This window comes from Anoplolepis gracilipes, chromosome 4 (assembly GCF_047496725.1).
Source record: "Anoplolepis gracilipes chromosome 4, ASM4749672v1, whole genome shotgun sequence".
Classification (NCBI taxonomy): domain Eukaryota; kingdom Metazoa; phylum Arthropoda; class Insecta; order Hymenoptera; family Formicidae; genus Anoplolepis; species Anoplolepis gracilipes.
Genome location: NC_132973.1, coordinates 5,226,394 through 5,370,572, shown reverse-complemented (window position 1 = coordinate 5,370,572; position 144,179 = coordinate 5,226,394). Strand labels below are relative to the sequence as shown.

At 32.6% G+C, this 144,179-nt stretch overlaps 4 protein-coding genes across 7 annotated transcripts; 3 read left to right on the top strand and 1 right to left on the bottom strand.

The window, feature by feature from the left end:
• The first annotated feature begins 3,617 nt into the window (after positions 1 to 3,617).
• LOC140664689 (uncharacterized) lies at positions 3,618 to 31,035 on the top strand. 2 transcript variants are annotated; one of them, XM_072890045.1, is made up of 5 exons: positions 3,618 to 3,907; positions 24,172 to 24,229; positions 24,314 to 24,387; positions 25,670 to 27,403; positions 27,662 to 31,035. In XM_072890045.1, the coding sequence occupies exons 2-5, from the start codon at positions 24,184 to 24,186 to the stop codon at positions 29,849 to 29,851; spliced, it is 4,044 nt and encodes a 1,347-aa protein (XP_072746146.1). In that variant the 5' UTR covers positions 3,618 to 3,907; positions 24,172 to 24,183; the 3' UTR covers positions 29,852 to 31,035. The 2 variants fall into 2 exon arrangements, with proteins under 2 accessions (XP_072746146.1, XP_072746147.1); XM_072890046.1 differs by lacking the exon at positions 3,618 to 3,907 and adding an exon at positions 20,286 to 20,458.
• An 11,114-nt stretch (positions 31,036 to 42,149) lies between these two features.
• LOC140664691 (uncharacterized) lies at positions 42,150 to 102,697 on the bottom strand. Of its 2 annotated transcripts, XM_072890049.1 has the most exons (7): positions 102,344 to 102,697; positions 101,444 to 102,065; positions 100,845 to 100,986; positions 55,412 to 55,570; positions 54,496 to 54,537; positions 51,209 to 51,592; positions 42,150 to 48,937 (listed from the first exon to the last, which is right to left on the bottom strand). In XM_072890049.1, the coding sequence occupies exons 4-7, from the start codon at positions 55,455 to 55,457 to the stop codon at positions 48,807 to 48,809; spliced, it is 603 nt and encodes a 200-aa protein (XP_072746150.1). In that variant the 5' UTR covers positions 55,458 to 55,570; positions 100,845 to 100,986; positions 101,444 to 102,065; positions 102,344 to 102,697; the 3' UTR covers positions 42,150 to 48,806. The 2 variants fall into 2 exon arrangements, with proteins under 2 accessions (XP_072746150.1, XP_072746151.1); XM_072890050.1 differs by lacking the exon at positions 54,496 to 54,537 and having other exon boundaries at positions 101,444 to 102,697.
• On the top strand, positions 59,933 to 69,386 carry LOC140664687 (uncharacterized). The gene is made up of 8 exons (XM_072890038.1): positions 59,933 to 60,195; positions 60,889 to 61,103; positions 62,086 to 65,071; positions 65,539 to 66,673; positions 67,401 to 67,459; positions 67,855 to 68,494; positions 68,773 to 68,887; positions 69,101 to 69,386. Exons 1-8 carry the CDS (start codon positions 60,110 to 60,112, stop codon positions 69,286 to 69,288), a joined length of 5,424 nt encoding a protein of 1,807 aa, XP_072746139.1. The 5' UTR covers positions 59,933 to 60,109; the 3' UTR covers positions 69,289 to 69,386.
• Positions 102,698 to 119,442: 16,745 nt separating the features above from the next.
• On the top strand, positions 119,443 to 138,112 carry LOC140664438 (uncharacterized). 2 transcript variants are annotated; one of them, XM_072889562.1, is made up of 4 exons: positions 119,443 to 119,853; positions 133,537 to 133,632; positions 135,668 to 135,754; positions 137,737 to 138,112. In XM_072889562.1, exons 3-4 carry the CDS (start codon positions 135,697 to 135,699, stop codon positions 137,880 to 137,882), a joined length of 204 nt encoding a protein of 67 aa, XP_072745663.1. In that variant the 5' UTR covers positions 119,443 to 119,853; positions 133,537 to 133,632; positions 135,668 to 135,696; the 3' UTR covers positions 137,883 to 138,112. The 2 variants fall into 2 exon arrangements, with proteins under 2 accessions (XP_072745663.1, XP_072745662.1); XM_072889561.1 differs by lacking the exons at positions 119,443 to 119,853; positions 133,537 to 133,632 and having other exon boundaries at positions 135,672 to 135,784.
• Positions 138,113 to 144,179: the final 6,067 nt, after the last annotated feature.

Here is a 144,179-nt window from a genome sequence, read left to right as displayed (position 1 = left end):
ACCGGATGAAACTAGATGAAAGTCGTGAGAAAGGCTGTTACATGTCATTAATTCTGCTGTCAATTAACTTGAGCCAAAATAAAAATCTATTATGTATATTAGTTTGACGCGGGCGACTTCTTCGCAAAGAGATAATCCGTACATCTTCTGCGATATCTATCTATATCTACATAAATCTTACGATGCTAATGATAATCAAGAGGAAAGGAAAAGGAAAGTTACGAAAATTATAAAATATCTGAGCAGAGTTTTCGAGCCTTAGTTATAACGCGGTCAATGAAAAGTTGACGTAAAAATGACTGCAAATGCCAGAAATAAAAAAAAACTTAAAGGAGAAAGCCAATTTCTAAATAATATTTATTCATATAAACTCTTTTATATATAAAAGAGAAATATTCTCTTTTCTTTTTATACTGTACACATATTTCTGATACATCGTCGATGATTGTCGTAAATTGAAATCATTAAACTGCTGTTATAAAACTTGTTTTAACGAGGAAAAAAAAAATACTTTCAAGGATATGAGTTTTGTTTTTATTACACGCCGGGTCTTTGATTCATGAATAAAATTTTGCTGCCTCTCTGAAAAACGTAGCGGAAAGGTTAAGAACCGTTCGACTGCGCTCGAGAAGTAGGGGAAGGTCACTGGCAGCGTAAAAATGCAGAGGACGAAATGCTGACGTTCCTGTCCGCGAGGCACGATATAATTATATTCTCTTGCCCCCCCCCCCCCCCGCGTAAAAAGGAGCAAGGAAAGACAGAGATGGCGATATTATAGCATGACGCTCCAAGGTTCGAGAAATGTACGTAACGGCATGGACTACTTCCACCACATGCGTGCGTGAATATGTGCGTGTATGCGTGTGCATTCGCATTCCGAACTTTCTTAAGCAATTATGTCATAACACACGGCGGTGCCCCCCTTTTCGCATCTCCATCTCGCGCTATGCAATCAGTCTCTCCCACCTCTATTTCGCATCTGTCCTCTCTGGACCGCACGGTGAGATCGTAGAGGCTCTTCTTGGCTATCACGTCATTATTCAAGAATCGAATTTCTCGCTAATGATTATAAAGTGGCCGTCATTTGCGGCTGCATCTTGAAGGAGAAGCGATTACATTGTTACTCGTACATGTATTACTCTCCTTCATAAATGAAACGCGTGCAAATTATAAAGCGTTTGAAGCAAGAGTGGACTAATAATTTGTAAGATCCGCTTTTTTTTCTAATATGAAAGTGCATTTAAAAAAGTCGTAGATTTAGAAGATTTTCATAAGGCGTATTTATATATATTATTAAAATTTAATGTACTTATTTATTTATTTTGTATTATATTCTATTAATCTATTATTTTATTAATATTTAAAATTTAATTTCTATTTCTATTATTCTATTAAATATTTATTTTTTTTTATATTCTATTAAATTCATATTATATAAAATATTTTATTAAATATTTCAGCAGAGTGGGTAAAATATGTTGATTTTTGTCTAGAAAGTGTAACGTAAGTTACATATATCTTTTTATAGTTTTTGAGTTGCTGAATATGAAAATATCCGTTATTAGTCTAAGTTCTTAGGAAAATAGTTAAAATTCATCTTAAATGCTTGAAATAAGTCATTTTTAATATTAATTTAATTAGTGTCGATTTTGTCGCAATTATTTAATTATTTATATTATAGTTTAGTTTTATAATTTCTTTTACAGAAAAGAAATATTTTAAAATGAAACATTTTAAAAATGCTAAATCTAACATAGCAAAATCAATATAATATAAAAATTAAAAAATAAATGATCAATTTATTCAAACAATCTTAAGCCTTATCAGATGCAGCTGTATACATTGTACAATTTTAAATATCTTAAAATGGACTTCTATTACCATAGAGGTTCCACCTAGAGAGGCGCGTTAAGTTTTTTATAATAGATTTTTACCTGGAGCCTTATTATATTACGTTTGGTATCATAATGTATAGCGTTTCGTTTCATTCGTCATTAGAATCTTAATCTTGTAAGTTTCTTGATTGATCGGGTCCTCTAATGTTATATAAAGTCAAAATATCTATTTCTATATCTCTTTTTATGTTTTTAAAATTCTCTCCTCAGTATTTAATTATTATTATAAGCTGCATATTTGATGAGACTAGATTAAGATTCTTGAATAAATGGACTATTTATTTTTTAATTTTTATATTAAGTTGATTTTGCTATTTGTTAGATTTAGCATTTCTAAAGTATTTCATTAAGAGTGTTTTTTTAGTTTTCAGTAAAAGAAATTATAAAACTGAACTATAATATAAATAATTAAATAATTTCAAAATCGACACTAATTGAATTACTATTAAAAGTGACTTATTTCCCTTTAAAGCGACATTTTACCCACCCTCTTTTAATTTCTATTAATATTATGTTATAAATTATAAATTCTTCGAATTTCTATTATTCTATTAAATATTTATTTCTTACGATTATATTCTATTAAATTCATATTTTATATTATCGATAGCATATATGTTTCGAATCCCGTAGCGATCATTAGCGTAACGCTAATAATATTAATATTAGATATTAATGTGTTTTTGAAACCAGAAACGCGGATCTGAGACTCGCTCACGATATTCATCTCATTGCTTCAGCGCTTCGCGCACGAATAACGATGAGTCTACTTATTATACGAATTTCGCGAGGGCCATGCTAATTATTCGCTGTTGCTCAAAAGTGGTGGCTGAGGCCAATAACAGCCCGGCTAACAATATGGTGCCGGAAGGGAGGAGTAGTACGTTGGTTATACGGTCGGTCGTTTCTCGAATATCGTTCTACGCCCTCCGGTTATCATTCTTACCATTATCTTTGTAACTCTCGCAATCTTTGCAATTAAGCGGCTTACGAGTGGTGGAACAGCCTTTTCTCCTGTCTTTTCACGGCAGTATCTGCATCTACCAGAACTTTGCACTTTGATTTATTAATTATCTAGTGATCTATTCAAAGAATCGCCATTCTCGAAAGAAAATGGAACTTTTGCACTCTTTCTTTGCTTAAACTTTTAAAAACACGCAATCTTTCATTCCGCAGTTAAATCCAGCGAAGAAAAGAGAAATTGAAAAATGCTAGATTAAGAAGCAATGATGTAGCATTCTTCTTGAAAATTTTGTGCTTTCTCTCAATATTCAATTAAATTCACAGTTTGCCGGTAAAGCAAACCGAACATGAAACATCGAGACATTTCGCAGTCTGTTGTAAAAATGTTGCAGGCGATTCGTTATCGTTAATTGTCTCAATTTGACGGGCGAAATTTTAAGCGTTTAAATTTTACAACTCGTTATCGGGAAAATTCGTAGACACATAACAACGATAGGCAGAGATGCGTATCGCGAACGTTAAAATTTAGGTGGTTCCGCGTCCGTGGATCGCGGGAGATCGCGTTTCCCGGCGCGTATGGTTTAACATTCGCGCATAACTTTCCACGAGGTGGAAAGCACCTCGCGGTCGCGATCGGTCCGGCGAATACTTTTTCGTGTTGCGAAGTAATAGCGAAGTCGATTCACGGAATAAGAAGGGTCAGGCGAAGCCTACTTTCTTCCTCTGAATTGTCGCGCATTCGTGGGGGGAAACGCGAGTTCGGTGGAAACCTCCGAGCGAGCGAGAGAAGGTCTTCCCTCGCAGACCGACGGTCAGCCAGTATGTGCTAGTCCCGTAGTCGGTATAGTTAATGTGAGGCAGTAAAACGTAGCGGGGCCTGCGATCCACTCTCGATCGATTCGCGGATCGCGCGGGATCGCGCACTTTGAAATACGCGCAGCAAAGCCGCAGGCGGTTTATCGATTCGCCAAAGCATCTGGTCCAATTCATTGATCGCGGTGATCCCCGTGGATATTTGCCGCAGGAATACACGCCGGGGCAACGTGCAAGTGAGTACGCAATGTTCATGGGTAATCATGGTAGTTGATGCTGCTTTAGACGCTTGTGAGAGAAATTGTAATTTAATGGAGGTCGTGCGAGAAATTTGGTAAATGTCGATTATCGCCCAAAAGTGATAAATGACAGGGACGAGAGATAAATTTCTATCAATTGCGCGGATGGAACAACCAATCTAAATTTTTATCTGACAGCTGATTGATAATTTTGAATTATATCCGTCGTTCCAACGCACCCATTGTTGATTATCAGTGAGTGTTAACGCCTGTGTTGAATAAACGGTGCACGAGAGTCCATTGAGATTCGAATCGGTTGTGCACTCGTGCATTAACATAATCATAACGTAAATATTGACCTCGACTAATGTGGTTATTGGAATATCCTCGAGCCGCGGAATATATTCACGTTGAACCCCGATGATATATATTTTGACAACATGTATTAACTGTAATTAATGTATCTTTATATTTAATTTAACATTTTATCCCTCTGTTGTATATACGAGACATTAAATTACATTTAATGGGACAACAAACTAACATCTTCTGCAACTTGTGTAACGTTTCCATTTTTAATTGCATTTAATATAAAAATTTAAAGGCTCCGGGTAATTTTTCTCTCTCTCTCTTTCTCTCTTTTTTTTTTTCTTTATTTTTACACACAACATAATTAAAACACACTCAAAAAGAGTATCAACAACCGCTAGATAATAATAGATATGTATTCCATTGATATATCTTTTATTTGTTTCTGGTGTTATATCTCATATTAATGTTTGAAACGAGTAATAAATATATACTCCTCCTCGATATATCTTAATTATCAGATAAAATTATAGGTATCATCTTCTGTCAGGTTAACGTACAGATTGCTCGATTCATGAATCGTACTATTTGTCGTATCTGGAAAGTTATCCTTCAAGTATCGGCATGTAAATTATACTATGCGATATCCGTAACAAGAGGTGTGTAACCATAACCCAGTTTATTGATTCGCGACGATTCCGCGAGTGCATCTTTCAAATCGATTATTACTCTCAAAATCGGGGTAGAACGCGGACCGATAAGTTTCAGTATTAATTGTATGTATGCTACGTGAAATGTTCTTTACAAATATTTTATATATAAAATATATATAAAATATTTTAATGCGTTGATATATCACATGTATTCGGGTAAAAAACCAAGGTACTTAATTGTAATTACATAATTGTAAAACCATTATTTCATGTGCTCGAAAACTCTTTTTCTATAATTACATAATTTTTTACACCGAGTATAATATTTAATATCTGCGACATTATAATATATATGTATATGTCATATCTATAATAATATCCAATGCTAAAGAAACTTGACACATCTAATAAAAATAAATGAGCAAATTTCTCTTTACCTTGTGCAAAGTTGTCATTCGTGTTGGATTGCACCAGAGCACAGATCCGTGAAATGGAAAAGGAAAAAGAAAGAAAGAGCGAGCGCGCGCAGAAGCTCTTATCAAAAATTTATAGTTGGAATAAAAGATACTGCATAAACCTTCGAACTCAGAAAACGAGAACTGCCTTCTAAAAATTTTATCCGTCAGCTAGATCCTCAAAAGAACTTGACATAACATAACGTTAGATACCATAAAATTTTGCGCTCTAGTCGGGAAAAGTGTAATTCTAAAATTGCGTCGAAATCTTAGAGGCACTGCAGCACTGGATCGTAAGAGTATATATATATATATATATATTTTTTTTTTTTATTTTTCCACCGTCATTTATAGCTTATACAGACATGTCAACACGCTTTATATGCATATCACGATCGCCTTTTTCTTTCCATCCTTTTTTTACGATCCCGTATGAAACATTTATGGTCAGACATTTATTATCGAGGATATATCGATCATAATTCTGCATGTATAGGCGCATCCGCATCGTGCGCTATTTACAGAAGCCGATATATCGTGACCATTTATTCGGGGATTGCACGGGAAAGGGGATAGGCGGCTCGGTAACGACGGAAGAAAAATACACTGAAATATATGAGGAAAGCACAGCGAATGAATTCATGGCCCGCAGCGGCCGTTCGATAATGTTGCACTTTATATCGCAAATAATGGATGACGTCCACGCGTGTTTGTTCTCCGCCTCCTAAGTACGATCATCTGGGTTACACGCGTCCGAGTACACATTACATATCTCGTGGCACAGCATTTTACTACGTACGGACCTGTTCACATCTTGTAAATATTTGACGAAACCGATGAGATTAGCCGAACACCCTCTTGGACGATAACCCTAGAATTGTGGATATATTTAATCCTGTGTCTCTCAGATTGGGGATGTTGCATCATTTATGATTTCTTATTTAAAATTATAATCATGATACAAGGGTATAAGATTTCAATATATTTGAGTAAATTTTTTTTTATTTTGCTCCAACTTACGCATAATTCGCGAACCTGTAATAAATATAATATATGTAATATATATAAAATGTAATTGTACAAAAAATTTTCAAGCACATGAAATGGTTTCATAATAACATAACGCGATTATCTTGATTTTATTATATAAGTATACATTTTATCTTATCTCTAGATACAATATAATCTTAGCAAAATATTTCCCCAATTATGTTGAAAAACTAAAGCACGTTTTGAAAGTAAAGGATTTTCAAACCGATTAATTACATACCATCAATTTGTGTATAGAATTTGCAATTCTATAAATTTTCCATCAATGTCATTATACGTCGGTTTGCACAATCGTCGTATTTTACGTTGTATTTTGTCAAAGTGTGATTAATGCATATCGACGTCGAAAACAGGCAACAGTAGAATCGAATTTCATCGATCGGCCGCGACAAGTGGGTCAAACGCACGTTTGAATTTTCACCCGCTCGTTCCGTAAGCGAGTCGTATATTCGCATCCGGATTCGCCCGGGGGGTTATCGGGGGCTGGCTAACGAATAATAAATTTTTTTGCCCTCACCCTGGTCGGGTAAAAGGTACGCAAGCTTTTCACTACGCTATCACATTCGCTCGCCACGCCGGATAACGTATATCCCGGCGACGTCACGTACAGCCAACGTATGAACTGCCAACCCGAGTAAAAAATGCCGAAGGGAAGAGAAAAGAAAGAAAAAGGGAACAGTTTGAACACGAGAGTCGGAAAAAATAGATCGGCCCTACGCAGCACAATGTTATTCCTCTCTCTCGTGTAAAATGACATATGTAATTTCTGAATTTCAAACAGCAATCATTAAATTATGACGTTAAACTTAATTAACTTTGTCACTCAGAATGAGTAAGCGTATGTATCACACACATGTATTAATTATATACACAGTAAACATGAATATTAATTATTATATACGTTAATTATATATTGTTTTTTAAGTATATTTTTAAGTAGACAAAACAGTAAGTAATTGTGTTTCAAATAACTAATTTTAATTACTTTAAACAGCCAATTTATTAGATTTTATATGGAAATTATTATTTTTTATTATCACGTATCTGTTTTCAAGAGTAATGCAAGAAAATATAAGGCAATATGTATTTATACGATAGTCTTACGTAATATATTATATAATAACAAAATAGAGCTCTAATTATTTTAATAATCGATTTGAACGACGAGTTTTTTCCAAGTTTAACCTGCTTTCAACTGATCATATCGGACTAAAAGCGCGTTTGAAGAAGAAAATTTTTGATTAAAATCTGTTTTTGCCCCAAGGAAAATCGGTCTATTATATATTTCATTACTCTAATCGTAGCATAATTGACGAGTTAACCCGTAGGAGTTTCGCGAGCCTTATTCTTCCATTCGTCGCGAATGCGAATAATCCGAAAGCGAGTGAATAAATTTGTGGGAGACGGTTATTACGACTTCGACATCGGTAATAATAGAAGTGTATTGGAACTCTCGTGTGAATGGAATTGTGTAATTACAAAACCGGTATGCGATCGCGTCGATCAATTTCTGATAGGCGGAATATGCCTCGTTCACTTCGTTCCTGTCACTTTCTTGCTCAATGACGAAAAGAGGTCGTTAATCTCTCGTGAACATTTTCATGGAGAGCGTGCCACTTTATATACGTGGATGATGCGGTAAACGGTGTGTCATTAGAGTGCATTTCGTTAATAAATCGAACGCGCCTGTCTAAATGATTTGTAGAACATTTTGAGAGTACGTGAGTGTAATGATGATAATGCTCGAAATCTTCCAATTTCCAATCTAACGATGATATGTAATTGGAAATAAATTGTATCCGTCATTTATCACGATGCGTCGCTACTTCCGTCACTAACGAGCGAAAATTTTCGATGACAATTAACTCGGTCATCTTGGAAAGAGGCAGAGAATGAGCAAGCGAGATTCTTTGCATATTTCACAAATATTATGAATAAAAAAATACTTGGCACAGAACACTTTTACCAAGAAAAATATGGAAATTCTGATTTTTTTCAAATCATATTTTTCGTTTAAAAACATTAAACGTGTAATTCGTCGCGGAAAAATATAGAGGAAAGGAAGGAAATATATTTGTTGCCCTGTACCATTTTGTTATTGAACCGTTCGATTACTGCGAGCGTAACTTTTAATTTTTGCAATGTAAAATCGCAAACACACAGGCGGTCGAACAAACGCGAGAGGACGAAGAAATGAGACACCACGGTCGTTCCATCGAACCGGTCGTTCCGAATGAGCTGTCTCTGTTGAAGCACCAATAACGATCGGACAGGTAGCACATCTGAATCGATACTATTCTATCGGATTCAAAATTCACGCGGGTTCGATCAAATTTAACGACGTACCGATATATATCGCAGGCTAACTGACCCGCTTATCGCTTCTGCGTGCGTGAATTGATTTCCGCGAGCACTACTTTCTATTACACGGGGCCGCGGAATATTATCCCATCTCTTGACGGATGAATGACAGAGAGAGAAACTGGGGGGAAAAAGAAGAGAAACAAAGAGAGAGAGAGAGAGAGAGAGAGAGAGAGAAGAGAAGAAGAGTGAAAAGCAACAATTTCATTTCTTGTATTCAGGCCGCGTGGCAGCCGCGCTTGATCGTCGCTTTCATAAGTCAAATCTACCGCGTTTGAAATCATTATCGCGACTCTCTCTCTCTCTCTCTCTCTCTTTCTTTTTCTCGGGACAAATAGAAAATATAATATCCTTTCCCAATGCGTCGATCATTCCGATCGCATGCTGTATATTAATCACACTTATGCCGTGTGTGCCAAAACAGTCACGTAACAGTGTCAGCCACGGTAGACGCTATTACTCGAATTAGTGATGCGACACGAATATTTGCATAATCAAACTTTCGAAAGATCGAACCGTTATCTCCCCGATGTTACCGAAATTTCCGTAGTTTATCAAATTTCCTTCCAATTACTTCCAAGTGCTGATTACCAATATACACATTAAGATGCCAGGTGAAGAAATGTACTTCTTTACCGAGATTTCTCCATGATTATTTTTAACACGCGAGGAAACAATTATTCTGAATATGATTTTCTAACTTTTACGAATGCCTTCTCTCTTTTCAGTTTTTATTTTTGTTTTAAGAGATATGTAAGAAAGGCTAGAGAGTGTTTTATATTTTAGATTTCGTTTTGCATAACAGCTTTATACTTAAACGTATGACTTTAGTGGTTGTTAAAGCAGCACGTGACGCTTATATTCAATTGTTTTGAATGTGATTTTCCAACTTTTAAATGTATACATCTTACGAATTCTTTCACTCTTTTCAGTTTTTATTTTTGTTTTGGCAGATATACAGGAAATAGCTAGAGTGTTTTATATTTTAGATTTCATTTTGCGTAACCATTTCTATAAGAATTTCACCTAAATGTACGACGAGCTGCTTCAGCAGCTGTTTAAGCAGCACGATGCCGATTTTGCTTCCCGATCGAACGGTAGTCAGCAACAGCGCGCCGATGAAGTGGAAATGTAACTTTTGCAAAGATGCTCCGAAGTTTTCAATATAGTGGGAACTGCATGGTGGGAATAAATTTACTACGTGTTCGTTAACAACCTTACGTACGCGCAAGCACGTGTGAAAGAAGCTCCATTTGTGTCAGACGGGTTTTTCTCCGTCTCTCGCGAAAATTCGCCTTTTGCGTGCACGTGCTCGGTTCGTGCAAGAACGAGACCGCAGGTGGGTCTCCTAGTGAGAAACGGGTGCTCTTAGAACGGAGAAAGTTTTTTCTTTTTTCCAGTTATGGTTCCGATATAATCGACGGGATGTGAAGGTAGGCGAGTGTGCCACGGAAACTTCCGTAAAGTTGACGCTTCCGAGCTCGAAATATATAACGTTCATTTTCCTTTAATGATTAGAAAAAAGTATGTTGAAAAGAAAAAAATCTACTTTAGTTTCTTGGATCAAGATATCGATTAATAATCAACAGAATATGAAATTTCAAAGTTAATAAGATCTATATTTTTTAAAAGAATTATTGAGCCCATTATTTTATTTTTATTTAATTTTTTCATTTTAAATATATTAAATTAATTATTTTTAAATTTATTCAAAAATTTTTTAATAAAATTTCAACAATTTATTTTTAAAATAATTTTAATACGTAAATAATTAGACTAATATATCATATCATAAATAATATGACTTGAGAAAAGGAATATTGCCATATACATAATAGGAGAACGGCACCGCGGGGTACAATAATGCAGAGTCGATATCTTTTTACAGAGATGCTACCATGTCATGAAATATGTTGCAATTATTGCTATTAGGTGTCTCTTTTTGCGTACTGTTATCAGTAGTCGCAATATTTTTAGTTGAAAGTTGTTATAAATTATTTAATGCACTTGTTGTGCTCTCTGCGACTGAGTTGTAATTCTTCGATATATTTACATAAGGTAAACAATGATACCATTCTATTTTTCATTACCGTAAATACACTTATATTTTAAAATGATCTTTTCTTATTAATTTCATACTGTGTCTATTAAATATTGCGTAATTATAATTTTTTATATGATCAAAAGTAAATAAATATGTTTTGAGGCTTAATGAAATATTAGTCCACGAAATGTTGTACTTTTTATTTTTATACTAGAGACAGAAAGAGAATATACATAGATGCTGTCTTTCAAAATTAATATTTAAAATTATTATATTAAAGGATATTTTTCCATGTTTTAAAGAAAAAAATATTTATTATAACAAGAGAATTGTTTTTATTTATTAATTTATAGTTATCATTTAAAAATACATATCTATATTCTTATGTTCTATATATCATATTATAATATACAACTTTTAAGAAGTTTTAGACATCAATGTTAATGAAATAAACAAGTTTTGGAGGTAGTCCATTATACCCCGCATGAAAAGCATATCACGAAAATCTAGGCTTTTATTAAATCAATAATCTCGTCTATTTAAACTATTATTTTATTATTTTATAATAAACTTGTGTTTTTTCTTATAGTGGATATTCCAAAGAATATTTTTACTAAAAAAACGATCGATTTATTTTTTTTTAATATGTTGAAAACTTGTTCAATGCTTACGTTGGCCGTTCTACCCCACGTTCCCCTATAAAAAAATATTAAAATTAATATAAAGTTTATGAAAATGAACGAGTCTGATGATTAATCAGTTAGACCGAATGCACTTGTATTCTTTGAAAACTTGAAGTAATGTAACAGTATTACGTGAGTTCTCACAAAATTACACAAAAACCATGTCGGTGATAAAATGCGTTACATATAATTTGGTGAGAAAGAAACGCAATCTATTGTTCCCGAGTTTGGCGACGTGAGAGAAGACGACAATGGTTCCCACTTTTTTTAACGCATTATAATTATAATATGAGAAAGTACACACACACAAATCTTTCCTGTATTTTTCATCCGTATATTATTTCGATCCCTTCTAGCGAATATATTGCGTAATAAGATTGTGCTGTGCAAAAAATAGATTCAGTAAAACTTTTTAATTATGATCGATTTTTTTTATCTTTACGACCGGTTTCGCTTACCTTCGTCAAATGATTACTTTCGCGCGTAATTACAACATTTTGTTATACAGATATATACATATATACAGAGTGGGTCAAATAATTTGTTGCAAGCTATTTTCTTTGAAACTATTAAAGATATGAAGTTGAATTTTTTTACATCAAATGCACACAGGGGCTGAGTTTTTGATGTAAAGAAATCTTTATGGGGGGCTTTTAGGGAAACAAAAAAAGAAATCTATTTATTTTTTAAATGGAAACGAGGTACAATTTTTTTATACTCGAATAGCTCTCATCAAAATTAATAACATTTGTTTGAAACATTTTTGTTATTTTGCATACAGAATTTTTCCATAACTGTTTAATAATGCAGAATAAAAAAATGTTTCACTTAATGGTTCTCTTTTTTTGCCCCCCTAAGAAGCCCCCAAAAATTTGTTTACACACCAAGTAGTCAGCCCCTGTGTGTGCCATTTAATATTAAAAAAATTCAACTATATATCTTTAATAGTTTCAGAGAAAATGGATTGTAACAGATTATTTGGCTCACCCGGTATACTTTTTTTTCTTTCAATATTTTACGTAATCAATCTTATGGTTTCTTCACGAGAGACCCGCCGTCACGTTCAATGACGTGCAATTTCGTCGTCGTCGGCGGCGGAAAAACCAGTTTCGCTGCCGCGTGTTTCGCGTGTCGCTTTCGGAATAATCGATTCAATTAACCCCGCGCATCCGTGCAATTATCGAGAGTCCCGAAGAGTGACGAGTCGTGATCTTACTTAACCCTCTCGTGCATTATTCATCGACCGTGTGCATTGAACCGGTCGTGTGTGTACGATCATTGTCGCATGCGAGCGCTGCACTTGCTCGTGCATCGAGGTCGCTCGCGGTGACGAGTAGAAGGAGGGGGAGAAAGAGGGGGGGGAGAAAGAGGAGGACGCGCCTGCCGGCTCCCTCGAAATTGTCATAACTTTCCCTTCGCCGAGACACTTTTCTTCATTCTAGAAGCTACGTGACCTACAGGAATCGGCGTGGCAGCGCCCAGCTATGCATATTAACTCACGTATCTAGGCGCGTCAAGAGTCGCGACGACCTAGATAATCCGGATAGTTTCCTTGAGACTATTGAGGAAAGCGCATGATATCCGTCTGTCATCGAGAGCGATCCAATTCTCTCGGTTTGTAATTTTCAAGCTCCGTCGTTCGCCCGGAGAGGAAAAGACGGGCGGCCGCGAATGCACAATTATTTGCGATCATTCCCGGTGACTTGCAACGTTATTTGATCAAGGTAATCCGTAAACTGCTGCAGTTGGAGTTTCTGGAACGCGGCGGCGAACCTCTATTCGCTTTATCCGGCATGCGTTGAGGCGAGACTTCTCTCTCGTTTGCGAGCTTTCGCAAACGAGATCACTTTGTAGTGCGTGTTAACTTTTCCTGCCTTGAGATATCTCGACAGACGATTATGTGTACCGCAGCCTCTGTTCCATAAGATTCTATAAAATTACATTTACAGCCTATTACGAAGGAAAAAAGAATTGTTCGTTTGCATCTGCGACGAGCAGATTAATTTCGCAACTGTCATATCGTACACGTGGATGTGACAGAGCTTCGATCTCGTAGAGAATCGATTATAAAATATTTTGAAATTTTAATACTTTTTATTGCATTTATTCTCTCTCTCTCTTTTTTTTTTTTTTTTAAATAAAATTCTAAATAGATTTTATAAAGCTTGAAATATACGTTTCTCATCCTACTCTCATTCTGTACCTAAATCATTAGGTACGAGTGTAGTCTTGACGTAGATAAACGTGTCCGAGCTGCTCAGTTATCGATTATGGAAACGAGGGATTTGCGATATCTCTCGCATTAGTTAAGGAAAGTACAAACAATCGAGAGAAAAGTTGGTTAATTCATCCTTTTCCTTTTCCGAGCACGGTCCTCGCTTCGTTTCACTTCGTCCCGCGACACGCTATGAGAACCCGTCCGATGCAATTAATCGCGTTCGATCATTAAATTTCTAAGATAGTTGGACGTCTCTCTCTCTTTCTCTCGAATGAAATCTTTCACTCGGTTCTAGTAAGAAAGCTAGACCGGCCTTCCTCCCATTTTATTTTCGTCGACTCTACTCGCTCTTGACGTTGATTTCGTCATTACTCGGCTACTCTCGATGCGTCACGACATCGAAAGTATCCTCAGGTATTTCGCCGACATATCTCATCATTACTTTTACTCGCGTCATAGAACACTTGTCGATCTCGTTGTAGCACTTTACATAGCTTTATTATAAGCACGCGTCGTCCTATTAACGTTAACGTTGGAGAGCCAGCTAAAGACGACGTCATTAAAGTCAATTATTCGAGTGCACTTTGAGAGGGAAATTAAAAATATAAATATCAACTTTTTCTCGAATATTTTTAAGCAAGCCTGCTACCAGAATATTCAAACGAAAAAATAGAATATACAGCGTGTCCTGTAATTGGTGAAAAACCTAACATGCTATAATGGCAGATTGTTGAGATCATTTGGAGACGATTTTTCTTCATCGAAAATGTCGAGGCATCAATCATTTCCAAGTTATAAGCAATTGAAAAAAGGCGCTTTTTGCAAACTAAACTTTTTAAAGTTAAAAAATTACCAAAACTATATTCTTCAGTTAATTTCAGATAGAGTTTACTTTAGTAGAACTTCAATTTAAGATTTAATTACAAAGATATATAATGATACAAATTGGAAACTTGCAAAAAAATAATGACATCTCTCGATATTTTTGCTGAGAAAAAGTGGATTCCAAATGATCTAAAGAATCTGCAATTATAGCAGGGTTTTCACCAATTACAGGACATCCTGTATTCGTTGTTTTCTCTCTTTTATTTTCCGCAATTATTGGCTCAAAATTATACATTGTATATTTATCACGTTGTTTATAAATAACTTGAGATCAAATTATCAATATAATATATCTGGGTATATAATAGCCAGAAATTATAATCAAAATAACCATATTACAAATTACATTTGTATAACTCACAGAGCAGTTTATTTCTTCTCCAAACATATTGAACATGTCTCTGTGGTTTGAAACATTGGTTTTTCAAATAATAATTTGAAACAAATATTGAAATAATAAATACATCCATATTATCATATATTTTCACGTGTAATTATATGCGCGTCTGTTGAATAATAAAGTACACGCACAGACTTTTACAATGCGAATAATTAATTATGCTGTCCCAAATATAATTAGGTCGGCTGTTTGACCATTTTTCAGTTGGAACATTCGTATTATGCACTTTGAATAATTCGCGGTGACGTTACATGGCATAAAATAAGTTTTATTGTACTGTTTAGTACATTGTTAACGTAATTATTATATATATTGTACATCAATTGATTTATGTAATCGATTGATTGAATAAATCAGTGGGGACAAAACTTTTTAATTTAAAAATTAGATTGAGATTATATTTTGATTTGTTATCGTGTTTGATATTGATGGAGCATTTTAATTTTAATTATCGAATATATTGAGTGCTCGATTTTCACGAGGATATTTGTTTATTTTTCGACGCGTGTTATTAAAAACCAGTTGAAATATACTGTACAGAGAACAGTAAACAAAGCTAGAATTTCTAAACTATTGAATCCCGGGAGTATTTGCAATACTACAAACATGAATTGCATCTGCCGAATGATAACTCGATAACGACAAACAAGACTCAGGAAGCGCCCGAGAGTCTGAAAGTTAATTAACATGATGCAAATAATTGCAAGTATCCTGTATTCGTTACTTATTATCAGATTGCGAACGAGACACGAGATCTGACTTCGATAAGGCAGAGATTTCCGCCGCGCATCTTCATCTTTCTCCATCCTGTTATTGCTATTATTATATAAACTGCAGCGTCGAATTTCACTAATAAACCTCAAAAAAAAAAGTTCTTAATTGGTTCTTAACCATCTTTTCTCACATTTAACGCAACACAGTTTTATTTTTTATGGCGCTTTTTTTTTTGTAGAAATAAATGCAATCGGATATGAATTATTTATATATGGCAAACTAATAATGTTTTTTTCATTAATTGATATATGTATAGTTTTATTATAGTTAAACCAGTCAGAGTATTTAATCGATGTCGTATAGAAGGGGATGATGCGTGATTTAATAATCTGATCTGCATAAATTATCATGATGCCGTTATCGATCTAGCATATTGCAGAGCTCTCTCTGAGAGCCAGTCTGTTTGATCAGGAAGTTCTCCTGAATTGCAACATCAACACGTTCTCCACTCGCTTTAACTACAAGTTAAACAGCCGTCGGATTTTACCGATACAAGCATGTTCCGACTTAAACAGCAAATCAAATCAGAAACCTAGCGTACACATCAGAGAGTTAATCACGTTTAGCAAATTATCGAAGTTATCTTCTAGAGAAAGGCGTTATATATAGTATAGGAGATAAAATTAATAGATCTCACGCTGTTAAATCGACAGTGTAATATAATGCTGTTTACTCGATAGAACTGTCAGAGGAAATGCAATTCTGTTGGCGCGCGCGCAATAGAATATATCTTACAGTTACCTAACAAGAGAACTGTCAATGTGTGCGCTGTTCGAATCACGGTTATCGAATTATTCTCACGCCGCTTGACATTTTCGTTACTTATTATACGTACATATGTGTGCACGCACATGAGTTCCCCTTTCACTTTTCTGTAACGAGCGAGTTTCCCGGTAACGTTAACATTAAGGTTGGTTTATGTATCATTTCGCCGCAACCAGACCTGTCGCATTACAGTGAAAGTATCCCATTCGAGAGGGAAATGCGCTGCTCGTCGTACAAACTGTCTGAGAGATCCTCCGGTCATTCATGAGGCCTCATCTGTGGTCTGTTATTCGCTCGTTAACGAGTAATTCGATATTGCGGGCGTGCTCCGAGTTCTCGTGAGATTGAGCATCTCGCGCAATCTTCTTATTATCTTCTCTCCGACGTAGTCTTATGTCACCGTTAATGAATCGCGCTTTACGCAATTTTCAGAATTGGAAGAAAAGTATCATGTCGAGTCAAGTGGACTAAAATTATATACTGCGCAATATCGCGAAACGAAATAATACGTTACGTTATTAATAGTGCGTTATAACAGTACAAGAAAACTATATAATATTTCATTTTGCGATACAAGCGTAAAACTTGGTACGTATATCAAAAAATATATGGTGAACAAAAATCCGTCGAGGCACAAACTGTGTTTGATATATTTTTGCCGATACCTTTAAAAATGGCAACAAAAAAATAGTTTTTTCCCAAATAACTCGAAAACGGTAAAAGATATCAGAAATATTATATTTATATAAAAAATATTCAGCGCCAAAAAATACACATTTTTTGTCCAAAGCATTTTTTTGTACGATCAAAAACAAAGCCGCTATTTTAATTAAATGTCGACACAAATATTATTATAGTTTAAAAAAAAATGTCGAAAATGGCTACGGTTCTGCTAATTATAATTGACATTGTATTTTATAAACTTATTATTATACTTATATTATTTCTTCGGAGAAAACTTTTGGTTCTCGTGCACTCAAAAAATTTTTTTGCTAATGTAGATAGATTTCTAGATGTCTTAATTAAAATTTAATGCTATTTTTTGTATCTGTTAGAATATTGTTTGTCGTGTAGAATTTATAGCAGCAATATTCTAGAAGTACCTCTAGAAAATTTAGATCCCATTGCCAAATATAATTGTCCTTAACAATAGGCCTTAAAGATAGGTATTGCAGAAAAATTGTCTGTCTAAATTACACTAATAGTACAGATATAAATTCTGTCTCTGTCATTTAAACTGATCAAGTACAAAATATATATACCTATCACAGTATTTGTTAATCATTTATCTGTTTCAGTTAATTTTTTACACCTAGAAAATTTTTGTTCAAGTTGCAAGATCAGTTTTTTTGAGTGTGAAATTCTATTTTCGTGAAAAGAAGGATCCCAATTTAAAGTCTCGGAGATTTCAATGCCCTTTCCCGAAACTCTGGACTTTAATTGCGAGCTGTTAAAAATCGCGTCTTCCGCGATGTTAAGACGCTTAATTACGGTACGTCTTACAATTGTAAGTCTAATTTGCGCCGAGAGTACGCAAGATACGTATGTTGGGAGGTTGCCATGCGCGACGAGTAGACCGTAATCTTATCTGGAATAAGACATCGAACGCTGCTCGTCATTGTTATAATGGGGATCCCAGTAATGATTAGGCCATCGAGAGAAGTCTTGGGAAACGCTGTTTCCAGACGTACGGCGTTGCGACACACGCGTGCGCGTCCTGCGTTCGTTGCACGCCACCAGCACACGCGTGACAGGAGGAATCCACGAGAGTTTCGAGAGAGGAGGGACGGATTATTTGAAGAGAGACTGGCGATCACACACAATTGCCTTAGGCGGATTTCATCGTCTTATAAAAACAGCGGAATAAACGCGCCGCTTCACCATTATTACGCGTGTCCAATTTTATCTTCTCCCGTGTCATCATACTTAACCATCGGCTGGTTTATCTTTTCCAACGAGAAGTCCGGAAACGTGGAGGGATTTTGCAAGATCCTTCGTCTCTGGCAACGTCACGAGCTCCCCTGTAGACTAGATAAAACCATTTCATGTATAATAATTGATCGTAATGTCATATTATTCTGAAAGACAGGCAAATAGGAATAAATCTTGATAGAAATGATAAAGTATCGATATACACTTATATAATTTACTTTGCATTAGCATAATTAACTGTCTGGATTTTTAGAATCTTATATCTGCGCTATTTTTTATTTCATAAAAAGCAAAAAAATGTGCATATAAATCAAAAATTTAAATCAAGTACATATAAATCATCGTGTATAAAAATCATCAGAATTAAAAGCAGACTGGAAATATAACTGGCTTGACTCTCGCGGAACTACCGTTACAACATACTAATTTTCTCAACACACGAGCAACTGCGAAGTCTTTTACAATTAAAATTCGCGTTGTTTTTCCGTTCTCATTACGATCTCACGATCGTAATATCTCCATTACACTTTTAAATACAATCCAAATTAAAGCGTGCAAAAACTTCTTTTATTAAAGAAACAAACATGCAAGAAAAGAAAAAAAGCGTACTGTCATCGTCGATAATTGCAGTTGTTCTATTCGAAAAATAGGATAAACCGGGATAACGGAGCGAAACAACCGCAACAGTGCGATCAGAGCATGCAGATTACGCAATATACGTAACTCTTATTGTGCGACTAACTGCACGTGACGTCATATTCGTACTCCCACAGGGTTTTATTTCCCGGCCCATTCTGCGCGGATTAAACAGTAACGCGCGCCCAATTTTACGGCAAGGTAATTGATGATTAATGCGTGGGCTCCGCTTCCATACACTAAGTGGAAAGCGAAAGGCCAGACGAACCAGAGCGTAACCCCTTCGTGAGATCGGGCACGTTTAACAAACACGGAAAGAAAAAACGGTCTTTGGAAATGCTACAACCTTTTCCGACCTGCCGCTTTTTTCCTGTAGGAAATTCGCAGAATTCCGGCATTTATTATTTCCGTAATATGTGTTCGAGATCATTGAATCTCATTTATGTTAAAATATGCGCCTTCTACACGTACGCGCGATGAATATTCTTTATGAAGAACAATAATGATAAGAAGTCGGTCAACATTTTTTTTTTTTTTTTTTACACGCGAAGAATATTTTCGTTGTGGAATATTTAAATCAAAATTTTTAATTTCGATTATATATACCTATATATACACACATTACTTTTTACGTCACGTAAAACTAAATTAAATACCATAGAGTTTAATAAGTTGGAGCCACAGGTTGTGGAAAATGGTTAAATTAAAAGTAAAGTAGAGATTCTTTAAGATTTTTCTCCCCCGTATTTTTGTAATTTTAAAGAGAAATGAGAAAAGGGGAACAAAGTGTCTTACAAGATGTGTGTCTTAACTCTTTACGACTTACAATTAATGTCATTAAGATGTTTCAAGTTAGCGCACTTTGTAATCTCTCTCTTTATTCAGAGGATAATATTAAATGAGATTTAGCTTTACTTTGTGAAATGATACTATAGTAGCCTATTGACGGATAAATATCACAGGCGTCTCTCTCCCTTTGTTAAAGCGATGTGCATAAAGCAAATTTCAATTCATTAATGCTAAAAGGCTGCTCTTGCGCGTCTAGGCTTCTGTCAGTCGGTTTAATGCACTTGCACCGTTTAAGCTACATACCATGGCATTTCCAGTTAGTGCATTCTGTATTCATTGACGCATAAAGGCGAGGCGTATTGTAACGTATTGTAACGTATATCGTGGATGCGAGATTGTGAATAAATTGTGAGAAGAAATTGTTGGCGATATATAAAAAATCGCCAAAGTTTCGCATTCGTACTGACGTCAGGTTGTAAGAGTTCTTCCAAAAACAGTAACTCGAACGCGCTTTGAATTGCGAAAGATCATAGAAAGTGCATTCCTAGCCGTTGGAAATCGATTTTAACGCTACGTCAAGGTCGATGAATCTAGGTAAGAAAAATTACCATATAAATGAGAGACTAACTGTTGTAAGGTATAAATATTTACTTTGAGGACGAAGAAATGGAAACAAATGTAAAGAATATCGATTTTTTTCTTCATTTAATTCAATTTTATTTTATATAAAAAATGTGCGTCAAGTTTATCCTAAATAAGATAATTATAATGATTCTAAAATATCTAATAAAAAAACGTTCTTAACTAATTGTAAGCAAAAAAAAAAAAAAATATTTTTAGCGGTTTAAATCTTACTCGATTGATTCAAATTTAATAAATCGTATTATTGTATTGCACGGCAATCGGGAGAAATATATGCGGTCATAAAGATCAGAAGCAACAGCCACGAGTTTGCTCGTATTTCAATCAACTTTTAATCGGATTATTTAGAACGGCGGAAAAATTCTTGAGTAATTCTGCCTCGCATAAATCATATTTAACGTGCAACTTTGATTACTTTTTACATTAATGTACCTATTATTTCACACGGTTATATTAACTCGTAACAACATTGCGCTTTGTCGTTTATCTTATTATATATTTTATCACATTATTTAAAAACTGAACGAACAATCTGGAAGACAGCTTTTTTCCAGATTGGAAAATTTTTTTTTCCGAGAACATGAGTTTTATATTTGATAATGCAAAATACTGCAGAATATTTTTCTTCAATTCAATAATGGATTGACTTTAAAAAATGATTGACAAAACGGAAAATAAGAGACTATTCAAACTCTGGCACTTCGGGTTTATAACATTCGATTCTATTCATCATGTCAACCATGAAATGTATCAAATCCTTTGGGAATGTTGGACAACGACATTTATAATTAATTCATTCGAAAGTCGGCTTGAAATTTAAATGCAACCGGGCTCTATCGATTTTTCCTACCGCAGCCATCTCTGACTGTAAAGATGGCAGCACCAAACAATATTATTTGTGAGCAAGCGCATTCATCGAAGGGTTTTTTTTTATTTCATACCTGTGGCGTGGCACATCCGTCTTCCGGGCAAACAGGAAAGAAAAATAAAATAAAAACATACTTTGGATCATTTTTAAATACAGATGGTGAAAAATCTGAAATACTGACACTTGAACACTTTTATCCCCAAAGGTCGCAAGAGATTGAAATGGATTATTCAGCACGTAAATAGAATTAAATGTTAATTTTAAAATACAATTTTTGTAGAATAAAGCACGCTACATATATCCACAAAATTAATCATTATCGTATTAATGTTCGAAATAAATATTAATTGATAATTAGTTGAGAAAAATATTACATTTATGAAGGACGATATTTAGTATACGCGAATATTTAGTAGAAATTTGTAATTACTCATATATACGATTACAAGATACGCGGCTGTGAGTAATTAGCCGCGTACGTGCAAAATTGAACATTTATGCGATGATTATACACAGATGCGAAAGAAATATCGCACAATTTTCATACGTAGGGTTCAATACGAGCTTATAATTACGTCGGAATCGATGAGCGGCGATTGAATTGACGTGGCGATGCTGTGCGCAATCAATTTCTAGGGTCCCGCGTTATTAACGCGCGGCTATCGATTAAATGAAATTTCGATCATGCAGAAGAGTTCGGGAGAGTGAGAGCGTTTAGGCGAAATGCTTCACTAAATATCGCGCACTTTTACTTTTTCCCGTCTGAAACTTTCTTCTACGACTTGTAAGAGAAAAAAAAAATAGTACCTACGCAAAGTCGACAATTTGTACACCCCCGATACTTAACGAACAAAGAGAAAGTGCGTTATTTCTTACATTACCTATTCTTGAAGTTTACTATTTTATATAATATAGGGGAACGTGGGGTTGAACGGCACCGCGGGATGCAGAGTCGATATCTTTTTACAGAGATGTTACCATGTTATGAAATATGTTGCAATTATTGCTATTAGGTGTCCCTTTTTGCGTGCTGTTATCAGTGGTCGCAATATTTTTAGTTGAAATTTGTTATAAATTATTTAATGCTTTTGCTGTGCTCTCCGCGACTGAGTTGTAATTCTTCGATATATTTACATAAGGTAAACAATGATAAAATTCTATTTTTTATTACCGTAAATACATTTATGTTTTAAAATGATTTTTTCTTATTAATTTCATACTGTGTCTATGTAAATATTGATTAATTATAATTTTTTATATGATCAAAAGTAAATAAATATGTTTTGAGGCTTAATGAAATATTAGTCCACGAAATGTTGTACTTTTTATTTTTATACTAGAGAAAGAAAGAGAGTACACATAGATGCTGTCTTTCAAAATTAATACCAAAAATTATTACATTAAAGGATATTTTTCCATGTTTTAAAGAGAAAAATATTTATTATTACAAGAGAATTGTTTTTATTTATTAATTTATAGTTATCATTTAAAAATACAAATCTATATTCTTATGTTCTATATATCATATTATAATATACAGCTTTTAAAAAGTTTTAGACATCAATGTTAATGAAATAAACAAGTTTTTGAGGTAGTCCATTATACCCCGCATGAAAAGCATGTCACGAAAATCTAGACTTTTATTAAATCAATAATCTCGTCTATTTAAACGATTATTTTATAATAAACTTGTGTTTTTTCTTATAGTGGATATTCCAAAGAATATTTTTAGTAAAAAAAAGATCGATTTATTTCTTTTTAATATGTTGAAGACTTGCTCAATGCTTACGTTGGCCGTTCTACCCCACGTTCCCCTATATGCGATATTGTTTCTTTAAATATCAATTATAATTGTTGATTGCAACACTATGCTACCATTTCATACAATTTTCAGTTCATTATTACATTACCTTTGTTATATATAGGCACTTGCGAAAGGTTTAATGGCATCATAAGCAGTATCGTAACTGTATCTAAATTTATGTTGCAATTTCATAATCCGGTAGCTTCGGCCGTTACGTCGAACATTTGCGGCAATAATGGGATAGTTAGCGATTCACTGGGTTACCCGCCTCATGAATATTAAGATTTTACTAACGACTTTGTAATATCCCTCGATATCTCCGCGAGCGAAATTTTATATCGCACTTTTTCTCTTTTATACCCGCGTGATAAGCCGGAATGTGTCACTCTGGCAAACAACACTCGGGAAAAGCTAGAGTTCAGCCAAGTGACTCGAAATCACAATATCGGGCCTATTAACTCTCGTATTTCACGTTACTTTGCACAAAAGTAACGTGCACATTGTACAAAAGACTTATTCGTGTATTATATGGTACGAATGCCGTGTATAAAAAGAGAAATTCTCTCCCCCTTTCGTGGATTTCGTTATTACCGCGATTTAAAAATGAGAAAACAGCACGGAAACGATCCGGGAGATTATGATAGATGCACGACGCTTTCTATCCTTCCTTTCTCTACGCGATACGTTACACTTTTCTCGTGCTCATGTTTTAACAGTTAATTCACCTTGATGCGGGATAAAGTATGAGGCGCCGGGTGTTCTACTTATATCTTGGGGATATTGATAAGTATTATTTTCTCGTATGATTTAATCCGCTCTCCGCAGAGAAAGTAGTATTTTATATAAAAAAACATTTTTTTAATTAATTAAAGATCTTTTTTCGATCATCTGTTTATAATTATATAACGTCAAATCTTACAAATGCGGTGCGCATTAATTTTAAATAAAACGTCGCACTGTTAATAATAAACAATTATATTTCTTCTGTTGCAGATTCACGTATAAATGATCTCATGGTCTGCCACGATGTCGTCGACACTGTTACTGAATTGTAAGTATAATATATTATGTGTTAAATACGCAAGATTTTCTGTTCTGTTAACAAGTTTTAATTTATATTACTCAAATGATATAGGTGTTTTGGCGACATGGCTATTCGTCACCATAGGAGCGATCACCGTATCAATAGATCGCGCTGACATTAAAGCCGTAAGTATAATCGATATAAAAAAAATTTCACCTCATCTCTGTATATTATTATCGTTAATTGTTAACATTACATCACTTGTATTGTTTTTTAATTTAATATTTAATTATCAGTGTAATTAATATTAAATACCAGAAAGTTATATGTTTTAAACTTTCTATTTGAATTATTTTTAATAAACTCTGAGACACACACTCTCTCTCTCTCTCTCTCTCTCTCTCTCTCTCTCTCTCTCTCTCTAAATTTACAAAAGAGCAAATCATATACATATAAATAAGTGACGGTTTTCCGAGATAGTTTCTCTCGTGCGTTTGATATTTTATCGACATCTTTTTATTATCGCATAAGTAATTACGAGTAAGTAAAATCTCTCAGTCTTTTAATACTAATAGCGTGTTACGCGACTTGACAGTCGGAAATGCATGACAATTCCTTCCTGACTATCTCAAAAGAAAAATAACTGAGGAAGTTGGATGAAAGATAGAAGTCCGTCATCTAAAAGCTATTGGCTTTATTTCACGTGTAATGCAATATTCGCGTAAACGTCTATCCATATTCGCCAACGAAAAGTGACATTTCGACACTTTAAATTTTTATTTAATTACGCTATTAGGATCCTCGACACGCGCTCAAATAAAATAAGTGGTTTATCATGGAACGGGTGGTTACCCGAAATAAACGAACTTGGGAAGGAGTTATTTGAAAATAAATAATGTTCTCAAGGCCCCGTACACTTATTTTCTGATTACGCCGACCACAGCTCACCGCCAATGGCGGGAAATAATGATCTCACTTACGATTTTCTCGAACGTCCGTGTCGTGGTGAAACTGGAACAGGAACCATTCCATTAACCTTCAGGAAGTTCGAGTATCACATTACTGTAGTTGTCTTCGCTTCAAACACGAACGAAAATTGTGTTTGATGCACCGTACAGGGAAGGTACATGAGAGCTTTATGGCAAGGCTAGAAAACAAGTTTCTTGAGTGCAATGTACTGGTTTAATAGATCGTAGTTTAAAACAATTCTTGTTGTAAAATAGAAAATGAAAAAGTATATAAAGGAGTTAATTTTAACAAAAAATATTTTTGCGTAAGTAGGATGTTGTAAACAATATTGTTCTAAATAGTCAGGGAGACAAGGATGCTTGACGTGCGCGAATTTCATTTTTAATACGCAGAATCTCGTAATCCTAATTTAACAAGACTTGTAGTAAAAGATATATTGAATTTCTGAATTTTTTTCGTGTCTATAAAATATATAAAGCTCGGGTCTCTGGTTCATAGCCACCAACACGATCGTCGATGATCGCGAACGGATGGCGGCCGCTGACCAATTCCTACGAGGAAACAATCGGCACCAACGTGTCGCCATCCAGCCATCTGGAGAAGAACGTGCAGGTGCATCCTGTGCTGAGCAAATTTCAAGAGCACATGGCGACCTCGGAGAAACTGAAGCCACTGCGGAAGGGCAAACCGCCGGTTCATGAATACAGTCCGCCGAGTATACTCGGTAGTTTCACAGTGTTTGGACACGCGGCGACGAAGGCGCGTGGCGAGACCAAGACGCCGAGCAAGCCCGGAGTTTCCGAGACCCGGGAGTACACGTTCCTGATACCGCCGCCCAAGGACACGTATCGTTTTGAGGTGAGTCAACACCGCAAGCCGATCCTGCGCGACAGCAGCAACTACATACGACAGCCGCAATACATCACGTCGCAGAATGTCCATCAGCAACTGCCGGATGCCGTGCGTGCCGCGACCTTTTTCATCAAAAGTTACCCGTCCACCGATCATCCAGCGACGCATGCCGCGAACCATCCCAGCAATCGTCCTTACATACCACCCTACGCAATGCCACAGGCGTTACAAAGCTCCCGTCATCAAGCAAAGCCATTCGAGTCCCTCAAGGTCAGCAGCAACGCGAAACCGTACTTCCAGCCACCCGGCGCGGAGATTCCGAGTGACTTTGGCAAACAAAAGATTGACAATGATCGTAACTATGAAAGGTACCAGGCGCAATCACACAATACACAGATCTTAAACGCAGCGAGCAGCGGGAACTTTTACAGCCAAGTGAATCACTCCCCGAACGGTCATTTCAAGTCCTCTTACGAAAGAGACCCCGCTATCCTGGTGCACGAGAGCCATGGGGTTAGCTACGTGACGTCTCCTGGCACGTACAGCGCGTATAACTTCCGACCCTCGTTACCGTACGAGACTCTGCTGCCACCCGTGGTCTATGCGTCTTCCTCAACGCCGTCGTCCACTACCGCTGTTACCCGGAATCCCGCCAAGTTTAGCCAGACAGCCATCGACGTCGCTCGTGAAAACGACTACAAACGTCCGGATCAAAATGCGCGGAACAAGCAGGAGAAACTTAGTGCGCAGACTGAGTCACCTAATTCTCGAACGACAAACACTTACTATGTATCGGAGCAACAAGATCTGACACCGCCTACGTGGACGAAAAGTAAATATACGTCCGATATAAACGAAGTTCTGCCAAGGGAGAATCCACCCAACAAGTTCAGTCAAGAGATCGTGAACCAGAACCAGATCACGCAGGTGCCAAAGCTCGTCTACCAAAGACCGCAAAACTCCTACAATCCTGTCGAGGCTTACTCACCGACGCCAATACCAGATTACGAGACACCCGAGAGCATCTCTCTAAAGCACTTTAACGAGCAACAGTTTCTGCTGCAGCAACAGTTGTTGCAGCGCGATCGGGAGAGGCTGGCGGAACAGGAGCGCGAACAGAAGCTGGAGATCGAACGGCAGCAGCAGGAGGAGTTGAAGAAACGACAGGAAGAGCTGGATCAGCTTATACAACAGGAGAAGGAGGAGGAACAGGCAGCCAGATTGGCCGCGGAGTCGGCGAAAAATCAATCGCAGGATATTGTAAAGATCTCTCCCGAAACGTACGGGATTCAGTTCGAACCACAGGTTACGACGGACGTCAATATCCTTGTATCGGAGCCCGGTATTTACAATGTCGAACAATTAAGATTACAGCCTCAGGTAATTTTTTTGATAATTTTAGCTTTTGCGTTTCTATATTAAACATTATTAATCACATCTTTAATAATTAATAATTAGAGTATATTATTTTTATTCAAATATTTTCTTTTAATAGAATTTAACAATTTTATTTATTAAATAAATAATTTTATTAAAAATTGTCCTCTATACTTTGATTAAATAATTAATATAAATTTCTGTACGAAATAATAAAAAAATAGAATTGTAAAAATATATCTTATAAAATATATATTACAGGTACCGCAAATTCCGGAGAACCAAGTAAATCAAAATTATCAATACCAGCAGCATAAGCAGAGCGAGTATCAAGAGCAACAGGTCGATTATCGCGAACCTCAAATCGAGACGCGGCCGTACCGTCTGCCAAATCTATTCCGTGATTCGCAGCGTCGCAAAAAACCAACGCCCGAAGTTTCACCAACGGATCCATCGAGCCAATCGGCAGAGACCTCCGTTCCCTTAACTCTTCACGGAGACGAAGTGCCCATTCAGACAACCCTGGCGCCGGAAGTGCAAACTTTGCCGGGAATAACGACGCAAAAACCGTCGAGAACTCGTCGTCCCGGTATCCCGATTCGACGAAGGAAACCTTCGACAACCACGGAGGAACCAGTCACAACGTCTTATACGGAAGAGGAATTTCTCAAGTATAACAGAGAGGAAGCGCAATACAATCAGTACGATCCCGCGCGAAGAAGACGTATAAAGCCCACTCAAGCGACTTACAACGAGGACGCAGTCGCGGAGAAGAGGGGTAACGTCAGGAAACGACCTGGTTACCGAATCAGAGTGAATCAGGACGACGCTTTCGACACGCAGATCGTCACGGAAAGCGCGCAATCGTCGCTGAACGGACAAACGACAGAGTCCGCAGCGAGTTACAACGAGAATAACCAGTTCGAGACGAATCAGCCGAGCGTCTCGTACGTAACAAGTCAGCCGATTAATCAGTATTATGATTACTCCTCGCAGCAGAGCGCGAGACCAGAGGAACAGCACCGTAATGATCATCGCGAGGACACTACCGTGCCAACGCAGGAATATTTCACGGAGATCAGCGTGAAAGTCGACGACTACAATGTGGACGCGCGCGAGAAAAACGTAAACATCGTTACTAGCATACCGTTGGAAGACCTCTACGTGAAAACCGACGGTAATTATTACGACCGTGCGACGACGATTGCATCGACGACTACGACGTCGACGACCACTACTCCGCAACCGACGCAAGCTTCTCAGATTGTCTCCTCCACCCTGAGGTCTCACAAGATGCGTCCCTTGAGATACGGCAACGCTACCAGGCCACGCTTCAGCATCAAGGATTACAAGAGTCGTTTAGACTACAAGAGTCGATTGTCCACGACGGAGGCTGCACCGACACCTTCGTCTGCCGAAACCTTGACGCGAGTCTCTCAAATTAAACAGAGAACGTCGAGCGCGAAGAATCAACAGGCTCAACAGCCGGGCGATACCGTCCGAGAAACCACTGGTAGATACAAGTACGTCTCTAGAGTAAATTATCGAACTACCACGCCGAGCTCGCTGGCCACGAGGGAGTACGAACGATTCTCGGAAGAAACGGCATCCTCAACGACTGAGAAGAGCAACAAGTTTGTGCCAAAGAGACGACCAATTAGTAGCAATGTATATCGAAGCAGAATCGCAACCACCACGACCAGTCCCTCCCGATCGCAAATTAACAGCGAGACAAACGTCAGGCAGAGCTCGACGCGACCCGAGAACGTGTACTCGTCGTCGATACGCAAGCGACCGGTCGTAAAAAGCAGGCTGCATTCGCAAAAGGAACACGCCATGGCTACGGCGTATCCGGATAGTAAACGACAGGAAGAACCTACGGAGATGGCCGCCGAGGAAACTAGTTTTTACTCGGCTATGACGACCGCCGCCTCGTCCACCGCCCGTCTCGTCGGCAACGAGATAGTCAGCGAGAAAGGGGAGGCCGACAGCCGTCCGGTGAAACTCGGCGTGCAAGAGGGCAAAAACGAGGCTCACCGGGTCGAGACTGTTTCCCAGGACGAGGAGGTAAAAGCAACATTAATCGACACGACGTTGACCAACCACGACGATCGCGGACGAGTCTCTGGCGATGGGCAGTTTAATCAGAGTCAAGTCGAGAAGTCGCAAGTCTCTCCGTCCGTCGAAAGCAAGATCGATGCGCCGCGAGAGGTAGAAGAGGAGATTACCGCGGAGACTACCACCAAATTCGACGAAGAGGAACTATTCGCCAAAGCGTCGCAGAGCGTGGCGGATTTGACAAGTTCCGCGTCCGCTCTTTACGACAAGCCGGGCATGTTCAAGGCAGTCTCGCCGGAGAGCAGGCTCGTTTCGCCCCATTTTAAGATCACCACAGACGAGCCAACCTTGCCCATCGAGGCCTTCTTTCAGGAATTATCCAAGAAGAATTGATGATTTGCCAGAAGAATAGTCCGCGACGGCGGACTGTTGCCGAATCATACACGATCGATAATTCCAATTTGAAGAAGAACGGAGAATTGTATTAGAAGAATTGTTTTATAGGAGAATTTGAAATACATTTGCCAGCATTTTTCAGAAGCGAAACGCCAACAGAAATACGATATTTTCTATAATATATAGATTTTGCAAGAAAATTTATATTTCAAAAGAGAAGACGTCAGCGAAGGCTACAATTTTTCTCCAAGTATTATGTTACTTGTGAAGTCTCTAGAAAGGGCGTTTCGAGAGACTCACTTAGAGGAGAAGAACTCACATATATTACGTCTCACACACACACACACACACACACACACACACACACACATATATATATACCGTAGCCTTATGCGTACTTATTTCCGTTTCTAAAGTATTGTCATTTCCGTCGTGAGAAATAATGCTCGTGGCGTATCGAGCGTTTCTACACGCGATCATCACATTTCTAGCATACTTCCCAGTGGATATACGACTTTTTTAACAACTAAACGCTATACCAAAAATGTTAAGTCTGCGAAGAAGCGCTGCTGAACGATGAAATGATGCTCTCGGGAGAGCAGTCGCGCTTTTTCTCGTACTCTTGACAGGACATTGCGTGTGCAACAGCTGTAAAAAGGTAAAGCATTCGACCCGCTCATGTCCTCATGTAATATCCTTCGCATACATCCTTGTTTTGTACCTTTTCCTTCTAGCTTACTCATAAACGAAGCAATACTAAATTAGAATTACAATATAACGATGTGTAATAATTATGTTTTATATTAGCATAATCACGAATCATATCTCATTGTATTTATTTGAAACGCAAGGGATCATTCTCCAAATCATTTCTCGTTGTTAATACCGAGAAAATTAACACGAACAGCAAGAGATATTGTAAATATGAATAAATAGCGTAGAAATTTTCAATATTATTTTCTGGGCAAATTTTTTTAAATTCTTGTATGTAAAGAAAAAACAAATAATTTAATATTATTCCACAAATCTTATATACAACAACATATGTATGTACATTCTGCACTTTAAACTTTGTAGAAGACTTATATTTTTTAAAGCTAACAATAAGAATAATAGAAACTGTTTTATCTTGAATTATTTCAAATAAAGGAGAGATTTTTTCATAAGATAATATTGCCCAGTATGTTCTATATTTATAAGTATCGTACGGTGTAGTTTAATGTTTTTATATATTGTATTATTATAATATTTTAATTAAAAGTTAAGAAACTCATGATATATTGTATCTATTTGAACGATACGACCGATTAGTAAAAATGAGTTTATAAAAATATATCTGGAAACGTATATATATTTTACATAATATGTATAATGCGTACGAAAAATATTCACATTTAATGATACAATCGATATATGCTTGTTGTTCTTGCATTATATATATGTAATCAACATAATCCTTTTTCCTGTAAATAAATACATCGGATTTAATAGAATGCAACAGAAATAAAATAAATATGATAAAAAAAAACACTCTGAAACACTCACTTTGTGGGTTGTTAATTGGAGAGCAAGGGATACTTTAAATTACAAAGGATCACATTAATAAAACATCGAACCGTCAATTGAAACATTGTAATCACCATTTGATTTAATAATTCATTTAATAGTGTTCAACCCTATACTTGAGTTATGGTAAATGGTTACATATACGTATAATTGTGAACGAGTAAAATACTATTTCGGAATATATTTTTTTGACGATGTAAGAGTAAAAGTTCTGTAAAATACAGCCATCTCTTTTAGAAGATATTAAAGAGACAAAATTTAATAACAATATTAAGCGTTTTTTCGTGACAAACTTTTTATTTTTTTTTTGCCCAATCCAAAACTCGAAACTTTTATTGTAAAAAAAACCAAATTAAATATTAAAATATTAAGGAAAAAAATAAACATACAGTATAGTTTTGCACAATCGTTTATGTTCCAAGATGAAAGAAATCCAAAATTCCCAACAGACTCTATCATACAATCTTGTATAATTTATGATTAATTAACAAACGAGACAGTATTTTACCCCTCCCGATACTCTTAACATTAGACGTAACTCTCTTGATATTCTAAACTCGAGTTACATTTCTCCCACAGCCGATTACATACGTATAGGCCTACGGATATTACTTCGAACGTACCTAATTTAGAATTATGCACAGGCCATACATTTCACATTTATATGTACTGGTTATATATACGCGTACTCTTACGTCACACGTACATATATGTATATATGTATGTGTATACCTACTAAATATATATATATATATATATATATATATATTTATATATATATATATTTATTTATTTATTTACGCTGTTTGGTTGAAGTTTCGTGTATATCATAAAACTCCTCATGTATAATTGACAGTTAAAGTGTTTACAATAACTCCGAGGTACAGTTCGCGGTATATACAACAGTATCAAACTATAAGACAAAGTAGGCACACGCACACTAAAATATATATGTATATATATACATATGTATATGTACACTACCTGCTGCAGCTGCGCCGAGTGAGCAAAAAATATGGACGTCACGGCTAATTTTCGCACGCATATCGGCAATATCGCAAGTGTCAAAGCTAAGCGTTCGCATTATTTGACATTACAAAAGGAAACGAAATCGGTCAATGGAACGGTGAAATGTAATATATTCGAGAGATATGTATCGTTTAAATAATAATTTATTTACGTGTCAAAAATTCTTACGTAGATATTTGTCTGTAAAATTAATAATTGTTATAATACTAATGCTTCCGTGAGAAATTATTATCTGGCTCCGAATAGTCACTATGAAAAATTACTTATCATAATTATTTCACGTAGCTTGCATGCGATGACTAATACATATAGTGTTTTCGTAGATGCAGAATGCGAATCGCTATGTCGTACATTCTTCATCTGTGCTCAGTGACAATTTCAACAGAAATACATGTATATAATTGCGAGCAAAAATATAGATGTATGTACGTAAAAGTACATTACTTATTTGAAGATGTAGAATATTAATCGGTTTAAAAGTTCGTCGTATCATTTCCCTACCTGCGTCCCATCGTGGGTCTCCAAGAAAAACCATTAATATTCTAAAAGGTGGAGACAAAAGTGAACCGAGCTAACGTGTGAAACACGGAACTTAAAGACACCTTTATACGCTCGAAAGATTAATTATTATGAGCAGAATAATGGGCCTTTTTATAGAGATGGATAAGTTGGTCATTTTCAAAGGATACGAAAATACAACTCTTATGTTTAATTCTTTTTTTTTTCATCGGGAAACCATTTATTACACTGATCGCTGAATGTTGCTCTAAAAACTTTACTCTATCTCGCTTTGTTCCCGTTGTATAAAATAAAATCAAACGAATTTGTTTGGAGAATGCAAATTTTATTTTATATATTTTATTTTATTAGATTGCTGCGGGTGTACAATTATCGACGGAATATCGTTATTCAAATTGCCTTGTATACGATTTCCGATGTAATTATTACATTCTCGAGGCGAAAGTATTAAGCATATTTTTGTTTTCAAACTAAACTGCTTAATTTACATATTATCGATAGTGCATATCTCGACGATAATATGTACTTTGTCTTGACATATTTTCGTACAAAAACTTTTAAAAAAGTATAACTACAACTTAATCAGCTGATTACCGCATTTATGTAAAGAGCAGCAAGTGTATAAACAACTCCACGATGTAAATCTTCTATCTCGGTATTAGAGGAACAATTTGAGAACAAAATTCGATACCAGAATATAATTAGTTACTTTCTAATAGAGGATTCAATCTATCTAGTATCTGCGACTTCGTCTAATTGTAAGTCAAAATGTTTACGCGATGCGGTTATGCCACTGTGTATTATGCCACACACGCATCGTTCGTACTTTAGTAAAAATATAAAAAAGGTAGCATCTTATAAGTGTGTGTGTGTGTGTGTGTGTGTGTGTGTGTGTGTGTGTGTGTGTGATTGTGTGAGAATAAAAACGTTAGTTTAAAACGTACTAGAAAAGGAAGTTGCAGTGCCTCGTGTGTATATAAATACGCATATATGTATATATATATACATATATATGTATATGTATATGATTTATGGAAATATTTCGTACGATAAATTTTTTAGACAGTGGTACGTGTTATATAGCTCAAGCTGATATCAATATTTCCCTATCTATTCGCCTATTAGCGATTAACCAATCGGCCTGTCCAATCGCAATAAATATTCCATTTAAACAAGTGCATTAATCTTAGTTATCGCAAGAGGATACTTGCAAGTCATGACACTTGTAACTTGCATGCAGTAATAGGGATACATTTCTCCGATTGAAGCGAAAGATGGCAATGTTTTACACACACAAACTTAGAGATGGATATAATCTCGAATATAATATATATTATATATATTATATATAGAGAAAACTTTATATATACAGTAATATAAATAATATATATTCCAATCTAATACATTAAATTTTAAATGATATAGTGCTGAATTCTATTTCTATATCATGTAACAAATTCAAATAAGAGGCTTGTACAACCCTACGTAAAAGAAAAGCGTGGAAATATTATATTCAAATTTATAAAATTTTTATTTTCAACGATTATTTATATAATAGTCCTTCGCAGATTTAGAATATACGGTTAATATATATACATAATTGCTTCAAATTATTAAAAATTAAAAATTTTTAAAGATATAACATTTTTCAAATTATCATTAAAATTTTTTATAATTAATAACTCTTAATTTTTGTCTCATATATATCTACTTTACTAATTTCGATAAATTTTAATAACATATCTTAGATGTCATATATATATATATATATATATATATATATATATATATATATATTTAGAATATTACATTTTCTTGACATACATGTACATATTTCCATTTTACTTGTTCAAGTACTTGAATTTTGTCAATTTTTGCAAATGTATCTGATGTAATACGTCGAAGGAAATCTTTTTCGCTTCGATAACCGTCATTTTTCCGCATGTGGCCGCTTCGATCGTGGAAATGGCTTTGCACGAAAAGGGAACGATCGGTCGGCCGATTGGTCAACGCGATGTACTTATAACACTTTCAAGCGGGTCTTCCCTAAGCTACGACCCCTTTTTAGAATTTCCATATGTGGCTTTGAGACGTTGGTCCACTTAGTTTAGTACGTTATTATCACTTTTTATTATAATGTTAAACGATGCGGACGCACACGAGCGGACTGAAGTCTAGAGTAACATCGATCTCTCGCCGCGATCGCAAATGGGATGATAACCGGGAATCGGAAATCGATATTAATTCTGGATGTAAAATTTTTAATCGCATCAGCACAAAATACGCATAAAACACGCGATATCATAATCCGATACATTAATCGCATTAAGCGCAGATATTTTTCGATTCGGGCGAAAGCATTGTTTAATAACGGATATACTCTCATTGTTCGAGCTAATAAATCATAAACATACGTGCATGCACAAATATTTGAAATTATTTATTTGATTTTGATATATATATATATATATATATATATATATATATATATATATTTACATCAGATGTATATTCAATTATTTGAGAATGGCACAAAATTCCTTATTGAGAAAAATTACTGATGATAGTATATTTCATGTTAAACTGATATTTCTACATGTTCAATTCCGAAATAAAATATATTTTGTTACTCTGATTTATTTGAATCACTTTTGTTAATTACTAATTATAATTTCGAATAAAGATGAATAAAATAAAATCACTAATAAATCACAGACCGAGGGACATCGTTTTTCCGATTCCCGTTGATTGATGATATCGTAACGAGTCGTATTTCTCAGCGAGTATCGCCATCGATAGCGTTCATTGTTCCCGCTTGAAATGAATTCGTCGCTCCTTAACTCATGCCAGAAATGTCGGAAGTTCGTTAATTACGCCAATCTTAAGGAGAACGACCGACGCGACGGTCGACATCATCCTTCTTACGTCGCCGGATCTCAGTCGTCCGAGCGGTGCCTTGTGCCGGAACGTTGCACAGGACGTCATTAACGAACAGCAATTACTTTCCGAGAAATAATGACGCGACGTCGAGCAAAAATGTGACACGCGCCATGCAAATGCGAATCTCGTTGTTGAAACAAATGCCGAAGTGCAAATACATCGCAAATTAATCGATCATTTATCATTTTGCGCGTATTGCATTAATCTGTCGCTCATATGGATATATAAGGAATCATGATGAGCAAAATAAAAATGCGCCCTTTACGCACAATAATTTCATGCATATAAATTTAAAAATATTTCTTTGTCACAGAAAAATTAAAACATAAATAAATTGTATAAAAGATAATATTACAGGTTTTAATTTAATTTTAATTTTGTAAATTTATATTAAAAAATGGCTCATTCTGCTTTAATCAATGTTATATTAATATTATTTTACAAAAGTTTAATTATCTTATCAGATTTCTAAGTTTCAATAAGAAATCTTGAACAGAAACCATAAGAACGATAAGAAGTCGTATATTAAATTTAAAGATTATTCTTTCCAAATTGAAAACTGAAACATTATAAGTTAGAGTCTTACACACTCACACACACACAAACTATATCAAAGAGATTAATTACCAGTTTATTATAGTTGTGTAAATTAAAATCCCAATATCATTTATGCATTAAAAAGGTTAGATAATAAACAGACTGAGCCATTGCGTAAGCAATTAAAAAAACAAGAAAATACACAATGATATTTAATTATAAAGCTTATCAAAATGAAATAAAATATACATGTATAAAAAAATTGAATGTATCTCGAAAGGGGGAAAAAAAAGAATCGATATTTATAATAATAAATAAAAGCAGAACACATCGTCGCCTTAACGTTGTATGATACGTGCAAGGCAAGATGTTATTCTTTTCCATTTTATTTTTTTGGGGACGCGCAACCACCTTAAATCTAATTTTCTTCAGAGATAAAGGAAGGGAGAGAGAGAGAGAGAGAGAGAGAGAGAGAGAGAGAGAGAGAGAGAGAGACCGTGGCTTACCGCGTGGTGTCATAAGATGCGATCGAGAAACGCAGCTTTTGGCACTCCCAAAGGAGCGAAAAGTTTGCTACTATCCTTCAGTGTCTGACGTGCTCGGTATTCCAGAGCCTCTCACTTGGATTTACTTTCCCTCGCGAGAGTCTGACGTTTCTAAATGTGGTCCAGTATTTACTGAACTTGCTACGAGTGGGCTTGTACGGCAAAAGCATAGACTGACTCGTCGTCCGAAGCATGAAAAACGCTCGCCTTTCAACGTGTACGTATGAACAGTGTATGCATGTCTAGATTGTACTTTGTAATGACATTTAACCCTTTACTGCGTACCTCTTTCATGCAAAAAGCCTGCCTCACCCCCCCCCCCCCACCCCGAGTATATCTATTTATTATTCATTGAAACAATCACCAACGTTTCGTTTTGAGAAATAAGTAGAATTGTAATTATATATATATTTTTTAAAGCTAAATATATAATAAATCGACAAAATTATTTTCACATATATTTCGAAAATTACAGAGGGAGACAATTTTTCAAGTGTCCTTTGAAGAGCAATAACAAACAGAATTTATCGTATCAATCTGTCGTATCTCGTACTCAATATGAGCCGTAAGCCATCTATGGAGCTATTTGAGTTAGCTATTCATGGGATATTGTCTTCTAATCTTATCTGTTTCCACACATCGTAAACGTTACGAAGTTTATTACGATGCTGCATGCCATAAAAGCTACATCCATACAAGATAGGATGTAAAATACGATACACAATAGTAGCAGTAAAGGGTTAAGTTCGCATGGTAATTGCGCGCATTTGATCGTAAAATTTATAAATATGCGAAAGTTTGCTTCGAGCGAATATCTTTTATACGTGAAAAATTCTAGCGTGTGCCGCTCTATAAAATTCGCGGAATATTAATTACTTCTTTTTAGCTGCCCTCTCCGATAAAACCTATGCAAAGCGGTTAAGGAACACGCAGACAAATCTCAATTTGCACGGCTACACGTCTCGCTACACGAGAACAGTTATGTAAATCCCAACAGATATAAATCAAATCTGCGCACGTGAACTGTTCTGTTCTACATGAAACACTATAAGTGTTCGCTATATATGTATATTATAAGTATTTCGTTATATTATAATAAATGCAGACCGGTATCGTTTGCATTTTTTACACTTTATTTCCAATTTGTGTTATGCACGCTTCATATATTTCAACCCTTGTTTCCTTCGTATTTTTTTTTTTCGGCTAGAAATTCACGTTATACATTGACAGTTTATGAGTTCAATTTTTTGAATTTTACGAAAATTAAAGCGCCTTTTTTTGATATCCGCGTTCGGCGAAAATATTTGAAAAAAATATTTGGAAAATCTACGGATAAGCGGCTTACAAGCGTAAGCTTCATATTAGTAGGTTGCCAGGAGAGAGAATTTTTAACCGTGCAAACAGAGTTTTATCTATGGTGCGCGAATACGCGCGTGTTTCGCACGCGGCGAGGAAGCCGACAAACGTGCAAACGTATTCCGACCTTCTTCAAGTCGGATATAAGATTCAACGTGTTCCGCATGTTGATTTCGCGAGACACACTTCGCGGATCGGCCTCACCGCGATTTAACCGTCGGCGGTGATTTATTTGCCGACGAAATTTATTTGCCCGTCGGTTTTCCTTTCCGACGACCGCGAAAGCAGGAGGCAAGACTTGCGAAAAAGATCCGTTCATTGAGAACGCGAGAAAAACTTCCGGACCAGGTAGCTAACAACGACAAGCCCCTTCCGGACAAGGAGAATTTCCTTTTCACCCCTCTCAAAGACTCCGCCGCCAAGCATGGCAATTTCTCTCGGGACAGTATTTTTTGTTGTTGCAATTACTAACGTAACGATAACTCGACGCTCGTTCATTCGCCGTTGCTCGACTTAATCGGGAGTTTCCCGGCCGACATCTCGAATTCTCTTGTATTATATTTTTATTCCTATCCGACTCGCATTTATTTCCGTGAAAGAGAGCGTTCCGTCTGTTGTTCTCATTGCCGTGGTAATTTTTAAAAGTGCATGATTATTTCTGTGTCCTTAGTGCTTATTTTGTAAAAACCCGCCATAATTTAACTCCTCGTCAATTCAATTTGGCTTCTGTAAAAAGGATAACTTTACAACAAATGTCAAGCTCCTTCCAAATTTCTGTTTAAAGAAATGATTAATAAGCAATAAATTTCCGACGTGTGGATGTTGAGATGAAAAAGTTTATTGGTGTCTCTTTCATTTGTAAGATATTGCAAAGATTTTCTACACATTCGTAAAGAACATGTCAAAAAAACGCTCGTATAATCGGATCGCAGAAAATTTAATCGCTTCTTGCTATATTGATAATATTACAAAGTCTTCTCTCGTCATTGCTCATTTAATCGAACTGCGATTCGAATCGCAGCACTTCTGCGGTTGTCAGTCTTCGAATAGCTTTTATTTCCTTTTGTGCTCGGGATTTGAAAGCATCGCAACTGTACGAGCGTGCGTCGCAGACAGCCGTTCGCCACCATTGCTCGACAAATCGAAAGATCTCAATCGCGAGCCGAAAGAAGCGACCTGTATCTCTAGCAATTTTATTTTACTCATTAAATTTTGTTTTTCCTCCCGCGTGTTAAATTGACGAGAAATAAAAGAGAAAAAAAATTAATATAATATATAATATAAATGTTATACATAATTTAATTATGCGTATTAATTTCTTGCAAATCAGCATGAATATTGCTCCCTTATCGACGAATATCAATCGAGCAATTTGTATCCTCAAATTCATCGCATCATTTCCTTCCTTATACATTCCGCCGCACATCTCACAAACCTTTGAAATTCAACGTGAGCCACGAGAAAATTTAACAAAGATATATATCCGATCTATATCCGATATGAAATGACATATTTAATACATTTATATTATATACAAAACCCTGCTATTATACATTTCAAGATCGCTCGGTTACTCGACTCAAATCACAATTTTTTTAGCAAAATTTTATTTTATAATTATTTTTTTCAGATTGTATCTTGAACACCTTAGTTTCTATAAAAAGTACTGATCCTAGCAATTTTCGATTATTTTGGGAATGTATTTCAAAGAATGTTTTCTATCTCACAAACAGATAGCGCATTCTATTTTTATAGTCATCTTTGTATAATATATACCTATAACTGAAATAGCACAAGCCACAATTTTCAAGTGTGTGAGATTTAGAATCGTTTTCGATTTATCAATTATAGACAATGTATATAAAAATAGTCGATAGACTAAGCTTTGAAAGTGCAAATAGACAATGAGAATATTTTCTATTTAATTTTAAATAAACCTTCAACATTTAAAGGAGGGTGGATAAAATGTGCTGATTTTTGGCCAGAAAGTTTGACGTAAGTTACATATATTTTCTTATAGTTTTTGAGTTACTGAATACGAAAATACCCATTTTATTGGTCTAAGTCTGTGGGAAAATGGTTAAAATTCGTTTTAAAGGGAAATAGGTCACTTTTAATAGTAATTCCATTAGTGTCGATTTTGCAATTATTTAATTATTTATATTACAGTTTAGTTTTATAATTTCTTTTACTGAAAACTAAAAAAACACTCTTAATGAAATACTTTAGAAATGCTAAATCTAACATAGCAAAATCAATATAATATAAAAATTAAAAAATAAATAGTCCATTTATTCAAGAATCTTAATCTAGTCTCATCAAATGTGCAGCTTATAATAATAATTAAATACTGAGGAGAGAATTTTAAAAACATAAAAAGAGATATAGAAATAGATATTTCGACTTTATATAACATTAGAGGACCCCATCAACCAAGAAACTGACAAGATTAAGATTCTGATGACGAATAAAACGAGACGCTATACAGTGTAATACGAAAAGTAATAGAGTAGGGCTCCAGACAAAGGTCTACTATAAAAACTATTTGACGCGCCTCAATGTAAAACCTCTATAATAGTGAAAGTTTATTTTAAGATATTTAAAACTGTACAATGTATACAGTTGCATCTGATGAGGCTTAAGATTCTTTGAATAAATTAACTATTTATTTTTTAATTTTTATATTATATTGATTTTGCTACGTTAGATTTAGCATTTCTAAAGTGTTTCTTTATTTAGTTTGTAGTAAAAGAAATTATAAAACAAAACTATAAATAATTAAATAATTGCAACAAAATCGACCCTAATCGAATATTAAAATATTAAAAATGCCTTATTTCATTTAAAGCCACTTTAAGCGAAACTTAAATATATGTCTGTCTTTATTCATTTAGATAGAAAGTTTAAGATAGACACATCCAAAATAATATTGATGCGGGTCCTTAGACCAACAAAACAAATATTTTTGTATTCAGCAACTCAAAATTTATAAGAAAATATATATAACTTACGTTACACTTTCTGGCCAAAAATCATGTAAGCATATTTGATCCACTCTTCTTTAAAAAATTTAACATTGCATTTAATGTTGTAAATCTCTTTTTCTAAATATAAATTGAAAATCAAATTTGCGTTAAATATTTTCAATTCCTAAATTACGTCTGCAATTACGGTAATTCAGTTATAGGGGAACGTGGGGTAGAACGGCACCGCGGGTACAATGGTGCAGAGTCGATATCTTTTTACAGAGATGCTACCATGTGGTCGCAATATTTTTAGTTGAAAGTTGTTATAAATTATTTAATGTACTTGTTGTGCTCTGCGCGACTGAGTTGTAATTCTTCGATATATTTACATAAGGTAAACAATGATAAAATTCTATTTTTTATTACCGTAAATACATTTATGTTTTAAAATGATCTTTTCTTATTAATTTCATACTGTGTCTATGTAAATATTGATTAATTATAATTTTTTATATGATCAAAAGTAAATAAATACGTTTTGAGGCTTAATGAAATATTAGCCCACGAAATGTTGTACTTTTTATTTTTATACTAAAGAAAGAAAGAGAGTATACATAGATGCTGTCTTTCAAAATTAATACCAAAAATTATTACATTAAAGGATATTTTTCCATATTTTAAAGAGAAAAATATTTATTATTACAAGAGAATTGTTTTTATTTATTAATTTATAGTTATCATTTAAAAATACAAATCTATATTCTTATGTTCTACATATCATATTATAATATACAACTTTTAAGAAGTTTTAGATATCAATGTTAATGAAATAAACAAGAGGTAGTCCATTATACCTCGCATGAAAAGCATATCACGAAAATCTAGGCTTTTACTAAATCAATAATCTCGTCTATTGAAACTATTATTTTATAATAAATTTGTGTTTTTTTCTTATAGGGGATATTCCAAAGAATATTTTTAGTAAAAAAAAAATCTATTTATTTTTTCTTAATATGTTGAAAACTTGCTCAATGCTTACGTTAGCCGTTCTACCCCACATTTCCCTACATATATAAATATATCGCATTTACAAGAAGCTACTTCATCTTGACGTATCAGGAAATGCTCAGCAAGTTGTTATTCGGAATCTGCGCTTTCCAAAAAGTAGAATGTGTTTATTCCCTAATGGGAACTAATGGGTTGCTCCTCAAACGGACGGTTACGGATGTCAGACAGAATGAGTGATCGCGCATCACGCGATCCGATTTTAGGGAAAGATCCTCGGTCGAGGGACATCGGAGAACGCGCGGTCGGAACGCTCGCATTGTCCGAGCGTATTCGGCGAGCGTACACGCGAGTACACTGGGGACGCGACGCTACTGTCAGCCGTGATTTACGAAGCTCGCGAACTTGCGCCAGCAGCCCCTGTACGTAACGTTCTCGCCCTCGGGTGCGGATACGACGATCGGGCACCCGAGGACGTCCGGTTCGCATCGTCGGCTATAATTCACATGGCCCGCTGCAAGCGCCGTTGGAATCTTCATCAGCGAAATATGTAGTCTCAGTGACGGATTTCGGTTAACTCTTTTTCGTACTATCGCAATATTTCACGTTATCTGTTCGCCAATCTACCGAGCGCGAGTAGAGAATGTTACTCGAGTAAAAATAGATCGAGCATATGTGTATGATGTAATGGAGGATCGTAGTGTGTATAAAAAAAAAAGTAGAGATCTCGTGGATGAAAATAATGATTTTTAAATAAAAAGATCAATTACATGTATCTCGAACAATATATAAAATTGTTTATAGTTCACGATTGTAAAAATATGTAATTATTGCATTTATGACAAAGAGAAAAATTTTAAATGAAATTTGAGTCAACAAATAATATCAATGATATTTATTCTTAAAATAAAGACACCGATTTAAAAATTATTATTCTACATTTTTACAATACATCTGTGTTTTTATAATAATATTATCTTGATGTCAAAAATATCATTTTAAAAATCTGATATCTCGAGAAGACTTTCCCTATAAATTATAATAAAATATCTGCTCGGAATATAATTCTTTGCCCTTTGAGGTCATCAAGCGCTTGTCAGAGTCCATCAAAATTCAATTAATCGATCAACATGGCGTATGTACATACGCGCCCGCGGGATCTCGTGCGACAGATAAAATAAACGCGGCGCGCAGGACCATGTGGAGAGCTTCCGGGTTAATTAGTCTGTCAATGCGGCCCGCTCATCCCATACGCGGGTGCAAAATGCGAGGAAAAGAAAGAAAGAGACAGAGGGAGAAAGAGAGGGAGAAAAAAAATCGAGAAAAAAACCAGGCTGATTCGACAGCAATCGTGCCCATTTTGGACGACGATATATCGGACTGTCTACTACCATCGTGCCCCACGTGTGGAACTCTGCGTCTTGTTTGTTATTTTTGTGTACGTCACGGACATGCGTTGGCGGGTACCCGAGGGCATCAAATCTACCTGAAGCATCACTATCTCACTATGAAATTTTTCAATTTTCCAGCTGGAACCGAAAGCGCGATATTAGCATATTGTGATTTGCTTCGGGTTTTTTTTCCTAGAATTCGCGTAGTATTTATCACTTACTAGTGTCAGGCGTAACAACAATTTTCGTATCCAGCGTTATTTTTGGAATGATTTAATAGACTCGTGTGCAAATTTTTATCACATTGGAATATCGTTATCTTTCTATAAAGGATGAGCCAAATATACTTGTAACGTTTATTAATAAATTTGTAGAAGATTTTAATCATTACTTCTTATTTATGAAAGAAGCTAATTAAAAAATGTTACGTATATATAATTAATTTTAAAGTAGAGTTATTTTATGTTGCAGAAATATTGCAGAATTATTAGAAATGTATTCGTTAAAATAAGAAAACTTTACGAAGCTGTTTTACTTTCTTCCTTAATTAAATACATGTAACGCTTATATACATTCCACTTACTTTTTCTCATATCATGTACATCCTTTCTCACGGTTGTTTTAGATTTATAATAGGATTTGAATTTTTTTATTTAAGCGGTTCAGAGACATTCGTGTAAAAACATGCTCATATTTTAATTTTTTTCTAACCAAATCTCACCGACGTGCTTGGCAATAAAATCATGTCACGAAAAACTATAATCACACAGCTAATCTTGTAAGCAAGATTCATGTTTTTGTTTTTTTTTTTTTTGGATACATTCGTTCATTCATTACCGCAATTGTTGCAACGATTCCATATAAGAGAGTCGATTAAGTATTATACAGGTTATTTATATTCCAGATATGCTATTGATTTTTTTATTAAAGTTATTAACGAATCTCTTCAATAATATAACGATAAAATGTCAGAGAATTATTCAGTAAATTAAAATCTTGTTAAAAGTTAAAATGTATGTGCATAGAAGGAATTATCAATCTGCGCAACGGAATATTTTACGGTGAAATCGGATTAAAAGTTGAATTTGAAAGTTGAGTAAAATAAAGAGACAGTGAAACTTATTATTAAAACGTATTCAATTTCAGAATACAAAACACGCGCAAAACGCGAAAAATATTATCGTGTTATAATATTAAACAGAAAGGTGCGTGAGCAGTGTATCAATCACATCTCGTCTATTGAATTTCATTAATCTAGCATAGATCGTGCAAACGGTTCTATTGTATTTGCTACATCACGTAACGCCCTTTGAAGTAAAACCGATACAACCCCGACATTCTCAGTTAATCGTATCGAGCCATTCCTGACGCCGTTAAGTCAATACTTGATTCTAGGCGACTCTCTAGTGCAATAATTAACTGTTGTGTAGTTTGATAAGTAACCGCGACCATAAGATGCCTAGTTTCCTCTTTAACAAAGTAATTGACATGTGACAGTATAAATAAAGTCTATGGCGAATTACATATATATTATACGTAAGAGGGTTAATTGAATCAAGTCTTGATATTATATGAGAAAGAATTGCAATTAAAAAACAATTGGCTTATCTGGAATAGTCACATTTCTGATTAACATGGAAATATTCTTATTCAAGTTACGTCAGATTAGTAAATGTGTCAACGACTATCAGCTGCCTATCCAATTAAGAGCAATAAAACGAAAAAAAAAACTCTACACGTATTGCATAAGAACGGACTTCACTAATGACAATGCAAAAGGAGAAAATCAGCCTTTCAACGATATGCTAAGTGACACAGTCCGCGAACCAAGTGGAAATTAACGATTGTCGAGAAATACGATGAGAAATCGATCGCGAGATAATAGGAGGGTCACGAAATTCGAGAGGCTACTACGAGAGTTCGTCGAGAATTAACCAGGATCGGAACCATTGCCGGTGGGTTCATAGCCAATATAGTAGTTTATAATCGGGTTCATATACGCGGAATGCGATGATTAAGACATGTGGGAGAAAGCACTATACGTGGCGCGAACTATGGAGAATCGACACGGGTGCGAATGATGCTCCCTTCCTCTTCTATCTCTCAATGCGATACACTTTAATGACATTACGAGCCATCGGCGAGCGAGGTGAGCTAGGTAGAAGAGAGCCACCACGTGGCTGTTGACCCATTTCGGACTTTGTGAGCGGCTGCAATTTCGTTACGGCCTCTCGGCGGATCCGATAACTTCGCAGTATTACTGATGCAATATAAGAACTTCGCAATCCGTCCGTTCGCGCATACAAACCCGCTAAATTCGATCGGATTTCACGTCCGGACAGACGTACGTCCGAGTGTCGACGCAAACTCTCTTTTTGCGGATGAAGGATACTTCGGATGCTCACTTTAAAATTGGAAAGCGCGATTCTCTGCCAATCGTAAAAAGAAGTCGATTCGACTTGGCAAGAACGGTGGAAGTCACGAGCACTCGGATAAGCTGAAGAGACGAATCTTCAGGAGTCATTTGGAAGCTTAAGTAGCCGGCCTGAGATTTTCTAATGGTAAAAAAAGTATATACATTACGCAAAGAAATTAAAGGCCCACCTTCTTCCATATAAAAAAAGGCCAATTTTCAAGTATAGTTGCAGCTTCCTTAAAAATAATCCGAATAAGATCAATAAAAAAGCGTTGCTAATCTTGAAGTTTCTAGATTTAGAATCTTTAAATAAATATCAATTCTTTCTATTCGTTAGAAAATTACATTGCAAAAAAGCAAATTCCATTGCTGCTAAAAAAGTCTTAGCACGATTTTATTAATTGGGTGTTAAAGAGCAGAGTTTTGGCTTTAAGTTCTGTTTTTAACCAATGTTTTATGATTTTTTTTCGCCGAGATATTCATTATTAAAGCAAAATCGAACTATTGACTTTGAACGCTCGTAACTAGTGAAAACAATAATCATTAATTTAAGTTTTCGAAATGTACAGAAAAAACTTAACATTCCGGCCTTTTGTATGAGTAACTGAAATGCTTTTTACTTGTAAATATTGTAGAGTTGAAAATTTAGCGTGTTTTTACTAACTTTTATTGATTTAAATAAAAAAAGATAAAAGTGCAATTTTTACTTGACTTTTAACCTTTAGAGGACGGGAAGCAAATATTTTGGCTTTGAACTATTTTCACTTTAAATATTTTACATAAGGGACTTTTTGGTAATTCAAATTCAAATTTTATTTAAAAACTTAAGTTTTTACAGGTTACATCTGTTGATGATATACTCATATATATTTTAGTGAATATATATTTTTTGGTTACTTTTCTCATTCGAAACTAAGATAAAAGATGAATTCTTTGATGATTATAATTTTATAATGGTTCTGTGGAATTTTTCTATTTTTATTACCGTATCGAACAGGAAGTCAATATATATTGGATCTATAAGGGTCGCTTATTTTTCATAGTACAACACTATAATAAAGATATGAAAATTCTGACTTCAAATTACAAAACTTTACGAAAAAATATGCCCGTCCTCTAAAGGTTAAGTAACAATTACGCTTTAAAAATGAATAATGATTGAAAAAACGATAGGAGCATTTTAAAATGCTAATTTTTCTCTTTAAATTGCTTTTTTAATGATTATTGTACAATCATGTTTTCACTAGCTATAAGCGTTCAAAGTCAATAGCTCGATTTTGCTTTAATAATGAATATCTCGTCGAAAAAAAGTCATAGAACATTCGTTTAGAAAGTAAATTAAAATTAAAACTCTGCTCTTTAACACCCAATTAATAAAATTGTGTTGGAATTTTTTTTGAATTCGGTATTCTTGGACAAACTTTTGAAAAATTTGTTTAATCGACGGACGTCACTTTCTTACAATGTAATTTTGTGACGAATAGGAAGAATAGAAATTCATTTAAAAATTCTAAAACTAGAAACTTGAAGCTTTGAAACGCTTTTTTATTGTTCTTATTCCGATTATTTTTAAGGAAGTTGCAACTACTTGAAAATTGGCCTTCTTTTATATGAAAAAAGGTGGCCCTTTAATTTTTTTGCGTAATGTATATAGACTGACTGAGAACGCGCGTTGGTTTTAATCGATGATTGTATTATTATCAAATGGCGTTTGTGTATTGATAACGCAGATGTATTCAAGATACTTTATTTCAAAGATCTCTCCTTCGGTGTTTTCATCAATCTGGATATAGATCTGTCTTAATTTGCACTTTGCGGAAGGTCAATTATGTCGAAAGTCTTAGATTCTGACATTTAATTGCGTAATAAGTGAGATATAATAATATTGATATCGATCACAAATATTTCGCACACTCCATAACAATGCGCTGGGCGCGCTATCAATACCAGCTTATAATTAGGCATTAATTAAATTAACGGTTAAATGGATGACATGGAACATTCAATATCCTTAATGGAACCATTCGCGTTCTAATCCAGACACGCTCCAGAGCACACATCTAATTATGTTAATCACGTTTAGAAAATCTCTTCCCTTGATTATAACGACGCGAAAGGAGAACTGACTTACAACTGTAGAGAGTCAGTCTTCTAAATTATCTAATCATATCATTTTGATATAACAAATCTTGTATTATTTTAAATATTGCGGCATGATTTTTCATGTTGATTTAATACGTCAGTTTTCGATTATATATCGCTCGGAAACAACATATGTGTCAAATTTTTCGTGAATTTTAAAAACTGATTACAGATGAGAGCAAAAGAATCTCTTTCTTTTAATCTCTTAAACCTTCTAAAAAATGAGAATAGATTTTTTCTTTAATTTATTTTCTTCACATTCAAGAACCGACTCTACTCGAAAGCCCGCCCTTCGCGAACAGGAATTTGCGAGGAGGTATTGAATCGATCGATGCCTCCTCGGCAAGGAAGGTTCCCCTGGTTACGTGACGCTCATACGCGCAACAGCGTGTCATTGTCATTGATGTCGAGCAACGGCCGATGATTGCCGGGTGTATTACCGCTTCGATGATCCGAATAACGGCCGAGGTCCTGAAGAATCCTGTAGGAGGGGCGTCGTGGTAGTTGTTATCGCCTGGAGGCACGGAAGTCGGCACTAGGCTATGCGAGGGTGACCACCCCTTCCGGTTCCGGTGACCAGCAATTGTCGGACAGCCAGCATCCGATCACCACGGTGATAAAGCCGATCAGAAGAGCCACAACGATGTAGATCTCCGCTTGTCCTAGCGAATCTGTTCACACACAGGACACACACGACGGTCTCGTGTAACCCGCTTGTCACGTGAAACGCCTGGTCAAGAAGCTAATTAGCATCCTCGCAGGGATAGCATGCACCGTGGGAAGATCACCGACGTGCACAGGGTGCTTAAGAGCTAATGCATGCTTGTTGCTTCAACCCCTTCAGGTATAATTTGTTATCTTGATTGTACACATATGCGCGCGTATATACGGTACACAATTAAATTAATTGCTTTAGATACTGCACATCGCTGGGGGAAATGTAAGACAAATCAAAGCCAAAATGTATGGAAACAGTGTACAATAATCTAGAATGTGTGATTTTGGAGAAAAAAAATGCGACGTGTAAAAAGAAAAGTAGATGGTTCGAATTGATTTAGGTTTGAAAAGTGAATGCATTTATCGTTCGTTTCGGCAGCTAACGGATTCGGCAAAAACAACGAGCAGCAAGTTAGTTTATAGCTAATAATTTCAGCAAACTGTGTGTCGCAGTAAATTTATCAGCAATATTTCGAAGTTTCAGTTTCAGTTAACTGAAAATTTGATTAATTAATGTTTGACTAGTAGTTTGCAAGTTCACTCGGTTATTCGATAAGATTGTAGAATTTCAACGTTAATTTGTACATATCATAATTTAAAAAATTATTACTGAATATTTCCAGCAATCTTATAATATAAAAAAGAAAATGTTTCAATAGAGAATATTATTTTTTAAAGAATTGATATTTTATATGTGTGTATGATTATTTTTGACAAGCATTTTATATAACAGTTAATTAACTTGAAACTTAAAAATAGATAAAAATTTGCATGCAACTTAAACATCTGGCCTAAGAATTAATTATTTTACTGAAGAATTAATATTATATATTTATTATTAATATACATATATATGTATGTTTTTTTCAAAAGTCAGGCGACTTTACATTTTTATGGCTAACAATAAGTATTATACAACCCTAATCCGCGATGAAAATTCGAAATTTCTAAAACGAAAAAGACTCTCCACAGCCAGAGCCGTATTTGAAAGTTAAAACAGAGACTCGAGCCGGCGAAGAACGTGAGTAAAAAGACGCTATTTCGTTTGTTCGTTTCATGAATTTTTCACAGCCATCGCCATTTATCCCTGATATTCTAACCGGTGAATGACTGTCACTGGCTGCAGTAGAAACAAAATGCATAACTGTCGTGAGACTGCCGCAAAGCAGTATAAAACGTTGCTCAGTAAAATTTAAATATCGTTGGAAATTAACTAGATTCTAATCCGATTATTTTCTTTTCCTATAGACGAGCGTTCTTTGAGATAACTTAATTGAAATCGTGGATTAAGTGAATGATTAAACTTCGATCGGATAATATGCAAAATGTTATTCCCGCATTAAAATTAAAAAAAAGTATTTTATTTCTAAAATTCTATGTATGAGAAAAAAATAGAGAATATGTCGATGTAACTAAAAATTCTCTGCTAAAGTTTACTAATATATTTTTTTATCGATTTTCTTGCCATTTACGGGAACGCAAATCGCGGATGGGCGAACTAACTTTCGTAAAATTGCAGGACGTGCTTTATGGTTCGACTTCGTGATATGAGATTTCGTGTCAGGTTGGTGCTGTTACGCCAAAGTAAAACTAAAAAAGTTCCACAGATTACTATTCCGCACAGAATCGATAAAGTAAACGAGACTGTAATATAAATTGCATCTGTATTATGTCATCATCATTTGCGCGAATGCAAGTTTTTGATGACTTGAGTTTTCATCGCTAAATCATCGGATTTAAGATACTTTCATGCAAAATTTTAATTACAGCAAGCAAAAACAGCATGATGTTAAAACGAACGTTTTTACACAACAACGCAAAACTATTACAAGAGATGTATCAAAAGAATAACAGTGACAACTTTTTATAAACTTGCTAAAGCATAAAGTCTGTATTTTATTCTGGAGAAATGATATAAGATAAAAGAACAAAAAAAGTATCCTACTCGTCACATTTACAACATTTATCATATACAATTAATGCCATTAAGAGTAAAATATTTTAATTAAAGTTATCTAAATTAAATGACAGTCTTAAAGCCTTCTACGGGGAGCCTAAATGTTAATTGTTCACTTTACTGCGACTTTTATTTTCTTGAATAAACTCTTAACAAAAGAAATGTGGCCCAAGTATCCATTAAAATTCCATTAAACAACACACCCATTTCAAACATTTATAACACATCACAAGCAACCATCAAACAAAATTAGCATAAGTCCATTTACCTAGAGGACCCTTTGACTTCCACAGACCCTTGATAAGGGTAGGATCGCCGCGACGCCAGTCGCGCCACCCACGGCCCCGACGAGCGGGCCCCTTAGACCAGCCCGTTCCGGAAGCGGCGGCACCCCCGCCGGCTCCACCACCGGTTGACCCACCGATGGATCCACCGGTAACCCCGAGACCGAAGGTAGCGGCCCCGGCGGCGCCGCCGCCACCGCCACCGCCACCGCCACCGCCACCGCCGCCTCCACCGCCGCTTCCGGTAGCACCACCGGTAGAACCACCGCCGCCAGGGCTCGGGGTGCTCGGCGACGACCCGACCTGCGGCTGACCGTGGGTCCCTGTACCTCCTCCAGCACCACCCTGTGGCATCGGCGCTCCCGCCGCTTTTTCGCGCCAGGGCAATTTCCAGGAAGCAGCATGAAATATACAGATAGAGCGTGCGCTGTTAAACTATGGATTCGCATTCGATCGATCAAGATAATTTACGATTATGGATTATATACATTCTTTTCCTTCGATTCTCGTTTATTTCCACTTATCATTTTTATATATCATAAGCTTACAAGCTTAGTATTATACATATTTGGTATTCTGAAAGAATAGTTGGCGAACAGCGCTTGGCTTTTATTGCCTTCTCTCAATTCGAAAATAGAGAACGTGAAATGCGAAGAAACATAATTGAAAAATATTTTTATAATAAATTGTTAATGGTTTTTCGTTTATTTAGTTTTAACTTTTTTACAAAGCCTCAAATTTTTGTAAAAAAACTTTTTTTTGTAGAATTTGCTTTCAATTTATAAAGCTAATTTAATTATAATATAATTATAAAGTATAGGTCTACAAAAATTGGATATTTTATGAAAAAGCCTTTCTGTAAAAAAAATTAATTTTATAAAAAGCCTACAACATATATATATATATATATATATATGTGTGTGTGTGTGTGTGTGTGTGTGTGTGTGTGTGTGTGTGTGTGTGTGTGTGTGTGTGTGTGTGTACGTATGTATATATGTAAACTGAATAACTTGAAAATCAAAAGTCAATGGTTTATTGTAAAATGATTTAAAATTGTGCACTTTTTGCTCGTACGCTCTCTATTTATTAATAATCCTAAAATCTTTATATAAATTTTACTTCGAATCAGACAGAAAACTTTATTCATAAAGAATACATGTATCGAAGGATTTTTTATATGTAAGTATAAGAATATATGGGGTCAATATAGAAATCGTTCATAAGTTTACAAAAGGAGTCAATTTTTATTAATATTTTACGGATTAGTTTCCATTTAAGGGGTCATGCTCAGTCAGGAATTTTGAGAAAATCGATTTTTTGGTTTTGACATTTTCTGTAAGTATATCATCTGGATATATAGTTTTTTTTTTTAATTAAGATAAGAAACGAGCGATTTTTTTATCGAAAATCGAAAGTTCAACTTTAGACATCCGCCATTTTATCCTAAATTAATATTTCGAAAATTTTTCCTTCAAAGACTAGATAATTTAATATATTAAATAAATCTTTGCAAATTTTTTATTTTGGATGATCCAGATCCGAGCAGCAGTGGTCACCGTAAAAAAAGTTTTTCAAAAGGACCTCGGAAAGAATTGTTATATCTTTTTTATTTATTAATATTTTGTAATAAAAAAATTATGTAAAATTTGTAAAAACATACTCTCTTCAAATATAAAAACTTTTGTTTTAAGTCACAGTATTTGAGAAAAAAAATCATGTTTTTTTGATTTCCTAACTCAGCATGACTCTCTCTAATTTTGGTAATCACGAATAATTATAATCATCAAAAGATAAAAACTAATAGCAAATTAGTAAGGTAAAAATATCAAAATGTGATATTTTCTATTTTATATGCATTCTTAAAATTAATATATATTATGCTTAGAGGTTGGCAGGATTTCAATCCGCTATTGGGTCAAGGAGTGACATTGATGTAAATGCATTGACGGGTAATTTACAGGAGTGAGTGATGAATTGTATTAGGGATCCACTCATTGTCAGTGTAGACAAATGATGACGATTATAATAACAAAGAATTATAAAGAGGTATATAAAGTGAAAATTATACGATTAAAAATTTACTATTTAGTTATATATGTCATAATTATTATAATTAATTCTGCAGCTCTAATGATGCAGTTAGCATAATCTAATTGAATAATTGAATAATTACATTTATATCATTATCTCTGAATATAATTATACATATTTTATAAAGTAAATAAAATTATTATTATAAAATTTAGTATAGTCATTTATTTATTCATGATATATTAGTTTTCATCTTCTTATTTCTTGACTAGCTTTTTATTACTTTGATAAATGCTGCTATTACATTTGCAATAGAAGGAAAATTAGAATTATGTTTATAATAATCTATTTTAATGCAATGTAATAAAAATTTTTTTGTTCTTAAATTTTCATTATGTATACGTTATTAATCGAAAAAAAAAACATATAAATAAATATTGTATTTAAACAAAGATTTAATAAAGATTATATCTAAAATTGAGATAAAGACATCTCTTTTTTTACATTAATATACAGTTTTTGAGAATAGTAGAACATGATAAAGTCGAAAGTAAACTCTGTTAAAATTGAAAAATCTACTAGTGAGACCAATTTTATCCGTTCAATAAGCCTATTCTTTAAAATATAAAAATTTAAGATTCGCTGGTTTCAATACCTGTTGCAAAGCGAATTTAGTGAACCTTTTCAACACGGAATTCATCAAACAATGTGCATAGTGAATACATAAGTATTGTGTATGTATAACAGCACAAAACTTATTTGATCCACTTTTCAGAAAATTTGAATGTACATTATCACATTTATTTTATAATCGAATTTCACGCTTCACTTGCTATGAATTGATATCAAACAATCATCAATCGTGGTAATAAAGAGAAGAAAAATTTCCAATTTGCATCCTCTCGAACAGTTAGTAAATTGAACTTGGTTGAATGGGTGACAATTATATAACTTTTAGTACTATCATTTCACAGCTACTAAAATGCACTCATCATTATTCGGAACTGGCTTGACCTATTTTTTTTTAAGAGATTTAAGAGCATACTTATATATTCAATAATTTAAACACCTTTCTCCTCTAAATTGGATTTAATATTTGTTACAATATAAATTTACTGAAATGTGAATCAACATAAATGTCCAGTGCTATTTTTGTCGCATGCATTGCTCGTGCCAAGAGTGTCGAACAAATCCTTTACAACGTATATGTGTATAATGAAGGTAAAAAGTTAATTTTTACCGTCAGGCTTGCGAAATATGTGATTGACGGGTTCGCAGCATCCTTAATGCAAAGTTATGTTAACGGCATGAAGAATGCAAATATTTTTTTATGAAGAATTATTTTTTTTTTATTTTTCTTTATCCAATAATGTTGACTAATCTGCATATGCAGATTAAAATTTAGATTTTGCGACACGACGAATACTACTCTAAGCTACGAATAGAAAATCGATAATTTCAAACGAAGTATAATTTAAAATCAAACTGCTGCAGCCTGTATTGAGGTTGCACGAATTATTGATTTGGCGCAGTGATCAATTTTGTTTTAACCAATCATGACAAGAATTGCTATTTTTATGAGAGTACCTTTTATCTTTGGTGCCGGTTGAATTTTTGATTACGTAATTTCGCAAAACGGTTACAAATCAATTGAGACTTTAATATTTCGTAATTCCAGAAATTAGTACGTGTTATAAACGGTTCACTGAACCGTTTACTAAGCGCGAAGTTTTACATTAATCGCGTGAAAATCTACGTTATAAAATATATAATAATCAATGAATCATAATATATTCTATATATATTTTTGCACAGATAATATTTTCTGATATTCAACAATTAAAATTATTTTATACAGACTTTTTTTCATGTTGTCTTTTATTTGATTCTTATGTATTTTTAAAAATAATCAATATCAGAATCAATATTATATAATTGATTCTAAACACAAGTGTAAATTAATGTCAGAATTAACGAATATTAAAAAAGAATAAATAATTTTTCTCGCAAATTATGAGAGTGTGTTTTGACTTTATAATAATGTATTTAAAATTTCAAGATGTTTGCAGATTCGTTTGTATAAACAAGCGCTAAGTAATACACTCTAATATTACATGTTTCTATGTAAGAGTCTAAATCATGTTTTTAATACTTACCGCATAAGGAGAGCAGCAAAATACTGGCAAGGAAGAACCACCCCATATTTCATCAACAGGTCATTCCGCGAAGAATCATGCTACATGACGACATCATTCATAACTTCACATATGTAGAAATCGTCAACGGCTAGTGCTGCGCATCAAAACTGAGGTGTACTGTATAAAAAAAATACAGTTTTAATTAAAATTTTATCGTTGAAAAATATTTTTGCTGACTAAATTAAAAATAGGAATTGAATTGAATATCAGGTTGCATCAACCGATACATTTAATATTGATAAATACATTTCTATCAAAAAAATGAAATATAGATTTACAGCTTTGAAAATACGTTTATCAGGATACATTCTGCCTCTATACAGCTGTAATTTGCTCAGAATTTACCTGATTCTTTTGTCTTAAATGTTTGTTTTGATATATGAAAATTATATTTAAGACTGCTTACCGCGATAACATATAAAGCTTTTCCGCGAGGCGGTTGCAGACGTTTACATAATTAATCGGGAAGGTCGAAAATTTCCTGTATCGGCGAATTGCATCACAGAGGGATACGAATAATTGAAACTCCGTACGCCGGGAGTGGCTTCCGCGAGATCCGCTACATCCTATATAATCGCCGGCGAATAATGTATAAATTTGCTTTCGAGCGAGTCGCGTGGTGCTCTCTCGACGTTTCCGTAAACCAGTAAAATGGCTTATGCATGAGCGCGTCAGTATGAATCCTGGCTGGCTGGCAGACAAGGATTATATTCATATTCGCAAAAGATCACGGCGTCGCGTTTGTATTCCGTTTTCAAATTTTTGTACAATGATAAAATTATATCGAATTCCTTTGGTTCGTTACATCGCCATATAACTCATTTTTTCCCCTATTTTTTTTTATTAATCTGACAAAATCTACTAATTATAATTAGTTTTCTATTTGTATTTAGGCAATAATTTATCGCTGTAATATTTAAAACATTTTCGTTGAAAATAAAACGTACGCGTTGCCCGCGAATATTTTATAAAATATATCAATTCTGAAAATGTCATGCTTAACAAGCAACGTAACACAATTTCACTAATAAAATCAAAGAATTGTACATTTTAATTAATTTGTTGATAATAAATTGTATTGAAAATAGATAAAAAAATCTAAAACGTGAATATATATTATGTAAAATTCATTCATCAGTCATATTAATATTATAATGTGGCCTTTTAGCCATTATTTCAAATTAATTTCCTGAATGCATTTTAACAAACTACTATATAAAATTCATTATGTTATTTAATTAATTCATACATTATCTATTAATGATAGTAGTTTGCTAAAATGCATTCAGGAAATTAATTTGAAATAATTATTATATATATATATATATATTTTTTATATATATATATATATATATATATATAAAATCAGTAATCGGTGTTGAGTCACGTGTTATTATTCATAATACTGTATTCATAATATATTATTCTTCAATATAAATTATATAATACAAGAATTATATAATATTTAAATTTGTATAAAAAACACAGAAAAAGAGCAATTAAAAATGTCAATGTATCATATACACATATAAATAAATCTTTTATATTATTTAAAATCTAATTAAAAAAAATAGTAAGGAATTAATAATATAGAATTTATTAAATTTAGTACAAAAAACATATTTTCACACAAAAATAATGATATGGATATATTATATCAATTACAATAATATTAAAATTATTAACAAGAATTAATTAAACTAATCATGACAATTATATCAATTTATATTGACCTTGTTGTACATATATATATATTTATAAATAAAACACACATATATATATATATATGAAATACAATATATATAAATATATGAAAAAACTGGAGTAGTACATTTTGATATCAAACATTTTCAGATATATCCATCTACACAGATATTAAACACATATATAAAATATATAAATTCTGAAAATGTTTGCTTAACAAGCAACACGACGCAGTTTTAATAATAAAATTCGAAGAATTGCACATTTTAATTAATTTGTTGATGATAAATTGTATTGAAAATAGATATTCCATTTATTCCAAGAAATTATTTTCGGTTGTGGTTGCTATCGCAGAATTAAAAAGAAATTTTAACCAAAAATCAATTAAAAAGATTATTTAGAGGATAACACATGTATATATTTTATAAGTAATTGAGATCACATTATTGTCAATATTTTACGAAATATTAGTCAACGCAATCGTTCATATCACATTAAAACGAATTACACCGATAGAAGTACAACGCGAAATTCACAATAATTTACTATAGATTTTGTGTCAATTATTCATTTCAAGCGTTTGAATCATAAATGCATACAATAATTTTCTGGTTCATTTTAAGGATCTTAACGCTTATTCTAATATATATTTTCATGCAAGAAATATATAAACTAAATTTTTATTTAGTTTACTTTTATTTTAAGGAAAGAAATATATTTTTATATAACGTTTATATATATATATATATATATATATATATATATATATATATATGTGTGTGTGTGTGTGTGTGTGTGTGTGTGTGTGTGTGTGTGTGTGTGTGTGTGTGTGTGTGTGTGTGTGTGTCAAAATGTTTTTATATCAAGACTCCAGTTTCTTAGGAAATCGCTTCGAATTGATTCGAAGCGTCGATTGTTACCGCAAAATTAAAGAAAGATTTTAATTAAAAAAGTCGATCCGAAAATATTATCTGAAGACTGTTTCGACTTGCAATTGAGGCATATTGTTGTCGATATTCTGAACAGATAGTTTATCAAAATGTGCACATCGCATCGAAATAAATATCGATACGACTATAACACGAAATGGAGATCACATTCGCGCGCGAAACTCGCAATAATCATTTAGAGATGTTTATCGACATTCGATATTATTCGATATTTTTTCACTTCAATATAAAAATATCGAATAAAAAAAAATGAATAATCTATCAAATGAACTATTTAAACAAGTTATAAAAAATGAATATGTTGAAAAGTGATAAGTTTAAAATATATCTAGATATATTTAAAATATATCCAAATATATTTACACATTTTTTAAATGCGTAATTATAATTAGCAAAGATGGCGAGATTATCAAATAGATCAATTAACAGACAGGAGCGCATGCGAATTAGATAGACGGAATCAAAATATATTATATACAAGTACAAATTGAATTATATAGTGCAAAAAATATGCGTAATTATTTTTATTTTAATATAATGTGATTTTTGTTTCTGTGATTTTATGCAATACTTATAAGTAATATTTCCAATTCTACGCTTTAATATATGTCAAATATATTTTTATTTAGTCATGTAAGAAATTGTTATTTGAAATATATTTTTAATAAATTAATTTATTACACTTAATTATAATATATAATTACACTTTTTATTATAAAAGAAGCAAAAATTATTATAATAAAGATTTTCTTAATACAGTTTTTATAGCTTTTATAAAAAATATCGATTATTCGATATTTTATGTGATATATTGACTATTTATTCGATATTAACATGAATGCTTTCTAAATTGATGAATATATTCATATTTGATATTTTTCTCTATATCGACACCTCCACTCGCAATAATCATTTATTATTTATTATAGATTTCGCGCCAACTTACTTATTTCAAACATGAACGTGCACTATATAAGACTAGTGTACTTCTTCTAAGGCTGCAGTTGGGACGCTAGAGATATTTTGAAGCTTTAATCAATCAGGATATAGAAATCCTTAACCTTTTTATCTTGATTGGCCAATCGCAAATACTTCGAAGCATCTCTAGAATTTTCTTGACCGCAGCCTAAGTGGTGTGCATGAAAATCAAATAAAATAGCCTTTAATCGACCAATAAAAAAAATGTTTTTTTTTTTAAATTAAACGCTCAAAATGCTCCGATCAGAAGATTATCAAACGTAATCAGGAACGATGACGTTTATTTTAATAAGTATTTTTGTATGAAGAAATATGCATGGTAAGAAAACTCCCTTTTGTTTAAGAAATTATTAAAGAAATTGTTACCCCAATTTGTTAAAATTGTTTTGATTTAACAGTTAAATTTGGCAAAAATATAAGTTTTATCTTTAGATAATTCATTTGTCAAATTAGTGCATATAAATTCAGTTTTTGTAATTCTTCTTTAATTCTTTTCTTTTATTATGTGTAATTTATTAATAACATAATTAATTTACGTATAATATCTGAGATTTAAATGATCTTTTCACAATAATGGCTAATTGTTTACATATTAAATATTGTGTATACAATATAAACACACACCCACATATATTATGTAATTAATAAATATTGTATAAACACATTCGTATTTTTTTTATCGACTTAATATAAACCATATTTAAAAAGATCATACAATTGGCTACGAAAAGCTTGTGTACAGATTTCTTTCTTCTTTATATATCCCGGTTCGAATCTCGTGTAAATAATCGATATGCAGTGATCTCCGTAGAGGCGCTGGAGTCGTGAAATTCCCGCCTATTGTCAAGTTCAGCTTTGCTAAATTCGAAATGCGAAGTTAGTGCGGAGCAGTTTAGGCGTAGTGATAACTTTTGTTGAACTGGTTTTCTAATTCATCTGAGAACCGATTTTTTTCAAAGAAAAAATCACTCACAAGCTGTCAGTGATAATTAATTAATTAATTACGTTAATTGTGAACAAAATAATGGCAGGACAAAATCAAAACGGTGACATCGATCAACTTTCCGAAACTGTAAAAACTTTGCAAAAGTCCTTGGAATGTACAATTTGGTAAGTTTACGTCGCGATTACACACGCGTTTTACTAAAATACGATCGAATGGAATACTCGCATGATGATAGCCGAGATTAATTAACTTTTTTTGCACTCAATTATTGGTACTGATATAGGTTAGGATTCCAATAGTATGCAGTAGTACAATCCTTATAAATCGAATCAATTGAAACAATTATGTTTTATCATCAATGTGTGTATGTGTATATGTTTTATATTAAATTTATATTAAATTTCACGTAATTAAATATTTAGCTTATTTGTATGTATTCCATTGTGTAAATATAGTAATACAAAAATATAATAAAGAATTATATATTCTTTTTACATATATATAATTTTATAATATTAGACAATATATTGTTTTAAAATAGTATACATATTATTATTATAATATTATTATAATTATATAAACACACACATATATATGTATATATATATATATATATATATATATATAATAAAGAATTATATATTCTTTATAATTTTATAATATTAGACAATATATTGTTTTTAAATAGTATATAACATTATTATTATTATAATATTATTATAATTATATATATATATATATATATATATATATATATATATATATATATGTATATATAATTATTAAAATAATTCTTTATATGAACAAAACTTAGATTAAATTCAGAATTTATAAATAATAATAAATTTTTATTATAGTTTACAGTTAATGACAGAACCTACAAAGACACGATGCGGCCATTCATTCTGTAAGTCATGTATAGGGAAAGTGTTGCGGAAGAAAAATGCATCTTGTCCATTATGCAAAAAAAACCTTAACAGACGCAATGTTTCAAAAGATGATCACTTAGAAGCCTGTATTATAAAATTTACTAATCTTATCACTGCCATTCAACTTGACAGCAACATAGATAGTGAGTATATCACAGAAATTTTCAATTTTAATTTCTTATATATATAATAGTGTGTTAGTAAATATTTTTATTAAAATGTGAATGGAAATAGTATCCATAAAAAGTTAGAATATACATAAGGATGTGTATATAACTTCAAAAGTAATTCCAAAATAATTAATATTCTATTCAATATATGTAATAAACATAATATAACAGATTAAATCTTTAATCAATTTTCTTATCCAAATAAATGTGACAAATAAATAAGTAATTGAATATTTTATCTGGATTACTATTGGTTAATTTCAGAGAATATAAAAGAATGTAGAGGTGAGATAAATACAACTAGGAAATAGCTCTTGCGTTTTACTAGAATGTTATTGAAAATCATTGCTGTATGTTTTTCATTATGGTCATCATTTTTGCATTAGCAATTGACTTACATGAAAAATCTGCTATTGTTTTATTTAGGCGTGAACGAAAGTTAAAAGCAGAGAGCACAATGAGTGCACTGCCGTAAAAGTACATTAAGCGAGGTCAGCACTATGTTCTTCATGGCACAGAGAAGGCTTGAAAAATTTAATTCTCGATACTCTGGGGTATCTCAATTTTCACACACACTGTATATTTAGAGAAAGCTTAATGTTTTATAAGGCCTTGCAGTTTGAGTATCACGTATCTTTTCTCGACATCATTCTCCTTGCAGTGAATATTTTTAAAATAACTTTACTAAAAAAGAACGAAAGAATAAAAAATATGGAGATCACCATGGAATATCGATCGTAATACAATCCAACTATAATTGTATGAGAATAAAAACGATTGTGCCCTCAAATTGATGTTTTTAATATTCCATGAGTAGAGTATCAAGAATTAAATTTTTGTTTTTTTTTTTTTTTTTTATTACAATGCTAGATTAGATGTAAGATCATATATGTTTAATAAGATTAACAAACGAAACGCTTTTCTGATCTGCGCTTCGATAATATTTATGTTACAGTATTGCTGCACTCGAAACCACGTGATACAAGAGAAAGTTATTCATCAGAAGTACATCATTCTTTTCCTGCCGACGAGAATGATAACGCGATTTTCAGCAGGTCTGATGTCAAAGTTCGCACGTGGTTGCACCATCTTCCCGATGAACTGAGCTTTGCAGAAAACACTGCCAATCTAATATTTGATAATGATAATAAAAAAGACGCGATTGACGAAATACATGACAATAAGGACGACAAGAGCAACAAAACAAGTCGCTTTAAAAAACAAATTATGGATGATATAAATGTAGGTGCAGGTACATCACGAGCAAGTAAGGACACGAGAGCAAAGCAATTCGACGAAGTCATAAAGACCAATTTCGGTCGTGCGGACGAATTAAAATATAAAACAATTCATGCGAGAGTCCGTACAAGAGCTTTTAAGGAAAATGCGTCAAAATCGGACATCGAGAAGACGAATAATCAGAACAATTCATCATTGACAACAGGGAACGATCAGACGTGTCAGATCTTGACGATCAATGACTCAATCTCGAACACAACAAGCACATCTGCTTTGCAATCTTCTTCCGCGGACTGGAGTCGCATGATCGAATTCGGGAAAGAGACGAAACGTGGTAAAAAAAGAAAAATGAAAAAGCTGAATGTGAGTATCGAGAAGACTAAAGACTTACCTCGAATAATTAAAAACGTTACGTTATCGCCGAGTAAGAAATACAATCTGGCTAAAATTGCGACGGGTAATGACATGAACAAAAAAGAGAAGAACAGTACACAGGACGCGATCGATGAGAATCTGGATTTATCGAATGCAAAAGTGATAGGATCCGAAGTATCGAGTAAAGCGGGTAGTCATAATCGGAAGGAATCTACAAAGAACAAAACCAATAGCTCAACATTATCGCCAACTAATCATTCCTTGACAGAAACATATGATGTTATGCAGGAAGAGGAAAATAAACAGATGTATATAGAAAACCTGAATAGCAATCAGGTGAATGAAATTATTATTGGCTCCGAAAATATCAATAAGAATTCTCGAGTTTCTCAAAATTGGAGTTGTGAAGAAAATACAGAGATTGCCGTAGAATATTGTGACTCGCCGAAAAGATTAACCGTATTAACGCCCGAGAAGTTGAATGAATCTGTACATGGAATAATCCATGACATGCACACTCCTGCCAGCAAGTGTGGGAATACATCACCACCCGAAACCCGAACTCCCGAAGCTAAAAATAACAGTATTCAAAGGATATCAGGAGAAGTTGCTTCTTCTAAATCCTCGCAATCCCCTCTATCGAAGGCTAGATTATCCTTAAAAAGAAACCCAGAAATTGGTGATAACAAGAAAACTGACTCGCCATTATTAAGTATAGTTCCATTGATTGACAAATTGCCGATTATCAAAACAGACAAGGATGATTGTGAAAACGTTGATTCGCCAGTATCAAAAAACGAAAAACCATTTGATCGACTGACAGCTATAAGACGCGATTTGAATTTGGAGTTGATCGGTGAAAATCAACGACATATCACTTGGGATACGATACTTAACGATGGGCTTCCAAAAAGGACAACGGGTGAAAATGTTTCTAGAATTATTTGTCAAGACGAAAAATTTAACCATCCCACGACATCAAAACAATCAGAAAATATTAAGAATCAAACATGTTCCGTGAAATTTCTTCAAATAGGAACAATGATTAGGCGACGTAACGTGAAATACTTTTATTCGAGCACGATTAAACGCGAACAATCGATACCAGCGCAAGTGCAAATCACACCAGTATGTAATATGCAGCAATCTATCAGCAAATCCGAGATAGAGCATATTGCGAATATGTCATGCAACTTGGCGAGATCCATTGATGAATCAAACGAGTCGCAAGATATATTGGACATCACTGTGATAGAGAATATTCATCCCTTAACTAAAGCTGTTTTGAAAAACATCGAACTTTCTACAGCAGTCTCACCTCGTAAAGGACTTTTGACGACTTCGACGCCAAAGAAAGAAGATATTGATCATCATTTAAATAAAAAAAAAATTGCAACGACCGAAGAAAATGTGCAATCTCTTTGTAAGACGCCTCGTACAAACAGCTCCGCGATTCGAGAAATCTCACGTGTTCGTTCAGGAACGTCGAATTCCATTAAACTACTGTCACCGGACAAAGATTCGCAGCTGAAATTTCTGGCGATAGACTCCCCAATGAGCAATCACGGAGAGTCTAGACGTGCGAATTCGAAACCGCAGCAAACCGAGCTCGAAAAGTCCGTTAACAAAGGAAATAACTTTTCTAAGGTGAAAAATTCGCAGTTCGAGGAGTCTATGAGCAAAGCGCAAGAACCTTCTGTCGAAAACTTCGATAAGAAGAGAAAAAGAATGAGATATACCAGTGACAAAGAGCTGCTCGACGATGATAGAATCGACTATTCCAACGACTCGGCCAGTGACAATGGTCGGCGCGGAATAAAACTTGACAGATACAGTAGATCATCCAAAAACGCAGAATCAGGTTTAGATGCGAATTCGAAACAGCAGCAAACCGAGCTCGAAAAGTCCGTTACCAAAGGAAATAACTTTTCTAAGGTGAAAAATTCGCAGTTCGCAGAGTCTACGAGCAAAGCGCAAGAACCTTCTGTCGAAAACTTCGATAAGAAGAGAAAAAAAATGAGATATACCAGTGACAAAGAGTTCGACGATGATAGAACCGACTATTCCAACGACTCGGCCAGTGACAATGGTCGGCGCGGAATAAATTTTGACAGATACAGTAGATCATCCAAAAACGCAGAATCAGGTTTAGATGCGAATAAAAAACACCGTCCGAATTCCCCGGACGATCAAAACATAATCGAAATAATCTCTTCGGATTCTGAAAAACAGGATACACACACGAGAAAATTCAAGAGGATACTGCCAATTTCTAGCTCGGACACGGAATCGGACTCGACAGAGCATGTCGCGAGAAATTGCAAAAGGTACTAGAAATAAAATTATATAATAATTTTATATGAATCGATTATATATATATATATATATATATATATATATATATATCGAAAATAAATGTTTGATGATATATACATATATGTCATCAAACATTTATTTTCGTTTTAATCTTTCCTGCTGTGATTTTATTTTTTAATTATATTTCTGTTTTAAGCATTTTCCATCTATTTAATATATCTATAGATATTGCATTATATAACTTAGTTACATTAATCTGTATGCATATAATTAATGAATGTAGCTTTTCCGAAATTAAATGTTTTTTTTTATTTTTACTAAACTCGAATGATTACTACAACGCATTACCAACAACTGTAAACAAAATACAACAAAGCAAAAAATAGTACATTACACATTTAATCTCGGAAAAGTATTCTTGTCATTGAGACAAGATGTATTTCTCTTATTTACATCGTCATGATTCTTTTTTTTGAAGGCCTAGAGCCGACGGTCAATTTAACCAGCGGAATGCATCCATTATGGTCACGCCTGAGAAAAAATGTTTGTTAATAAAAAATTCGTCTGAGGAAAAATGGACGAATTATCGATCAGGAAACCTAGCAAATTTACCGATGCGAGAATCAGATATGTTTGAAAGCAGTAGTATATTTAATTCGGAAAATGTGGACTATATACTACAACAATCGAAGTTCAATAAAAGGCAAATATCGGAAGAAATCGCGGAAGCCTCCAACGACGACATCATAAATAGAGTACTGCAGATCAATCGATTGCAGAGCAACACCGATGCATGTCGACCGCTGGATTCTGCTCCGCGGAACAGCGGGACGAGTCAGAGAGAAAAGAACAGCAGAGAATATTTGCTGCAGGACAATTTCGACGAGATCATCGCCAACGTCGAGCTGCCACAAAGCAACGAGGATACGATATCTTGTAGCAACCAGCCGACTAACCGCAATCTCAAATCTCGCCCATTGGCGAAACAGAAGACGTCAAGTTGTCTCGCAATGACAGATGAACCGGGTGGCGCCGCGTACGAGACTCCAATGTTAAGTACGTCATCGACCAACGATATTTTCGACCACTATTCCCCCAAAAACGTTAAGAGACTCATGACGATCGCTACTTTAGAAAATGTTGGCAAGGAAAATGTATTCCACGGCCAGAAGAAACACAATTGTTCAGTTGATCAAAGAGAGAAAAGAAATGTAATGGTAGATCCCGATACAATTGAAAGAGATCCGTGTAGAAAGATATCAAAATATAATGTGTCACATGAGAGGGAAAAGTTCTTCGAAGAATCTTCCCCTCTCGAGCAACGTATTAATGTTTCGACGGATCGAGCTCACGATGATGGCACAATACAAAAACCAATAGTTGCTGGCGAAGAGTCAAACTTGACAACGGATACTCTCTTCGATTCGCTCATGAACGTTACGCAGCATCAAGTTCAGCTGCAAAAATTTGAAGAAGAACTATTCGGTATCCCGGCTAATCAGAGTCAAAAGAGAACGACGAAGATTACTTTGCAGGAAGACCCGACCCAAGAAAAACAACACACTCCGGAAAAACGGAAAAAAGATACTCAAGATAAGGAGGCTGCAGCAGAGGTCAGTGCATATGTATTTATATTTGTTCATGCGTTTTTTAATTTGTAAGTAGTACATTAATACACGTTCCTTTTTATTCCAAGAAATAAAAAAATGTTTATTGGAGATAAATTTGAAATTTTGAAATTTCTTTCTAAAAGAAAATAACTATAAAATATATAATTATAACGAATTGAATTTATATTTGCAAGTATATAATTCGTCAAATATCTTTTTTATGTTATATAAAACTATAATTACAAATAAATAATTACTATGATAAGATACATTGCGAATATATTTTCAAGAATCTTTATCTTGTTGAAATAATGATAATTTATGTAAAATTAATCATTATCCGTAATATTATTAATGCACTAATATTAATATATCTCACTTTTAATTTCCCTCTTTTTTTCTATCATAACAATTTTACAATTCTTTTTATAATCTAGTATTTTGTATATCTATGTATACTTATATATGTATATGTGTTTTATCTCAGTCATGTAACATTAATACGTGCATTATTTAGAAATAGTAGAGAGAATTATATGAAAATATTATTTGTTTTATACATATATCATCTCCTTTTTTACGAACTTGCAAGGCACGCTATTTTTTCTCATTTAATATTTTAGTTAGCTTTCGTTGTTTATTTATAATAGGATTACGGATACATTTGTAACTGCGGCATGAAATTTATTCGATTAATGTACCAAGAATCATGTAGCATTTTTAAACATAGGTACTTTCTGCCGATGAAGACGATGTTGTGGAGAAAACTCCTGAGAGAAAGATAAAGAAGTAAGTATTTTAAATCCTTTTTCCTCTTATCGTACGCTTCTTCGTGTTTATGTGTTTTTGTTAGATAAGCAATGTGTCCTTACAATGCACTGTTGCGTGATTTATACTGAAATAATCATGATTGCTCCTCTTTTATTTATAACTTCTATAATATTGCAAAATATCAATGAAAATATTGTACACATACAATTAAAAATAACATAGAAATAAGAAATATAAAAAATGTAGTAATGTATGATGCATGTACATATGCACAATTTAAACGATAATCAATCAATATTCATTGAGAGAGATTCTCTCTCGCAGATAACATACTAAAAAGTGCAATTTTGAATATTTGATTTTTAACTTGTTAATTTAGGACAGACACAAAGTACATTGTTATAATGTTGCAGCAACAGAAATAATATGAAACTGCTCGAGTCGAGAAAAAATATGTCATCTTTATCGCCAATTTCGAAGCCACATTTATCACCTGCTGAGCAGATACCGAGCATATCGAAGAAAAGTACTGACTCGAAAAGCAGCACGAGTACGCCTGTGAATCTGTTCTGTGGAGTACTTCCGCTTTATCAAAGCACACCGCAAAGTTCCACGACGAATAAACCGAAGAACGTTCGCGAGCAGTCTGATAAGCGAAAGCTGTGTTTCATATGCAGCGGCTTGACGGTGACTCGATTGACAAATGTGAAAGAGTTCGCAAGGAAGTACAACGTGGATTATGTGAATCAATTCGAGTCCGGCGTAACGCATGTTATCGTGAACACGGTAGGGGAGAAGAACGCAGCCAAAAGCACATTGAAGTTTCTCCAGGGTATAGCTCATCGGAAATGGATAGTCAGCTACAGATGGATCGAGGATTGTATCGAGCAGGGAAAACTGCTGGACGAAATCCCTTACGAGGCCACAACGTTCACCGACGGGAATATTGATGACGGTCCTCGAAGATCGAGGCTACGCAAGAAGGATCTCTTCGAGGATTTTACATTTTGGTGTGTCGGACCGTACTTGAACGTTTCGCCGAATCAGTATCAGGTCAGTCTTATTTTCTCGCAATGAAAAACGTAAGAGATGTCGCAAATCCTTAATCTCTTGCCAGATACAAAAGTCACTTTCCTCGTCATGAACCTTATTAATCTCTGTCAAAAACGGATAAGACCTTCTTCGGCTGTAATTAAAACCAATTCGTTGTATGTGTCGCTGGACCGGAAATATTTTTATTTACGGTTCCTGCGTCTTCAGTCGCCGTTGTGCCATTTGAAGTTGGACTTGAGCCAAACCCATGGTGGTGTAAAAATGCTTTTGGTTTTCAGAGCTTGTTACTCGCCACTGGGGCTACAGTGGTAGATTCTCTCGAAGCTCTGGCTAAAAAAGAAGGCATGAAAGGCATTTTGATTCAAGATGGTGTTCATGATGACAAGGAAATCGGTAAGTAATTGTTGTAGATAAATGTAACGCGCGTGATGAATCCTGTGAGATAATTTTAAAAGTAAATATCCAAAAATATGTGCACAAATTATGTCTGCGTCAATATAAATATATATTTATATTGATATATATGTACATATATTTTTTCTTTCCGAAAATAATGCAAAAATAATAAATAAATAAAGTACATTTGCATTTTAATTTTTGTGACAGAACATTGGAATCGGACTGCCAAAGCAGCATCGATTTCTGACAGTTGGATAGTGGATTGTATCGGAAATTATAAATTATTTAATCTTGCAACTTATATTCATCCTCATCTATCAGTGCAAGACTTATGTGCCATTGGCTTCCCACAAGAACTCGTAGAAGACGAGGAATACAGTGACGATGAAGAATAATACGGAATAAATAATCACACAGGTTGATGATTAATAAAAATAAGAAATAATTGATTGTTTATTTGATCATCGATTGATTATTTGTTAATCTCTGATATCATTTATTATTTCAGTATAAACAAATACAATAGTATTTGTATATTTAAGAATTTTGTACACATATAAATTTAATTCTCATTTTCCTCGATATCTATCTATCAATATAATATTATCAGATTATATGTTATATGCAAATTATATATTATTTTTTTTCTATACAGTATATATAAATAGATGTTATTAAACTTTTTTTTATTTAATTATATTTTTCACAGGAAGAAAGAGTTTTCATTCCTTTTCTCTTTTTATTGAAACTCGTTCTTTTCCTTATTTCAGTTCAATTTCCACATTTGAAATCACACCTTTATCTTATTTGCTGTCCCGTCCCGAGTTTGCCGTCCACTTTTCTGTGAGTACTCTCTTCCATCTAGAAATCCATCTTACATAGTTTCCCAATTTATTATTGAGAGTTTCCCCAAGCTGCTATAAACGATGTCACAAAACGCACATATATATATATATTTCTCGATATAAAAAAAAAATAAAAAATATGAATTTTATTCCAACAAACGATGACGCGAAACAAGTATTTTCGCCATGTCGCGCTATTGTCATCGTCGCCGAGATCGTAAAGCCCGTCCGCCTCGGGGTGGAACGTCGAGGGTGTACTCACGTACAGTCATCCAACACACGTACACATATTGATTTGCCCGGGACCACCTGTAGCCAATTCTCATCCGCTCGCGCACCACATAACGGTTATGAATCCTGCCCAATTGCACACGTAAGAACATTATACATTCTATACGATACTCCCGACATCAATTATTAATGTCACGGTAGTGATATATGAAGGGAAAATGGAAATTGATTTGCGATTTTAAAAACAAATGCGTTACGCAATATTATATATTACGTATAATTATTATATATTTATTATATATAATTGTTATAATTATTATATATTACGTAAATAATCTTCCTACGCATATTCCTTCATCTTTCATTATGAAATAGTTTTCAATCGATGAACATATTTTTTATTCAATTTATTGAATGCGTGAGTCAGTAACAGCTCGCACATCAGCTGATATGTATTATATAAATGAAATTCATATTAACAATGACATTCGTATGTATTGCAAGGAAGCGCTTTGTATTTTACGCGATGAATTTTGATTGAAGCAAGTTACTCGGGATTTGCCCGTCTCCTTCAGCAATATAGAGAGATTCGATTATACCTTTTCCCTTTCCTACACCGTGTAACTCGGCGAGACTGTTGAAGTTCACCATTGTGCGCAGTCTACTATACCCGTGTTTACGAATCACACTCAATAGTACAGAGCATTGGAGGACTCCTCCATTGTGTTTTCACGCGGCGGTACTCGCACTTGTGTGCGCGTGTATCACTTCCATTTGTGTCGTTTGCAGGTAAAACGACAGTACCTACCATTGTCATCTTTCAATGGTTCCTTCGTTAAATTAAAATCACGACATACGCACCAACAAGAAAAATGTAATATTAATTGCATCTACATCTCGCTTAAACTTTTCAGCGAAATATTTAAAAAATGTTTTTCCTTTCTACTAACATTAAGGCTCATATCGCGTTTATAATTGTACAATACCACACACAATACCTCTCTACCTACATATAATGGAAACCAAATTTCGGTTATTATGGGCATCGATAAATAATGAATAATTCAGTCCGTTCACCTGTACTATATTATATATACTAGGTGAACCTGATGATATAATTAAACACGTGTTGATTACATCGGGGGCCATTAATAATTATGACCGGCTTCGTGAACTGTAATAACACTATCAAGCATACTCATTCCATCACTCGTGTTACTAAGTCTTCATTATAACATCTCATATAAAAACGTTTGTATGCGCATGGCATTTTATTACACGGCGATATTAATTATAGGAAAGAGAGAGAGATCCCAATTAATGTGTGTGCCATGTTAATTGCGTCTGTATTCATCAGGTGTATTTAATAAAAACTTTATACCCCTTATCATTTATAATATTCATTCCCGAAGGGCATTAAAATATAGTAGTAAACTCTCTCATCTCTAAAAATTTGATCTTAAGATTTTCGTAATTTTTTTTTCTTCAAAAATTTTTATATCATGTCCTATAGAGAGTGTCCTGAAACCACCATACATTTTTTAAAGGATTCTTTGGCCAACTTGGAGATTTTTCCTCAGCGAAGATGTCAAGGGAGGTCATTATTTTTTCTAAACTTTCAGTTTTTGCCATAATATATTTATGCTTTAAATTAAATTTTTTTTTATTAAACTCCACCTGAAATTAACTGAAGAATGCAATTGTATTAATCTTTTATTCTATGAAGTATTATAGTTTAGTTTGCGAAAAACCCTTTTTTTTCATTCGCTTATAACTCGAAAATTGATATGCCTCCATATTTTAATTGAAAAAAAATTAATTCTCTTAAAAGGATGTACGATGGTTTCAAAATACTCTGTGATATAAAAATTTTAATTGCGTAGATATATATTAAGTATAATATAAAAATATAACATAATTTTTTATTATAATATAAAAATATAATATAAAAATAAAGAACACCACACGATTAAATGCAATATGATTAAATGGGTTAATGCACATCCATATTGATGAATAATAGCGAATCATCCGCGTTTCATTGACCTGTGTCGTATGCGCTTTGAAGCAACACCCTATCGCTCCTTAATCGCCAAATTGTCCGTATAAATTGCAATTTAAGAAAAGTACGGCAATAACTTCCCATTCCTTCGGTGAATTACGGCAGATCACCGTTTCCCGAAGCATCTCTTCTTTTCCAGTCAAGAGATTACAACCGTAAAATGAAAGTCGTTTCCGTTTTTGCTCGATGCTCTTCGTTTCTTTTATTTCGCAATGAGAAACACATAAAAGAAGGGCGAAATATACGGAGTATTCAGTAATCGTATTTCACAAAGCAATGTGTCACAGAATCGTAAAAATGAAAATAGAAAGAGATTATTGTTTTTTAGATTCTTCCATTTTTTCCTCGCTGCAAATTGATCGTATCAATAGTTTGAGCTTTTATCTATAATTCACTCATAGTATATATAAAAAATACGTTATTGAATCAAATCTCGATTGAATTAAATTAGCGCTTGTAAATTTTTTTGCAATTTTATAAACCGATGTTGATTAAGTTTGAGATTAAAATTTTTTTTTTATATGTATCGCGCTATGTTTTTTCATGTTTGATCGCGCTATTTTTTTAATTACGCAATTTTCTAACAGTTGCATACAGTTACAAAAACAAAGAGAGAAAGAAAGAGAGAGAGAGGAAATTTATTGTATTGTGTAGTTATTATTATTTGTATCATATTATTGTTATTATTATTAATTGTAAAATATTTACAATTGTGAAGAATTTATAAAAAAATTTTTTCTAAAACCCTAAAATTTTTTTATTTCATAGACTTTTTTTATAAAATTCTCTATTTCTCAAAAAAAATATAAGAAATTATGTGCATTCTGAAATAATTCTTTAGCACAAAAGTGTTAAATTCTTCGAATTAATTCTCGAGTACAGATATACCAGATTTCTTTAGAAAATATATAATTAGTGTAAAATTATCTCTCTCTTTCTTCTATATTCTTTTAGAACATCATTTATACTCTCTTAAACTGAATCAAAGACATTCATACTCTGTTCCTCCGTCTTATTTTTTTCAACATGAGTCAGAGATGTCATTACAATCATGGTAGCCATAGTACTGACCAAGTCTCACTGCAGTTTAGGTATAGAATTCCATACCTCGGAATTTACATATAAAATAATTTTCAGTGAAATAAATTTAATTTTAATTAAAGCTTCATATATGTTTTAGTACTAATGAAAATATTATATATAAAGAGTGCATTGAGAGGGTGTCTACTCTTTGGAAAAACATGGAAAACCTAGAATTCTCAGGAATTTCTTTTTGTATCTGGAAAAATCAGACAAGTCTCATGGAATTTTATTGAGATTCAGGGAAAATTCTTTTTTTGATAATTTTGCTTTTATATTACAAACATAAGTCAGTCATGTGTATGAAACTGACGTTTCACTTCGTGAAAACTCACTAATTTTTAAGAATTCTGGTTTTATTTTTAATGTATATATATATATATATATATATATATATATATATATATATGTATTAAAAATAAAGCCAGAATTCTCAACAATTAGTAAGTTTGTACAAAGTAAAATGTCAGCTTCACACATACTAATCAGCCAACCAAACAAATTATGCGTTTAAAATATATTATAAATATATATATATATATTTGTTTCTACATTCAATGTTTTAATATAATATAAAATATATATTCTTTGTAATTTTTAATGATAAATAAAAATTTTATCCAAATAAAAAATGTTTATCTGAAAGTTTTTTAGTTTTTTTTAGTATATTTACAAATTAGGCACTTGAAACTTAAAAGGTTCAGTGTTTCCTTTGTATGAATAAAAAATATTAAAAAACGAATGTAACAAAATTTATTTTAGAGCAAGTTGTATTAAAATATCTTAAAAATATTCTCTACTTGAAATTTCGAACAAAAATACCTGGAAAATTACGGAATTTTTTTTACAAGAATTAAGTAGACACCCTGATTGATAAACTTTGTATCTCCTCTCCTGGTCACTGACTGATGACCAGGCCTCGGGAAAAAATAAATGTAATGATGTCTCTGAGTAAGATTTCGTATAATTAGTATTCAAATTTAGAATTACATCCATGTTACACTTCTTTACTTTTAAGATGTGATAAACCCCCCCCCCTCAAAAAAAAGAAAATTCTTAACAAATTTAGATATTCTTTTTTACAAAATATAATATATTACTATAAATGTATCATATATATTATATAAGATACATTTTAAAAATCACTGATTGTGAAACATCCATTAATTAATTTTTCTCAGTGAAATTTCACTATTAGCAGTATTATAACTGAAATCACTGATTATCAGTGATACACTTCATTCCATCACACAGCTTCGAGATTTAAGAGAGTACTATATGTATAGATAAATTTGCCCTTAATATCGAGTAATTAAAAGATCGATACCCCTGCATCAGAAAATATCCAATAAACGGCATGATAAATAATTTAACGAGATCGGAACGCAGATGGCTGGTCGCACTGCGCGATCGATAATATTGAACATGACTACGTCACGAGCTATATTAGCATCGGCTAATGAACTTTCTATTTGGTCTGATTTTTCTAAAAGTTTAACATTGCGTGCATTTGACAATAATATGGAGAGTATTCTATTATTTTATATATTATTTGCATTTTGCTGCGGACAATGCGATAACACCTTAAAAACACATTAAAAAAAAGATCACCCACGCGATAAATAACGCATAGTAGAGTCCACCATCTCAAATACTTTCTCGTGCGAGCAATTTCACGGGACGTTGTCCTGCGGACAAGGGATCGCTACGAGAATAGGTTGCGGTGCAAGTCGACGCCCTTTATGAGCAATTTCGAAGAAAACTGCCGCTTTTTATCTCCGACCGGCCTTCCGACAATGTGCAGCTGACAGGATCGAAAGAATAGTTTGGTAATCCCACGTGCTCCTCCTTTGTCACGTCATTTTCTTTAATTGACAATAACGGAAACACAAAAAGTCGAGCACCAACGTCATAATAGACGATGAGAACACAAGCTCAAAAATACTGAGAGAGATTGCGAAAATTTTTAGACGCAGTTTCATATATATTAGCTCGTTTTAGTCTTCTTGTCATATGTTCACCTTCTATCTTGGCAGGAAATTGCTCGTTGTAAACGCCTGGCGAAAAGAAGAGCGCGCGGCGATAAGTAATAATATCTTAACGTGGATCATTCGGAAGAAACTCACAGTTTCATTTGGGAAAAAGCAATTCACTTAAATTGCTCCGAGATTAAAACTAACAATAATAAGCATAAAAATTTCCTTTTTTAAAATTAATGTTAGCTTTTAAATCCATATCTTTCGAAATGATTAAATGTATTTCGAGAAAAAAAATTAAAAAAGTATTCTTCTTATGCCAGAAGAAGATAAGAATTCATGTGAAAATAATTAAGTTATACATATATATATATGTATATCTTTTGATACTGATTACAATTATAAATTAATTTCTTTTCTATTATGAGAATTATAAGAGATATTGCAGTTGAACAAATTGTTTCCTTAATTAATGAATATAGAATAATGTCTCACTTAAAACTAAGGGATAATTTTAAAAAGAGAGCAGATAATTTCCATCTAAAATAGCAAGGTTGAATATTTTTTCAAATAACAAATTTCCGAAGGTGCGAAATTATCGACTATAAAATTATTCATTGACCCTCAAGGGATCCGTAATTACGTGAACGCTCGAATTAAATTCAAATAAGGTCGCTTCAACAATAATAGCGGTTTTGATTTCCAACGAGGCCGCGCACTACGACGGGGATGAAAGGCAGCGCTGCAAACAACTGGGACGGGATCCACATGCATGTGCTTTGGATTCTGGGTGCATCCAGACGAGGAGAAAGATCGGAGCGCGCCATCCCCTGCCCCCTCCCTGCCAATTAACAATGGCAAGTGCCGAGAGATCTTTCAACTCTACTAAAATTTGCTCTGAATTTAACTGCAGCGCGCTTTAGTCGCGCAATGGCATTCCGACAAGCTACTCGACGCCTGTGAAAATGACTCTCGGTATATCTACTCTATTCGCAAATTGGTTCGCCTAACTGGACAAGACTATTTTGTAGGATCGCGACTAATTCGACACGCGCGGCAAAACGAGAACCGTGAAAGGGAAAAATTCAACCAGGCGAAAATCCAGGATGATTTTTTCGACACGTTTATATCTGGGTGCTTAAAATATCTAATTTTAAAGAAAAATTAAAATAACTTTTATTTCAGTACTATTGTGAATAAAATAAGAGGAAAAATCATATAATTTAGATTGAAAGGAAGTTATTTTAATATTATTTGATGATTATTACATATTGATTATTTTATTACGATTTAGTTTCATTTCTTGAAGACGGTGTGTCCTCAACTCGCAACTCTCTCTCTCTCTCTCTCTCTCGCTCTCTTTTAGATTATTAGTAGTGGTTTAATATCATAATTTTTTTGATTTAATAAAGTAACACATAAATAAGAAAATTATCGTAAACCATTTGAATATCGATCTTTGTTAAATCGTTGTAGAGTTTCTCTTGCGGTCAGTTGTCCAGTATCCTGATGTGGACAAACGTAATAGCGTGGCTGAAGCTCAGTGACGAAATTCGACGCTCGTCGCTTAAAGCGTCAAGTTGCAACGTGACTAGCAAAGCTGCGAGACGTGGGGCTCAGAATTTACGTGAGCGAAATCCGAAAATGATTCAATGTCTCTTGTCCAATTTAAATTGAATGAACTTGGGGATTGCTACGAAACATTGCGCCAAATATTCAGATATGCATATTCCAAAAGCAGACTTCAAGGTTTCATACTTTCGAAAAATTCATATTATAACAAAATAAATCTGCATAACTTTCTGCGAAACTTACATTCATATCGATTAGAGCTTTCATGAAGGATAACATGCTTGCTTTTATAATTCCGCTATCTGAATTGCGCATTTATTAAAAAATATATATCGTTAATATTTTTTTTTCTATAAAAATATCGTAATACAAATCTGACCAGCGGTAAAAATGTTCGAGTTCTATTTTTTTTTTCTTTTTTTTGTATTTTTCGATCCTTTTTCAAATCGATGTCGCGCGCTTGTCACGAACGAAACTGTCGATATCAAACTACGAGGAAAAAATCACAAGCCGATCCGGTCTCACAACTTTGACGATTTTTAACCGAACGCGAGAATTGTGTAACGCCTGCGAAATCCGCAGAATTAATCATGGTCAGCTAAACTAGTCTGCGAAACAAAGTCGGGGGAAGTTGAAGCCGCTAAAATATTTCGGATATCCGGCGTTATTGTCGCATTAATGAATCGGTACACGATGACAGAGTATATACGGCAGTATGCGAATGATAGCCGGTATATATGTATACAGAGTATAATTTGCAAATTATTATGCGGATCGCACACGAATTGTGCGCGATATCCCTAACTTGTGGTATTCCCGTTGGGAGTCACGTCGACGCGATGCTTGGAGCAACGAGCGTGTAATTTCACCTCCACTTCCGGTCGAGCATTTGTCATCCGACGTCTAGAATTCTCGAATCAGTGATTGCATCCACGTATTTTATGTTGCGTCAATTTGCGTCGTCGATAAAACTTGAATACAAATAACAATTAATTGCACGGTAAAATCGCCTTCCCAAAATGCATCAGTGTATTTGTGGAAAAATTTTATATATATAATGTTTCGTACAACTATTTCTGTAAAAGCCAAGTTATGAAAAATCAGAACTTTTTTTTAGAAAAAAAAAACAACGTTGCTTTTTTATTTCCACCTTGAAATTCGGAGCTTTTGTTTATCACGTTAAAGTCCTAGTTATTTTATTCACGTTTCTCTTCTTCTTTCAACTTGTGACAATGATTTATTAACGCATTTTTCAATGATAAAAGTATAAATAATACGATGTGTGTTTTAAGGAATGCTACGTTAAAATTCCAACCGCGCATAAAAGAAAACATAAAAATAACACAATTTTATACGTGGCTTGTGTAAACTTTTTGTAACGTATGATTTGTAGTCGTAAGATAAAAAACAACGCGATGATATAATTTTCGATAGACCTGAGCTGTAGAAAAGAAACTTCGGTTGTATTTTTTGTACATACGCGTACACGTAACTTTATCTAATTTTTTGTTTTATAAATATTATTTTAATTATCTGGTTATTAAATTTTGAAGTTTATACGTTATATTCTTTATCCCGAGCGATTCAGTATAGTACTCTTGTAATTCACAACTGTTGTAAAGTGATTCTCCAGAGAATTAAATGGCTTATTGCGAAGTTGTAGCGCTTCTCTCGTGCACTGCGCAATATTTCCCATTTGACAAACTTTACGTGTGCGTCAAGTTACGCTGTGTATGTAGATACATATTCGATGCCCGAGTAACTCGAAATGTGTATCGAAAGTTTATTTATCTGTTTTTTTCACAACATTATTACGGATTTGCATCCAAACACAAGAACAGTACCATTAGCGATGCCGTGTACGTGTAATTATCACAGTTTTATTTAGTTTTATTTATTTTTCACATTGTATTGTCCTCACTTTTCTTTCACACAAAAGTTCTCTTTAATCTACCTTAGTCAATGTTGCATTTTTACCTGTGCAAAGTCACGAGGAAAATAATCGAATTTTTTTATCATTCAAGTATCGCGCAGTTCAAGTATTTACAAGAATAATACACAACAATGCAATTAAATTAAATGGGAGAAATAAAGGTATTTCTATATGATTGAGAGGTTGAGACAGGGATATGAAATGCTATATAAAAATTGATTGAAGGTTTGTTATTTTTCTTTAGATAACTTTGAAATGATAGATTAATAATTTTCTCCCAAGTGTAGTTTTTTATTTTATTTTAAATGTGTATTTAAGGAAAAATTGCGCAGGAGAAAAAGTTTCTGGAATGAGTTAATAAAAATTTTTATTTTATTTTAAATGTGTGTTTAAGGGAAAATTCCTCAAGAGAAAAAATTTCAGGAATGACCTAATAAAAATCAAAATAAATAATTATTCTATATATTGAAATATACAAGTCTAGGCTGTTTCATGTATCTGATTAATATTGAAAATAAGATAAGGTAACTGTCCCAGTTGTAAGTCACGTTCCAATAGTAAGTCACTTTTGCTTTCTAATTTATTTTATTAAACAATTAATTATTAAACATATTTAAAGAGAAACATAATATTATTATACATTATCACACCATCTATTAGTAAAATATCACATTTTTAACTTAATTATATAATATTGCAAAAAATTAAAAAAAAAATTTTAATTGGCGAGATGTTTTTGTTTAATTTGTTAAAAAATTTAAATAATTATTTATATACAAGTAAAAACCTTTTTATTTTTAATTAAATACGATAGTTAAAAGTTCAGAGAATTATTATATAAAATATATATTCGACTTATTATACTCCCTTTTTTAAACATAAAAAAGTCATAGTCAACAACCTTAAATGGCTTATAACTGAGACAGCTGCCTTACACACATAAAAAATATTTCGAATGCTGTCGCAAATAAAGTGTCAATATTGCTACAGTATTGTATAAAATATAAATCGTCCAATATATCTCCTAAGTGCGCTGTATTTCATTTTTCACCTTTTGCTATAAATCTGCGCCAAGTTTGATTAAAACTTGCGCGTACGCCAAAGTAATCTTGCAATTTCCGCGATTTATCCAAGGTTTTTAAAACTGGAATTGGTTTTACGTAATACCACTCGTCAAAACTTTGCGAACGCGCGTGCGCAGCATACAGGAAAAATCATGCAATGGGGTGTATTTACAAGGGAAAATATGTGGCGAGGCCGAGCAAAAACGACGACCGGCAGAGTTGCGGCGTTGAGGGCAACCGCTGACAAATTCAGCCATTTCAACGGGGCAGAGGTGAAAGTTCACCCCCGTAGTTCAAACTAACGGACGCCCATATCGCTTTAAATAAATCTCACATTTTCGCGTTAGAGTTACGCAGCGAGATGCACGTAAAACTGCCGTTCGGATCGTCACCGGCGATCCCTCTCTTCGTATGACCTACAAATAACAGCGGTTCCCCTTTCTTTCCTTTTCACGAGCTTTGCACTTCAAATAGAACGCAAACTTGTTGTCTTCGGTCTATATATATCGTTTACTCGCATCTCAAGGTGATTTATAATTAAGGTACGTTAATTAAAGTTCGTTGAAAGCTGCAAAGTTCTCGACAATTGAGTTTTCCGCGAATATAATTAACTCATTACCAAATTAGGGATGTGAATTATTTTGCGAGACGCATGCACAAAGTGCGCGCGAATAATTCAATTCAAAATGATTCAAAGAGCTCGTTACGGGAAAATAACGAAATATATCGCTTCATTACACTGATGAAATGCACAAAGTTGATTATTTCATGTATTGATTATACATATTGAAATATGTATGTTATACGCTCCCTTTCTCTCTGTTAATCTGGTATCACATGAGAGAAAGGGAGCGTATTTCTCATCATGAGAAATTAAATTTAAATGACATAATTAAATGTTAATTATTGTACTAATCTTAAAATTTATTACTCTTATTGTTAAAAGGAAATTAATATTAAAAATGAGAGCGTTGACTTAATTACGTATAGCAACTCTTATTTCGAGTAACTTGGCAAATAAAAAAAATACACGAGATTAATTGCTATTAAATTGTGTTAAAACATAATGCAAATGCATTTGAAAAATATGAAATTGGTATATATATTCGAATTTCTTGCGAGAGGAATATCACATTAATGGAAATATTTTATATCATACAATGTGTATATTGAATATTTCAGAATTTCCACTTTTGCTAACCGTTGAGAATTACATATAAATAATTTATGTTTCTTTTCTCCAAAGAGGAATTTTGTCATATTTATATACGTATGTCGTGGGAGCGTTTTGATATTTAAATACTTTGTGAATCCACGTGCATGTATAACGCATTTCGACGGGGCAAAAGTGCGTTATTAAGATGCATTTTGCATAAATGCGATAGACAGCTATGTGTCCTGCAGCGCGCTGTGAAAATCTAAAATCGTTTTATCGAACGAGATTATGGCGCCGGGATTTTTTATAGTCTAACTTTCCCATCGATTACAATCGAATCGTTTCGAGAGTAACAACCGTAAGAGGATTAACATTGTATCTCAGCTGTTATTTAGATGGAATTGGGTGGCGGAGAAATCGCATTACGGGCGAAATCCGCGCGGGCAACCGCCGAAAAGTTCTGCGGAAGCTTCGATCGCTGTCGTCGTTTCTCAAACGACGTGGAAGCTCGATTGACTAACTGCAGTGACGAAAAAAGACGCCGTGTTTATTTTTTTTTTTTTTTTTTTTTTTTTTTTTCGGGATCCCAGAGCAAAGTGAAGGGGAAAAAATGGAATTCAGGACTTCCGCGTGCTCGTTCGCCCTTCTTTCTCGTACTGGAATTACGGAAATTCTGCAGGGAGACGAGCAAAATAACCAGCGCTCGCTTATGCAACATACATATTCAACATAGAAAGCAATAAGAAGCTCAAAAGTAATAACTTGCTACTCAAACTTACGCTCTCGTGCGACTTGACTTTGCCACATTATTTATCGACACTCTCACAAGCCGGAATACACAATTCGCAGCTACGCATAATACATATCTTCCGAGATATATATACATACACTACGCAAAAAATTGAAGGGCCACTTTCTTCCATATGAAAAAGGACCAATTTTCAAGTAGTAGTTACTTCCTTAAAAATAATCGGAATAAGATTATTAAAAAAGCGTTTCCAAGCTTAAAGTTTCTAGTTTTAGAATCTTTAAATTCAATTCTTTTTATTTGTTACAAGGTTACATTGTAAGAAAGCGATGTTCATCGATTGAACAAATTTTTCAAAAGTTTGTCAAAAAATACCGAGCTAAAAAAAATCTTAGCGCGATTTCATTAATTGGGTGTTAAAGAGCAGAGTTTTAGCTTTAATTTCTTTTTTTGAACGAATGTCCTATGATTTTTTTCGCCGAGATATTTATTATTAAAGCGAAATCGAGCTATTGACTTTGAACGCTTATAATTAATGAAAAAATGATTGTACAATAACACAGAACCACAAAAAAATGGGTCGAAAATTTACATTGACCGGACATGGTGTCTGGCAAGGATTTTGGGTCGCTGAATCCGAATCTGGAAGCCATTTTGCCCTAACTCATCCTGGATTTCCGTAATAGTAAAAAAAAAGTAAAAAAATACCTCAAAAATATTTATTTTAACCAGATTGGCAGGGATGCGGATTTTTTGCAATTCTCTTTCATATCACCGAAAAATATACTATTCTTACTTTGAAAAGTGCAATTGCATACTTTCCATGTCATTTTTTGTTCTACCAGTCCGATTTTTTTATAGAAAAATTTTTTTTCTTTTTTTTTTTTAGGCACTCAAAGAGAGTTAAAGATCACTCCAAATACGGTGAGAAGCGATAGAATTCATATAGTGTTCATATAAAGATATAGGATTTGGTATGTCAATATATATATTTGAATTCGCATCTGTGCGAATCTTGATAAATTCCTGTCTAAAAAAATGACAAGGCAAGTATGCAATTGCACTTGTCAAAGTAAGAATAGTATATTTTTCGGTGATATGAAAGAGAATTGCAAACAATCCGCATCTTCGCCAATCTGGTAGAAATAAATATTTTTAAAGTATTTTTTTCACTATAACCGAAATCAATGTAAATTTCCGACCTATTTTTTGTGGTCCTGTGTAATCATTAAAAAAGTAATGTAAAAAGAAAAGTTAGCACTTTAAACTGCTCATATCGTTTTTTCAATTATTATTCATTTTTAAAGCGTAATTATTACTTAAAAATTAAGTAAAAATTGCACTTTTACCTTTTTTTTATTTAAATAAAATCAATGAAAGTTAACGAAAGAACGCTAAAATTTTCATGAACTTTACAATATTTACAAATAAAAAAATATTTCAGTTACTCGTACAAAAGGCCGAAGTGTTAAGTTTTTTTCCTGTACATTTCAAAAACTTAAATTATGATCATTTTTTTTACTAGTTATAAGCGTTCAAAGTCAATGGCTCGATTTTGCTTTAATAGTAAATATCTCGGCAACAAAAAATCATAGAACATTCGTTAAAAAAAGAAATTAAAGCTCTGCTCTTTAACATCCAATTAATGAAATCGTGCTAGGATTTTTTAAAATTCGGTATTTTTTTGAAAAAATTGTTCAATGACGGACGTCGCTTTCTTACAATGTAATTTTGTAACCAATAGAAAGAATTGAAATTTATTTGAAGATTTTAAAACTAGAAACTTGCTTTGAAACATTTTTTTATCAATTTTATTTCGATTAGTTTTAAGAAAGTTGCAATTACTTAAAAATTAGCCTTTTTTTATATGGAAGAAAGCGACCCTTTAATTATATATATATATATATATATATATATATATGTGTGTACATATATATTTTCTTGCAACCAATTTGTCACGGTGCGTGTCTTCGTGTTAGTGCGGCATCGCGTATGTCGCTAACAAGATTTTTTTTAAATAAATAAAGAGAATAAAAAGAGAGAGAGAGAGAGAGAGAGAGAGAGGCATACATATCACATAGGTAAGATGTTGGGATATTAAAAAGTTGGTGGATCGCAAAAGTTGAAATGCCCGCAACAAATCCTATTAGCGAAATTTGAAGAAAGTATTTGGTGTTCTTCGACACGTTGTTGCACTATTCGTTTGCGCACAACGTAGTGGCGAGAACTTCATAAAAATGTATGACGCGTCATACGTATCACTCAAAACGTGTCGCGCTGTTGGTGTCCGGAACATAGCAAAAGTTTCAAATTGAGACATTGACAATTGTGACTATACACACACAATGTTATAAAAAAATCCATTTTTATATATTAAAACTAATTTTGTTTTTATATTAAAAAATATAAATTTATATAATTTATACATCTTTAAATTTGTTCACTTCACAAGGAATTTTTCTTAAAGACTTTAAAAACTGACATTTTACAAAAATATGAAAAAATATATAATAAAATAGTTAGATCAGAGTAAATAAATACGATAGAATTAAATCGGTACAATTTAAAATTAATTAAGTTGTGTGAAATAAATTATATATGCATGTTCAAAAATTTAGAAAAAAAAACTACGAGTACGAGTGATTTTGCATTTTAATTAAGTTGATGTTACTCGTAACAATCTGCAAGGTAACGTTCTGATGAAATCCAAGGTTAGACGCAGATTCCTTATGATAGACTGAAATTTAATCGATCCATTACACGCGTTTAACACTTCATTCGTATCTTGTTCCAAACTGTCTTACATTACACGATACACACACACGTGCGTACATTCTCACGCATATGTGCTCACAATCGCGACGAGAGTGAAATTCTATTCCAGATTCTATTTTCGATATCGTAAGAGATTTATCAAAAAAGTTTCTGATACACTGGCATCCCTGGCGTGGCAAATCTTTGCGCTATTCGCTTCTATGCACAACTTACACTTTCTCGAATAAATACGGAGATAACGCTCTGCACAGTTTTGTCTTCCCGTGCGTTTTTCCGTTACGGACAAATATTTGCGATACGGTGAATATTCATAGCATTGTAGGAGAAACGAACTCTCAGAAAAAAATCCGATAGATCTGAAAAACATTTATTTTATCCTTTGAATATGTAAATAGAATTCCTTGTTTTCTGATACCTCTTCATAAAACAGTTTACTTCGGTACAACACATTTTGAGCTCCGAATAAAACTTTCTCCGTTTTAACAGCAAAATTTTATTTTACTCTCTTTCTGTTACCGAATAGCGGCCGTAATATTTTCGGCATAAGAAAAAAAATTGTTAGATATTATATTTGTATTAATGAATTAAAGTTATGTACCCTTGGAGGCTTTAAAAACCGAGCGCTACCAACAATGAAAAGCTTCCGTAGAGTTTGTAATAATACCGAAACTTTTATATACTGCACTAATTTATCTATTATAATGCAGTGTCTGGCAGCGTTATTCATTACGAACATGGCATAAATCTTTTGAAAGCTACCGCGATACAATTTACGGTTAGAAATTTCCTTAATTTAGTTTTGCTGATTCAATTTGCCGACGTTCTTTCCCTTTCGCGTGTATCGAATTCGCGAACACCCTACCTACGTGCCTCGTTTTCAAGACAGACTTCTTTACTTTGATATTTTTCGCGTAATCTAGAAAAATATTTGCGACAACTCGCATGAGACAAAATGTCAAAGCAGCGAAAACTATGTATATTATTAGAGTTTTGCGCAACTCGAAATAGAGGTCGGAATAAAATTTTCTCGTGTACTATCATCGTGATTTTTTGCAAAAGTGATACCCTGGTATACCGCTGATATGTAAACTTACCACACTTATTTCGTGAATAAAGCGTTAAATATGAGTATAGCAGCGACAATATTAGCAAATGAAATTTTCCTCTTTCACAGCATAATCCCGTTTAATTCTTAATTTATTAAAACGAGCTTCCGAGGATCTCTCATTTTGCGCAGTTAGAAAATGTTTGTTGGAAAAAATTTAAAGTCGACAATTATAAATACAATCATTAATTACCTAAAAGATATTGTATTTGTCCGTAATAGGTTTAAGCAGAATCGATATCAATTGATATATAAATATTAATTTAACAATTATTGTAAAATCATCACATAAATTGTCATAAAAATTGGAATATTTTTTTATAACTGTGCATAATATCACAAATTATTTCGAATTAATTGTAATTTTTTCAACAATTGTTCACGGTGTTAAATTACAATGTGCTTTATTCGATCTGACTTTCACGAGTTTAGGATTTATATTTAAGCGGACAAAGTAATAAACTTTATTCGCGCTATGATTGAATATTAGATTAGATTAAGTATGTGGGGGGAAAAAAAATACGAAAGAGACTTTATAAATATTCTTATGTTAGAAAAAAACACTTATCGTAAATATTCTCTTATCGCCATGTATTTTAATAGCTTTCATTTGTCCCGCTCTTACTGTTTGTGAAAATAGTTCCTTGGCGAAAATCAAAATTATGCAAGCATATCACGTCAAAGTCCATTTTGCGCTAGAGTGAGTTATACGACTATGAATAAATTGAGCGAGAATGACAGGCGGTTAATCGCCAGTCGTACGTTTCTCTTATCGGCCTATCCCCTCCCGCGCGATCATGTGCTCGACGAACTTGAAATTCTATCTCCTGCTTGGATCGCGCGAGAGAGATTTGTCGGGGAAGTTTGCGATATCTCGACTCGCTGATCGAGTCGAACTTCCTCGCAATATTGCGCGGCTGGAAGCGCCAAAATTCGATCTTTAGTCTAGACTGGACCCCTGCGGGGCGTTAGCTGATGATACTGAAAGATAATGAATCCTGAACTCTCTCCGGTCTCCTTTAATAAACTTGCACGCCCTGCCGCGATGTTTCATGCACTTTTAAGACGTTTCGTCCGCTTTAATCTCCGTCGTGTGAATATTTCATGCGGATAAAATTGCGACATTCGAAACGCGAATCTCTTTTTCACGTGAATAATAATAACGAAAAAACAGTAATACTTTGTGTATTCCGAATTGAAATGTTGATCTTCTGTTAAAACGGATCGAATGCATTTTACTGGACTCTGATGAAAAAAAATATTACATAGAATAGCCAGACCGTGCCATGCAACAGAAATATATTTTTACGTGAGAATATTCAGACCAAAGTACGAATCTGAAATTACATTTTTTCTGTATTCATTATATTTCGTGGGTAGGAAAAAACAAGAATTTAATCTAGCTTTTTAATTAAGTATGCTTATCTTTTCACAAGATTTTATTATTATACAATTCTCTTTCTCTATGTAATAATAAATTTCTTTTTTTTTTAATTAATTATAGAAATGAGACGCAAATATATTTTTTCAAAATTTTTTTCAAGCTAAATGAATCTGAACTTCTAAAACAAAATACTAATTTTTTAATTAGTAATTGGCATTATCAGAATCGATATCAATTGTGCTATATAAATATTTTTAATTTAATAATCATTATAAAATCATCATATAAATTATCATAAAAATTGGAATATTTTTTTATCTGTATATTACAAATTATTTACAATTAATTGCAGTTTTTTCAACAATTGTGCACGCTGTTGAATTACAATATGTTTTATTCGGTTGATCTGACTTTCGCGAGTTCAGGATTTATATCTAAGAATCTGTGTGTCCCAGGTGTCTCAGGCAAGACAGGTAAGCGAGGAAGTATCTATCTTTCTCTCCTAAGAAGTTTCAATTCCGATGATTAAACGCGAGCGTCGCTTGAACGGTGCTTGGTCCCGAGCGCCTTGTTCCCGTTTTACGGATTTCTCTTTTTATTTCTTAGGCAAAAACGTAGTAAATCACATGGCACACGGTTTGTCCTGCGTTCTTGTTCTTGTTAGAGAACAAATAAAATGCATGCGGATGATTAAAGAGATAAGAAAGAAAATTTGAATGAAAAACGCAATCGCGAATTCTTAATCACGAGATTGTATAGAGGTTCGAAGTGCGTTTTGTGAAGTCGAGAAAAATGCTTTTTTATTTTATTTTACATTTATACATCTCATCACAAGCTGAAAATAATCCCTTTAAGTTGAAAGAAACTAGAAAGAACAATTTTTCGAATGACCTATTATAAATGGAATTACTAGTGAAAGTGAAAGGAATTAACTTATAAAAACAAAGATAATAGTTTATTATATAGCTTTTTTGCTTTAGAATAAACCATTTATATCGTTGAGATTTATTAAATTTATACTTTATTAAATATCACGATAATATCAAAGGTTCGGTAAATGATTCTGATTAAAATATCGATTATTTCATTTTGCAAGCCTGTTTTTGCCAAACTATGTTTTATTTAGTAGTAATCAAGCTTTACCTTCATGAGCGTCAGGAGAGAATTATAGTTTCCTACCAGATGCTAAATAATTATAGCAAGAAGCACTCAATCTTTCAACATTGTCAGTGAAGTATCAAGCGTTCGTGGAATATATACAGAAAAAAGCTATTACGAAGAAAAATTGCTATAACATACGAGTAATAAACTTACGTTAAAAAACTCAAGATATATATATTTACTAATAGCAACATTTATCTTCGTAGCAATTTCTTAATATTTTCACAAATGCCCTTTAAATTGAAAAATATATATATTTTTTTTTTTTTTGCTTAAAAAAATACAACTTTTTTATAAAAGATCTTTATCTGAAAGAAACATTATTGCTACCACATAATTCTCGAAACAAAACTATATTTTTCCACTTGTAATTAATATGTTTTTCTAAGTCTATTGTATATTTCAAGATAACAAAAGTCAAAAAAGTTGAAAGAGAGGTTCTGTAGATAAAAATCAAAATGAAGCGCTATTTGTTGACGAATTCTACGCAATTTTTGTGATAGCTTATGTTTTTCCGTTAGATATACCGATTATCTCGTTGTGTATCGTCCATCGTATTTACGTTTTTGCGAGATGTTCACATATTTCTCTAACAATAAGAAATTCTGTACCGATGCTTGATAACTGTTTTTGTATGTTATTTTTGTTATATTCTCAATTCATTGAATATAATGTGTCGCACTACCATTGAAAATGATCCGAATGGGATTGAAACGTTTAGCTTTTCATTCAGTTTATGTAAGATATTGACTTTGAGTTCCATTTTTTAATTATATGACGCATTAAATATCATGTATTTGTTCTGACCGGCTTGTCTTTGACTCATTTATCTTGAAGATAAATATTATAAAAAATCATATAAAATAGTGCAAAATTTATATCATCGGAATATTAAATATAAGCTTGAGAGAAGTGTAAGACTTGATATATGTGTATAATATTTTCTGTCTCTTTCTCATTAGAGAGAGAGAGAGAGAGAGAACTCTAATTGTAAAAGTAGATGAATTAAAAATATTGAGGTAATAATAAATTAATCACGAAAAAAGCTGATATTCTCTTTGCGCTTCTTCTCTCCGAGCAGAGAAATGAGTCACTCACTCACTCAGTCGAACGTGATAAACTCCTTGCGGCGTTTTTGGCGGATTTCCCATTCCCCGTTCTTTGCCTTGGGAAAATTTACTGCCGATTTCTTGAACATGACGTAGCACCAAGTAACGCTTTCGCGAGATGCACGGATATTATTGTCTTCGCTCACGCATTGAGAATATTTCTTTATTCGTGAAAAGTCTGTTTTTCCACTGTAAACTTTCTTTCAAATCGCACACGAGCCGACAGATTCGTTCTCGGCAATTTACGAGGAAGCTACGCGTTTTCGTTCTCGATATTCACATGGCAAACAGAAAAATTTCACTATTATTTTGCGTTTATTTCTGCGGCAAAGAAAGAGGAATAAGTTCTTTTTTCGGAATGCTATCTCGCAGGAAACTGTGCCTTTTTCCCACGTACAACATCTTGGAAAATATATCAGCAATAGTCTACAGAATGCAAAACACAATCTCGTGCAAATTTTGATGAAAAAATTCATTGCGGAATATCATATTTCACAGTTAAATTATTCAACTTTCTACAACAACGTACATATTCACGAAACCACTCAATTCGCGTTATTTTCATTTAATTTTCAAATTTTTCCTCTGTCTCTCTTTTGTTTCTAAAATTACAAATTTTTAAATTTTAGCTGTATACTTTCATGCTTATATAAGAAAGAAAAGGTAAAAAAAATATTCTTAAAAATACAAAATATAATCTAAACGATTATATTACAGCTCGACGTGAGATTTTTCGCGTGCAATTTCGTAAATGTAAACGACTTAACGAGGCGACGAGACCGCCCCTAAATGGTGTGCGCGCCACAATTAGAGGCCGTAAGATCCGCGACAGGTTAAATCATTAAAAAAAGGAGGCGAGTCTCCCTAATGGTCCTCAATTCATCTTCAGTCAAGAACACGCCGTCCGTCATCTTGTTTTTTTTACGATCATTAAACTCATCTGTGTATTTGCATTACAACATCTTGCTCGAGCACTCTCATTATTATTAACAATAAAAATCAGTATCTTCTTTATTTTCTTTCCTGTTCGAGAAAATATCGGAAGTGATAAATAATATATGATAATCGGTGTTAAGAAAATCTATCTGTTTTAGCATAAAAAGTTTGAATTTTTTTATCTCAAAAGTAAAGTCTCGAGTAAAAATTGCAAGATTGAAAATTATGCATGTGTTTAGTAAATTACTTCACTTTTTTGTGAAATAAATTTGGTGCTTATTAACTGGCTGCGCGAAATGCTGCCTTGAAAGCACATGCCAAGCTCGTTATAAGTATTAAGGTACATGGAGTAAGATTACATCCCCGGAGCGAGAAGACAAGTTTCTCAGAGTTAAAAGCTTTAAAGGTACGAACGCAATTTCACGTTTCACACATTGTTTTTAATCTAATATAAAAGGTCTACTTTAATTGGCAAAAAATTTCAACTCAATAACAAAGAGATTAATCTCTGTGAGTTCTGTTAGTATTCTCTGTTGCACTAATTGGTAAGGTTTTATTGGCATATATAGAGATAGATTAAAGAATCTAAAATGTTTTTATAGATTTTAGAAATATGACTGGAAATATAAAAAATAAATAAATATAAATATAAATATATAATAAATAGGAATGTGGCAGTAAACGAATATAAGTCAAAAACAATTGATGCAATTGATCTCCTCGTCGCTATAAATAATCTCTGACATAAAATAAAAATAGATGATCAATAAAGACCGTACACATCGTTCATTTGTACGAGACATATGAAGATATATATTGATATAACTTTCTTTTCTCAAATATATGTATATATAATGTCACCGTATAAAATGTAACGGAACCGAGTCCATTCGGTCCGATCATTCGGGCGTACAACTACTAATTGAATATTGTTAGGAATGGTGATACTTCATATCGAGGATTTTAAAAAGAAATGTGTGGAATCGTATCGAGTAGCGAGAAATTTCCTCCCGGGAAATCAGTGATAATTGAAAGTAATTGAGCCGTGTGCTTCAAGAAGAAAAAGATTTCTCGCTCCGCGCTCTGTTTTTAAAGATTTAATTCGTCGCCGGCCATTAATTACATCACCCTACAACCTTCCGGCGCCGACACTCCGCCGCATCATTTATAAAACTTTCACCATGGCACGCCAAGCTTTAATGGTGAACACCATGTACAATAAATATATATATATATATGTGTGTGTGTGTGTGTGTGTGTGTAAATATTGTATTTGTAATATTTAAAAGTACAATATTATTATAAAACTATATAAAAAAATTAGTTGTGAGACACTTAAAATTGTGTAATAAAATCAGTGAAAATAAAAAAGATTAATTAGAGCCTAAACAAGAATTCTTTAGATCCATTTTATTCTAATTATTTAATTAGTAATATTATTTAATATCAAATGTAATTATATTATACAATTTATTAATATTAATATACGTATATGTATAATTATTTATTCGATCACTCAAATTTTGAACGCGACCAATAACGCGTAAAAAAAGGTCGGCCATTGCAAAATTTATATTGAACAATTCAATTTTTTTTTACTATAGCACGCAGTTTTAATGACATTCAAGTTGATGGAGGCGGCAGCTTATGCGTGTCACATCTCGAGAGAGATTTTGCAATCTCTCACGCAATTTATTTACGTCGGAAGTGGATTCAGCAATCGCACGTAAATCGGACATTTCTCTGGTCATGTTATGTAAATCGAGCGCGACCGCGATAATCTTGTTTTCCTTATTTTTCTTGTTCCACGAAATAAGTTAAGCATTATACATCTCTGCCGTAAATCAGAGATTAATATGAAAAAATAACGCGCGTTAATAATAAGTCTAATGTCCTTCGCGCGTGTCTAGAAATATGAATGAAAAAATAATGTAATGTTTCTTTTTTTACAATTTCCTATACACATGTTATATATTTTCTTTCTTTAATATTTTGATAATTTACCAGTCCTATAAAATGAATGCATATATTAACATATTAACGAGCGACGGGACGGCTTTGATTAATGATTCGTGAAGTGACGGATGAGTTAAATCCTCACAGAGAGAAACTCGTTAAATTTATTTATATATATATATATATATATATATATATATATATATATATATATACATGTGTGTGTGTGAAACATCGATTTAAATATGATCACAAAAATTGCAAATTTAGTTTCGAATCTTTCACAAAGAACTGTTATCATTCCAATAGTCGCATTAATGTACGCATATGACTTCTATTATTTTACAAATTCACCAAATACTTTGTATTAAAATATATATTAGTAATTTATAATTAAAGAAAAATTTAATATACTATAATATATTAATATACTATAATATAATATATCAACTGTATTTCACTCACATTTAGTCGAACAATTTTAATTAAATAATTTAGTTCAAAGTATTTAATTTTGAATAATTCGTAAATTATATATTAAACATTTAATTTTTTGTAAATGTAGTAAAATATACACAATAAGGAATGTAAATTACTATTCTATTCGAATAAACTCATCAAGACTTTGTCTAACAAGATTTTATGCAATACACATAGAAAATAATATACCGTAGCGTCAAAGTTTTCGCTAAAGTCTCAACACGTACAATTAAATGTTTAAGAACTAAGTAAGAGATCTTCGCCTCGCATACTGCTTAATCGTTCTTATGGTCGATCGTTAGGTGTGCGCAGTCATTAGTTTCTTTAACTTCGAAACGCAATCGTCTGCACGGATAGTGTTTAATGAAAAAAAAAGCCTAATAAGGTTCTGCTAATAAGCAGAAGAACTGTGAGTTGCGCTGTTGCACATCTGCACTGTGATTCAAATTTATTCAAATATATGCTGACAAATGGATCATAAGCATAAACAGATGGAAGGAAAGAGCGAGAGGGTATATTTGCTCGTCAAAATGATGGCAATGCAGAAGAGCAGTCGGTTAGGAAAGCTTGACTACATTACAAAGATACAGGTAGGAAATGTACAAATCTCTCTATATAGTTGTGTATATAATAATGGCATTTCCGTGGCTGCTGCGAAACGTCATTCCGAAATGTTGAATTCCCGAGTTTTCATGCCCGAATGCAAAGTGCTTATAAAAGGGCATAGAAGAGAATGACAGGTTTTAACTCACAGTAGACATATTTAGATAACCGAGCACCCCAGGAGATAGTCGGTAATGCCTTCATCACCGAAATTCTTCGATAGAATTGTGTTTGGAGAAACGTACTAGAACACTTTATTATATGATATCTGCCTGACAGTAATTGTATTCTGTAGAATATAATTATCCAAAATACAATAGCTTCCGTAGTCCGAGATGTGCAACATTATTATTACAGTTCTCTTAAGTGTCAAGAAAACAAACAAATTTACTAATGTGGGTAGAAATAAACATCATGTAAATACACATAATTATACATATATAAATACATATAATTACATAAACACAAAAAACATTTGTCAGAATACTTTAAATATCAATTTTGAACATTTAAATAATTAATACTAAAATACTTGGGAAACAATAGACATCAAGAGCTGAATAACAATTATTATGTATGAAAAATAAAAAATAAAGGATAATAGCAAATAGTAATTAAAGTTGAAAATAAAAATAATAAAAATTACGTAAAAATTTAATTATGTGCGGACATACATATTGTGAACTAATATTTGTAACTTCTTCATATATTTTAATGTTTAAGTCATAATTGGTAATTTTTATCATTTGTATCATTTTATATATATATATATATGTGTTTGATTTTCAATATTTTTGTTCAACATCTATGGAACACGAATATACTTTCTATTTTTATTAGTTTTAATTTTGTAATTTTTATTGCCCTTGATGCCTATTGTTTTCCAAATATTTTTGAATTTATGAAGAGCTATATTAATATACGAATTTAATTAATACTAGTTTAATAAAATCGAAAAAAATTATCAAGAATTTTTAATTATATAATAAATTAATAAGTTAATTAATCTTTCAGTTATATAATAATTCTTATATAAATCTTTTTTATTTAATTTACGTAAAAATTTAAAAAATGATTAATCTTTATTTTACGGATATTGATATATTTGTTAATATTGTGTTTATAATTATTATATATAAATAATTGCATATGTGTGTGTGCATATATTTAGAATTTTTTTATATTGCTCCTTTAACTTTTTAAACGAGATACGTGCTAGGTATTTTGCGCGAGGTCTGTACCATCTTCAGAAAAATGAGATGGTTTTTATCGGGTGGAAGTATACCAACTCGTTAAGCTCCGGAATGGCCTAAATTAACCTCACGGGTGTAATTAACTCTCGGAATAAGAACGATTACTACGGCTGCTATCAATAACTAAGTTTGTCGTAAACATGTAATATTCACGTAAATATTCATCTTACTAAGATCGTAAGTGCGTTTAAAAGTACACTCGTACGTAACACATTTGTTATCATTATATCAAAAAAACTAAAAGATATTTGCGCAAAGCAACTGCAACTCCAAAATGCAGAAAAAAAGTCTCGATGGAATTATTTCAGAATGAATTCATTGTGTTCATCGTATATATCAACTACAATGATATACTACATGATTATAAGAGAGCATGTGTGCGCAAAAAGCCACACCCTTTTTTTTTACATCACCGTAATATTCTAAAACATCACATTTTCGTAATATTTCGGTGGCAAAGACAGTTTGAGGTCAAAAAAAGGGACAGAAACGGAGTGAAACACAATGTGCGAAGTACATTGGAAAGATGGAAGGGAAGATGGAGGGTATCCCTTGCTGTCTCTCGGTTCTCCCCGGAATCGAGCGCGTATCGCGGTCGTTAACGAGAAAGCTACGCGTAAGGAAAGTCGACCTCTACGTCGGCCTATTCATCGAGCCGTTCCACTCTCGCCTCTCGCGTTCCACCATATTAAAGGCCGACGCGCCGCCCGAGAGGTCATCCGTTATCGAGAGCCAAGGAACTTATTACGGCCACGTTAAGCCCGCCGTTTTAACGGCTTAGCGAAACTCGTCGACGTGACCGCGAAACAACCGATGCGAAATTAGATGGTGAAAAGAGTGGACCAAAAGATTACGCTTGTACGGTAAAGGTGCCAATTATGAGATACTTTTTCTTAAAAGCTTACATTTTCTTTAATTGTAACTTTTAACTGAAAAACTTTATGTGATTTTATAGCTAGTACATTCAAGTTCTATCACCAAAAAGTATTAATGCCTCAAATGCGTATTTTATTTGTTACAATGATTTTTCTCAGACTTGAAAAGTTCGTTTGTTTTGAAAAAGATATCCTAATATAAGATAGTAAAGTTTCCTAATATGAGACGGTCTTATGTTAGAAAATTAAATGCGAAAAGAACACGCTTTCAATTAAAAACCGTTTTACTAATTATTATTATTATATTACATAAATGTAACATCACAGGTACTTTCTATTATTAGTTAAATGCTATAGAACAATATACTACAAAACAGAAAACAAAGACTTTACTTTTTGGCACAAAAAAAAATTATAAAATATCTTTAAAATATTTTTTATATCTATAAAAATCTATCAAATTAAAATAACATATCTTAGAGATTCAAATGAAAAATTCATCTTACTAACAAAGAGCGCACAAAAATTATATGTAAATTTATAATATAATATTTCTTAGATAAATATTATTACAAACATTTATTTTAAGTTCAACTTTTTCATATTTTATGTTTCCTCCTATACGTTTCACCCTAGAAAAATAATTATAAAATTTTGATTTTGAAATTTTTCCGAAATATTTATGTTATGTTGCAACAACTGTGCTGATATTTTGTGGATTTATATCTCTGCAATATTTTTGTAATGTTTCATTGCAATTTACAATATTGCAACGTTCCTGTAATTGCAATGATCTGTGCTATGTGGGAAGGTATTGCAATGTTAACGTTTTTAATATTTCAAAAGAACAACAAAAAATAAAAATCTTACTTTTGGCATAAAAAAAATTATATCTTTCAAATATTTTTTATATCTTGTATCTATAAAATTAAAATAACATATCTTAGAAATTCAAATAAAAATTTATTAAAAAATTTTATTAATAAAAAATTTATTAATAAATATTTATCGTCCCAACAAAGAGCGCATAAAGGGGTATAGTAATTAACCTTTTAAATATTTCAAAATAAAAAACCAACAAAAAAGTAGAAAAAAATAGAAATTTACATTTTTGATAATTTATTCTCTTATTTATTATTATTGTTGCATTTGACGTTAATAAAAGTGAATATCAAGCTATTGCTATTAAATTATGTTGTTTACATCCCTTTTAAGTAGCACATTCAAGAATTTTCTTTAGCGTCGTTAACAAAATCACACACTCGTCCGTACACGTGCGATACGCTGCTGTCATTTACATACGATTTCACGGTTATCTATTATCAACATGAAAGTAACATTTATAAAGAAAAGTGGTCGCGTTTGTAAAATAATTGAGGATCTCGTACTAAGAACCTCTCTATATTCTATCTTGGTTTTCTACATCTAAATGCACACTTGTTATTATTTTTCTTTTCAAGCACAGTATGTTGACATGTTTATTATATATTATATTTATGCACACACACTTAGAAACGTTGTATATTTGCTCTTTCTTTCTTTCTATTATTTTGCGTCATTTCAATAATGGAACAAAATGTAAATCTCATCGCAATTACAATAAATTATAATAAAAAATACATATTCTAGAATTATCATTATATCATTATATGATGGAAGCTTCTTAATAATCTTGAATCGCGATACAAATAAATCTACAAACTACCTGTGAAAGAATTTGGGATATCGAATAAATTCTGAAAAAATGTATAAGATCGATTACAATGTCGATTAAGATCGATTACGGTATTATCTAGTTTGCACTTGAATTCAGCGCATGGAAAAGAGAAACGTGAAAGAGGAACGTGACAGCTTTGATCAAAATGGAGAACTAGATCGGATATCAAGCTGTACATATACCAGCACATTTAGCATCACTGAATCTTTTATCGATACTCTTTTAAACCCGATTGTTCGCGCGAGAGTTCAAGAGTTTCTTTCTTTTCTTTTGTAATCCTATTTCCACACCAACGCAATATCAAACATTTGTCTTCTCGATAACGATATTTTTAAATCGTATTCTTCTTTATTTATTATAACGAAATTATGATGTATTATTTTTCAAACAAGCGATTTGTTTTTATTAAAATAAGGAAAGATAAACGATACTGTTTTGCCTTAATAAATTATATGGTTTTATTTGTGTGCATTTGCCATCATGCTTCATGATACAAGGGCGTTTTCGCAGAAATACGAAATTTCGCACTCGATTCTATTTTGATGGAAAGCAACGGTATACTATCATGAACGGAATCCATCGCGCACTGAGATGCTCGATATAAAGTTTAGACTCGCTCTTCTCAAATTTATTTTCTCGCCAAGTAAAATATGTATACAGATATATAGGTACATCGAAAAACTTTTCCATATTCGAACCTTCCCTTATCACTGCGCGTTTAAGACACGTGTACGTGTAAAGAATGTAGAATAATAATGTAGAATATTCGGAAAAATGTTGAATAAATTTAATTTTTTAGGGAAAGAGATTTACAATCGATATATTTTTAGCTTTTGAAATTTTCGCGAGAAAATTATCAACGCAATTGCAATTACAAAAGTAAAAAAATGAGAAACAATACTTTTCCTTTTCTTTTTCTCTAATTAGAATAGATATGCTGGGGCACATTTTTCATCTATTTAATTTTCATCCATAATTCCGGAAGATGGAATTCATACCCAAATTCGGTAGAAAGACAAAATCGTAATACGCCCGTAATTTGCCCGCAAATCTCGGTGAGACAATTCATTACCCGACCTTCTTCTAATTCAATGAATTATCTATATGCTACCGTATAGGTGCCGAATTACCGCCACATTCATTCATCCTTAATCCTCCTTTTGTTAAATGGGACCGGAAATAAATTGATGGTTGTGCATATACCAAATTTCTATCCTTTGCGATTTTCTCTTAGAACATTCAGCCGCAACCAGCACAATAAACTCGGTAGGCCATTAAACGAGAGACATATTCGCAAGTATAGACGATATAAAAGATGTTATTGTCATGCCGAAGTACGGCGATCCTTCGTTTTGATGAAGAGCGCAAGACTTTTCCGTTTCCGTATTTTTCAACGATTCATATAGGTACAGTACGTTTCGCATGTATAAAAAGTTATCATGCCGGATAACAACTTCAAGAATCGAAAGAAAAGACTGATACACTTTTTTCGCTTTTTTCGCAATATCTCGTGAAAGTTCAGCATGTTAAACTTTTTTTTTAAATTTCTGTTTTAATTGGATATATTATATATATTATATACATTTAATTATTGTATATATATATATATATTTAATTATTGTATATATATATATATATATATATATATATATAATATATTATATATAATATAATATAATATATTATATATTTCTTTCAAATTATTTGAACAATTCCATTATAATATGTATTACTAATCTTTCCGTTAGTTATTATTATACATTGATTGCGCATTGAAATGCATATAAAAAAACTTTTAATGTACGAATAATTGAATTGAAAAAAGTATTTTTCTAGTGGGCACATAAGGTAACTGTCCGAATTGTAAGTCATATCCCAATAGTAAGTCACGTTTGCTTTTTAATTTATGTTATTAAACAATTAATTATTAAACATACTTAAAAAGAAACATATCATTATACATTATTGCATCATCTATCAGTAAAATATCACATTTTTAACTTAACTGAAATATTGCAAAAAAATTAAAAAAAGAATTTTTAACTGGCGACGTTTTTGTTTAATCTGCAGCATGAATGTCAATAGTAAGAAAGACTACACAATGAAATAAGCTTATATTTCTCTGCAAAACAAGAGATATGTTATTTCGTTTTGCAATTGGGACAAAAAGATTATAAGCGACTTACAATTGGATCATCAATAGATGGTTATCAAAATTTAAATAATTATTTTATATACAAGTAAAAATATTTTTATTTTAATTAAATATGATAGCTAAAAATTCCGAGAATTATTATGTAAAATATATATTCGACTTATTATACTCCTTTTTTTAAATATAAAAAAATCCTAGTCAATAACCTTAAATAATTTATAACTGGGACAGCTACCTTACTAATGTACTTTGAGAATAATTTGCCTTCAGCTTGTCAATCTAACATACACACACACACATGCATTAATCTTCCAGTAAACATTTACATTATATATTTACGTTATTATACGATAACAGAAAGCAAACATTTATCTACTTAATGATATCAACTAAAACCGTAAGATATCGTAATGCATATATGTTTCTTTCTTTTCTCTTATTTAAATTTTTGATGAAATATTTAATACATTCAAATCGTGTCGTTATTCACAAAAATATCACAAAAAGTATTACCGTTATATACGCAGACTGATAAATTATTATAGCAACTTCCAGCAGCTCTTGCTTTGCAAATTATAGGAAAATAATAATAAACCGAACCTATCCGATGCATTCTAATCGACGATGAGCAAGAAATCCGCTTACTCTTCGCTTCACGTAAACAGTGAGGAAGAAACGATAAAACCTCTATATTGTGCAGCGACATTCATGAGGAGGGAGGGCAATTAGGGGGATGCAAATAATCGTCGAACCGGAAAAGAAATAAAGGAACACCTGTCCGATTCCCACGTGGATGTTTCCTCTCATTTTATTTCGCGTTATTGCACTCTCTGCACTATCGTTTCAACACGTGTACCATATGTATGTACGTAGTACACAAATGCTATAATACTTTGTTGCTGCTAATTGGCTTACGATCGATAATCACGCAATTCGAGAACTTAATCCCACTTAATCGCAAACACGCGTGGCATGATGTAAGGTGTATTATGCGGACACGTTTGTTTATTAACGTTTACATGCTCATTAATTTTGCGTCCTCCTAATTCTTTGCGTTAAAATGTAATTTATACATCCATTTCAAGATATAAATTAACGATCGTATGAAAGATAAAAAATCATGAAAATTGTCGGTGCCTATTGATATTCAGCGAAATATATATATTATTTTTTAGCGCGTAAAGAAAATCTTTCAAACTCTTTTAAATATTTCTTTAAAAAAATTTGCCGGCTTCCATCGCAATTTATACAGCGTAGAAAGAATACTTAAACTTTACGTATCCCCTTCTACAAGAGTCTGCGATATCTGCTTACGATAGTAGTAGGTGGCAAGTGCCAATAGAGCGAAGATATCGGACGTAAACGAAACGTGCATGCTTCACTATGTGACCAGAATAAAACGGATTATATATTTGTATCGGAAACTGTTAACCTTTGACCGTAAGCGATCGTGTACGAGAAATCTCGCAAAATATTATCGTACCTCTTAGGTATGTGTATCTCTAAAAGTGTATACGTATATTGATCATCTGTCATGAATATTGCCACGGTTTTTTACCCCTCTTTCGTCGACTCATAAATCAAATTACACATATCTCCAACTCAATAATAAACTTCGATAATGATTATAAACAGTAAGCGACATAATTTTGCGAAACGCGAAACTATGTTTCGTTAATGAAATCAAGAAGTATCCGTCGCTTGAACGAGATTCAAATAATTCTGGTGGAAGTAATTATTGTGAGAATAGAGTAAAAGCGAAACGATGAACTCACCAGTATGTGTACGTTGCTACAAATTAATTTACGTTGCGGTGGCCAATGTGATGTCCTTATTAGCGTAATTACCGTCCGAGTGGATGCGATGACTAGGACGAATAACGAAACGAAATGCTTTTGCTCCGATGCATCTAAGTCACTTTGAACAGAAATAAATATCACCGTTAATAAATGTGAAAATGCAAAAACTTGTAGGATAAAATTATCAAAGAAAAAATGTATAAGAAATATACACGATTTTTTAAACAGAAAAGATTTATGCTTCAATAAAATATAATTTTCATTTATTATTTTTTATAAATAAATGTGTAAATATGTGAAAATAAAATAATGTAGTAAAAGATATATACAATATATATATATATGTTGCGTATAAACGAAATATAAAATCTAATAAAATTTTTCTCTCTTGACTGTATAATATAAAGTTAAGAAAAAAAATAGATTCGCGTATAATTATAACTATTATTCTATAGATATTGACAATTCATGAATAGACTGTATTTTCCGAATTCCAATTTATCTCCATTTTTCACTTTTTGAAAACATTCAATAAATTAAATTAAATGACTTTTTAAATGTAAACGAGATCTCACCTGCTACTTTAATCCTCAATTGTGTAAAGTTTGAAAATCTTCTCAATTTCTTCAATCCCGTAAGTATTATAATTCTCCTTCAGGACGTTATCGGTCCTTTATCGGTGCTTCATTTGTCAATGTGGCGTAAAAATTGCATAATTACCTCTCACGTAATATGTCTTTTCCATTTTATTTCTATCTTGACTAATATACCTTACATCGCATAAAGACCTGTTTGTCGAGCGTATTTTTGCTCTTCGTTAACAGACAATTTGCATATATTAAAGCTGGTTTTTATTATCATAAACACTTGTTCGTCATTTCAATCTTCTGAAAAGTCTAAGAAATTCCTAATCATTCGTTCCTTCGATGTTTATACATTACACTTGATCTTCCCAATGTACTTTCTTCACGAGTACGCGAGTTCATTGACATCCGGCCACTGCCCGATTGTCCTCTCTCGACTTCTGTCTCCTTTCACCGATTCACCTGTCCTTCAATATGTCAAATTCTGACTGTTAAATTTTCGATTCTTCTTTCATAAAATTCGAAATTCGCGGAGGACCCATCACTCATCAATTTTCCTTTCCTTCGTTGCGTGCTTTTGATCCAAATATCTTCCACGTTCCATCTGCATCATCTCGATCACGCGCAACAGAAAGAAAATTAACTAAACTCACCAGCTCGATCTCTCCGATAATCGTGATATCCCGATACCGCGCTCAATATAATATCTTGTGATAACGAACTTTCTCTCTCGATCTTTCTTATTTAATCACTGAATTCGTCGATCTTATAAAAGGAAGGAAAAAAAAGCTCACTGATCAATCTACGACGGATCGATTTATCGTCGCGGAAATCTTACGCGCGCAGGTGATCCAGCGTGATCGAGAACACGCAACGCGTAATGTGCCATACCCTGGGGCGGCGATCCAGACAGGTAGGATCGAGCGCGAGACACCGGCCGGTGTCGGACCTCGTGGATGTGCTGCTGACTTGTTGGCTCGTGTCGCGGAATAACGTGTCGCGCGCGACACACACGGTGTGGGTGGAGTGCGCCCCTCGCCGCCGGGTGGCCAGGTCGGCGACCGTCGTGCTCCGGTGTCCTGGCGAATGGCTTGTACCGGCGGCGCGCTCGCGACTGGGATCCTGGATTTCGGATGAGGGCTCGCTCTCAAGAATCAAGCACGCAGGCGCCGCGGACTCGCCGTCTCTCTCTTCCTCACGCGCCGCGCCGGCTCGCCTCGGTTCTCTCTGTCTTCCTTACTCACCGCCTGCCTGCTCCTGCTTACTTGCCGGGTGGCTGATACCGGAGTAACCTACCCCTGCCTGTACCTACCCCTGCCTGCCTGGTTACCTGCCTACCTTTCCCCGTCTCTGACCCTGCCCTCTCTCTCTCTCTCTCTCTCTCTCTCTCCCCCCCACCTGTCCCCATGTATCTTAGAAAAGACGTGCGTGCTATAAATAATTATCACGGTGACGTAGCCTCGATGACATACAAGCGCAATCGCTCCTGCTTCTTGACGTAGTTTTCGCTTAATGACGCTGAAATGCGTATGTCCACACGGTGTATCCATAATAAACGCATCAAGTTAATCGCGTCAATCTGGTCGATTGGCCTACAAACAGTCTAATGTAAGTGAAAGCGATTACGTAGTAAACGATCGCAAAAGTGTACAAATAATGATAATTTAAATGATTTACAGTAATCTTACTTCAGTTTGTTTCTTTCCTGAGAAAAAAATCTCAACTATATTAAGTTATATACATTTTCTTATAATTTTTTAGTTGCTGAATACGAAAATATCCGTTTCATTGGTTTAAGCTCGTGGGAAAGTCGTCAAAATTCACCTTAAATGGTCGAAATAAGTCATTTTGAATATTAATTTGATTAGTGTCGATTTTGTTGCAATTATTTATATTATAGTTAAATCGAATTAATATTCAAAATGACTTATTTCGACCATTATTTTTATTATAGTTATTTTTTATATTATTTTATTATAGTTATAGTTAATTATTTATATTATAATTTAGTTTTAGAATTTCTTTTACCGAAAACTAAAGAAACACTCTTAATGAAACACTTTAGAAATGCTAAATCTAACGTAGCAAAATCAATATAATATAAAAATTAAAAAATAAATAGTCAATTTATTCAAGAATCTTAAGTCTCATCAGATACAACTGTGTACATTGTACAGTTTTAAATATCTTAAAATGGACTTCCACTACTATTAAAGTTCAACTTAGAAGCGCGTTAAGTTTTGTAGACCTTTGCCTGGAGCCCTATTATATTACTTTTCATATTATACAGGATATTAGCGTCTCGTTTTATTTATCAACAGAAATAATCTTAATCTTGTCCAGTTTCTTGGTTGATCGGATCCGCTAATGTTATATAAAGTTGAAATATCCATTCCTATATCTCCTTTTATGTTTTTGAAATTCTCTCTTCAACATTTAATTATTTTCATATAAGCACATCTAATGAGACTTAAGATATATTATATTGATTTTGCTACGTTAGATTTAGCATTTCCAAAATGTTGATTTAATTTTCAGTAAAAAAAATTATAAAACTAAATTATATATTAAATTATTGCAAAATCGACGCCAAAATTGAATTACTATTAAAAATGACTTATTATTATTTATTTAAGACGAATTTTGACCACTTTCCCACGTTTAGACCAATAAAACAGGTATTTCCGTATTCAGCAATTCAAAAACTATAAGAAAATATATACAACTTATGTTAAACTTTTTGGGCAAAAAAGTCAGCACATTTTACCCTCCTTTTATATATCATTACACCTACTACCTTATGAAAAATCTCATTATGCGTTAACTGTCATTCGTCGAGTCAACATGCAAACAGTTTCTTTCTATGATTTTTATCTATGCTTGTGCGGTTACGTGAGTCCTGTTAAAGTTGGTCTTGTCATTTTACTTGTCTAGTCTTTTGCTCATACGTGCCTTGTGTATTTTTGCCACGAGCCTGCGCTATCTACCTACACATTGACATTTATACTCCAGTGCACCGGCTGCCTGGGTTAGTTTGAAATTTTTTTATTCGTGTATAGGGAAAATTTTAATCCGGCTTTAATTTGGAAAGGCGTCACAAGAATAATTTTCATGAAAAAAAAAAATATGGATACCTCGGTGTGCTTCGTAACTTTTACGGTAATAATAATGATGCAGTAATGACGCAAATAATTATACTAATAGCATTCTAATAGCGAATTTTCCACACATATGAGATTACAAATGCATACTGTTAGGATTGCAAGAGCATTGTATCGGTCGCTCGGGAATCTACGTAAACTAACTAAATCCCGAGATAATGTGTATATTCAAGGGGTAGTTTATAACGATGTACACACGCACTTTCTCTGTCTATACTAAATATAACTTACGAATTAATTACTACGAAGTTATAAAGAGCGATTATACTAACTAAATGATGTACAGAATTAACATGACCTTTCTTCCCTTCGCTAATAAAGGCAGATCAGATTAAAAGGCATATTTAATTAAAGTGAGAAGAAACGAAGACGGATTCACTAGCAAATTCTAAAATTTAACTCTTTTAAATCTTGCTGTAAATTCTCAGCATGTTACAAGTAATGCAATTTACGCGTTATAATACATATATCAGCGTACATGTACATGACCTTGTACCTGAATGTTTGCGCAGTCTTTGAAGCGCGCATGTAAACATACTAATGCATGTTAATATATTTTCACTACACAGCTTCAACGAAAAGTGCAGGTTGATGCGAAGCACTTACCAGTTGCTTGTATCAGTTCGCCCACGCGATGTATATCGCGATCACTCTGGCGTATATATTGTTACGTAGCCATTTTCTATGTCGCTGCGTGACATTTACGATCTTTGCGTCGTGATACCCCTCGCAACATCCAGGCAAATCGAACGCATCGAATGTTCCTGTTGCTTTCAGCTCGATTGCGTGCGGAATAATATGTTGCGTTCGATGCGACCATTCCTACGTAAACGAGGTTGAGTCCTTTTAATTGTCAACATGAGCCAATTAGCTTTTGTCCTAGTTATTTCTTGCCCGTAATGTCGTAATATGTAATCTCCAGTATTATTAAAATTAATCTCGTATTTATTAAAATTAATAGCAATGTATGGTTAATTAATTATATATTTAATTATTATTAATAATTATCATTAATATTAAATTTAACTTAATTTTAAACTGCATTATTATTTTGTATTATTTGGTATTATATATATATAGTTACTATATGATTTATTTTGTACAGTATATTATATTATTTTGTATGTTATATTAACTAATTATTTATATAATTATTATTAATATTTAATTTAATTTTACTACATTATTATTTTATATTATTTAGTATTATATACATATAATTACTATATTATTTATTTGGTATATTAGGCGCAACACATTAGGTGTTATTACTTCTACCTCTATAAAGTTCGATGTAATATACCTATATTTTTCTGAATTTTACTTTTTTTAAATTTTATTCTGTCTAGCTTTTTCAAACGCTAAACACAATTTTTTTGAGCGGTCAATGTGTGTGAGGAATATTTTATCTTTGGCGCGACAAAAGAAATTTTCCGAGCAATTTTATTTCTTTTCCTCCTTTGTGTCTTTTAAATCTATCTTATGCGTTTTAAAAATAACTCGATAGAATATTGACTCGGTGGAGAAACGAGGGGATGTATACAGACGGGGCGCAATATATGTATAGCATAAATCTTCCGCATTTACGTTGCACAAAATTTTATGCATTTTTCAATATGCGCGCATAATGCTCGGCCGCAAACGGGATTTACCTATGGGACGTCACATCTAACGTCAAAATCATAATACTGCGGCCCGTACGTTGCGCGTAGCCAAGAACATGCTCCTCTGCGTCTTTTCACATCGCATTCGGAGAATGCCGTTGCAATAAATGTCAGAAACTGCAACCGTAATAGCAAGTTCGGAGCGAGCGTAAACAGGCCGTGCAATTAGACAGACGGATTAGCTCGCCAGCTATCCGTGTCCGTCTCTTTCACGTGAGAGAAGTTACATTCCATAGCGAATGTATACCGCATTCGCGCGAGATGACACGTCCGCGAAAATTAACGAAACAGGGGACTGAATTTTCCGTTACATAAACTTTGCAATATCGCGAGTGACAGATGTTCAGTTTATCAAGTTTTCCGTGTGAAATAAAATTTTGATAATCAAGCGATAACAAAAAAAAAAATATATATATATATTTTACCTTGAAAATAAAAATGTAAAATATAAATGTAGGTATATTATTAAAAATATATATATTTTTATATTTCTTATGCACGCGAAATTATATTTATTATAAATATTTTTATCATTTTAATTAGAAATAAATGTTTACAAAGACACGCATCTACAATAATAATCATTCTTTCGTCGATATAAATTTAAAAACCATGCGCGAAGTGGCGCGTATATAATCGTTAAATTGTCGGATAAAAAAAAACGACCGATACTTTGGTACAAAAGGTTAAAAACAGTGTATGTACTAAGCACGATTAAAATTCTGTATCGACCAACACATTATAAATGCCACGAAAATAAGAGAAAGGGCACGTTCAACAGTGGAACATGCGTTATATTATTTTAAAGAATGTTTTACGCGACAGATTTGCATATCACATATCGACTTTTTTTTATGTTACGTTTTGTATAAATGAGATGACGCTCAATCTTTTAATATTATTCTGCATAATTCAGGAAAATGTGAGATACAAAGAGTATTATATATATATATATTTATCTCTCTTTTTCCTTTTATAATTTTTTCTCAATATTTCTGACATGATATCTAATTAATTTTATTATATTTATAGTTATATATCTAAATCTTGCAAAAGAGAAACATGCTCATGCGCGTATATATACATATATGTTGCTCTTCTCTCTAAATATAAACATTCATGTGCATAAACCGCTTGTTATAAACCGCTTAATTGAATTGGCTTTTACTATACAAAGATATATAACATCTACTGCGGTTTGGGAAAAGCCCTTCAAAATACCAGTATGTTGTATATCGATGTAAGTTAGTATACTGCATCCCTATTAAACATGTACAAGATTACGTGTACTCGACCTTTATCAATATGGACCTCAAGGCAAATGCTTATTTGTTCTTTTTGGAGAGAATACCTACAAATAGAAAAAGAATTGCAGTAATAATAGAATTTATACACGAAAGAGTTCGCTTCTTTTTATAAACAAATTCATCTTTTTTTAATAATTTTCTAAAATTCTGATTCCTCATTTAAATGTTCCAATAATAATAAAATTGATAATAAATATAATAATAATAATAACAAAATTGATTGATTAAAATTATGTAATATACTTTAGAAATTGGAATTTTTTTAAAAAAATTCGAATGTTTCTATAAATATTCTCGGAAACATATTGTTATTACATTTTAAATTGCAAAATTCAAATCACAAACCAATTTTCTGGATCTGATCCTTCTGTAAAAATAAAATTATAATAAAATTCCTTAACGTATGCTAGTCACAAATTCACGATAAATTATATCATATCCCGGTTCAATAAGAGGTCTCATATTTGCTTGAGCGATCGAGCGTATAAAATTCGTTTTGGTTCAAATTTCGTGATTGGCATGCTGCCATATCATGTCTTGGAAAACTTTTGAAGAGGATGCCATAATCGACGAAAATCCGAGATATAAAAGTTATCTCGATTTCAAGTGAAAAATACAAAACAATTCGAAGTATATAGTATGCGAATACGAACAAATCCGTCGTGTCGTCGCATCTGACATTAGTAATTGCGTTTCGCCTCAATTAATACTCTGAATTAATTAGCCATGTAATTACGCGTAACGGTGATTTACGATTCTATGCAGAGATACCGTGTGGAACATTTGAGTTGTCCATCTCATAATTTTATAATTACGTGTAATCAAAAACACGCTCACATCCGTTCGTCAGATTTATAAAATCGTAAAGTATACTTCAAAAAAGTATTTTATGGAAAAAAATACTGCAAACGATAAATATACCTATCCTAAATTAATGTAATTTTTTATTCTGAAAAATATTTTTTATTTTTAATGCAGATTTACATAAAAAGAGAGAGATCGCATATTAATTTATATATATTTGTAAAAGGCAAAAAATAGATAATATATATATAATATATAATATATAAACCACTTTATCACAAACTGTATTCCAAGAAGATTATTTTTTACTTTAAAGTTGTCAAATGTGAGGACACACGAATTCTTAAGAGAACATAAATTTAATTATTATATATATATATATATATATATATATATATATAATATATAATGTGCTATATAGGCACACGTGCGGATAAAGTGGGAACTTACTATAGGTATATCGATAATCAATCGGCAACTTGGACGAAGTTACATGTAGTTTTGCCTACCATCTGCCTTCCTGTTGTACTTTCCGTGGGTTTCCTATTATTACGAAGCGGGAGCACCTGATACTGCCCCCGATTTGGTTTAGAGAGTTCGTCTAGGGATTGTAGGTCAATAATAAGATCGTAATCTTTCTAAGTCTCTCTTCCAGATACCAGTATGTGCATTAATCTGTTTTAAATAATTTTTTACACTCAACAAATTTATACTAATTAATTGCAAAATTATATTATATAATATATATATATATATATATATACATATTTGACGTATGAAAAGCTTAAGTTGCATGTTTTACGACGTTATCACGATTGATTACCTAAAGTGTTATGTAATCTTTTTAATTATTTAATTTTTAATTGTCGAAAGTTATGAGATATCAAGAGTGTTTTATATATATATATGTAATCTCATAACTTTCGACAATTAAAAATTAAATAATAAAAAAGATTACATAACACTTTAGGTAATCAATCGTGGTAACGTCGTAAAACATCCAACTTAAGCTTTTTATGCGTCAAATATCATCTGTCATATCGTCTATCAAAGTCTTGTTTAGGGTTTAAACTCAAAGTAAAATGCTAATAAAGCTTTTTACTTAGATTAAAAAAAATCATTATTTCCAGTCTTGTAAATATTCCTTTCGATTGCCTTCTTTTACAGATTTCGAGATCACACTTTGAGATTTCGCTTTAATTATGGAAATGTTTTGCAAGGCGAGAAGATCATCGAATTACACGTTAATTATCGAGCTAACAGCGATATCACTTTACTATAACGTTGTATTACGCGGTCTGTCTTGCCGTTCGGGTACTAACGCGTGTAGACACGCTTTAACCAATATCGGGGGTATGTGAATGTTCTTGATACGCGTCATTGGGAAACTATCGGAGAATATCTCTGCCTGCATCTACAGATGGACACGATACTCGAAACCTTCTGCAAATAAGGCATATGCATGCAGATATCTGCGCGCGTAGCGCATACTTGACTCCGAACGTATCCACTTTCGTACATGTGCGCAATCGAATACGAATTTATAGCGTCTCGACAACAGCGTCGATGCAGAAACGGAATATCATTTCCCAAGTGTGAGGATGCAGAATACCAATATAGACAGAATATATAGCCGGCGGCGGCAACAGTGGTCATATTCGGGTCACATATTAGCGAGATCTGTAATTGTCCCGACAGGTGCGTCGAAATATCGAAATAATAGACGCATGCAAATCAAGATATTAGATTTACTTTTAATTATAATATATGATTGATTGCTAAAAGAGTATGTGCGGACAAAAAGGAAAGGCTTTATAATAAACTGAATAATGAAGCGGTAATTAACAAAAAGCTTCGTATATACACTAGACACAAAAATTAAAGAAGAAAAACTTAATACTTAGGCCTTTTGTACGAGTAACTGGAATGCTTTTTACTTATAAATGTTGTAGAGTTCATGAAAATTTTAGCGGTTTTTGGTTAACTTCCATTGTTTTAAATAAAAAAGATAAAAGTGCAATTTTTACTTGATTTTTTAAGTAACAATTACGCTTTAAAAATGAATAATGATTAAAAAAATGATAGGAGGGTTTTAAAGTGCTAACTTTCCTCTTTAAACTAAACGGTTGATAAAGGTAATAGAGAGCAAACAATGCAGTGTATAGCAATTGATATGTCAAGTAATATATATCCAAATAAAAATAAAAATAAAAATAAAAAATGAAAAAATTATATGTATGAGAATATAATTAGTATAATGTGTAAAAATCTCATTAATTTAATACATAGAAGTAGACTTAAATTTAAAAATAAAAATATCCTCTTTAAATTGCTTTTTTAATGATTATTGTACGATTATTTTTTCACTAGTTATAAGCGTTTAAATAGCTCGATTTTGCTTTAATAATCTATAATTAAAATAGTATCTAATAAAATAGTAACTATATAAATTATAATAGTATCTCGGCGAAAAAAAATTATAGAACATTCGTTAAAAAAAAGAAATTAAACCAAAAACTCTGCTCTTTAACATACAATTAATGAAATCGTGCTCGGATTTTTTTTAATTTGGTATTCTTGGACAAATTTTTGAAAAATTTGTTCAATCGACGAACGTCGCTTTCTTACAATGTAATTTTGTAACAAATTGAAAGAATTGAAATTCATTTAAAGATTCTAAAACTTTAAGCTTTAAAACGCTTTTTTATTCTTATTCCGATTATTTTTAAGCAAGTTGCAACTATTTGAAAATTGGCCTTTTTTAAATGGAAGAAAATGGTTCTTTAATTTTTTGCGTAGTGTATATTCATGTCTTATACATAGGTGAAAGCGATTACTCTCTTTGTCGTTGCATCGAAGATATTAATTATTACGGCAGTAGTCGTATTGTTTATAGTAGACGGTTTATCGGAAAGCCATTTGTCTCCAAACTATTTGTAAAGATAGAAAAGAAACATTCACGAACAATAGGAAGCACGCATTCGAACTGAACGTTATATATCACAGGATTACTCTCGATAAATGGTGAAGAAAATTTTTCACGATCGAAGGTCCATCGAGAAATAACTCACTGTTAAATAATCTTTTAAATAATATATTATGAATGATTTTTTCGTATATCCCAAAACTGGTTGAAATTATATTATAAGATACCTTTTCATTAAATTTTATACACATACATGTAAGTAAATAATTAAATCACGCACAGCAAAAACCTGTGCACCCATATGTTAAAATTTTCTTATCTTACCACGTTTGATTACTACTTCATTGTAAAATTAACATACAGTTGATATGTTATTATTTTTATAACAATTTCATACGTTACATTTATGTTAACTTAACACTTTGTGTATGTCTCTTAAAAATAGAATATTATTATTTTGAGTGCTTTTACCACATCATTACATTAATAATCAACATGTTTCAAAATCAGTTTAACATTCTACGAAAAGTTAAAATAAATCTTCGTGTAATCATAAATTTTAAAATATTCTGTCAATATTACAAATTATTGCAACTACTTGTACTTCATGTAGTTTTTAATTAATTTGTGTTTGTTATTTTTACATCACACTTAAAGTCACAATAACAAAAATAAATGTAAAGTTTTGTGTTATAATTACTTAACATTCTAGTTTGGCAATAAGTAACACACAATAATTTGAGTGATTTTAACTTAAAATTTAGAATAAACTTTCTGAGACATAAAAAAATGTTAAAATTAGCATTTTATTTTTTACTATTTTGCACACAAAAAATTGTAATAACATCTAGAAAACATTTCTGTAAAATCATATATATATATATGTTTATTAACAAATAACGTGCATAATTATTTTTAATTCGTAAACAAAGGCGATCTGCAAGCTGTGAGATGGAATAAATAATAAATATCGACTTTATGTCAGCGGTGATTGAATGAGGTGTATCTTGTAGAACATTTGCTGATTTTCATTTTACTATAAGCATATGCAAATGCGTCCAATGGCAAAATGAATATTCATGGGTCTTAATCAGAAAAGAGAGAGAGAAAGAGAAATTTCTCTGGCTTCGGTATAATTAATCTGTAATCGTACGCCAGTTTCAATGACAATATATGTATGTATTATGTATATATATCGAGACAAATCGCGCAGTTAAAGTAAACTTCGTTCCTCCTGCAAAAACACGCGTTCGTTTTACAGGCGATTCTCTTGCCGTCACGTACACGCACAATGTCCGTTTACTTTGAAATAAAACGGCGATTTACATCCGGCGTATTGCATCGAATCCATTTTTACTGGAATCATAAATCCCGCAGCGACGCAAAATGACATCCGTGTTTAAAATCTATCGTGTTCGCAGAAACGCGAAGAAGAGCCATCGCGAAACTCGCCGGTCGTTATTTCTCGTATCACGAGACCGTGGATTATATAAGTTTCGTCAAAAGAAACTTTTTTTTCTCCCATTTCACTCACCGCGTGACTTTAAAAGAAATCGCCGGCTCAGCAATTTTGCGAACAGCCGCGTTTAAAATCACAACATTTTTAGGAACTCGCAGTGAAATTTGTGAATCCGTCATTTTTATCATCCAACCATCAACCTACCTTTTCGAATGACCTACTCTCTCTTTCCCTTTGAAGCAACTTTTTTTTTTCTTCCTTTGTAATATCACCGCATTCATGTGTGATTTCAAAGCTCGTCTGATGTCAGAAACGATAATGTTATTAGAAAACTGACATGAATAAAATTTTAATAAGAAATAATTTATATTATTTATATTATTTATAATTTATATATTATTTTTATCTCTTGTATAAAAATAATATAAATATGATATTCTTTGTTTTTAATAGTTCATCAAATTGTGCGTGTAATGTGGCATATTACATACACTTGAACTATCTCATAATTAACTTCATTCGAGATTAAATTGTGACAGTAACTTTAACGAGAAATTTTAACTAAGAAAACCGAGCACTTTATAAGTTTCACAGCACGTGAACGTCCGCATCAAAGTCGTAAAAATATTACGAGACTAACAGTCCAGGGACCAATAACTATTACCTTCTTACGCGCGCTAAAAAGTTTATTTTTATATTTATTTTTTTTATATTTTTATATTTATATCATTTACTACACTAGAACGTGTATTTTTATACATATGTATTTTTATACATATATGTAATGAATGCAAAAACATAATTTTTTGCTATACGTACATTTTACATTTTATTAGTGATGTTTTCACAACATTTTAAAACGAGAATATGATATAAGTGTATTTATAGGAATATTTTTTTTACAATTATTTTTACAATTAATCTTATGTTTAATAATATGTATAAAATTATTATTATATTTTAATTTAATTATTTAATATTTTAAAGTTTATGCTCTAAAAATAAAAAACATATACATATACACACACATTATTTTCAGATTCAAAATTATAAATTCTCTGCTACGAAACAATTAATGTAGAACACTAGCGAATCCTCTATTTTTGCATTCGAGACAAAAATATCATAAACTGCCAATACGATTCTCGTTAAATCCAATCGATGCAAATACAGGATGGAGAGATGAGACGTTCAATTAATATTCATTCAAGTTGTATTACAAGGAAAAAGCCTCTAAATACCACTAATCGCTCGATTGTCCGGAACATAATTAAATTGCGCGATATAAAGAAGAAAACTCTTTCCAAGCTTCTTTTTGCATTCGACAATGATTAAACGAACGAACACAACGAATTCTTAGGTACTACTTAACTTTAATACCCGGCTTGCTACCTTTATTACGCCTATGATAAACTTTTTAATTTATTTTTATATTCAACGTGTTTTCCTTGATATCAGTGAATTGAATTAATACAGAATTGTACAAAAGAATAATTTACTTTATGTAAAATAATGATTTTTTTCCACTAACTAAATTGTAAAGGATTTAATTACGACTTTACAATAAATCCATGAAATTCGAAAATAAATTTTAGATAAATTTTATAAAATTAAATGTGACAGAATATTTTATTAAATTTACGATATATATAAAAATGTATTTTGTTATTTTATTGCATTGAAATAAACAAAAGCAGATATTTCTTTTAAATATTTGGATGAATAATTCAATATAAAAAAAAAAAAAATAAATAAAATTGATCGATTCTTTTTAGCGATATATATTTATGAAGAGACGTTGTCTTTTTCAAGATGCCATTATCTTTAAGCTGTTTTATTTATAGAAAGTCGTACTTAATTCCAAGTTGTTTTTCTTTATGCACGCAAAAGGAGAACTTATAAAACCAATAAAACTTTTTTTTCAGAAAGAATCCCTTGTAAATGGGAATCCTTCGTCTCGTTGCAAAGTTTGCCAAGCATAAGAGAATCTCGGTCGTACAAAATCAATGCCTCTTCGCAGGTTCTCCCGATATAAAAATATATCCTCTCGAAATTGAACGCGTTTGATGTCTTCCGTTGTAAGGAAAATAAGATTATCAATAAGGAAAATGTTGCATAAAAATTTCGAGAAACAAAATTTCAAAAGTCAACACCTTGCTATTCTAGCTTTATATGATAACACGACAAATAATAATATCAAATTTCCGCCGCTGCTGTTTATCTTCTAACAATTTCTCCTTTAATTTCCTTCCACTTTGTTAGTCAAATAATTTAGCAACTTGTGAAGAAATAGTTTATTCATCTTGAAACTGCATATCCTATATAAACTGACACTGAGATATCTTTTACAAAATTTATTCATTAAAATACTATTGTTATGTTCATGGAAGCATTTGCATCCTATTGTTCTCTCAATATATTATATTATTATTTATAAAGATGCTAAAAATATATAATGAAAGAAATTGCTTCTTTCAAGAAATATTAATATTTTTTGTCAAAATCTATAAAAAGTTGCGTTATGAATTATAAGATGAGCTGTTTTAAAGCTTATGCTAAATTACTTAATCAAGCTCTTGAGTAATTTAAAGCTTGATTTAATAAACTTTTCGGAATAACTTGAAACAACGTGATTTATTCTTCAATAATTAATCAATTTCATTAGCTCAAACTGTTATTATAATTACTCACAATTGCTCTTGGAAACTCTCTAAATTATGTCTTCCATTCTTCGTACTTTCACGAATTATTCTGTTGGTTTTTATTATAATAAATTATCTCATAAAGCGAGCCATTTAAAAACAAAGTGTTTATTTTATTAGTTTTATCGCGCATATCAATTTTATATGCTTTGTATAAAATAAAATATTTAGACTTACCTCTACATTTCTTGCATACTTACCTAGGTAGCATTGTTGGTTTTATAAACGTTTTCTAAACGTATCTAATACGAAAAGATACGTTTAGAAAACGTTTATAAAACGAACATGTGGTACCTGGGTAGTACTTATATGCATATTCCCAGCGGGTAGTTTCACTTAATATCTGGTGTAAGCTCCATCTATATTAATCTTTAGGAACTCTGTTGTCGTAGTAGGTAAAGCCATATAGCTTGGAAATTACAACGGATGCTTCTCCCTTCAATCTTGGAACGAATGTTCACTGATTATTAATAAGGAATGAAAATTATATTATGTAAAGTAGATGAGAGAGATATAGAAAATGTGGAAGATAAAGGAATAAAGTGAGATAATTATGTATTATTCAACGCGTATACTACCTTAGGGTTGAATCTCACGAATGTGAGACAAGTATAGTGATAGGAAACCTGAAGAGAGGCTGCAGGTTCCTAAGAATATTAGTATCACTTTCTTCGGTAACCCTCTATTCCCCAGGGATGAACTTATTAGTTTGTCTTGATGTTCGATATAATTTCATTTTGCGCCAGGGCAATCTAACGGTTAGAGGTGTCTGGAGATCTCTTTGAGTCGAAGAAAATTGTACACCTACGAGCATAACTATGCTTATAACGTTGAAGAAGAAATTTCATTCTTCAAACGCGCGACGTTCTAATTTCACCCAACAAGAGTAGAATTACGTACAAGATTCTTGAAAAGAACCCGTAAGCAGAAATTATAGACTGGAGAATTTTATTCGCTAATGGAAAAGTTTCTGCAGAAAATTATAAATAATATTAAAAATATATGAATAAGAATTCAAAATTAATAACAAATTAATTAATTAAATTATTTTATATTTTTATTTCTTCACGAAAAATCGTTTACGGAATGTTATTTTATTAACATGATTACAATAATGCAATAATATAACACATTATTTTAAAAAGATATTTATATAATATATCCCTATGTCTATTATATTTATATTTACATTTCTAATAATTTATGTAATAAAAGAAATAAATATATGTAATATAATATATTTATGTAAGCGTAACATGAAATGATTGCACAGTTAATCGATGATGTTATCGATGTATTAAAACGAAATAAATATTTATACATGCGCTTATATTACAAATCCGTTCAAACCCCATGTTCTATTTCCAATAAAGTTGATAAGATTTTTCTGGTCCAGGCATCACCATCGATCCCAATCTATCCTGTATAGTCGTGCCATAAATCTAGGAATCAAATTGCGAGTTTTACAGGCCGTTTGTATCTCGCGCATAATAAAATGCAACAACAGTTGGAACCTTGCTAGGAAGTCCGCATACAACGTGGAAATTGAAACAGAATTTATACTACATGGATCTTGTTTTACAACCGTCGACATGAAATGACAAAACACCGACAAGAACCTCAAAAATATTATATTCCGATAAAAATCTATCTATCAGATAAGAGCTAAAGATTTATTATGATTTATTAAATATGAAAATTTCATTAAATATTTGTTTTGCAATCGTTTAAATTTATATTCTCCTAATTAGTTTGTTTAAATATTTTCAATAATAGAATTAGTATATCATTAAAATTATTATATATATATATATATATATATATATATATATTATCAAGAAAGATATTAATTTTGCAAAATAAAACATTTATTTTTCCAAAATTTTTAAAAATATTTTCAAGTGACAAAGCAAAGGTGTAATAAATCATTCTTTCTAAAGTCCCTTTATTCGTTGTCTGTGTAATGTTAATGACTTTTGGATAGCTAGAAATAAGCTTAGAAAAAACAATCTTCATCAATCTCAATCGTGAAAAAACAGACTAAGAACATTTTCCACCCTCATTTATGGTGCTCTGTCGATTAATCCACATGCTGCCGATACTTTTCGCTTCGATCGTACTTACTTATATTCCTCGGTGGATCCGTTTTCCCTCGAGCTTTCTACGAGTGTCTTCGCGAGAAATAAAACCATTGGTCACCTTTCGCTTCACACGTAGTATGTGGGTCCGCCCACCCCTCGCGACAAACGCTCGCTCGATAGGACGCTATCTTTCTTGCTCTCTTGTCCCTTGGCTTTATTCTTGCTTTATCTTTACTTCTAACTTCATTCTTCGTTCACATGTCTTACGGTTCATCAACATTCGACTTCTCTTAATATTTATTTCCTTTCACCTTTTTATCAACATTTTTTTCTCTCCTTACTTCCAAATCTTTCCCTTTCCTATTTTATTTACATCTATATTAGGGTTGTCACACATATCCTCTTTCTATCGTACGTGAAACTCCTGCTCTTTTCACGACTTGCTTTCTTTCACATTGAGCTTCTCCGTTTTCCTTCCCTTCCAACTGTCTTCTTCTCTCACGTGTTTTTCGTCTCGCTCTCCTCTTTGTCTTCTCCCACTTTTAGTTCTCTCATCCCTTCTCTTCTCTCGATCCACCCTCTCATTCTACGGATCTGTACGTTGATCATTCTTGCTTTGCTTGAATTTTACCTCCTTGTGGTTTATTGTTAGCTACGTTTTATGCATCTCGCTTGTTCCTTTTCCTTCAACAATTCTTTTATTTCGATTTATTTTGTTATTTTTGTCTTGCTTCCATTTTTCTTTTCCTCGCGTTAAATCATCTGTAATTCGCGATAAAATTTAAAATATTATTATACGATAATTTTACGTACCTCATGCTCAATATACATGCAAATACATACAATAGATTTTGATTTTAAATCTTATCACGGAATTTGAATCATCTAAAGTGCATATGTAGATTTTTCCTTACCTTTTTTTTCTATAGATATTTTCATTCAAATATATTCTTTCTCTAACTTTTACATTTCGTCTTATATGCTGACATTTCTATTATTCTTCGAAAATATTTTTGTTTCGATCTTATTTCATGGATTTTTCTCTCTTCCTATTCTATGCATCTTTATCGCTTACATGTGCATTCTGATTCCATCTTGCTCACGGTCACAGGACCCAGCGGATGCAATTTTATAGTGTTACTTCCTTTCTGTCTTTCATCTCTTTCTTTCTCTCTTTAATCTACCTTCACTCTCGCTAGTATTCTCATCTCGCTCTGAATAACCTTCTCGTTCTGGTTGAGTATTTCAACTTATTTATCTCTTTTCCTTTCATTTCTTTATACGCGTGTAACGCTTTACCCCTCATCTTCCCTCTCTGTGTACCAATAGTATTTTCTCTATCTCTTTTTCTTTCTTTAATCGTTACTCTCTTTCCATAGGCGTCGATATTTAAAGACATATACGTATAAGTTTTTTATGTCTATATATTTTTCAAGGTTTCTTAAAAATCTTAAACATACAAAGATTACACAATTTGATGTTACAAGGAAAATTCAAAAACAAATAAAATTGTAGAAAAAAATATATATGTATAAAATGACAATCTTAGAATAATTAAAAGAGAAGAAAAACCAACAGCTGTTTAGCTGTCAAAAAATCAAAATATTAATTAAAACCACAGAGCTTCTATCTCAAAATCATTAATACTAAAAAGAATAATTACTTACCCTCCGCCTTTGGCCGGCATTCACCCTCGCTTACGCATGTTTCCACTCCCACTCGCATTCTCGCTCCTACCGCCCCTTTACGCACCTTCCCCACTGTACGCTACCCTTCTCCACATCGTTACCCCTCTCCCTGGACTCCTTCTCTCCTTCGATGCTCCTTCTCCCAGCCAATAATTTTCTCTCTCTCCCCGACCGACCATCCCCTCCACCGAAGTACCCTCGTAGCATCCCTCTCTCGTGGTTTCTCTATCACACCCCTATAGTAGTCGCTTGGCAGCCACCCTCTCTATACGTTGCCCGCTTTGGGCGCCGTCGTCGTCGTTATCGTTGGACCAGCGGTTAACGGTCTCGCGCGGCACCGGGTCACTCAGTTGGCACCGCGTCCCACCCGCGTCCACCACGTCGTGGCGCGCCATTAATACGGTTGAACCACTATCGCGCGAGCTAACACCTCGTGGAACGCTTAGGTACACTCGAGATAAACCTGGTGATTTTACTAACCAAGGTGGTTATTAAACGCCGGAAAATCACCCGAGGAGGCAACATCGTTCATCTCCTAATCTCGCAGCTGTCAGCTCGAAGCCGCCAATCCGCGCGTCTCGTCTTCCGTTTGGACATCAACCCGAAATGGTTCGTTACTCCCTTCCTGCTTTGACTCGCTTAATATTACAGCAAACGCTACGGTCGGTGAATATTCCGGAAAATCGATTCGCTACGATAACGCCTACGATCCTAGACGCCTAGATCTCGAGATCTGTTGACTGTTGGCAACTGGGTCAGGATTAAGCTTGGGTTATTCGCTCGTATTACGCGCACGTATTCCCAGGTATTCCCAGGTCATTGAAGCTATCAATACTATTCTCGGAAAATATCAACTTGATAGATTTTTTTTCTGATAAAATCATTGAATTTTAGAAACCCTGGATCAGTAGCAATACATCAAAAATGAATCTGGATAATGTAATAATAGTTACTTTCACATGCTAAACTTATCAATTTATCATTATCGATATATTTATATTTGTGCAAAATTAATGACATTCTCCCATTTCTACTATACTTATTTATTATTTAATACAATTATTAAAACGCAGTAATTCAATAAATAATTGAAACGCCGAACGATTTAATTTAATGAATATATTGATTATGAAGAAGATTAAATATTTAGCTTTAGATTAAATACTAAAGCTGATGCATCTTCATCTCTTATATGGAAGAAACTTTAAAGATTATTTTGCAGCATAATTTATATAATGATTACGCTAAATATAACACGAGTCATAAAGTGCATACACGTATCTTCTCTGCATCTACATCTCAAATATGAATACAATAATTTAATTACAAACAACATATATATATATATATATATATATATTCTGATTCCTCGAGTAAAGTTTGATTATAAGCATATTCTAATGTTTGATTAAATAAAAAACTTGTCATGATTCTTAATACTTTTTCATTGTACGCATCCATTTCTCTTCTACAAATATATGTATGTACCTAGAAGTAATAAGATAACGCTATACATTTCTATGACAGTGGTAGATAGCAGTGATATTTCAGCTGAACATGTACCCGTATATGTACTACTTGTCTGCTGTGTTTTAACGGGTTGGCAAACTGGATGATTGCCTTGTGACTTGACTCGCCAAGTATCTATTTGATAAGCAGGGCTTATACTCGAGAATCTGGCCCAGTGATATATGCGCGCACGCGCGCGTTTGCTCTCGCCGAGAAAGAAGCTATACGCACTCTCCCTTCTTAATTTATATATACTAGTTTCCCAGAAATAAAAGCTAAAGTTATAAAAAAAATATACAACCAGCAACATATGTCACCAGTATAAGACACATATATATGTAAATCTCCTCTCTGAGCCTGTCAGCCAGATTAAAGTCTTAAATATAATGAATATTCAAAAAAATACATCAATATTTGTTATTACAAGTAAAAGTATATATATATTTATTTTATCATCAAGTCACAGAATCTGATAAATGCATGCATAACGAAAACCAATGCGAGATATGAATATTTTACTCGTGAAACGTAAATTAAAATTCACAATAGTTCCATATGGTGGTGTAACAATTGTCATTGTATTGTTTTATCTTTGTATCGTATTGTATTCAGTTTTGATCATGTGGAAAGCACGGATTAAAATTGCAGAATTCATTTTAACGAGTGCATATATTGATTTTGCTGTTACAACTTCGAGTAAATCTCAATTTTCAGTTACAGTCATATGCACATAATTACATTATAAAAGCCATTTCAAAACAGTTAACTTACGAAAATAACAAAATATATTAAGCTTTATTTTATATGATTTTTAATTTACAGCAAAATTTAGGATAAAGTTCTAATTATTTTATATAAACTATAATAAATAATATATAAATTAGAGTAAAGTTAAATTTTATAAAAATTTTAATAGAGTTTTCGCTCTCTCTCTCTCTCTCTCTCTCTCTCTCTCTCTCTCTCTCTCTCTCTCTCTCTCTCTCTCTATCACAAATTTTGAAGTTTTGAAATCAATCCCAATAATTCTGGAGTATTTTTCATTCATTATTCAACAAGTAAATCAGCGTCGACCAGTTGTGAAATCTATCTTCCAGCTCGAAAACATGTGTCCGGATCGCGGCTATATTGATCGAGATATCTGTTAATAGGTGTAATCTAGATATACCTACTGCATTTCAACCCAATCGAAAGCACGTGCTTTAAAGCGGACGTCGAGAGCCGCGCTTTCCGCTTTCCATTGCTAAGAACGTCTGAGGAAGCGCGCGTATTTACTACTGCGTAATATATGCGGCGGTGTTTGTTTGTGAAACGGCGCTATCTACTTGGAGCACAATCGCCAGCCCCTTGTCCTATCGGGTAGAGTGAAAGGCATCCACTTGGCGCGAATGCAGTTTCATCCGATCGCGATGGATCGATTTATCTGGAGCAAACTTGACTCTTTTCCCGCCTTCGATCACAGAAATACATATGTAATATGATTTTGATTCTGTTTCTTATGTTATGTTTCAGAAGGGAGAAATCGCGAATGAATTGTCAATTCTTTGCTGTTATAAGCGACGTTTCACGTATAGTTGTTTCATAAGCGAAACAATTAATCATCTATTCAGCTACCGAAATTGTTGATGAACACCAGACTTATCTAACGTGAATTATTAACGATGAGTTCGAGTCATTAATCATTCATTATTAATTATATCGACAAAAGATTGTTAATATAATAATTGTTTATTAATAATGGTAATATATATTTATTTGCAGTATATATACATATACATATATATATACACACATATATATATATAATTTTGTGATAAGGGAGAGTTTGTGATTAAATTTCGCACACATTATTCTCTCGAAACTCTAAAGAATACGGTCCTTTTATCCTGTTAAGCTTGTTAAAGTATCTTGAAAAAGACGACCCTCTCTCTCAGAGAGAACAAGGTGACATGTGAGGGTTTTAATGTCACTCCAGAGATGATATTAGCTACCATAGTCTGGTAAAGCAACGTTTATAGCAAACGTTAGCAGGATTGTCACGTTTGAAATTGTAGAACCTGATATGTTGAGGAAACAATTTTGATAGTAATATCTTACACATATATTATACGAGATGGAGTTTTCCATTATAAAGACTATTTTACAAAAACTACAAAGATAACTAAAATTTCAGGATACGTAAAAATATCTAATAAATATTATATGAACAAAATCTAAATATTTAATACGTAATATATATTAAATATATTAGATATGTTGAAAATATCAAGATAAATCAAATGTATCAAATACAATAAATATTAACAAAATATACATTTTATAATAAACTGATAATTCTTATTTTTTATTTAACGAGTGATTTACATGCATAGAATTCCCATTTTTTATCCGATGAATACAGATCCTAATCCAATAATCTTCCGACGTCAAGCTTTCAAGAAAAAACTTACGATCGATGATTAAATCACGTCACGTTCTTTACGAAATCAATTTTTGAATATAATATATTATCATCGACGCAAGAAGGAAGCATCAGTGAAACTTGCAGTGCGACTTGACCGTAGAGTTGAATGAAAATGAGGCGATAGGGATGGTTTGTGAGAGAAATAGAAGGGTAACCGAATTTCCGACGAATTTCCGGAGACTCGGTTGATCGACTGATCGGCGCCGGCCAACGATACGGCCTATAATTTCGGTCGTGTAACACCACGTTTACATACACTCGCGAACAGAGCAGTCGACGGTCTGTCTCGAGCCCGGGGACAACGCCTCGTTTCTGAATTTTCATCGATCTGTCCAAATCCGCGGGCTCGACCTTAGCCATCGTCAGCGACGCCGCATTGTATTTTTAGCCCGCAAAATAAAAGCCTCTCCGAGTGTGTCGTTGTAACAATAAACATGCAGTGGAAAAAAAGGGGTACACTAAAGATCAGCGGGACATGATCATCGCGCGCTGAGGAAGGGACGATTATTCAAAAAAAAAAAAAAAAAATTCGCAAAATAATCTGACACATCCTCCTTCATTATCTCATATACTTAATGGTTCTTAAATTCTTATTAACACCTCTTGAATAATAATGGATCTTCGAAAGCATTTAGCTAAGTCTTTTACGATACTATTCGAGTCAATTGCGGATCATTGATGCTCGCAAACGAGTTTTGTTAGCGATGCGAAGTGTTGATGTAAATGTTTCAAAGTTCGATAATTAACTTCCGCACTTGCACGTGCACAGAAGATAATTAAAACTGATTTTTAAATTTATTTAAATACAAACTTTCGTTAGCGTTGAAATTTTATCATGGTATTACTTTGTGATGGCTCGCGCGAATAACTTTACGACACATCCCATACTTTGTTTGATACTGCGTATTACATTTGCATGAAAGAGAAGCCGCTAGATATCATTATTCAATTTTACAAATCCGCCTCGAAACGATGTATCTAAAATTAAAAACTATGTCACACAGAATCGCGTTTGCGATGTCATCGCCAAACTGACTTTATCTGTACCGTATCGTGTGAAACAAGAATTATACGTCGAATTTAAATAACATTTATCTCTTTGCTCGTATATTAAAAAATAATATTAAATATATGATATATGCCTCATTTCAATTTTGCTTGCGTACTCGTGATTGAACTCGATTTTAAATAAATAAATATATCTATCTGCCGTGATTGTAATAAAAAATAAATCACGTTTCGTGCGTGAGGCAGAAATATCAAATTGAAATCAATATTAGTGAAATATAAAATGAATTCTGGTCAGCAAAAATATTCCCCAATCAAGCGAAATTACAAAAATTCGCCAAGCTTTTTGCTGTAAATTCCGCCGAGACTTTGGGCCCTCCTATTCGCGAAATCGAATCGTTAAAGTTCCAGGATAGTCTGGTGTAAAAATAAATCGAATTATTCGAGCTCCTCTACATGTGTATCTACATATATACGGACGAATACGTTATTGGAAAAACTTTATACTGATATATGTGAAAAGAAAGAGAAAGAGAGGAGTGAGATATATATATATATATATATATATATATATATATATATATATATATGTGTATGTGCTTTGGTGAACGATTTTACGTAGGACGATAGTATTGAGAGAATTACAGCTAATTCGTTCCAACAGGAAGACGAAAGTTAACTGCATCATAAAGTGTAAGCGGAAATTTTTTAATTACCGTAACATTATACCATTATGATCAGATCTCTCTTGATATCGTTGATAATTTAATATCTTCAATGAGTTCTATTTAATATTCGCTAAAGCACAATTATCTACAAACTCATCAACGAACTCGTACAGAAAGATGTGTATCTCTCCCTTGGATTCGTTAGAGAAGCACTAAACTGTAAAATATCAATAATACAATATTTTAATATCATAAATATCCTCTCGCATTTATTATCTTTCTCTTCTCCTCGACGTTCTCCCTCGAGAACTCACGGTCACCCGACGTTATTTCGGCACTTGTTCCTTAACTCTACTGTGTAGTTCGTGTATATATACGTGTATATACTCTAGTTTTCATGTACATATCGTGTGTATATACATACATATATGTTATTGCTTCTCCTCCTCTGATCATACTACGCATTGCGTAGTATTGAGTAACAAGAACACTGTTCTGATTTCATCTTTATTCAAGTGAATTAAATAAACTAAACATTTCAAGGATTCCATACGTACTAATAGAGTAAAGGTGCCAATTATGAGGTACTTTTTTTTTAAAGCTTATATTTTCTTTAATTGTAACTTTTAACTTGAAAACTTTATAACTAGTACATTCAAGCTTTACTACTAAAATGCCTTAATGACTCAAATGTGTATTTTATTTGCTACAATGATTTTTCTCAGATTTGAAAAATTCGTTTGAAAAAGGTATCCTAATATGAGATAGTAAAGTTTCCTAATATGAAATGGTTTTATATTAGAAAATTAAATGTAAAAGGAGCGCATTTTCAACTAAAACCGTTTTATTAATTATTATTACATAAATATAACGTCACAGGCAGTTTTTATTATTAGTTAAATGCTATAGAACTACAGAACAGAAAACAAAAGCTTTACTTTTTGGCACAAAAAGAAATTATAAAATATCTTTAAAATATTTCTTATATCTTGTATTTATAAAAATTTATAAAATTAAAATAACATATCTTAGAGATTCAAATAAAAATGCATCTTTCTACCAAAGAGCGCACGAAAAGGTATACATAGCAATATCAACGTTTTTAATATTTCAAAAGAACAACAAAAAATAAAAATCTTACTTTTGGCATAAAAAAAATTATATCTTTCAAATATTTTTTATATCTTGTATCTATAAAATAACATATCTTAGAGATTCAAATAAAAATTTATCCTCCCAACAAAGGGCACACAAAAAGGTATTGTAATTAACGTTTTAAATATTTCAAAATAAAAAACTAACAAAAAATAGAAAAAAATAGAAAAAATGAGATATCTCATATTAGGAACATTCCAGTATCTCATATTAGGAACTACATAACTCATATATGTGATAAAATTGTGCGTAAGATATCAAAAGTAACGATCAAACACCAAGATATAATTGTTGCATTTGACGTTAATAACATGATAAAATTGAATACCAAGTTATTGCTATTAAATTATGTTGTTTACATCTCTTTTAAGTAGCACGTTCAAGAATTTTCCTTAGCGTCATTAACAAAATCGCCATAGCTACACTTGTCTGTGTACACGTGCGCTACGCTGCTGTCATTTACGTATTCACGGTTATCTATTATCAACATAAAAGTAATATTTATAAAGAAAAGTGGTCGCGTTTATAAAATATGTAATTGGAGATCTCATTTTAAGAACCTCTCTCATATTAAACTATTTTACCTTAATAAAAAAGTTGATGCTTGTATTATAATAATTTTTTTCCAGTTTTCACACTCTTGTAATTTTTTTTACATCCTCATAAAATATATCTACTTGATATTTTATAATTTATAATTATGGCACAATTTTGTTTTATTTAGACATAAATCAGAATTCCGCGTAATATATATATATATATATTGTTTAATCGCAAACAATAATGCTGTAGTCCTCCTCTGTAGTCCATCCGTGATGCAAAGTTATCCGCTTGTAGTTAAACAGTAAAGTTTAAGTACGTGCTCTGAAAATATCTGGAGATAACATCTTGTTTATGCAAGATGCGCCACGTCCAACAGCGAGTTATAATATTTGCTGTATCACCTTATCCAGTAAGGGATTAAACGTGATATCATTAACAAAATTGCATTTAGATAAATTGCATTATATTTCTATGCGCTTGCAAATTTTTATGGCTTGCATTACCATAAAGTTATTAAAGTATTTACGTGCGAGAGAATTTTTAGATATAAATAAAATATAATTATGAGAGAGAAAAGAAAAAGAATATAATACATTCATGTTTATATTCTTTATGTAATAAAAAAGTTTTTCTCAAATTTATCTGCAAAAAATTTTTACCAAACAAAAAAGTTAAAAATATTGCATAGCATTTATCGCAAGCTATACAAATTTTTTCAATACTCGTTTTTTGGCGATTTGCAGAATCAAATAATTTGTCGTGACAATGGATGCAATTGCATTATCCAATTGGTTAAAGCCATTTCTTTTTAAAAACAGAGTTCTAGGGATCTATTATTCACGCGAAATAGACATGGAACGAACGTAAATGGCATTCGATATATGAAGTTTCCAGTACCACGTCTCTCTTGTGATATAAAGTCCATTGTTTTAAAATGCAATATATATTGAATATAAACGAGAGAGAAAAAGATTTTAAAGCTTAGATTTTCTTCTTTTTTTTTACTTGAAAATAAAATTTTATTTTTTATAAAATTCACATCTTTACTTATCGTCATGCTATTATTTTCAAAGTAATTTTTTGTTCAATCATATTTTTCTGCATATATGTATATTAATGTTTACATATATTTATACCATATTTTTAAGATTTTTCAAAATGATATGAGAAAAACATACGCATATAAACATATTTATCTCATCCTTATTTTAATAACAATCTTTAAAAATAAAATTATTAACACTAAATTATTTAAATTATTTTAAATCTTTCATTTTAATTAAAAATATTAAAAATTAAATACACACACACACATGCACACATGTTTTTCTTCTCATAAAAAAATATAAAATTTTAAGTTTTATTATAATACCTTTTTTCTAAAATTTAAATATTTATTATTATCTTTCATAATAGTTCTTTTTCACATAATACTGGTTAAAACATTCTTCATAAACAGGATGAAGTTTTCGAGGGCACGTTAAACGTGAATTCTCCTTGACAGACAATTCACATCTCATGAAAGAATTTAGCGTTAAAATTAATGCAGATGAGTGTGTAAGTGAAATATCTCGATCAATCGTAGACACGGGAAACGTTAGAAGAGCAGATACGTTGCTAATAGGAATTGTGAATAGCCGCATGCGGTACGTCGTTGACAATGACGTTGACGGGTGGAACAATAACGTCAGGCACGTTGTCGATTGCATTTGCGAGGGCACGCAACGAACGGCAGACAAAAGCTCTCATTCCCTGTCGCACGCGGAGACAACTACCCTATACTGTTAACTCATTAACGACGCGCGTCTTTGCCGAAACAAAGACCCTCCTCGTCTCTTTGTCTGTCTTATGATAATACATTATACCTGTCATAATTACAAGAGAACAGCTATTCGTGAAAAATATAGCTGTCATTATCGCCTTTCGGGTATATTACGTTGTAAACGTGTATTATATTTCGCACCTCGTAAGACGCTAAAGAGAACTTCGTCATTATATTCGCGCAACCGACGTCTGTATCCATGTGTGTGTCTGTGGATTGTAATATTATCAAAATTGTGTGGAAATGTGGCGTGATATTCAAATGCATACCTTAACTGAATAGAACACTGTATGCAAATTAATTTGAAACTTGCACAGTTACTGTTAAATTCCCTTTGCAGTTGCATGCGTGAAGCAAAAGTTGCGACGTATAAATGCAAGCGAAGCTTCGCAGCTTCGATAATAATAATAAGAATTATAATTACCGAAGCCTTTGATGAAATAGTAGCCGGAGTGCGGAATAAATGCTTTGATGTATAAAGAGAAATGCTCCGGCTAATTAAATTCATTTGAAGTTTAGAATTATATAAACCCGCTTTTTGAATTCAGTTAATTAACGTGTCTGATGTTATCGGGACGATATTCAAGTTTAATGTTTTCATATTCGCGAACGATTAATAGACACAAGCACATAATACAGATAATACTCTTCCCCTTTCGACAAATATGCAATCCATGCAGAAATTTAAATGGAAGACCTTTGTTGATGCGCAATATTAGCATATTTTAATAGATGTAAATTCTACGATATGATAATAAAAAAAAATCGCTTTTAGCTTTTAAATTACGTATATTTATAAATAAAATATATAAGTATTTTATTTCCATTTTCTGAAATAGGTTCCTCTACCGTCTCCTGCTGCTGTAAGCTAAATATCGACGTGCTTGTGCAGATGCAAAACGTACAGCATCGTAACTCGAAGCAATAAAGTGTTCACTAATTTTGCTAATTAGAACGGTTACTGTTTCAATAACTAACTTCTTATTAAACATGAAGTAACAGTAAAATTGCTCTTGGCAAGAGATGCTTCCCTGATAAATGCTAATTAGACTCGTAAAAGCAGAAGAATATTATGCAACATACATATTCTTTCTGAATTCTATTTATTAGACAATATATAATTTGTAACAAAATTCGAGAGAGAATTCTATTTCTAATTTAAGGGAAAGTACGTATATTACACAATATTTTTAGATTATTCTAAAATATATAATAAATGCTCAGTATAAAATTATAAGACTGTTTTGAATTTTATCATAAATTATTTAAGGAGATCGTTCAAAGCGTATTTTGTATACAGTAATATTTATACGTGTAATGGAAAACAGAAGAGTTCTGGACGTAAAAAGGAGTCAGACAGGGATGTCCTATGAGCCCAATATTATTCAATGTGTATATAATGGATTTGGAAGAAGAGTTAAAGAAGGAACAGACAGGAGGGATAGTAATAGGAAAAAAAAAGATATGGTTAATCTCATATACAGATGATATAGTTTTAGTAGCGACAAGAGAACAAGGGAATGATAAAAAGGTTTAAAGAATACTTAGAAAGGAAAGGATTGCTTTTGAATCCAGAGAAATGTAAAGTGATGGTGTTCGAGAGAGGGAGGGGATGCACAAAGAAAAGAGAATAGAAGTGGGCAGAAAAAAAGATGAAGGAGGTGAAGGAAATAAGTTATTTAGGATATATTATGCAAAAAAATGGAAGAACTGAAAAACACATAAATGAAAGGATAAGAAGAGCAACAATTGCAATGAAGCAGACGTGGAGCATAGGAGAGAGATTGTTCAGAAATTACTACAGGAGAAGAATGAAATGATGTTTAAAGAAAAACGAAGAAATGGATAGTAGTAGAATATATAAAAGAAATAGACAAGAAGAGGATTGGAAGTGAGGAGAGTAAATGAGAAAAGAAGAGAAGAGAAGTAATAGAAAAAGACGGAGGGAGAAGAAACAAGGGAAATAGTAAAAGAGTTAATGGAAAGATAAAGAAGAAAGAAGAAAGAAGATAGAGAAATCCAAGTATAACAATACATACAGAGAGATAACAATAGAAGAAGCTCCGGGATATCTCCAAAGAAGAAAGAAAAAGAAGGATAAAATGAGAATAGCAAGATATAGATGCGAGAACGAGACGAGAGGGTAACAATATTGGAGAGAGGAAGATGAAAGAGTGTGCAGAGTATGTGGAGAAGAGGAAGAAAATTATAAGCATATAATAGGTAAATGCGAGGAAACGAAAGATGAAATAACATTGAAGGACTTTCTGAGTGGAGACAAAAAAGAATAGATAAAATTAGAGAAGAGAAAAGAAGAAAGGAAGAAGATGAAAAGAAATGAAAAAAAAATGCTTTAGAGAATATCAAGGAAGAAGATCAAGGAAAAGCAGTACAAGAAGAGTTAAAAAGAGAAAAGGGGAAAGAGAGAAAAAAGGAACTGTACAAAAATATGTGATAGTTGATTTTAGTCGAAATACAATTAGAAAAATTCGTGACTCAAAGGGTTAAGGGGAATTTTGACGACTTTCTCACCGGCTTATATATAGACCAATAAAACAGATAATTTCGTATTCAACAACTCACAAACTATAAGAAAATATATGTAACTTACGTTACACCTTCTGGGCAAAAATCAGCATATTTTACGCACCCTCCTTTTCCCTTTCTAAAACCTACACTTGATTTGCTCGTTAATTTCTTGCATAATAATTATGTAAATTTCAATGATATTTCGTCAGATGATATTCATTGGATAATCGCATGAATTTGACGAAGCTCACGTCACGATCAAACGATGACAGTTCGAATGCAATTTCTCGGCGGGCGAAGAGACCGCGAGACTTGCAATTCACCGACCGCGCCATTGAATTCGCACACCACGAAGCTTTTCAGGAACAATGTCGCCGTCGTTAATTAATAAACCGCGAGCGAATTTTATCACGGACTAATTTGCGGACGCGTCAAAGCGCGACGAGTACAACGACGGGTATAGACATCTACTGCATTTGTGTGCAGTCGGCTGTCGTTGCAAAACGCTCGCGGAAAACATCCATCCTCGGTTCATGAATACCAGTCCGTTCAGTTGACGAGAATCCGTTTTAATTGTGGGAAACAAAGGATCGCTCGAGCATACACAAGAGCGTGTACATGACGAGGTAACGAAGCTAACTTGTTGATCTCACTTAAGCGGGCAGCTTTATTAAGAAAGCCGTCTAAGGAATAATCGTGCTGCGTATCTGTCACCCCTGTTTCAGGAACCGAGGCGCCGTGTTGTTAACGCGAAAGGAGTTCGAATTCGGGTGCATGTCCGCCGAAACTTGAATTTCACAATCGCGACCGATTCGGAGAGGATTTCGAATTCTAGAATTCAGAACCGAGATTCCAAAGGCGCCTGTGTTTGTCGAATTTCAGAGATAGTTTCGAGCAAGGTCGGAATTAGTTCGCGAGAAGCCCGTAAAAAACTCTGTGTGTGTATGAACAGAGAAAAATAAATTAGGCATTTTTATTTTCAAAATATCGATCTAGAAACTACCTAGAAACGCGATTTCTCTTTAAAATAAACGATTGGGCGCAATCGTGTGCCGATATTTTTATCTACTGAAATTTTCAGAAATGTAAAAAGAAATTTACAACCTGAAAAGGGGATCTTTTTCGTCATACATCAATTATTTCATTCGTGCAAAAATTTTAAAGATATTTTGCAGCAAACTTAGAAATTTTGTATTTTTAATCGTATAACAGGTTTAGTTATACGATGGATACAAGGTGTCCGGCAAAATTGGTGAAAAAAGCTGTTAATGGCAGATTCTTGAGATCATTTGGAGACGATTTTTCCTGAATGAAAATGTCGAGGCATCAATAATTTCCGAGTTATAAGCGATTAAAAAAAGGTGCTTTTTGCAAACTAAACTTTTTGAAGTTGAAAAATTACCAAAACTACATTCTTCAATTAATTTCAGATAGAGTTTACTCTAATAGAATTTTAATTCAAAGATGCTTAATTACAAAGATATATAATAATAAAAATTGGAAACTTGCAAAAAATGATGACGTTTGCTCGATATTTTCGCTGGGGAAAAATCGATTCCAAATGATCTCAAGAATCTGTCATTAACAGGTTTTTCATCAATTACCGAACACTTTGTAATTACAATTGTCTTTTTTTCATATTATTATTTTATAAACAAAAGGACTAAAATTGTTTTTCCAAAATCTAGTTTTTCACTAGCTTTTCAACTGAAGTCTGGTTCACAATTAAGGTATCCACAAAACCTTCGATTGTAGGGATTAAAAATCGAGAACTCAGCCTCTCACAATAATCTTTTTATCCCGAAGAAAAACACTTTTGGCGTTGTTTAAAGAAGCGTTCGGCTTGAAAGGACACGGAGATTACGTTAGAGCGCTTGATTACATCTTCCGCTTTATTCTTTGCTTAGATCAGATACTAGTAAATTTTAGAGAGAAAAGATCAGGGAAAAAATCTTGCGGTACGATATCGGGCATTTTAATTTGATTAAAAGCAAGTAATAACATTTGCATGCAAAGTATCACTATTTCTCATTTGCATTATATTTGATAAAGAAAAAATATATCACAAATTCTTGCATTATATTTTATGATAAAAATACAAAAATATTATTATTCCTTTAATTAAATAATACATTTTAGTATATATATATATATATATATATATATAATACAAAAATATTATTATTCCTTTAATTAAATAATACATTTTAGTACATATATATATATATTATTTAATTAAAGGAATAATAATATTTTTGTATTTTTACTAATATACGTATATGTATATTTTGTATATATATGTATATGTATATATATTTTGTATTTTTAGTAATATACATATATGTATACATATTAATACATATGATAATTATGCATACATACATATTAATGTTATCATACAATACAATTTTGCACAATAATGGGCATACGTAAATACGTGCGTGCAATAACAATTATATTTTTGTAACCTATTGTGAAAAACAGTCATTATAATTTCCGCTGGTATTGTGCTCCCTCGATTCAGGGCGGACTTATTCAGAGCAAACGTTAATTACACAATAAAGCGATACTGTAATCAGCTGAAAATTGCTTTCCAGCTTGGCCGAGCGCGAATCGCAAAGGAGAAAATGTTCGGCGGTTAGACGAAGTTGAAGAGAGATGCACCTAAAGCAGCCTGCTTTCGTCTCTACGAGGTATACATATAATACGATACATCTCCTCTACGTCGTATATGAGAGAATGTGATGATGTGTGACAAAACCCCTTCCTTCCGACCCTTCTTCCACACGGTAGAACCTCACTTCCATCGGTGTGCTGCTAACAAGCAAATCCTTTGATCGATGCTGACGGTCGCGCAGGGCCGCAAACTTCGTCGTAGAAAGCTCAAAGAAAGCTTTTTGGTAGCGACGGAAAGCACTGGGGAGTCAGAAGTCGTATCCAGAAATTCGAAGAAATCAAGAAGCTCCTACAGCTCCTCCCTGATTTATGTCTCCTGTGTGTATAATGGCATCAGTCATTTGAGGAAACGACGACAAAAAGTAATCCGCTGATTCTTAAATACATTTACATTTACATTGCTCTTAGACGGACATGAATAGCAAATAGTCACGAGCAATAAATAAAAGTCAGATTGTAGGAATGATAAATCAGACATATCATTAAAAAAAAGTAAGCATTTATCATTTTTTCCTCGCATAAAAATATTTAAAAAACAAAATTTATATGGGTGTTTGTTCCGTTATATCTTTTGCTGTGAAAGCTAAAATATATCTTTTTTTCAATTACATATATTTAATTTTATATCTCAATGTACTACTAATTTAGCAGAATATTAAAAAAACAAATCTAAGAGAATTATTATTACATATAAATTATTATACTTTTATTTTTATTATGCTTTAATTATTTTTTTAATATATGCACTTTACATATATTTTTTTACATTTGCAATTGCAAAAAAACTGGTCACAAAAAATTGACGAAGTAATATGTATATGTATAACTTTCCTCGTAATATATAAAACAATGAATTTTTTCTTTTCCAAATTAACTGTCATTGATAAAAGATCTTCATGTTGGAATAATTTAACGGAATAATTTAAACAGAGTGGAAAAAAGCCGATTTGTAAAAGGCCTTCTATCGCTTGCTCTATTTGTCATTCCGTGACTTCCGCTCGTTTCCTCAAAATGGAACTCAACGTGCGCGCGACGAATATTCGATGAATATCATTGTCAGTGAAACCGGATTTTTAAAAAATTATATGTAAATGCAGTTATTGACACTCACATATTTCTATGCATAAAATAATGTAACTAAATAATTCTATAGTGTTATATGTGATGTAATATTTTATACGCAATATTTTGCACGTCAAAATATCAAAAGGAAAAAATAAATTTATTGCTAAAATGAGATTTATTAGCCCATAATTTATGAAGACTTAAAGAACAAGTTTATTATTTAATTTCTTAGAAAAATTGATTAATTGTCATAAATAACACAAACAATTCATAAAGTATTTTAATAATTAATCTTGAAGTAGATGAGTGAAAGAACCGTATATTACATACATTTGCGAAATGCAGGATGCTTATAAAAAAACTCCGAGCTTTTAAAAATTCATATTTAATTCAGTATATTTAAGTGAGATATATTCATTCTATTTTTTCGTGTTTAGTAGCTCAAAAAGTTTTTACGTACACATATATGAAAGCAAATTTTTCGCGGTCATAAATGACATTTGCACACAAATTTGAGTGAAAATGGCGCATTAATTGAACGATGTTGAGAACGAAACGATTAATTTTTTTTTCCAATAAAATGATGCTCCATCCGATTACAGATTAATTGTGTTCGTGCAGCATTAGATTTCTAAACAAGTGGATTGTAAGAGGAGAGCCAATCGTGTATGTGGTCGCCGTAAAGTTTGAATATATCACCTCTTAATATTTTTATGTAAAGATGTTAAGAACTTGAATATATCTCCCTTACTAAATTAAATATGAATTTTTAAAACCCTGGAGATCTCTTATAAACATCCTGTATAACAAGGTATACAACGAAAAAAGGTTCTGGAAAAAGCTAAGGGCAAAAAACAAATTAGATGAAATATATAATATTAAAAAGGTAGAAGTAGGTAGGGTAAGGGAAAATGTTGCTACGCGTTTCTGTTAGTCCATATCTTTGAAATCTTTGCCTGCAGTAAAGTGGGAGATTTACGTTTTCAGGTGACAAATCGAGAAGAAAAGACGTAAAGATGCCGGTCGGTGGACGAGTCGCTGGTAAAGTCGGGATATACAGCTCCCACTACAATGGTAATGTGGATGTGGATATCGTTCTATTAGGTATATATGATGGCCATGTCGGCACCAAAGCAATTTTTGATGTTAAAGGTGACATTCTGCGCACGTAAATATGTCATGTGTATATATCAATGTAAATGAAGTACAGAAATTGCTTCGGTATAATTGTGGTGCGAAATAAACCATTATTGGCAATCGGTGGCGTAATTTTGTTAACAAATAGTTGAGAGGACTTTTCTTTTTACGTAATATTATTTTTATATATCGTATGTGATATATAAAAACATTGTCATATTTCAATAAAAATTATTTGATATCTCGTGACATATATGTATACATATATGTATATTGCAAAAATAAGTTTAATTTCAAATATCGATATCTTTTTTTTTTTCTGAATTGACGTGAATCGAAGTCCTTTCGAGAAAAAAAAAGAAAATGTGTATATTAATGTTGTTCTTTTTCATGTTTTTCTATAACGTATTAAAATTATTTTATTATATAACATATGATTGGACTGCTTGCAAAATTACTAATTGTTATTTGAAATGTTGCCATTTATAATTTTTTTCAAAGCTTGGCTGCGTTAATTCTCAATGTGCTTTGATTTTACGCAAAATATATTTCCATAATGTATAAAATTTTTCTACACGAGATATATTTCATATGTTACATAAAATAAAGTCATTATTTACATTATACATATATGACAAATTTAATATTTTATATTTTTATTCTTTTTCCAAAGATATGAAACACTCAAATAAACCGAATTGATACAAGAAAATTAATTTTCTATAAGCTTGCATACACAATACTAATATTATTACGCCACTATAACGTCAAACAACTGCACAAGACAACTAGTATTGCATGAAGCGAATCCCAATGTAGATACTTAAGTATAAGACTCACTTTTGGCAGCGAGCGTATAAAATTATCAGTGAAATCAATAATATGATCTGAATTGCGCTAATGTTTACCGGATCCAGTAGAGAAATTACAAATAGGTTGATCCTGGGCCAACTGGCAGTAATGTTGCCCTCTTTCTCTCTTTCACTCATAATTTACAAATAAAATTTTCTATTACACCTTGATTTTTAGCATTTACTTAACGATTGGATTTTCTCCAAGTATTTGCTTCGAATTCTATTTCGACATGACTCATCGAAGTCTTTGTGGAGATGCAAAACATTTAAGCGCGCAAATTGCTTTTGGATGACTTTTATATTTATAAAATTTAAATCATTTAACAAAATATAATCAAATGTGACATTTTTCGTTTTATGGAATTTGATAAAAAATGCAGAATAATTTTATCGAAAAACAATTTTACGCCAGCAGTATTTATCAAGTTTAAGATGAACTTGTATTATATATAGGAAGATCTCTCTTTCTCTTGCGATCAGATTGAAGAAGCTTACGCCATGCTTCCTAACTCTTCCTAAATCGATCTTCCACAAGCTCCTATCTGAATATCTTTTTCAAACAATCTTCCACAAGTTCATTTTAAAACGAGATACACTTGTTATGACAAACGGAAAACTAGGTTTCATAGAGCGACAAGTTATAAAGATAACTTGGGAACGGGGCAACTTAAATACAGCATGAATTATGAAAATGGAACAATATCTGGAGTCTAAATATAAAATCTCTGCAAATCATGTATTTTCTTGCATGTTAATTAAGCTTTCAAGCTTTCTTTTTTTTTAAGTCACAATTCTGTATTATAGTAAAAATATAATTATAAAAGCATTATCACTTTAATTGTAAAGTTTCCAATGTAATGTTTTTTTTTCATAATAATAAAATTCCTAAAATTCATTTTTTTACAAATGCCACAAAAGTTTACACTTATACATAATAAAACAAAAAGACTTATCTAAAAATTCTAGTCGTTGAAAAAAAATACCATTTAAATCATATTAGAATATACGTAAAAAAAAATATAGTACAATTGCGAGATAAATTCAGTGTTGTATATATGGTTTTAGGAAAAGGCTATAGTGGCATAAATGAGGAGATCATCTGGATCAGCATAGGTATGGGGATCACCATAGCGATCCTGATCACCATAGCGCTGTGCTACATCGCTCGCGAAAAGTGTCGCAAACGGCACGAGGGATACTACACATCCTGACGTATGTTCCCGCCGCCTTCGTGGGCATCCTGGTCATTTAGTCCGACGACACCGGGAATACTATTCAGTCCAACCTCGTCGAGAGGCAAGCCACGGGCTTACTACATCACCGTCTGAATTCTTGCGTACTCTGTTACGGAGGGAAAGCCTCTGCAAGTCATACGAAAGTCATAGAATATATGCCGCGAATAAGAAAATGGATGCAAAGTATATCCTACATTAACATAAATTCAATATGAAAACAGGTTTACACGTGCATCAAAATTGAAAATTGTTGACCATATCATCTCTTCAAAAAGAAAAGTCAATTCAAAAAAAAAGATAATTTTTTTTAAGTCAAAATAATCGAGATTAGATCGAATCAGAATTACAAAATGTACCGGAGAAAGAATATATTTCGCGCGCGTTAGAACGAGATATATACTTATTTGTAAAAGAATATCGATTTTTCTTCGAACGTAAAGTTTTATCACTCTGTTTTTATCCTTTTTCTGGAATACAACCATGGACAAAATTATTAGAAACTTAAAAATTTTTCTTAGTATGTAAATACTGGGAAGATAAAAAACTATCAATAGCACGTTACAGCTAAAACTTTAAGCTTCAAAATGCTTCTTTAATTCTTTGTCTGCGATGATGATTCGCCAAGTATCGACTACATTTCTGAAAAAATGCAGGTTTAGTTTAAAAGTTATGTAACTCGGCCAAAAAAGACGTAGAAAAATTTACAGAGAAAGTATTTTATAGGTAAAATGTAGCTTATAGAACTTTATTTAAACTTTTCGAAAGAAATTTTTTTATCAAGCTGCAAAGTGTTAAAAACATGTAATTGTAAGAAACAAAACAATGTGTTCTTTTTTTTAAAACACAGCACAAGGAAGATAAAAAGTTTTAAAACCTACCGATAGTTAAAGTTTCTATCGGTATTTGTTTTTTCTTTTTTTTTTGGTCGAGTTACATGACTTTGAAACAAAACTTGTATTTTCAAAAATGTTGCCGATACTCTGCAGAAAAGTCACCATTAAAAAAAAACTTGAAGCTTTAGCTTTAAAGTATTATCGATGGTTTAAAAAAATTCTTTTCATCCTTTTAATATTTACGTAAAGAAATAAAAAAAATTTAAGGTTGTCTAATAATTTTGACCATGGCTGTACATTCGATATCTCGTTCGCGCAATGCATGCTTATCTGATATCGCGCGTTATAAGATTGCAACCTGATATTTTTCTCAGAGGATATCGAACCATTACGTATCCTGACGAGAAGTAAAGAGATTTTCGAGAAAGGAGGAAATTGTCTCAAAGACTTAAAAGTTTAACGAAAACTTACAGAGAGACTAACAGAGATCTGTAACACATAATAGCGAGACTATTCGAGAAAAACACCGTAAGTAGTAGTACTCTGATGTTCAATAAATTGTGATTTCTTCTAAACGTGTCCGAGCTTTGTATTTATATAGTAGCGTGGTGTATGTGTAAGCGTGTAACTATTATTCTCACTCGTAAATGTATGTATCCTCGAAGAAGTATCCCAACGGTATTAAAACAATGTTTCTAAAAGAAGACACAACAGGTTGTTAGCTAATTCAAGCGCACAGTACAGTTAAAGGACAATTATGTGTTTGGCAGTTTAACTGCCGAGACAAATAAACACGTTCTCAAAACAATTGACATTTACGAAAATATATATACGTAATTTAAATGTCGAACAAAAAGAAAAATTGATTTTAATATACATTTAATATATTTCTTCTGTGAAAGTCTATGAAAAGATCTCATTTTTTGTACAAATTCCTAATTGGCGCCCGCGAGAATTAGAATAATTAGAATATAGAAATACAATAAAATGAGATAAAAATAAATTTAATGACAATAGAATTACACAATCCTCAATTTTGCAGATCATTATTGCAGTTTTAGAAAATATATTTTCAATTCTTATAATAGTTTTATTCATTCCTTTTTCGAGTATTTTTACCATAAGCATGATTTATTAATATTTCTCGAAAAACCTATAAAAATACAACACAATTTCAATATCATATTTTTCATATGAATTGAATAAACTAATTGTTAATAATTAATATACAATATATTTTATGCAATATTTGAAATATTTAATGCCTTTTAAGCAATTGGGTTATATAGTTTATATACTAGGCAAAAAAATTAAAGAGTCACTTTCTTTCATATGAAAAAAAATAATTTTCAAGTAGTTGCAACTTCCTTAAAAATAATAAGATCAATAAAAAAGCGTTTCAAAGCTCAAAGATTCTAGTTTTAGAATCTTCAAATTCAATTCTTTTTATTTGTTACAAAATTACATTGTAAGAAAGCGATGTTCATCGATTGAACAAATTTTTCAAAAGTTTGTCCAAGAATAACCGAATTAAAAAAATCCTAGCACGATTTCATTAATTGCATGTTAAAGAGCAGAATTTCAGCTTTAATTTCTTTTTTTTAACGAATGTTTTATGCTTTCTTTTCGCCGAGATATTCGTTACTAAAGCAAAATCGAGCTATTGACTTTGAACGCTTGTAACTAGTAAAAAAACTATCGTACAATTTCCAATTATTATTCCGATTATTGCTAAGGAAGTTGTAACTACTTGAAAATTGGCCTTTTTTATATGAAATAAAGTGACCCTTTAATTTTTTTGCGTAGTGTATATATAATTTCGAATATGAATCGTCCGAAATGTCATTTTCGTTATTTATTCAGTACTTTAGTTCGGGACAAATAAAGTCTCATCAAAACGCTCCCAAGCAGAAAATTCTCCCTTCGAATGAAAGTAGTGATTTACGACTATTACGTACCACGAGCGTTCACGAATCGCACAATTTGATCCTTTAGCATGCCATAAATTGCAAAAGCTTTACGTCTATTCGAAAAAAAGATAACAGTGATCGAAAAATCTTTTTTTTCTTCATAGCTATAAATATGAGCTTTACGTTACTTACTTTTCAAAGTGCAAAAATTTTTAATTTAATATTAAGGTGGATAATTTTTTTTATCAATCATTTTTTATCAATCATTTATTATAATTAACTTTATTATTTGTGTTTTCGCGCTTCAACACGTTACGATATAAATGGATAAAGTTTCAATCTTGCGTTCTTTTACTTTTTATCTTTACTTGAGAAAACTTGAGAAAATCGCTTAACCCCTTCAGAAATCGTTCTCTTGTTCGCTTTCCTGCTTCAATCGATACTTCGATGGCACTTCGTATTATTGGGCCTCTTGCAACTGACGATTCTTTCTGGCATTTTTGTGAAACGTTTTCTATAAAATCCTATTTACAGTAAACTCTGAATCAATTTAAACCATGCCTTTCATACAATTTTATCCAAAAGGAGATGAAATTATGAAATATTAAAGGTGGAAAAAGAAATATTTTATTTAATTATTTAATAAAAAAAAATTAATGAGATTTAACACACGTATACAGATTGTGATCTGCAAATGCTATCTTTTAAATCGATGTTGAAATAAAATTGTAAAGTGCACATAAATAATGATTCTCGTTTCTTCTGTAAAATTTTATAAAAACAATGCAATATTAATGTAATATTAAAGAAAATAATTTTCGACAACAAATTTTTTAAGTTGCAAGTTGAGATGGTTAACGTGAAAACGTAAAGTTTTATGGAAACTTTAAAAATAGGCGTCGAGAATTAAAAGCAACTTTAAGCACGTAATTTTTACTTCAGATGATTTTTTTTTGCACAAACGCCGGATACGTTCAAATGACTTTCTTTATAAAATAGATGTATACTCTCACTAGATATAACTTTTAGATTTCATCAACACATCCGTAATTAATGGAGTACTTTAGCTACGTAATCTCGAGACTTATTCAGTATAACGTGTAAGAATTCTGACCAAACTCTAGAATATACTTCTGAATTAAGATTATACGAGTCTTGCTCTGAAGGTATCGATCTCTAGAGAAACTATTATGTGTAGAGCAATGGGTATTTATTGTTAGAGCAGAAAATTCCCGAAGTCTTGTTCTTCAAAGATGAAATTTTATAAAGATATTTGTTAACAGCTAACAGTTTACGACAAATGATAGGGTAAACTAGGGTACGATGGCCATACGGAAAAGATGGCCATAGGCTGTAATTTTTTCAATAATCGCTACATAGTGCGTTTTTTTAGTGATTATCAAAGATAATCGATAGTAGTTTATGTGCATACATTATTCGAAATAACGATAGTGTGAATCTTATATCATATTTTTACTTTTGACTACCTGCAAAGTTTTTTATTTGTCCACTAAAAACTGTTATAACATCGAATAAATTACAGTTAAGCTATCGTAATCGACATTAGACATATTATAAAGATATGTAAATTGTTATATGACTTATAATTTTTATTTTCGTTTTCACTATTTTTTTATAAATATTATGACCATCTTTCCGTCGCTATGGTCATCTTTTCCTTAAAAGTTGGGTAAGATGGCCAATGCTTATGTTGTAGGTACTAATTTGATAATATAAAATTTCTCCCGGTAAAAAATTTCTCATATATAATTATATATAACAATATAAAAGTATATAGAAATATATAAAATTCTGTATAAGTTATGTATAGTTATGTATAGTATGCATAATTTTGTATTATCGTTGACTGACATTTAGCCAACATTAATATAAAATTATATATAATTATACAACAAGTCATATATTATTATACATAATTATACATAACTTTTATAAAATTTTATATATTTCTATATAATTTTATATGGTCATATATCATATATGATTATACATAACAAATTTTTTACCGGGCTTTTAAATATTTTCCTGTTAATTTCGATAATATTACGTAATTTAAGCTTCAGTGAAGATAATATGCCAAACACTATTAAAAAACAACAAAAATAAAAGTATGTTTTTGACATTTTAAAAAACCATGGCCATCTTACCCGAGTTTACCCTAATTGTCTGCTCTTCCCACAAAAATTAATTTTAGATTAATTAATTTATATAGTTGTAAAAATGGTTCTCACATATAAATATATAACAATGCAGTTTCGGGAAATTCTATATTAGAGTTATATATATTGTTGTGACGTGAATAACAAATGTTTTATAGATAACGCGTTAGAAGGCTCTGATGAATGCGAAACAGCCGGTTGTTACCAACAACGAAATGATAAAAATGGACATAAATTCAATATACTATCTCTGTCTTATTTGTAAAAATATATGATGATCAATGCACGGCTTGTTCACCTTCATATATAAAAAAGTAATTATTGACACACTCGTTTTCTCCAATATTTTCGTCTGATATTTACAGCTGATGTAAATATCATTATAATGTAAATTTTTATTTAAAATTATTCTCTTGTTGAATTATATTATAATTATACATTTTAATCCAAAATAAATTAAAAGAAAAATTTATGTTAATTCATCAAGAGTAACTTATTAAGAATATTTTAACTCTTCATTATTGTATATCTTAAATGTAATTAAAAATTTGCATTTATATAGTCATTGTAATATTGTATTATGTAAATGTGTGAATAACAAATAGTTTCTGTAATTTGATTTTAATCAATCCGGATAATGAAGAGGCTCGATCGTAGCGGAATTATTAATTAATTCGAGTGTGGATTGGAGAGGCTTGACACGATCGGTGATCTCGGATATGAATGTTAACCCCGCGCATGAAGTCCACTCTCGTGGACTTTAGATACATATGTATTTTATAATTGTCGGAAAAAAAGAGAGAGGGAACTCCACATATTTGCAAAGCGCATAGCGCTTATTGTTGCAGATTTTAAATATAGTATTATTGTATTTGACACGCGCACGGCACTTGTGCACGATTGTATACACTTGATGATAGTTTAGGGCTGCTATATCGAGTCATGAGGCGACCGGACAAGGAAGACCAGCCCCCCCGGGGGGGAGGGAGTCAATAGATATTACATCGTGTCAAGATAAAAACAAAAATTTATCCTTTATCTTTTTCTCAATATAATATAAACATATATATATATTCTTTACTTCTTTTTCTCAATATGAACATAAATATACTCTTCTTAACATAAAAATGTATTCTTAACATTTCGAATATTTATATGAGAAATACAAAAAAACGAGCTTGTCGATATCTGAAATTGATTGATATTATTCAGAAACAAATCGGTACATGTCGTAAAAAGTTACAATGAGATATAATTTAATAGTTTAGCGGGTTGACATTTAGTGACTTGACCGGGACTTGTTCTTTAAACCGGGACATGTCCAGGTGTGACGGGACGTATGGCAGCCCT

What these genes read in the sequence shown, in the direction of transcription:
- LOC140664687 (XM_072890038.1), top strand. Translation starts at nt 60,110, where the DNA reads ATGGCAGGACAAAATCAAAACGGTGACATCGATCAACTTTCCGAAACT. An exon ending in ATAAGGAGGCTGCAGCAGAG is followed by an intron (nt 66,674 to 67,400) that starts GTCAGTGCATAT and finishes TTTTAAACATAG; the next exon opens with GTACTTTCTGCCGATGAAGA. An exon ending in TCATGATGACAAGGAAATCG is followed by an intron (nt 68,888 to 69,100) that starts GTAAGTAATTGT and finishes TTTTTGTGACAG; the next exon opens with AACATTGGAATCGGACTGCC.
- LOC140664691 (XM_072890049.1), bottom strand. Translation starts at nt 55,457, where the DNA reads ATGGGGTGGTTCTTCCTTGCCAGTATTTTGCTGCTCTCCTTATGCG. An exon ending in TTTGCTGCTCTCCTTATGCG is followed by an intron (nt 54,538 to 55,411) that starts GTAAGTATTAAA and finishes CTTTGCATTAAG; the next exon opens with GATGCTGCGAACCCGTCAAT. An exon ending in GAAGTCAAAGGGTCCTCTAG is followed by an intron (nt 48,938 to 51,208) that starts GTAAATGGACTT and finishes GTGTGTGAACAG; the next exon opens with ATTCGCTAGGACAAGCGGAG.
- LOC140664438 (XM_072889561.1), top strand. Translation starts at nt 135,697, where the DNA reads ATGCCGGTCGGTGGACGAGTCGCTGGTAAAGTCGGGATATACAGCTCC. An exon ending in TGTGGATATCGTTCTATTAG is followed by an intron (nt 135,785 to 137,736) that starts GTATATATGATG and finishes ATATGGTTTTAG; the next exon opens with GAAAAGGCTATAGTGGCATA.
- LOC140664689 (XM_072890045.1), top strand. Translation starts at nt 24,184, where the DNA reads ATGATCTCATGGTCTGCCACGATGTCGTCGACACTGTTACTGAATT. An exon ending in GTCGACACTGTTACTGAATT is followed by an intron (nt 24,230 to 24,313) that starts GTAAGTATAATA and finishes CAAATGATATAG; the next exon opens with GTGTTTTGGCGACATGGCTA. An exon ending in ATCGCGCTGACATTAAAGCC is followed by an intron (nt 24,388 to 25,669) that starts GTAAGTATAATC and finishes TCTGGTTCATAG; the next exon opens with CCACCAACACGATCGTCGAT.